Source organism: Odocoileus virginianus, chromosome 19 (genome assembly GCF_023699985.2).
Source record: "Odocoileus virginianus isolate 20LAN1187 ecotype Illinois chromosome 19, Ovbor_1.2, whole genome shotgun sequence".
In the NCBI taxonomy this organism is placed as follows: Eukaryota; Metazoa; Chordata; class Mammalia; order Artiodactyla; family Cervidae; genus Odocoileus; species Odocoileus virginianus.
Window position 1 is genome coordinate 37,019,068 of NC_069692.1, and position 144,179 is coordinate 37,163,246.

Here is a 144,179-nt window from a genome sequence, read left to right on the forward strand (position 1 = left end):
GCATAAAGCAAGGAAGAGATAGAGAAAGAAAGTAAAGTATAAAAAGATAAAATTTTTAAAGTTTGAAAATACATTTAAGCTTATTTCCAAAGTGCTTATTATTTTTTTTTAAAGTGTTAGTGCCACTAATGAATTGTTAGCTCACTTGAAGCTAGTTAGGTAAAATACATTTCTCATATTCAGAGTAGAAAATATTTTATTTCCTAGAGCACTGTAATTATCATTAAGGCATGAGGCTCCTAAATGGTGAATAAAAACACATTTTCTGGAGTTCTTGGAAATCTGTGCACAATAAAGAAGAATTATTTCAGCTTATGAATTCTCAGATTTATGCCTACAAAAGTTAAAAATTCAAGAAGACTGAAGTGTTGCAGGGTATCATTAAAGAAAATCACTATTTTCTCAGCTATTATAATAATATATGATGCCATAATGCTAAGAAACAAAAGAACACTGTCAATTAATGAGAGAGATCTTAATTAGAGAAAAGTTTTGGGAGTTTCATTAATGATAGAGATGACTGAAATCAGTCTACATGGCATTATAATCATGTCTGCAGAAACACAGATATTATTTAAATAAAATGAATATTTTATAAGGGCTATTTAGGGAGAAAAAGTTTAAGAAGCTGTAGCACATAGGGAAAAAAAAAACTATATCAATTGGTATTAGATTTTACTAGATTCTGTGAGCAAATAAATCTGAAGCTCTCTCAAAACTGTCAGCTTTTATAAAACCAAAAGACATCTGCAGAAATACTCACTTTTCTGCATAGAAATTAAAGTTGTTGTAAAACACCCTACTACTAGTCAAACATAAGGCATTTGAAAATATCACACTACTGTGTCTCAGTTTATTTTCTTTTGCTTGACTAAATTGCATTCATGGAGAGAATGCCTGCAATCCAAGCAGCTGTCATGAGCACTATCTGATTCCATGGTTCAGCCACAGTAGGGGAAATCCTTGGTTCTCCTAAGAAACTGTACAAAATTGTATGTTTTGTTGTGCAGATGCTCAGTCATGTCTGACTCTGTGATCCCATAGACTGCAGCACATTAGGCTTGCCTGTCCTTCACCATCTCCCGGAGCATGCTCAAGCTCCTGTCCTTTGAGTCGGTGATGCCATTCAACCATCTCATCTTCTGTCATCCCCTTCTCCTGCCTTCTATAGTTCCCAGTGTCAGGGTCTTTTCCAATGAACTGGCCCTTCACATCAGGTGGCCAAAGAATTGGAGCTTCAGCTTCAGCATCAGTCCTTCCAGTGAATATTCAGGATTGATCTCCTTTAGGATTGACTAGTTTAATCTCCTTGCAGTCCAAGGGACTCTCAAGAGTCTTCTCCAAAACTATAGTTCGAGCATCAGTTCTTTGGTGCTCAGCCTTCTTTATGGTCCAACTTTCATATCCATACATGACTACTGGAAAAACATAGCTTTGACTACAGGGACCTCTGTCAGCAGAGTAATGTCTCTGCTTTTCAATATGCTGTCTAGGTTTGTCATAGCTTTTCTTCCAAGGAGTAAAAGTCTTTTAATTTCATGGCTGCAGTCACCACCCACAGTGATTTTGGAGCTCAAGAAAATAGAGTCTGTCACTGTTTCCATTGTTTCTCCATCTATATGCCATGAAGAGATGGGATGGGATGCCAAGATCTTAATTTTTTGAATGTTGAGTTTTAAGCCAGCTTTTTCACTCTCCTCTTTCACCTTCAAAAAAAGGCTTTTTAGTTCCTCTTTACTTTCTGCCAGAGTGGTGTCATCTGCATATCTGAGGTTATTGTATGTACTCAGCAATAATAGTTCCACTCAGGCATTAGCAGCCCATAGATAGTAGACTTACAGTCTTATAAAACTTTATAGTTATTTTTCTCAAGCCACATTTCTGTTTTGCCCATTGGTCTCTAGTATATTGTTCATCTTAATTAAACCAAAGTTAGATGATTTCAGGCCCCAAATTGTACCCCTTTATAAGGAAACCCGGGCTTCCCAGGAGGTCCTAGTAAAGAACCCGCCTGCCAAGCCAGGAGACATGAGACAGGGATTCAATCTCTGGGTCAGGAAAATCTCCTGGAGAAGGAAATGGAAACCTACTTGTGTTCCTGCCTGGAGAATCTCATGGATGGAGGAGCCTGGCGGGCTACAGTCTCAAGGAGTCAGAAACAACTGAAGGGACTTAGGACACACACATAAGGAAATTCAATCCACAATGAATAAACTGTGTATTAGTTTGAGTTCTCAGAACATATGGCAAAGATTTCAAGACCTATGTATCATTAAACTTGTTTTCCTGGAATGAAAGAAAAAAAAAAAGCATACTGTGGAATTCAGCTGATGTAAACTTGGGCAAGGTATTGCTTTCTACCTCAAAACTGGTGAAAATACTAGAATCTGTTTCATAATGTATGCAATGTACTTAAAATAGTGCTTGGCACATAGTGAGAACTCTGTTTGCCTGTATGTTGGGCCCTGAGACTTTAAAACTTCAGTGACTCCTCTGTGAATGTTTCTGTGACCGTTCAGAAGGGATTGGACTTTCTCTTCCTAATGCCTTCTTCATGCGTACATGTATGCTAAGTCACTTGAGTCCTGTCTGACTCTTTGCTACCCTATGGACTGCGGTCAGTCAGGCTCCTCTGTCCATAGGATTCTCCAGGGAAGAGGATTGAATGGGTTGCCATGTCCGCCTCCAGGGGATCTTCCCAAATCGGGGATCAAACCCGGGCCTCTTAAGTCTCCCACAATGGCAAGTGGGTTCTTTACCACCAGTGCCACCTGGGAAGCCCAAGCCTTCTTCATATCAACCTCTATTTTTGAGACTTATGTGCCTATATGCGGTTATATTAACCAGGACTCTTTCTGTTCCATGAAATAAACCTAACTAAAATTAACTTGATAAAAAAGGTTTACTGGCTAATGGAATGGAGCCAAAAGGCAGGCATGGTTCAGGGTAGAACCTGAGGGTTCAAAACACACTCCCAAGGCTTCATTTCTTTACCTGTTGCTTTTGTTTTCTTCCATGTGTTACCTCTCTGCTCAGACAGAAACTTTCCATGTCAGACAAAATACATCTATGAAATGTTCCCTGCCTGGATTACTAGAGCTCAACTGAGCTTGGTTCACATGCCTAGCCCTGGAGCTATCACTTAGCAAAGGGAGGAGACTCATTTGCCAGTTGATACCATATGTTCAACTCCAAAATAGAGAGATTAATAATCCTATGAGGAACACACAGTGTGGTTCTTCAAATATAAAGGACAGAATTGTTATCAGTGGGGTTAAGGGACACTGGGCAATCAGGAACAACTGATAACTTGTGAAGAAATGATTCTTTCAAGTTTGTGAACTCCTTCAACATGGACATATCACATTAATTTCATTCCTCATCATCTAAAAGTAAGCACGCTCTGTGTATGTTAAATGGAAATGGGGGGGGGCATAATCTAAAGTAAAATAGTCAAAAGAGGCTTCATTTGGAAGATAATATTTGAGCAAAGATGTCAAGAAGGTGAGGAATCACCATGGTATATGTATCAAAGCCAAGAACTAAAGCGGGTTGCTTCTGACTTTATTCAGATTTCAGCAGTTGTTTCCTTAATGTCTTTTACTGTCCAGGATCCATCCTAGATACCATTTTCTTTTTTTTTTTTTCATTTATTTTTATTAGTTGGAGGCTAATTAATTTACAATATTGTAGTGGTTTTTGCCATACATTGACATGAATCAGCCATGGATTTACATGTATTCCCCTTCCCGATCCCCCCTCCCACCTCCCTCTCCACTGGATCCCTCTGGGTCTTCCCAGTGCACCAGGCCCGAGCACTTGTCTCATGCATCCAACCTGGGCTGGTGATCTGTTTCACCCTAGACAATATACATGTTTTGATGCTGTTCTCTTGAAACATCCCACCCTCGCCTTCTCCCACAGAGTCCAAAAGTCTGTTCTGTACATCTGTGTCTCTTTCTCTGTTTTGCATATAGGGTTATTGTTACCATCTTTCTAAATTCCATATATATGCGTTAGTATACTGTATTGGTCTTCAACTTTCTGGCTTACTTCACTCTGTATAATGGGCTCCAGTTTCATCCATCTCATTAGAACTGATTCAAATGAATTCTTTTTAATGGCTGAGTAATATTCCATGGTGTATATGTACCACAGCTTCCTTATCCATTCATCTGCTGATGGGCACTAAATACCATTTTCTTTTCATATCTGTGTTGTCTTAGTCTTCCCTGGTCTATGACAGTTTCTCAGTCTTCCTTTGTTTCATGACCTTGACCGTTTTGTGGAGTTCTGGTTATTTTTCAGAATGCTCCTCAATTAGAGTGAGTGTGTTATGGTTTCTCATGGCTAGACTGGGGTTATATATTTGGAAAGAATAATACAGAGGGAGCATGCTTTTGGAAGTTGGAAGAAAACAGATCCTGTTTGGTGATGGGAATGATTCACTAGGAGAGGGTAGATTTAATGATGTAGAAGTGAAAGGAACCATTGTCAGAGGAATGCCTTTGAGCAAACAAGAGGAAATAGATTTTAGAAGATTACTCATAGTTAAAAGAAGGGTTGACAGAACTTCTGAGCAGATGATACAAGTAAGAGTGTGGTGTTGGAAGATTGGGCTTATTTTCCTTTGATCAGGTATTAATTTTCTATTGCCATGTAACAAATTATCACAAATTTAGCAGTTTAAGACAACATATATTATCTCGGTTTCCATGAGTTAGGATACCTGGCATGGCTTAACCTGCTTCTCTGCTCAGGGTCTCACTTGCTATAATTGAGGTGTCAACTGGTGCTGAAGACTCATAAAGTTCAGAGCCCTCTTCCCAGCTCCTGTGGTCATTGGGGAACTTCATTTCCTTGAGGCTCTAGACTCAGGGTGGTTTGCTTCTTTAGGCCAGCGAGAGAATATCTCTGTCTTCTGTCTTTAACCTCTGGACTTTATTTTAAAGGTCTCAAGTGATTAGGTAGGTCCATCAAGGATTATCTGCTTTTTGATTAAAGTCAACTGATTAGCGATCTCAAATTATCCTCCTCAAAAGCTCTTCACCTTTGCCATTTAATAATCACAGGAATGATAACCCATTAATTTTGCCTTCTTCTTTTAGAGGTAAATTATAGATCTTACCCATATCCAAGGGAAGGTGATTCTATAAGGGCATGGCTCACTGGAATCATCTTCAAAAGCTTCTACTTTCTTAGTTAAGCAAAAAGCAAGATCACACATCATTTGGATGGAAGAGAAAGTAGTGGAAGTTTGAGGAAATGGAAAAAGGATGAAATACATCTAAGAATGTATGTACTCTGACTCTAAACAATCTCTTCAAGATTTGTAGGGCTTCTTCAGCATGCAGTTTTCTAGTGTAACTGCTTATCCAACCCAATCCTCATACTGTAGCCAGCTACTAAATATTCAAAAAGATATTTGTGGGGCTTTGTCATAAATAGTGAGAATTAATTTTACTGTCCCTAAGATTTAGTGATCTAGGAGGGATTATGATTAATGGAGAAATGAGGTTAATAGTCAACTCATGGTCTTCTAAATCTTAATACTGATTGATTTGCATGTCAATATTTACTTTTAAAAAATTTGTGGTACATGCTGTTTTAATAGCTGCGTTAAATTTAGCAAAGTGTTTGGTGGAAGGAGCACAGGGATTATGCAAATAACCCAGAAAGTATGACTCTCAAGCATTATACTGTTAAAGTAAATGACGGATTAAAAGTCTGTTTAACTAGGACACTTCTAGAATCTCTCCCACTAATATGTTAAATCAATACAATAGCCTTACTTTTATGGAAGGAGTGGAGTTTTTGTGTATTGCCTCTGTTTGCTTTATAGAACTTCCCTAAAATTGACTTGTATAAAAAGATCATTAAAAATAATGGCATATGAAATAGAGCTACAGTTTTATTTTTAATATCTTAATGAATAAAATGAAATTACATATGCCAATATTACTTGTCTACAACAATCAAATACGGAATGCATTTACAATCTTCTTACAAGAAGCCCCATAGGAATAGAAAAACATAGGAAATGTTCATCAACACAAACCTTGTATGAATACCATGTTTTGTATATGCAGAGCTTCATATGAATCTATCTTCAGTTCAACAGACATCTAATTCACACCTGCTCTATGTCAAGCCCTGGGACTGTAATGGTGGAAAAGATACTCACTAATTAAGGCCAGTTTTCAAAGCTCCAGGGAATGCTGCATTTCATTAAACTTAGCATTGAATCAGTGACTGTATTTTTTAACTTCTATTTTATTATGTTCTGTTTTCTGCATTATATATTCTTAAAAGAATTGAATCCAAAGATGTTTTCTACCCTCAAGGTGCTTATGGTAAGAGATACACAGGTATGAAACTTCTTTCAAAACACAGTAGCAGAAGGAAACTAGATCTGAAAGAGACACGTGCACCCCAATGTTCATTGCAGCACTGTTTATAATAGCCAGGACATGGAAGCAACCTAGATGCCCATCAGCAGACGAATGGATGAGGAAGCTGTGGTACATATACACCATGGAATATTACTCAGCCATTAAAAAGAATTCATTTGAATCAGTTCTAATGAGATGGATGAAACTGGAGCCCATTATACAGAGTGAAGCAAGCCAGAAAGATAAAGAACATTACAGCATACTAACACATATATATGGAATTTAGAAAGATGGTAATGATAACCCTATATGAAAAACAGAAAAAGAGACACAGATGTACAGAACAGACTTTTGGACTCTGTGGGAGAAGGCAAGGGTGTGATGTTTCGAGAGAACAGCATCGATATATGTATATTATCTATAGTGAAACAGATCACCAGCCCAGGTTGGATGCATGAGACAAGTGCTCGGGGCTGGTGCACTGGGAAGACCCACAGGGATCGGGTAGAGAGAGAGGTGGGAGAGGGAATCGGGATGGGGAATACATGTAAATCTATGGCTGATTCATGTCAATGTATGACAAGACCCACTGCGGTATTGTAAAGTAATTAGCCTCCAACTAATAAAAATAATGAAAAAAAAAAAAACAAAAAAAAAAACACAGTAGCAGAAGTGAGACAAGAAGTGTACTCTGAGTGCGGAGCCTGGTGCACGTAGGGAAAAGGCTGGGTGCAGGGAAATAATGCCACTAAAACTGAATGACAGAGTTTGTTCAACTGTCTCTACTCAACTGTGAGACACCAGCAACTTCGGTACATATATTTTCTTAATTATGAAATAAAAGCCAACTGAGAATGTTGGATGAATTGTTGTTCAGTCACTCAGTCGTGACCGACTCTTTGCAACCCCATGGACGGCAGCGCACAAGGCTTTCCTGTCCTTCACCATCTCCTGGAGTTTCCTCCAACTCATGTCCATTGAGTCAGTGATGCCAACCAACAATCTTGTCCTGTCAGCCCCTTCTCCTCCTGCCTTTAATCTTTCCCAGCAGCAGGGTCTTTTCTAAAGAGTCAGCTCTTCACAGCAGGTGGCCAAAGTATTGGAGCTTCAGCATCGTTCCTTCCAATGAATATTAGGATTGATTTCTTTTAGGATTGACTGGCTTGATCTCCTTGCAGTCCAAGGAACTCTCAAGGGTCTTCTCCAACACCACAATTCGAGAGCATCAATTCTTTGGTGCTCAGACTTCTTTATGGTCGAACTCTCACATCCATAGATGACCAGAGGAAAAACCATAGCTTTACCAAACACACCTTTGTTGGCAAAGTAATCTCTCTGCTTTTTAATATGCTCTCCAAATTTGTCATAGCTTTTCTTCCAAGGAGCAAGCCTCTTTTAATTTCATGGCTGTAGTCACTGTCCAGTGATTTTGGAGCCCAGGAAAATAGAGTCTGTCATTGTTCCCATTTTCCCCCCATCTATCTGCCATGAAGTGATAGGACCGGCTGCCATGATCTTAGTTTTTTAATGTTGTTTTAAGCCAGCTTTTTCATTCTCCTCTTTCACCTTCATCACAAGGCTCTTTAGTTGCTCTTCCCTTTCTGCCATAAGGGTGGTGGTATCTGCATATCTGAGATTATTAATATTTCTCCCAGTAATCTTGCTTCCAGTTTGTGCTTCATTCAGCCTGGAATTTCTCAAGGCGTACTCTGCATATAAGTTAAATAAGGGTGGCAATACACAGCCTTGATGTACTCCTTTCCCAATTTTGAACCAGTCTGTTGATCCATGTCCCTTTCTAATGGCTGCTTTGTGACCTGCATACAGATTTCTCAGGAGGCAGGTCAGATGGTCTGGTATCCCCTTCTCTTGAAGAGTTTTCCACAGTTTGTTCTGATCCACACAGTCAAAGGCTTTAGCACTGTCAATGAAGCGTTTTTTCTGGAATTCTCTTGCTCTTTCAATGATCCAACGGATGTTGGCAATTTGATCTCTGGTTCCTCTGTCTTTTCTAAATCCAGCTTGAATATCTAGAAATTCATGGTTCATTTACTGTTGAAGCCTGACTTGGAGAAATTTGAGTATTACTTTGCTAGCATGTGAAATGAGCACAACTGTGCAGTAGTCTTAACATTCTTTGGCATTGCCCTTCATTTGCAATTGGAATGAAAACTGACCTTTTCCAGTTCTGTAGCTACTGCTGAGTTTTCCAAATTTGTTGGCATACTGAGTGCAGCAGTTTCACAGCATCATCATGTAGCATTTGAAATAGCTCATCTGGAATTCGATCACCTCCACTAGCTTTGTAGTGATGCTTCCAAAGGTCCATTTGACTGCATTGCAGGCTGTCTGGCTCTATCTGAGTGATCACACCATCGTGATTATCTGGGTCGTGAAGATCTTTTTTGTACTCTTGCCACCTTTTCTTAGTATCTTCTGCTTCTGTTAGGTCCATACTCTTTCTGTTCTTTATTGTGCCCATCTTTGCATGCAATGTTCCCTTGGTATCTCTAATTTTCTTGGAGATCTCGTCTTTCCCATTCTATTATTTCCCTCTATTTCTTTGCATTGTTCACTGAGGAAGGCTTTTTTATGTCTCCTTTCTATGCTTTGGAACTCTGCATTCAGATGGGTGTATCTGTCCTTTTCTCCCTTGCCTTTTGCTTCTCTTTTCTTAGCTATTTGTAAGGCCCCCTCAGACAACCATTTCGCCTTTTTGCATTTCTTTATCTTAGGGATGGTTTTGATCACTGCCTCCTGTACAATGTCATGAACCTCTGTCCATAGTTTTCAGGCATTCTATCAGGTCTAACCCCTTGAATCTACTTGTCACTTCTACTGCATAATTGTAAGGGATCTGATTAGGTCATGCCTCAATGTTCTAATGGGGTTTTTTCCTAATTTCTTCAATTTAAGTCTGAATTTGGCAATAAGGAGTTTATGATCTGAGCCACAGTCAGCTCGCAGTCTTGTTTTTGCTGACTGTATAGACCTTCTCCATCTTCAGCTGCAAAGAATATATTCAGTCTGATTTCTGTATTGGCCATCTTGTGATTTCCATGTATAGAGTAGTCTCTTGTGCTGTCAGAGGAGGGTATTTGGTATTACCAAGTTTCTCTTGGCAAAACTATGTTAGCTTTTGTCCTGCCTCATTTTGTACCCTAAGGCCAAACTTGCCTGTTACTCCAGCTATTTCTTGACTTCCCACTTTTGCATTCCAGTCCCCTATAATGAAAAGGACTTCTTTTTTGGGTGTTACTTCTAGAAGGTCTTATAGGTCTTTGCTGAACCCGTCAACTTTAGCTTCTTAAGTGTTAGTGGTTGGGGCATACACTAGGATTACTGTGATACTGAATGGTTTCCCTTGAAAATGAACAGAGATCAGTCTGTCATTTTTGAGACTGCACCCAAGTACTGCATTTTGGACTCCTTTGTTGACTATGAGGGCTACTCCATTTCTTCTAAGGGATTCTTGCCCACAGTAGTAGATATAATGGTCAACTGAATTAAATTCACCCATTCTGGTTCATTTCAGTTCACTGATTCCTAAAATGTCAATCTTGCCATCTCCTTTTTCACCACTTCCAATTTGCCTTGATTCATGGACATAACATTCCAGGTTCCTCTGCAATGTTGTTCTGTACGTCCTCAGAGTTTACTTTCACCACCAGACACATCCACAACAGGGCACTGTTTCCACTTTAAATCAGCCTCTTCATTCCTTCTGGAGTTATTTCTTCATCCTTCTCCAGTAGCATATTGGGCAACCTACCTACCTGGGGAGTTCATCTTGTAGTGTCATATCTTTCAGTGTCGCTGGAATAACATGGGCAGCACTTAACACAGTCATTGATACACATTAGGTATTTGTTAGGAATATTTATTTCCTTTCTTCCTTTGTTTTTCTGTTCCATTCTCATCCTCTTTCCAGGAGAAGTCAAGAGAGTCAATATCTCCATTTGAGAGATACCTGGAGTAACAGGCAAATTTGGCCTTGGAGTACAAAATGAAGTACGGCAAAGGCTAATAGAGTTTTGCCAAGAGAACACACTGATAATAGCAAACACCCTCTTCCAACAAAACAAGAGAAGACAACACATGGGCATCACCAGATGGTCAATACCAAGATCAGATTGATTATAGTCTTTGCAGCCAATGATGGAGAAGCTCTACACAGCAAAAATAAGACCAGGAGCTGACTGTGGCTCAGACCAAGAACTCCTTACCACCAAACTCTGACTTAAATTGAAGGAAGTAGGGAAAACCACTAGACCATTAAGGTACGATGTAAATCAAATCCCTTAGGATTATACAGTGGAAGTGACAAATAGATTCAAGGGATTAGATCCGATAGAGTGCCAGAAGAACTATGGATGGAAGTTTGTGACCTTGTACAGGAGGCAGTGATCAAGATAATCCATAAGAAAAAGAAATGCAAAAAGGCAAAACAGTTGTCTGAGGAGGCCTTACAAATAGCTGAGAAAAGAAGAGAAGCTAAGGCAAAGGAGAAAAGGAAAGATATACCCATTTGAATGCAGAGTTACAAAGAAAAGCAAGGAGAGATAAGAAAGCCTTCCTCAGTGATCAATGCAAAGAAATAGAGGAAAACAATAGAATAAATTGAAAGAATAGAGATCTTTTCATGAAAATTAGAGATACTAAGGGAACACTTCATGCAAAGATGGGCAGAATAAAGGACAGAAATGGTATGGACCTAACAGAAGCAGAAGATATTAAAGAAGAGGTGGCAAGAAGACACAGAACTGTACAAAAAAGTTCTTCATGACTCAGATAACCACGATGGTGTGCTCACTCACCTAGAGCCAGATATTCTGGAATGCCAGGTCAAGTGGGCCTTAGGAAGCATCACTACGAACAAAGCTGGTGGAGGTGATGGAATTCCAGTTGAGCTATTTCAAATCCTGAAAGATGATGCTGTGAAAGTGCTGTGCTCAATATGCCAGCAAATTTGGAAAACTCAGCAGTGGCCACAGGACTGGAAAAGGTCAGTTTTCATTCCAATCCCAAAGAAAGGCAATGCCAAACAATGTTCAATCTACCACACAATTGCACTCATTTCACATGCTAGCAAAGTAATACTCAAAATTCTCCAAGCCAGGCTTCAGCAATATGTGAACCATTAACTTCTAGATATTCAAGCTGAATTTAGAAAAGGCAGAGGAACCAGAGATCAAATTGCCAACATCCATTGGATATTCAAGAAAGCAAGAAAGTTCCAGAAAAACATCTACGTCTGCTTTATTGACTATGCCAAGCCTTTGACTGTGTGGATCAGAACAAACTGTGGAAAATTCTTCAAGAGAAGGGAATACCAGACCACCTGACCTGCCTCCTGAGAAATCTGTATGCAGGTTAGAAGCAAGTTAGAACTGGTCATGGAACAACAGACTGGTTCACAATTGGGGAAAGGAGTATGTCAAGGCTGTTTATTATCACACTGCTCATTTAACTTATATACAGAGTACATCATGCAAAATACCAGGCTGGATGAAGCACAAGCTGGAGTCAAGATTGCCGGGAGAAATATCAATAACCTCTGACATGCAGATGACACCACCCTTATGGCAGAAATAGAAGAATTACTGAAGAGCCTGCTTATGAAAGTGAGAGAGGAGAGTGAAAAATTTGGCTAAAACTCAACATTTAGAAAACTAAGGTCATGGCATCCAGTCCCATCACTTTATGGCAAATAGATGAGGAAACAATGGAAATAGTGACAGACTTTACTATTTTGGGCTCCAAAATCACTGCAGATGGTGACTTCATCAATGAAATTAAGACACTTGCTCCTTGGAAGAAAAGCTATGACCAACCTAGACAACATATTAAAAAGCAGAGACGTTACTTTGCCAACAAAGGTCCGTCTAGTCAAAGCTATGGTTTTTCCAGTGGTCATGTATGGATGTGAGAGTTGGACTGTGAAGAAAGCTGAGCGCCGAAGAATTGATGCTTTTGAACTGTGGTGTTGAGAAGACTCTTGAGAGTCCCTTCTACCACAAGGAAATCCAACCAGTCCATCCTAAAGGAGATCAGTCCTGAATATTCATTGGAAGGACTGATGCTGAAACCGAAACTCCAATACTTTGGCCACCTGGTGCAAAGAACTGACTCCTTGGAAAAGACCCTGAACCTGGGGAAGGTTAAAGGCAGGAGGAGGAGGGGACAACAGAGGATGAGATGGTTGGATGGCATCACTGACTCAATGGATAGGAGTTTCAGCAAGCTCTGGGAGTTGGTGAAGGAAAGGGAAGCCTGGTGTGCTGCAGTCCATGGGGTTGTGAAGAGTCGGACACAACTGAAGGACTGAACTGAGTTGAACTTCCAGTAGGAGTAAACTAAATGAGGAACAATAGGAAAGATATCACTTAAAAAAAAAAAAAAAGCCCCCATTCTTCATGTGGTTATAACATAACAAGTTTTGTTTGGCTATCCCTCTGAAGGATAATATTATTGTAGCAGAAATTCTGAGGGAAAAAAAAGAACCAGAAGATAAAGACTGTTGATATAGGCATGGAACAGTAATGGGACATCTTGTATACCTTGGGAAAAATTTGTGCTTTATTGTGTGGACAGGAAATTGGGAATCACTAAATAATTTGAAGCAAGAGAATGGGCTAGACTCTGACTCTGGAGGTTGATTTAAATTAGGCCATACTGCAGCTTTATACACTAGTTGAGAAGATATAATAGGCCAGGTGAAAAATGATAATGTCCTGGGTATGATAAGAAACAGTACACATGGAGAATAGCATAAATACTTATGAGATATGCACAGAAAAAAAGGAAGTAGTACTTAATGTTTGATGGGACTTAAGGCACAAGACTGACCCCAGGTTTCTGGTGGTGTGGCATTGATGACAGTGTGATAAACCCAGAGAATGAGAAGGTAAGTTGAGAAATTCCACTGCTAGTGGAAGTGGGATTGTTGGTTATATGGTAAAGATGTGATTAACTTAATAAGAAATTGCCAAATGATTTTTAAAGTAGGTGAAATGTTTTATATACTACCAGAAAATTATGAGAACTTTAGCAGTGTCAGTCATTTTAATTTTAGCCATTGTGTCAGTGTGTAGTAATACCACATTTTGGGTTTTTAAAAATTTTAATATATCAGATAGTTTATCTGTTTTTGTGTACATTGGTGGAGATGTATAGCTGTGAATTTTGGCAGATGTACAGACTCAGGTAATCACTGTCCAGTTAGGATACAGAGTAGTTCCCAATCCTAAACCTTGGTGACCACTAATCTAATCTGTTGGTAGATTTGTCTTTTCCAGAATATCATATAAATAGAATAATAAAAATATATAATCCTTGGAGCTGACTTCTTCTACTTAACATAATGCATTTGGGATTCATCCATCTAGTTGTATGTATCAGTGCAGTTATTTATTATTGCCAAGCAGTACTGTAGGAATATACCAGAGTTCACTTTTCCTTTGACCCACTGAAAGACATTTGGGTTGTTCCTATTTTGAGTATAAAAATGACAGTAATGGCCAACATTTGTTGAACATTACCATGTTTCAGGACTGTTTAAGGCAATTTATTTGTATTAACATATTTAATATTCACAATGGTAATTGAAAGAAAAAGAGTAATAAAATATAGGGTGGAAGACAAAAATTAATTTTAAGATTGGTATAATTTTATAGAATTCTTCCCCCCATGTCAGATTTTATTTCTTGATTATAATAGAAATGAAGACTTTTTTTTCTTGATGCTGTTCATAACATTAACATAAGAATAATTTTAGTGATGATTAGCAATCTCAGTCATCATCTAAACCAATCCTTTCATTATAAAGATATGAAAACTGGGCAGATCAGTTTTTAGTAAACATTTTGGTTTATTTTTTGTTAAAGAATGATGAGCCATGGTTAATATACTACTGATTCAGCAGATGGAAATCTTTTTCTATATAAAATTCTGAGCTATAAAATTTCACTTTCCCTTCTGGAACTAATGTATATTTGACTCAGTTCCTCTCATTTTGATTATGAGAAAAGTTCTGTCATAGATATAGCTGATCAGACATAAGGAATCAGAAAATGTAAACTGCATCACTTAAAATATAATGCTTTATAAGTTAAAAACTTATCATGAAAGAAAGCTAGCACCACTATACTCTCTGACAGAAAGTCAAGAAATATTTAATTAATGAATACTCAAAAATAAATTACATGAAGCACTGCTTGAGGCCCATCCACTCCTTGGGATGGATACAGATGGATGGAGACATAACTGCTATCAGTAAATGGTGCATGGCATGATACTGTAATCACATACTATAAAGATATTTGTAAAAGTCTTATGAAACTTGTTCATCATGCATTTTAGGGAAGGTGCTGATAAATACGTCATATAGTAATAGTATCCTCTTTATGAGAATCCTTAGGAGAAATTCCTCTAATAGCAAAGCACCTGTACTTTCCTCTTGAGAAATTAATTTCTGTCTTAAACTATAGACATTGCACAATGTGTAGATGATTACATGTCCTTTTACATACTGGCCACTTGAAAGCTTAAATTTGTGACCACCAGTATAGCAGTGTATTTACATTATTTAGTTTTTATTTAATGCTGGGTTCAATATTTTTATTCTTGCTCTCTTTTTGGGAATATATTGCTACATGTTAAATATTCCAGCAGATCACTAATATCCTTTTGGAAACAAAGCAGATAAGGCAGGCAGATGAGCTGAGACTAAGACAGGAAGGTTGAATGGCAGGTAGGTAGGCAGAGGCAGGCTGCAGCAAAAGGACAGAAAACAGGCTTCACAAGTGGTGGTGGTGTGGCCACTCGGTCGAGTCTGACTCTCTGCAACCTGTGGACTGTGGCCCGCCGGGCTCCTCTGTCCACGGGATCCTCCAGGCAAGAGTACTGGGGTGGGTTGCCATGCCCTCCTCCAGGGGGATCTTCCCGACCCAAGGATCCAACCCATGTCTCCTCCCTTAGCAGGGAGATTCTTTACTGTTGAGTCACCTGAGAAGTGGAGACTAGAATTAAACACAATTACCTATAGTTTTGTTTTTTTTTTTTCCTACCTACTTGCCAGGCATCCACAATGGATCCATATCTAAATAGCAACAGAATAAAAGCCTTCCAAGTCTCTCTCAGTGAATACTAATTCACATCAGCTATTCAGAAGTCAAATTAGGAGGAATAACAGAGATGACTGGCTGAGAGATATGTACCTAACTCACTTTTTGATGCTTTTAACTTTTGATAAGACCTAGGGAAAGCTATCACATAATCAGAGCCACCAGGATTCAGTTTCACTGACTTGTGTTTTGCTGTTATATACTTGGAATCTATTGTGTAATAATCATCACAATAATTAATCTTAAGGAATTCCCTTGAGTGTTACAAAATGTTGAGGAGGTTTTTCATGATACAATTTTACCTTCTTTACATCAGAAGTCACAAATTAGTGACCAATGAAGTGGTCCAACCAGAAAATATTTTAAAAATATCTTGCAATATTTGCCAACAGGTGTAATTAGAAAAATCCCCACATACGCAGACATACATCCTTATTTTAGGGACGCAGAGCTAATTTGTAGCTACAGCTACAAATTAGTGACCAATGAACTGGTCCAACCAGAAAATATTTTTAAAATATTTTGCAATATTTGCCAACAGGTATAATTAGAAAAATCCCCACATACGCAGACATACATTCTCATTTTAGGGACGCAGAGCTACATTTTAGGGGCCAACACAGGCAGGAGCTGTTAGCATCTACTCCGATTAGGTTACAATTGTCCACAGTTGCTAGTACTTACGGGGTATAAATCTCATGCATTTACTTACATTACCTGGTAGTTACCAGTAGGTTTCTGCAGTTTTGGTCCTAGGTATAATGCCTGTTTGAGAAATGTATTTTAAAATGTGTTGACGAGGCAAAGTCTGTCTTCATAGCGGAGGGAGTGCTTCTTTTCTGGCAACAAGAGCCATATAACATCTTGCATTCACTGCTTAGAAGCGCTCTCACTACCAAGTGTGTAACCAACCATATACACTAGTATCATATATCTATTCCTTTTAAAATTTCATCATTGATTGTATATTAATTTTGTAATGATTTCTTAGAAAAAATATGTCAAATCCTTGCTGCAGAGTCAGTGTGTACATATTCTTATAAGAGGAAACATTAAATAAATTTTAGTAGAGGATGACTCAAGTAAAAAAATGAAATGACAAAATACTGTGTTAATGGAATATTTTATTTGCAAATTAAATTAAGCCTTAAGCTACAAACATGTAATACTCATATGAAGAAAAATAAAATTTGACTTCAACTACTGTTCATAGAATGACTGTCACTACATATTGTTCTTACACGATATCTGAAAAACCAAGAACATAATTTTCAAGAATGTACTTTAAATAAATATAACAGCAGCAAATTTTCAAGGAAGAATTCAGCAATCAGATTTGCAGTTGACTTTTTACATGATGTCAGATTAGACTGCTCTATCATAATAGTAATAGGTTAATAGTCTGTCATATGGATAATATGGGTGATTAAAAAACATTATATAGAATGGTGGTCAATAAATATAAATTTAGTGTGCATATACTGAAAAAGTATGGCAGCTACTCTTAGGTGACTCTGTTCAAACATAAATTTCTAAAATGTATTGCATGTATTACAGCTGAATTTCCTTTAAAGTATTTTCTCTTTTGAATTTTGTATTTTTCAAGATCAGGATAAAGGTCACTTTAGATGCTTTAATCAAATTAACATGGTGATATATAGTGTTTTCAAATGGCTGTTGTAAAACTGACTCAAAAATACTTTTATCCTTAATTAACATATTTATTTTAAATGCTGTGAAGTAGCTGAAGACTGCCACTTTGTGTGGTTTATGACTGTTGTTCAGATTTTTAACCTATTCTTTTAAAAAGTCAAAAACACAAAAGCATGATGATACAATCATAAACTATAAATGAACTGTATATAGAATTATTGCTACCATGGTACATCATTCTTTTGTATAGTGAAATAATTATTTCAATGGGATAGACTCTAAAAGGCATTTTAACTTTATGGTTACATTTATGGTTATATAAATTCAGTATATAGGTACCTTAAATGAAGTTTAGAACATACAATATAAAAGGTGCTACAAGTTTTGAGCTTAACAAATTTTAGATATGTGACTACTTGCTTAGTAGGTCTTAAATTATCCTGTCTTTTGATGCATAAATAGTAATTGTAACAACAGCAGAATCTAGTCACATTGAAAACTGTTCTTGCCGTCACTGAGAGTTGGAATATAACAGCACTACGTCTGAGTTCTCTGATTTGACTAAGGATGAATGTGTCTCTGTAAGTAAGCCAAAGTGGTACCTGAATTCTCCAGGACAGTAATCTTATATTAAGCATACAGTAATACTTAGCCTTTATGTGGATATATAACAATCAGTATACAATTTAAAGTACATTTTTTAAAAAAAGAAATAGCTGAGCCAAAAAATTCTTTTTGGTTCAATTTTTCATTTTGAAATTGTAAATATTTGTAAAAATAACTGAAATTTTGCTGGTAGTAAAAAAAAAAAATATTGCTTCTACACTAGGGGACATGAGTGTCCACCCTTAATTCAAAATTTAGGTAGGAACTTTTAAGGACTGCTTCCACATGTAAGCACTGTAGAGTTTATGAGCAGCCATGGTGTTTACATTTCCTAAGTCTGGTCAGTTTCAGTAAAGGTTTGGTTATGGCTCAGTCAGTAAAGAATCCACCTGCAATGCGGGAGGCCTGGGTTGGGAAGTTCCCGTGGAGGAGGGCACGGCAGCCCACTCCAGCGGTCCTGCCTGGAGAATCCCGTGGACAGAGGAGCCTGGTGGGCTGCAGGCCAGAGGGTCGCAGAGTCCAGCGCGACCGAGCGACTCCGCACAGCACAGCGACTGAGGGGGTTCTGCAGTGGTTTGCTACTTTGATGTTTTAAAGTGAAACTGAAAGTGTGAGCCACTTAGGCTCCTCTGTCCCTGCAATTCTCCAGACAAGAATACTGGAATGGGTTGCCGTTTCCTCCTCCAGGGGATCTCCCCAATCCAGGGATGAAACCTGTGTCTCCTGCATTACAGGCAGACTTTTTACCAACTGAGCTGGTTCAGGAAAGATCAGTTTCCTAAAGGATGTCAGGGCAATACGATTATGCCCAGAGAATAAAAAATAGGAAATTTTTAAATTTGGGAAATGGTTTTTTATTTTTCTGTGTATAACACAAATTCACAGATTTTAAAAGTATGTACAGTAAAAAGATGTCTTCTTTTTAAATGTTATATAGAGTGCTGACTGAATACTACTTTTTAACTGTTAATCAGAAATTAAACATTTCATAAATAAATAGTCATATCTTAGATACAATTTATTCTGTGCATGCTCTTATCAGATGAAAGTTAACTATTTTACACAACAAAATACTCATTTTTAAATTGTACTTTTAAAACAAAAAATTAATATAGAACTGAGATCAACATTAATAACAGCAGTTTTTTACAATATCAGTCCTTAAAAAGGGAGCAGTAAAAGAAAGATTTGGTTTTTATACAGTCAAAAAAATTAGCCTGATTAAACCTTAAAATAATAATTCATTTTGATCCAAGCATTATATATATTACACTACTTCTCCCTTTTAACAGTTCCTTTAGTTTACTGAATTAAATAAAAGCAAATAATTTTTGTGATTATACAATCTAAACTTGTTGTGAGTTAAATAGTAATGAATACCTGAGGAAGATTTTGAAAGCATTCTTCCCTAAGGATAACAAAATTATTAGAGATAATTCTTTCAAATAACTTTTTTTCTAAAAGAAAATAAACATATTCAAAGAATTATAAATTAGTAAACTATCTTTAGAGCTGACTCCAAACATTCTTCCCTTGAGAATTAACTTTCTGCAATGAACACAGAATCTATTTTATCTTAATTTTAAATCTGACTGATAGTGGCTGGTTGGGGTAGTGTGCTGGGAACCACAACAAAGCTCAGAGGTGAGTCCGCGATCCTAGATGATCTATATCTATAATGGGAGCAGGAGAAAACGGTGGTGTCTGTGCTGAGGATTTGCTGACTTTGTTTTATATACTTTCTCTTAACCTCAGAACTGTTTCATAAAACTGTCTGTTATTATGGGTTCAAGCATATAACATAAGCAAAGACAAAAATTCCTGTGTGGTAGATATCTAACTAAACTTTAATAAAATATAGTAAGTTATAAAAATTATTAGGTATGACATATTTAGAGTTTATCCCTAAGAAAACATATAGTGGCAAACTGAGTGTAATAAAAACAAAAAAAAAATCCACAGGTTATATCAGCATGAGTGTTCCTATGAAGGCGGTTAGTTATAATATTAGAGTGAGTTATTCTTGCAATTTCCTTTAGAAAGTGAATTTACTAATTACTATTGTACTAATTTCCCATGGTCTGAATATTCTGAGATATGGCAAATTCTCAAGTTATAAATCAGTTTAACATTAATCATGCCTCTTTTCAAAGACATGCTAGTTTGCTTTGAAAGCACTGCTTAAAAATAACTCATTAGACAATGACATTTATGACAAATTCCACTACTTGTTTCTGAATGAATGTCCTTCTTTTCTGATTATGTGTATTCTGTATTGCTAACATTTAATAAATATCTAAAAAATACTCATGAAAGAGCATATATATTAGTTTTTTTTCTATAGTTCGAGTTACAAATATTAACTAAAATCACAGAGTGTCTTTCATTCTCTAGCTTTTAAAGAGATTCATTTTTTTACAGATGGTCAATTTGTCACAATATGACAGCAGACCACAAGTCTTTAACCTATTAGGTAACATAAAAGCATAATGTTTTTAGATGGGGATATTATTATCCCACAATAATTTAAAGTCTTTTAAATAAAATATTTCCATTCTTAAATGTTATATCTAATAAAAAGTCAAACTTAGGAATGAAATTTTATTTCCATATCCTTAAAATCTGAAATGCTAAGTAAATTTTCTCTATTAGCTTTAGTAAATACTAATAAGCTTAAAAACTTAAAAGGTGGCAATTCAATGTTAGTATCAACTTTTCTTAACAATTCATCTCTAATTAACATTAAATTTAAAAACATGAATAATAAGACAACAAGTTAAAGACTGACAAGATATCCTAAAAATAGTATTTTAGGCATTGTATTTCCATAATACTTGTAAATCAGCTATGTTTTTTCAATAACTGAGAAGCAATTCTTAACTTTTATGAAAAGCCTTTATAAGATTTTCCTTCTGAAGTCTGGAATTCATCATTACAAAGTAGAAACATTAGACATGTAAAATACCTAGCAAGGTTTAGGAAACCAGAAATTTGCATATGATGATATATATTGTGTTACAGAAAGCAGGCCTTATCTCAGTAAGGCTTAAGGCATATTTTCTTCTGAAGAATTACTGGAATGTTTTCCAGAGTCTGAATGCTAATAGGACAAAGTTGATTAGATTATTAAAAAATGAACCATGTATATTATCTTTTACATCTTTGTTCTTCAACAGACATATCAAATATATACAAAGTTCTATTTCTTTGGGCACAGAGTACTAGTAAGATTAACTGTGTGCTAACTACTCTTTGAAACACAAGCAATTGCCTATTGTGAAATAAAAACAGCTATAAAAGCAATACTTCAATTCCAGTCACAGATTCAGCAAATTTATGCCATAAGGAGTATTATTTGCACAACTTTTCTCTCAGTGTCACACCGTGAAAGGTGGCAATGATATTACTATCCTTAACAATGTACAAATTATTTTTATTAGAGATAATGGTAACAGTACATATTGATTTTGACAGTTTTCTTCCCATAACTCAAAACAAAAGGAATGTACTGAAATTAGGTAATTTCTATAATTATTAAACTTAAATCAATCCATTAAGAAACAGGTTGTGCGCTAAGTTCCTGGTGATCTAATGCATAAATTGCTCTTTCCTTTCTGTATTTTTCAGACCACTTGCGAGTAAGCTCTAGATAAAGACTTGGTTTATGAGGCCGGTAATCCAGGTACACAATATTACTGGTTCTTTTGGGAACAGCTCTTTCAATCTGAGTTCCTTCATGCCACTCATTAAAAGAGGTGATGGAAATTATACTGGGATGGGCTTGGAGTGCAGCTCTCAGAGCAGTCTCATAATATTTCCCGTTGATTCGGTTACGAGTGTTCTGAGAGTTCCATGGTCGGATGCTGGTATCTATGTATCCTGGGCCCACACTTGGGATGAACATTAAGTTGAACTGATCACAAAAATATTTTATGTTAGCCCAGTTTTCAAAGGATGAGCCATAAGTAAAGCCATTTGTGGCAAAGTATGTGTAAATTCCATCAAAACCACCTCGAAGAATTCCATATCTATGCTTTTTATCTACTAGAAGTGCAATAAACAATGCATCATAAGGAGAGTTGCGAATGCTCTGAGACCCTGAGCTGGTTAACAGATTGGCCCATTTTTGAGATGCTGTGATATAGGAATCATAGATATAAAACATGGGAAGAGTATTGCCGTTCTTAGTCTTGTACCTGTAAAAGGCAGGATGATTTCCATATCTAGAATATAAACACATATGAAAATAAAATGAAAATTCATGACTTACTTACCACAGCCAATTATTTATGTACTGAAAATGAAGGTAATCAGTACAGTTTAAGTGTATTGTTCATCTTCTTTGTGGAATTAGCTATGTAAGTGTAATCATTAAAAATGCATTTTTAATTTTACACATTGGGAAATGAGATACTGGATACATTAAGACATTAACAAACAAGAAAGTAATTACTTATATTGAGGTTTAAAAATGATGACTAACACAATAAAAAATCCATTTTTCTATATGAAAATACTGCTTTTCTGTGTGTGTGTGTTCTCAGTGATACATGTCCCAACTGTTGCTGACATGTTTCTTTATAAGAGTATGGCATCTGTCACAGACTATTATCAGTAAACCCTTAAACAAAATGAAACTGTATTAATAAATTCTTTCCTTGTAAACATACTGAAACATAAATGAAAATAATAGATGTGAATCTACCATATCTAACAGCAATTCACATTTCATATTCTGAACTTTTTTAAAAAAAAGACAACTTTACATTCATAAAATTTACCGAATAATTGTGTAAATTATTTTTACAAATATGTTACTAACAACTTTGTAACAATTTAAAATGTTAGATGACAAACATCATAGTCTAATATACACATAAGAGTAAAAACAGCAACCTGTAATTATTCATAGAGAAACTGAATTATAAGGACATTCAGAAATGTTTCTCAAAATGACTGCAACATTCATTACAAAATTAAACTGATATTAATGTCATACTGTGCCATTCAAATCTCTCAAATATCATTTAAATATAACAATTAGAGGAGAGAAGAAACTCACTTGTCTATAATGTACTTGACATTTTGGTACATGTTTTTATCATCTCGATTCTTATATGGTTCAATATGAAAAGTGACCTAAAACAAAAAATATTGATAGAGAAAAAATTATGATGTAAAAATAAAGATGAAATCATATCCCGCATTTTTAATAAACTGACAACCTTAAGATGAATACCTTATTGAAGCTGACTTAGATAGCTGAGTAACAATGTCTTCATTACTACTGTACAGAAAAGTGACTCAGTTATACATGTATACATTCTTTTTTATGTTCGTATTCTTTTCCATGGTGTATCATGGGACACTGAAAATGGTTATTTGTGCTATACAGTAGGAGCTTGTTGATTATTCATTCTCTATATAAAAACTTACATATACTAACCCCCAACCTCCTACTCCATCCCTCCCCACCCTAAAGGACCCAGCACTCTGTTCTCCATGTCTGTGATTCTGCTTCATAGACAGATTCGTGTCACGTTTTAGATTCCACATACAAGTGACAGCATGTGGTGTTGTCTCTTACTTCATTCTGTATGACAATCTCTGGGTCCATCCATGTGGCTGCAAATGGCATCATTTCATTCCTCATTAATGGCTGAGAATATCCCATTGTGTCTATGTACCATACCTTCTTTATCCATTCACCTATTGATAAGACATTTAGGTTGCTTCTACGTCTTGGCTGTTGGGAACAGTGCTGCTGTTACACAAGGGTGCAAGTATCTTTTTGAATTATAGTTTTGTCTGGATATAAACCCAGGAGTGGAATTGCTAGGTAATATAATTATATTTTCAGTTTCCTGAGGAACCTCCATAGTGTTTTCCACAGTGGTTGCACTAAGTTACATTCCCACCAAGAGTGTAGGAGGGTTCCCTTTTCTCCACTCCTTCTCTAGCATTTGTTATTTGTAGACTTTTTACTGTTGGCCATCCTGACTTGTGTGAGGCGGCATTTCATTATAGTTTTCATTTATATTTCTCTAATAATTAGTAGGTTGAGTTTTCATTCGGCTACTGCCATCTGTATTTCTTCTTTGGAGAAATGTCTAATTTAGGTCTTTTGCCCATTTTTGGATTGGGTTGCTTGTTTTTCTGTTACTGAATTGTAGAGCTGTTTATGTATTTTGGAAATTAGGCCCTTGTTGGTTGCTTCATTTGCAAACACGTTGGTTCTTCCACTCTTTAGGTTTCCTTTGCTATGCAAAAGCTTATAATCTGATTAGGTCCTATTGTTTGTTTTCATTTCTATTGCCTTGAGAGACTGACCCAAGAAAATACTGGTAAAATTTACATCAGAGAATGTTCTGCCTATGTTCTCTTCTAGGAGTTTTATGGCATCATGTCTTAAGTCTTTCAGCCGTTTTGAGTTTGTTTTTGGGTATGGTGTGAGGGTGTATTCTAACGTCATCAATTTACATGCAGCTTTCCAACTTTACCAGCAACACTTGCTGAAGAGATTGTTTTCCCACTGTATATACTTGCCTTCTTTGTCACAGATTGATGGTAGGTATGTGGGTTTATTTCTGGGCTCTACTGTGTTCCATTGATCCATATGTTTATTTTTGTGCCAAAACCATGCTGTCTTGATAACTGTGGCTTTATAGTATTGCCTGAAGGGAGGGTTATGCCTCATGCTTTCTTCTTTTTCTTCAGGATTGCTTTGGCAGTTCTGGGTCTTTTATGGTTCCATATGAATTTTAGGATTATTTGTCCTACTTCTGTGAAAAATGTCATGGATAATTTAATAAGGATCACAATAAATCTGTAGATTGTTTTGGGTAGTATAGCCCTTTTAACAATATTACTTCTTCTAATCCTCGAGTATGGTATATCTTCCCATTTCTTTGAATTATCTTCAGTTTCCTTTATTAATGTTTTACAGTTCTCAGAGTATAAGTCTTTCTTGGCAAGGTAAGATGAATACTTACTGAACACAAAAGTTGCTAGAAAATTCTAACAAATAGTAATAATGTTTACTAAGTGCTTTCTCTTTTAAATAATGCTTTAAATATTTTATACTTTTTAACTTCAGTTAATTCTCACACCTCTATAAGGTAGTTACTAGTAGTATCTCTATATGAAGCAATCAAAGGTAAGGCAGGTTCAATGAGTCATCACCCTGCCAGCTGGAGGCAATATAAGCAACTGAATTCAAAGTTCAAGTGTCTGATCACTGTGCAGTGGTCCCTCCTATATGCATATTCCTGTTAAAGAATAAACAGGAATATATTCTATATTCAGATATATCTTTCTTTAAAAAAAGGAAAAACAAAGTATGATCTAGAAAAACCTATATTCTTTTTTCATGTGTGAACATTAAGTTTACATTTAAATGTAGTCAATAGCAAATGTCTTTAAATGACAGATTCTCCTGTACAATTAAAATAGCATTTTACAAAAGAATCTACATTTAATACGTACTATTCAGATAATTTATAACAAAATTACTTAAAAATCAAAAACATACTATACTGAACAATAATTTTCAGAATACTCATTATTGATGTGGTTTATACATCACTACCATGATAGTAGAAAGCAGAAACCAAAAATACTTTTAAAATACTGTGCACAGAAAGTTCAATTTTTCTAACCAAAAAAGATTATATATAAATCAAGAATAATTGATTTTGGCTACCAAAACCATTCTGTAGGTCATTTATTACTAGTGGAATAGACTGTCATTTAAAGAAAAGATCATGTGTACTATCTACTTAAGTTTGCAAAACAACTATGAGCACTTTCATTTTTATTACTAATTTTACTGACTTACCATTAAAAATCTTTATGGAAATCTAATAAACTTATTGAAAATATTTTAATTTTAGAGTGGTTCCTATGAAACATGTATGGAATTAGAGACTTATGTGCTACTGCAATATAAAATGTCTTTGTTTTCAATTACCTTAATTAAAGTGAAATGTATTTTGCATTAATCAGTGCTACTAGTTTTCATAAAATTGATTTTAAAGTCAGACAACATTCAGTGTAACTCATTTCCCACTTTTAATAAAATTTCAGTAATATTATACAAAGAAAGGTTTTGGTAGTAACAAAATATATTCATTTCTGCAGTATACTCTAAGTACCGGTAGGGCAGACTTTGCAGGAGCTCTAGTATTTGCGTTTTAACTTCAATCAAAAGAAAATTGACAAGGATGTTTGTATTTTCATACTCTTACATAATGTAACCCTGGATAATCTCCCTTTAGATGCAAAATTTTCTAAGTAAGTTTCATTTTATATATAAAGGATACCATATTTAAACAAATATCCTACATTAAAATGAATTTGCTTGTAAAGCTGCAAACTATAAATGGCTTTCTTTCTATAAAATGGAAAACAATACATTTACAGTAATCCAAAAAGCTGTTATTGATATACAACACTTAATATTATCCTTCATATTTCTAACTCATTAATGGTAATGATATTTCTTTGTAGGTTTAATTAATAAAGTGATGTATCACCATTTCACTATTCTGTTTGGAAAAAAACAGAATTATTAAACCAATACTACCACTTTAAAAATGACAGAAAAATCAGATGTTTGCAATGTCTTTAGAAGGGGAAGTAAGAGTCATATAGATGTTTCCTCTATATATAGATATAGAGTATAGTGTATAGATGTTTCCTCATTTCATGCTTCTAATTTTAACCATGCACCCAAAGTGAACCTCTTTAAGTGAAAACCTGATGGTCCTGGAGAGTGGGATTAGAAACATGATGGCATAAAATGTTCCTATTATTTATTCCCTTTTAAATCAACATGAGATTATTCATACATGAGCAAAAGTGCCTCCGTGGTGTTTTAGGACCTAGTGTCTTACGGCAAGGAACCCAGGAGTTGTCTCACCCACCACGAAGATGCTAAGAGACAAACTTCTATTTGAGCTGGGAAACAGAGGAGTCAGCCAAACTGCCTAGACTTTGTTCCTGTCATGCAAAAACCGGGTCAGTGAAGACCCAGCCAGGCACTCACATATGAGACAGAACCTGCTGAAGTCTCATCCTCCCAGAGAGAGACCAGCACATAACTGGAGGCCAAAGGTAAGTAAAGAAGTAAACAGATACATGCTAGCCTGGTGGCAGTGGACAGACTTTCTTAGCATCAAGTGCTGCCCAAGGAAACACCGAGAGGGAAAAGCAAATGGTAAGGAAGTGCCTGGCTAAGCCAGCTGGACTGGAAGTCGCCGGAAAAATCCCTTCTCTCCACCAGTACCGAGAGGACTAAGATATGACATTTATAACTAGGGAAGGGAAGATACTAGGAAAGACGCGAAGAAGCACTTCAGTTGGTGGGAAAGGGATTGTTCTCAGCAGCAGTCCACGTAGGAGCCACCGGATCACCCTACCGGGTCTGCAGGCTCCCCAGTGCGCCCCGTGCTAAACTCACACGTCACTGCCCCTCTACCTGGCTCATGTGTGGGTTCCCAAGTGCCTGCCAAGAGGAAGCTCCGGAAGAGGCAGGGCGTGCTCAGAAACTACAAACCGGAGGTACAGCAACCTTTTAAAAAGCAAAAGAGAGGGCAGAAGAGTTTAAAAAGTCACTCAAAAGAGGAAACAGAGAAGACTAGAGCAGATACAAACTCACAAAGTAAAAACTCTAATATTAACACTGCAGTAACATACCATCTGCTGAAGGCAACAAGAAGAGACTTAAGAAGGTATCTGCTAATTCATATGCAAAAAGAAAAGTGCAAATCTAAAACAAATATGAAAAATCAAGGAAACATGGCATCACAGAAAAACTGTCTATTTCTAGCGGCCAAACTCAGAGGCACAGAATATTACAAACTATCTGATACAGTTGAAAACAGATGTTATGAAAAACTCAACAGGTTACAAGAAAACTCAAGACAATTCAATAAAATCATGAATATGTGAATAAACAATTCTTTATTAAAGAGAATGAAGTTTTCAAAAGAACCAAAAATTCTAGAACTAGATAGCATGCAGTACAGAGAATATTTAGCAGGGCAGAGAACATGAAGACAGAATGACTGACTTGGAGGAGAGAAATTTTGAACTCACACAAAGGAGAAGAGAGAACTGAAAGAGAAAAAAAAGATCAAAGAAAGCCTACATGATCTACAGACATTCATCCATATATCCTGAAAAATATGTCAGGATAAACGGGATACCAGACACAGAAGGCAGGGTCAGGGAGTTAAAGAAATAATAGATGCAAACTTCCAAAATCTGAGGAGAGACTTGGACATAGAAGTCCACTAAAGCTAGTAGATTATCCTATTATCTCAATGCAAAAGGACATTCCCCAAGATATTAAAGGTAATATCAGGGGGAAAAAAAAGAATGAACCCTACAATGGACTGCCATTAGTCTATCAGATTTATCTGTAGAAACTCTAGGCCTCAGGGCAGTGGAATGACATATTTGAAGAACTGAAAGATAAAAATGATCAGCCAAGAATACTTTATTGAGCAAAGTTATCCTTCAGCTAGAAAAGATAAGTAAAGGCCCTTCCAGAATAAACAAAATCTGAGGGAGTTCACCACTATATCTGCCTTGCAAGAAATGCTGAAAGTTCTTCAAGCTGAAATAAAAACATAAAAAATTACACAGTACTCTGGTAAAGATGAGAGATATACAATTGGACTTAAAACACTGTAACTCTGTAGTAGGATGGTGTGTTAACACATTATTGCCTGGAAATGTATTAAAGCCATAGGCGTTAGTTTCTGTAAAAATCCCCCAGTCAGTGATGTGTTAACTGCTTCCCAGGTAGCTCCAGTGTTTAAGAACGGCCTGCCAATGCTGGAGATGCAAGAGATGCAAGTTCAATCCCTGGGAAATCCCATGAACAGAGGAGCCTGGCGGCCTACAGTCCATGAGGCTGCAGACAGTCGGACATGACTGAGCTGCCACACGTACACTCAACTATAGTCTAAAGGTTAAATGAAAGTAGGAAAAATAACTACTATAAGTTGTTAATAAATATACAATAAAAAAGAATAAATTATAACATCAATATACAAAAGGGAGGAGCAAAATAGTGGATAACTTGGTGTTGGAGAAAACGCTTGAGAGTCCCTTGGACTGCAAGGAGATCCAACCAGTTCATCCTAAAGAAGATCAGTCCTGGGTGTTCATTGGAAGGACTGATGCTGAAGCTGAAACTCCAATACTTTGGCCACCTCATGTGAAGAGCTGACTCACTGGAAAAGACCCTGATGCTGGGAGGGACTGAGGGCAGGAGGAGAAGGGGACAACGGAGGATGAGATGGCTGGATGGCATCACCGACTCGATGGGCATGAGTTTGAGTAAACTCTGGGAGTTGGTGATGGACAGGGAGGCCTGGCGTGCTGCGATTCATGGGGTTGCTAAGAGTCGGACACGACTGAGCGACTGAACTGAACTGAACTGAACTACGGGGTTATAGATAAGTTTCTATAAACCTAAAATGGACTGTTATATCTAACAGATGTTTTATATAACCTCCCTTGATAACCACAAAGCAAAAATTTAGAGCAGATCCATAAGAGGGGGGTAGAAGAGCATATCACCATGAAAAATAACCAATTTACAAATGCAGGCAGAAAGAGATAAGAAAAAAAGAAATAATGACAATACAAAACCAGAATGCAATCAATAAGACTACATACAATAATTACTCTGAATGTAAATATATTGAATTCACCAGTCAAAGGCACATAGTGACTGGATGGATAAAGAAATAAGACCAAACTGTGTGGTGTGTTATCAGGAGACCCAGTTAAGCTTTAAGGATGCACAGAGACTCAAAGTGGAGGGATGAAAAAGACAGTACATGCAGGTGGAAACTATGGTGGAACACCAATTTCAGAATGCAGATTTGAACACAGGACTGAAAAGTGACCAAGTAGAAGTTGTTTATGGAAAAGTTTCCATGTGCTGGGACAACTGGGGTGGTGTATTTTAAAATTATTTTTTGTGTTTTTTCTGGTTATTTTCCTTCATGTACTTATGATTACAGTTAACTTTGTTTACAAAACTCAGATAATCTCGGTGATCAACTATTTTTGTTTCTTTGTAGTTTTACTGTATAATTTTATTGAAATAACTATATCTCTGTTCTATTAGGAAAAATAAAATGGTTCTGCTTCAAGAGGGTGACGTAAGACAATTCTGACTTACCTCCCCCTCCACAGGCAAACCAAATCTACAGCTTCTTCCAGAAAGAACCTACTGGAGTGACCTCATCTCATCTGGTATATGAGAGGGAAATCAAACTAAAGCAGGTAGGAAAGGCTGAGACAGAATCTCGTCATAGACCCCATCCCCAGTAGTGACGTACAATCCAGAGAGAACTCAAAACCCAGAGCTTCTCCCTGAGGAATAAATAGTCTGCATGCCACATCTGGCATACCAATTTCTAAGACCAGCACATGAAAGATGAGTCCCCAAGATATCTGGCTTTGAATATCCAAAGAGATGTAGCTCTTCAAGGCTTGCATGGAGACTCACTCAGTCCAGGGACCAGTGCAAAAGCAGCCCTATTGAAAAGTCCCCAGATTTTATGGAAAAGAAACCCACTTGCTAATTTTATAAGCATTGGTCTGAGAGGCAAAGGCCTGCTGGGATATTCTATGGGGAAAGAGGCGGGAGGTCTCTGTTCACGCTCCGCTTACTAAAGCCAGCAGGTGCCGTCCTTGGGCTCCACACCTGCCTCACTCTAGGCAGTGGGCGGCATCACTGGGGTCTCCTCTGCCATGCTCCAGAGCACAGTATTTCCCAGAGAGGAGCGTCTACATGCCCTGTGACCTGTATTTCCCAGAGAGGAGCGTCTACTTGCCCTGTGACCTGGATTTTGCAGGTGCCATGAAGGAACACCTGTTGATCACCTGGATCTGGAGGCCAGGGGAGCTTACACTGTGGTCCTGTAAGAGTGAATATATTCATACTTGTTAAAACCTGCTGCCTGAGGGTCTGACTTTCAATCAGCCACAATCAACACGAGGCTTTCAGGCAGCACCTAAAGGACACTGCTCTTGGCATACCTTCAACTATTAGAAGCTATTAAAAACAAAATAGGCTGCTTAAACAACCACAAAGGTTTGAGACAGTTAGGGAAGCATTAAATGGTAAGATTCATCTTATATACAAGGTCAGTGCTTCAAGACAGAGAAAGGCGAGTGTGTCATTAAATGCACAGAAACTAAGACAGTCAAGCAAAATGAAGACACCTACTGGGAGGAATATGCTCCAAATGAAAGAACGTAAGATAAAAACCTCAGAAAAAAACAAACTTTAAAGGATCAGAGATAAGTAAGTAACCTGATAAGAGCTGAAAGTAGTAGTAATAAAAATGCTAAGCAAAGTCAAGGGGGGAAGAAAGGCTGAATACAGTGAAAATGCAACAAAGAGAAAATATAAAGAGATCACAGAACTGAAGAATGTAATAGCTGTTCTGATAAGTATACTAGAGAGGTTCAACAGCAGACTAGAAGCAGAAAAAGAGGGCAAGAGGCTCCTACCCGATCTGAGCAGCACAAAGCATGACAGACAGTGAAGACAAATGAAGGGACTTTGGGGACACTTACCATGTGACACTATCCTATAAAGAGCGGAAAGAGAGAAAGGGGCAGGAAACTTACTGAGAGGAGTAACTGATAAGTCCCCTAGCCCAAGGGAGAAAATACATCCAGGTCAAAGAAGCCCAAGAATGCCAAATAAAATGAGCCCAAAGAAAACCACACCAGGACATATTACAATTAAAAGGTCAAGAACCCACAAATAAACAGTCATGTAATCTATAACAAAGGAGCCAAAAACATACAATGGGTAAAGGAGTCTTCAGTAAATGGTATTAGAAAACAGTGTTAGAAATACTGTGCTCTGGAGCATGACAGAGGGAGCCCCCAGTGATGCCGCCCACTACCTGGAGTGAGGAGGTGTGGAGCGCAAGGGCACCTGCCCTGCTGGCTTTAGTAAGCGGAGGGTGAAGAGAGACCTCCCGCCTCTTTTCCCACAGAATATCCCAGTAGGCCTTGGCTTCTCAGACCAATGCTTTTAAAATTAGCAAATGGGTTTCTTTTACGTAAAATCTGGGTGCTTTTCAAAGGGCTGGACATAATACACAAGAATGAAACTAGATCACTCAAACACAAGTAAGAAAACAAAAGAGAAGACAAAAAAAATCAGAAATGAAAGAGAAAACATTGTAACTGAGAGTATAGAGATACATGTGATAAGAGACTGCCAGTAATACTTATAAGCCAAAAAAATCAGATAACCTAGAAGTGTACACTTTCCTAGAATCATTCCAAGACTGAACCAGGAAATGACCATAACATTTAAGGAGACTGAGTTCATGAACTGGAAGACTTAATACTGTTAAAATGTCAATAATGCCCAAAGCTAATTACAGATTCAACACAAACTGCATCAGAATACAATGTCATTTTTCACAAAAATAGAAAAAATAATCCTCAGACTTGTATAGAACCACAAAAGACCCTGAATAGCCAAAGTCAATCTTGAGACAAAAGAACAAGGGATTAATCAAAAAGGGATTAATCTCTAAAATACACAAACAGCTCATGCAACTCAATATAAAAAAAAACCACAATTGAAACAATGGGTAGAAGATTTAAACAGATATTTCTCCAAGAAGGCATACAGATGGCCAAAACACACATGAAAAGATGTTCAACACAGCTAACACGTGAGAGAAATGCAAGCCAAAACTACAATGAAGTATCACATCACACTGCTTAGAAAGGCCATCATCAAAAAATGTATACAAAATAAATTCTGGAGAGGGTGTAGGGGAAAAAGAACCCTCCTACACTGTCCAGGGGAAAGTAAATTGGTACGGCCACTACAGACCACAGCATGGAGGTTCCTGAAAAAGTAAAAAACAGAGCTACCATATGACCCAGTAATCCCACTCTTAGACGTACACTGTAGGAAAATCATCATTTGAAAAGATACCTGCACCCCACTGTTCACTGCAGCTCTGCTTACAAAAGTCAGGATATGCAAGCAACCTAAATGTCCATCAACAGAGGCATGGATAAAGATGTGGTGCATATTAATATATACAGTGGTATACTACTCAACCATAAAACAAAACAATGCCATGTGCAGCAACATGGATGGACCAAGAGACTGCCACACTGTTACAAGTCAGACATATTAATAGAAAAACAAATATATGATGTCATTTATATGTGGAATCTAAAAGAAAAAAAGCACAGAACTTACTTACAAAACAGAATCACAGATGTAGAAAGCTAACTTATGGGTACATGGGTTATGAGGGGGAGGGATAAATTGGGAGACTAGGATTGACATAAACTACTATATATAAAACAGAAAGCTAGTAAGAGCCTACTGTTGGGAAAAGGGAACTCTCACTCAATACTCTGGAATAACCTACATGGGGAAAGAACCTAAGAAAAGTGGACATGCGTACACCTGAACCTAACACAGCAGTAATAACTCTACTCCAATGAAAATGTAAAAGCTATCAATGAATAAATGAATGAATAAAACATGTGCACACACACCATGAAAATATACTCAGTCATGACCAAAAAGGAAACGCTGCCATTTGTTTACAACGTAGATGAACATTAATATCATGATGTGAGACAGACCCAACAATGAAAGACAAGTATTTTATGTATCTCTCATAGTGGAATCCAAACGAAAATGAACTTGAAAACACAGAAAGGAATGGTGGTTACCAGAGGCTGGGAGGTGGGGGAATGAAATAGATGGTGTTTAAGAATATATTTGGGCTTCCTTGATAGCTCAGTTGGTAAAGAATTCGCCTGCAATGCAGGGGGCCCTGGTTCAATTCCTGGGTTGGGATGATCCCCTGGAGAAGGGAAAGGCTGCCCACTCCAGTATTCTCGGGCTTCCCTTGTGGCTCAGCTGGTATAAAGGATCTGCCTGCAATACAGGAGGCCTGGGTTCAACCCCTGGGTTGGGAAGATCCCCTGAGGAAGGGAAAGGCTACCCACTCCAGTATTCTGGCCTGGAGAATTCCAGCTGGGAAATTTTTAGTCTCTACAAAACCAGACTACTCAATGACAGTTAAAACTGCTATAGTACTTGTTCTAGTGAATATGCAGACAAGTATATAAAAGAGCCGATATCTAAATCTTTTTGAAAAATCATGATTTACATTTTAGTACTGACAGACTTTCACTTTTACTCACTCTTCCAAAAGTAATTAGTGTACATTTGTAAAATATAATGTAGAATAACATTTTATTATTGTCAAAATTTTTTTTGCTTGCTTATGACTTCAAAGGCACTCACTAAATGACTTTCAGTTGAAGTTAATAATAATAAATAACATTGCAATCACAGTGTATTTAGAGATGAATATTGGTTAAAGCATTATGTAATCAAAACTAATGAGCTATGACAAAAGCTTAACTGTGAGGCTAATTCCTTAAAAACTCTCTATTCCTAAGCAAAGAATGAAAATAAAAACATTTTCATCTCAAAAAATAGAAACAGTAAAACAAACTCAAGCAAAGAATGAGAAGCACATTAATCAAGAATGAAGTAGACATATTATAATCATTAGAATATTTTAAAAGTAAAATCATTGATAAGTTGAAGGGCCATTTTGTGGGGGAAAAGGCAAAGTAAATCTATACTAATCAAATTGGGGGAAAGGGCAGGTTATTTCCTTCAAGATTAGCAGGCAAAACGTGTTAATAATGAACCCATTTATTTTATATTTAAGGTTTCAGGTGTGAACAGTTTTGTGAATTTAGACCCAAGTTTATCAGCACAGAACTCACAATACTATTATTCTTCTATTTGTATCATATTGCCTTAGAAGTTTCAGTTATTCTAGTAAGTTATTATCATTAATTAAACACTAACTTTTCCTCATATTTGGAAGCAAAGTTTTTCACTCTACAAAAACAAAATTTTAATCTAATTATAAAATATTGATGCTGAATGCCAACACAACAGAAATTACACAAAAAATAATAAATAAAACCATCTTATCACTTCATCCTGTCATTCTCGAAATGAAGCAGATAAGTCAAAAAGATGAAGTAAGTAATTGAAGATCCCAGAGTACTCAGCTGGGACAAGAACTCCAGTCTCGTGGTTCCTGGTTTATTTTTTGGCACTGGATCGAGTTCACTACCAGACACAAGACCAAGAAATGTTTCTAAATTTTTTGGAAATTATTACCCTGACTGGTTCCACATTTTTCTGATCATGATATATACAATCTGAAGCACAGAGAGATTAAGTATGCTGGTGACCACACCTCTTGGCCACGTTCTCCTGCACAGAGGCTTTAAATAGAACCTGCCAGCTATCATCATGCATCAGAACATTTCACTTTACCTTTAAGAATGTCCTGAAAGGACTAAAACTGCCAGCTCTCTTGAATTATGGAGGCCTCTTATTTCCCATCTCCCAGGATTATAGTAGAGCCTGGACAAAAAAAAGTGGCCTTTAGATCTGCTTTATGGAAAATAAATCATGTTTGTCCAGAATCAACGGACTTCCCTGTAGCTCAAATGGTAAAGAATCTGCCTGCAATGCAGGAGACCCAGGTTCAGTCCCTGAGTTGGGAAGATCCCCTGGAGAAGGGAATGGCAATCCAGTCCAGTATTCTTGCCTGAAGACTCCCATGGACAGAGGGGCCTGGTGGACTCCAGACCATGGGATTGCAAAGAGTTGGACACGACTGAGCGACCAACACTACAGTACTAACTATGCAGAATCAGAGCTGATGCCAGAACCTATAGGTCTGTCTACTCGCAGATTTCAAGCACCAATAAGGGCTCACCGGAAGAAACTGAGGACGTGGCATGTGACAGCTCTTGCCAGTCAGCTAATTTAAGAGACGCTTCCTTACCTTCAGCATTATAAAGGAGGAGGCTTCCCTGACAGGAGTAAGAAAATTCTTGCCTAGTTAGCTATTTCTCTAGAGTTCCATTGTGTTCCCCAGTAGCTACCGAGTCTTTAAGCTGCAAAAGGAATATTAAGACTAATTTTTCACATTTTTATTTGGACATTAATATTTCAACCGGGATCCATATTCTCTCTTAAAAGAACTTACTCAATTATCTGTATTGGACAAATCAGCCTATGTCCCATTTAGCTCTATAAACTGCAAGAAGTTTTTAAGAGTGAGAGCAACCTCAGGGCACATAGTCTCTAGTTAAAAGATACTCTAATTCATGTCTTCAGTAAGATTTGCAAACATACTGCATTGAAAAAGAAGAAATTTGAAGAAAGAACAATTTGAGAAGCAGAATTATTAGACATGTAAATTAATGCCCAAGCACACAAAAAGAGCAGGATAGATAATTCAAAAAATTAAACCAATATCATAAAGTTAAGATCATTAATAAACATTCCTTTTACACCTCATTCTCAATGATTCTTGAATTACATTAGATTCTCATATAAAATGACTTGTTTCTAGACCCTCTATTATTTTCACTGATCTCTGTGTATATATTGATGCTAATGCTATACTCTTAATTTCTGTCATTTTAAAACACATTTTAGTATCTGGGAAGACAAGTTTTAAATGTTTAATAAACATTTTTAAAAAGTCTAACATTTTCCTAACATTTATAAACTGTGGAATAGCCTGTCAAATTCTTCATTTAAAATCTCACTGAAACTTTTATCTGGGACTGCATTCAATTTATAAATTATATTGAAAATGAAATACAAATGTTAGAATGGTTACTTTTGAAATTTTGAATCTTTCCATAAAATTCATGTTTTCTCATTTATGTAAATCTTTCATTTCCTTCAATAAAATGCCAACAATATCTTTGTACATCTACTGCTAATATTATTCTCAATGTAGTTTTTCTCATATTTTCTCTTGTTATATATGAATCCTATTGACTTGCATATTTCTCTGGTTCTAGTTACCTTACTGGACTCATTATATCTAGTATATTCACAGGTTTTGTAAATATTTTCTATGTACAAAAATGAAAATTTTACTTAGAATACATTTTTATACTTAAGTTAAACCACTTTGTTCAGACTTTCTATTACAGTATTAAGTGACATTGACTATTGAGGGCATTCTTGACTGACTGCGGTTTACTGAGCATTAAACATTAATGTTTATCCATTAAGTATGGTGTTTGATATAGATTACTAAAGAATATCCTTTATCAAGTTAAAGAACTTTGGTTATTAAGAATTCTATCAGTAATGAGTTTTTATTCCCTCAAAAGTTTAATATCAAGATAATCAGGTTTTAGCTCCTTTAAATAATCAGTAAAACTTAATTTACTTAAGATGTGCCAGTAACTAAGTGCTTCACATGTATTACCCTATGTAAGGTATTAATAGATTTTGTTACTTTTTCCATTGAGAAATGAGGAAACTGAGGCACAACTAGTAAATGGTTGAACTAGGATTGAATGTAGGCAATCTGGATTAAGATTTCATACTCCTGAATCCACTCTTAGATTCTTGTTAATAAACACTTCTCAAGTAAGTTTTCTTTGGAAATTTTGCATATATTTTCATTAATGAGGTCACTCTCTAAATTTCTTGTGCTATCCTTATTTTTTGAGTCAACATTGTGTTATCATTATAGAATAAATTTGCAATTTTTCCTTGGTAACCAGTCTCCAACACGGCCACCAATGATCCCCATCTCCTGATATTTCAAAACCTGTGCATTTGCCTTGGACACTGTACAAGGATAGGTTTATCAGCAGAAAAACCAATCAAATAGGGCATACGTGATAATCACTTCCTCAACTAGATCACAAAACACTGCACCTTCTCCACTGAACTCTCTCCAACCATTATTATGGGAGAAGCCAGCAGCCATAAGGAGACATAGGGAGTCTTGTGGAGAGGCTGTCCACAAATTAAGTCTCATATATCTAAAACAACTACAATTTAATTAAAAAAAAAAAAAAGGCACTGAGTCTCATTCCAACAGCTAAAAGAAACTAAGGTATGTCAACTACCACATAAGAAAACTTGGAAGTAGACCCTCTAGCTTCAGGTGCCTATAGTATCAGCCAACAGCTTGATTACAACCTTCTAAGAAATCCTGAACCAGACTGACCAGGCTAAACCACTTCTGGATTTTTGACCTTTAGAAACTGTGCGAGATACAAAGTCTTTGTTATTTTAAACTGCCGAGTTTTAGGGTAATTTGTTATAAAGCAATAGATAATGAGAAAACCTTCCACTGTATTTCACTACCACAAGCATCAACTTGTTCTGAAAGGTTGAATAGAATTGCTAGGTAAGACCTGGTATTTGAGGAAGACGTACATTCAATAAAAATTTTCTAGGATGTAAGTCAATTTAATTTTTAAACTTCTCTCTGCACAAAAATCAACTTTGTGTTTTACAAGAATACTACTCATTTTTTATATGTTTTAAATATGGAAGTGCTAAGTCACTCAGTCGTGTCCAGCTCTTTAAGACCCCAGGGAGTGTAGCCACCAGGCTGCTTTGTCCATGGAATTGTCCAGGCAAGAATACTGGACTGGGTTGCTGTTTCCTTCTCCGGGTAATCTTCCCGACCCAGGGATCGAACCTGGGTCTCCTGCATTTCAGGCAGATTCTTTACCATCTGAGCCACCAGGGGAGCCCATATTTTAAATATGGCAATATACAATCTTAAATGGGCTTCTATCTCTATAGGTCTAGTGTTCCCTTTCAATTTTTGATATTATGCTTTGGCTATTTTTCCTTTATTTTAATCTTGCTAGTGGTTTATTTTATTCTTCCCAAGAGTGGAAAAATAATTTATCAAGGCTATTGATTTTGAAGGTCTTGTATTTATTTAATTAATTGCTTATGTCATCCTTATTAACCCCTCCTTGTAATTTTCATTTATTTCATCATCCATTTCCCACTGGTATTGATAATCTTAGTGCTATTTATTTTTATATCATCTTAAATTTTCACTTTTGATCTTTACTTTAAAAGAAGTGTTATTTTTAGTTATAACATTATAATTAAAATTCCAGACAATTTTATACTAAAAAGTTGAAAAAAAAAAGTTTGAGGGTTTCCCTGGTGGCTCAGACAGTAAAGAATCTCCTGCAATGCAGGAGACCCTAGATCGATCCCTGCATCAGGAAGATCCCCTGGAGAAGGAAATGGCAACCCACTCCAGTATATTCTTCCCTGGGAAATCCCAGACAGAGAAGCCTGGCAGGCTACAGTCCATGGGATCAAAAAGTCTGACACAACGTAGCAACTAAATGATTAATGAAACATCTATTTGGCATTACTTTTAATGTTCGGTTGAACTGAATATGGACAGAGAATGCAGCCTGTATTGTTATGTTCTTTTGTGAATTTATTAAGCTTAATGTTGCCAACTACTACATAACCAATTTTTGAAAAGCATCCTTGGATTTTAAAAATAATTTCTATTCTCTTGCTTGCTATTCATTATAAAAATTTCCTTTGTAGTGCTATTCAAAATCCTTTTAATCATTACTTCTATTTGTTTCCATGATTCATTAATTTCTGAAATAAATGAAATTTCCCCACAGTTGTAACACATCTTACTATATGGGTAGAATATGACTGCCTTCAGTTATATGGGCCTTATAACTGCCTTCAGACTTTCCCCTGCAGTTTTTAGGTACATGAGTGTATGAATGTCTCTGTGTGTGTGTCTGTGTGTGTGTGTGTGTGTGTGCATACATATATGTATGTGCTATACAAGGTTTAAATTAAAATCCAGTTTTGACAGATTTTTAGACAGTAGTTTGTTTTCTAACTATTTTAGAAATATTTGAACTCATATGGTTAACAAAATTTATTTTCAGTAAATCTTTGACATCCAAGATACTTACATATGTAAATCTCACTAATCATTAGCTTTATAAAAGAACACTGCAATTCTCTCTTTTCTGCTATAATGAAAATAGGACATATACACAAAAATATTAATAGAATGGAGTCTTTAGTAAATTATACTCTAGATGAGGCTTGGAACTCAGAAATTTTTCAAGAGAAAATATATTATTATAAAAGATTCTAAGTCATTATTTTCACATCAAGTTTTAATTAAAATGACTGCTCCAAAATTGCAATTACTCTCCTTATATCCCACAGAATAGTCCATGAGTATTTTATTATCAAATTGTCAGTAATTTGATAATAAAATACCTTTAGAGGTTCTAGTTCTTGATGGCAATGTAGGGGGATCCATAACTCACCTCCTACCAGGGACATACCAAATGTACAATTATACAAGGAATAATTTTCTCTGAAAGAAATCCAAAAACTAGCTGAGTACTCCTACAGCTGGTGCAAAAACATAGAAGACTGATATTGAAATGGGGAGGAGAGGCTGAGTCACGATGTAGCCGTAAACTCCGCCCCTGGTACGGAGACCCACAAACAGGAGGAAAACACACAACTCTTGAGCTTCTTTTTGAGGAGCAATTTGAACTCTACATCTGGTACCCCAACTTTTAAGACCTGCACCTAAGCAACAAATACCCAAACATTTAACGGTGAAAGCTAACAGGGCTTGTGTCCATGATACACACAAGGCTATAGTGAACTCAGAAACATTACATAGGAAAGTTCAAGAGGACTCACTACACCAACACCCAGGGCCCAGCAAAAAGATAGTTAAAATTGCCTAGTCTTTCTGTAAAAGAGACTGAGACACTTATCTTAAAGCTTCAGCTTAAGTGGCACGCATGTAATTTAGGGCATACGGAGAAGCTTACTGAACACTCTCCAGACCAAGAAGGCCGGCCAGAGCCACCTTGGTGTCCTCCTCCGTCTCACTCCAGGTCACTGGCATCTCCCAGAAAGAAGCTTGTGCACATGTCTGGTGACCTGGTTTTTGCCACTGAAGCTAAGGGGGTGCGACCTTGATCATCTGGCTCTGGCTGTCACAGTGGTTAGCATTTGTGAGCCCACAGGACTGAAACAAACGGAGAAAGAGAACATAAGCAGCAACAACTCAGTGGACAAAGCGGAGAGGTAACAACAGGCACCAATCTCTCGGTGAAAGAGGACTGTGGTTCTATTTTCATAGATTAGGCCTGAGGGGAAGGCATCAAATCAAACGCAAGTCTAGGGCCAGCTGCAATCGTGGGAACTAACCGGACATCAACTTCAAAAGACCCTCTGCCCAGCCCCAGGTCACTGGTTATCTCTGAGAAAGGAGCTTCTGCCCATCTCTGGTGCACCAACTTCTGCGGCCGCTGTCCAGAAGAAACAACCCTTGATGCCTGGCTCTAGTGGCGAGTGGGTCTTGAGTTCATGGATCTAACTAGATGACACAAAGGAAGAAATGGTCCTTAACTATCAGGCAGGACTCAATACAGAGACAGCAGAGCGAAAGGTCCAGCTCCCAGACGCCCATGGAGAGAGGTATCCATGTACAACCTAAAAGCCGCTGCCCAAAGTCTGGCTTCCAATAAGCCCAAATTTAGGCGCTGACTGAGATCCTCCCTTTCAGGACACAGGCAGGTCTTGCTGGGAGCCTGAGACCCAAGTAGGCGGCTTGGACAATCACAAGGATAGAGAGACAGCCAAGGAACAGGACAGGGTTAAACATTAACGGTTATCTTCTATATGAAGTAACACCTTCACAACTGGGAGGAGAGGTCATCTTATCTAATACAGCAGTCCCCAAGCTTTTTGGCACCAGGTTCTGGTTTTGTGGAAGGCAATCTTTCCATGGCCTGGGGGTTTCAGGATGACTCAGTCACATTACTTTTACTGAGCACTTTATTATTATTATGTAAGCTCCACCTCAGATCATTAGGCATTAGATCCTAGAGACTGGGAACCCCTGATCTAATACACAGAAACCAACAGAGAATGTCAGGGAAACTGAAAAAAAGGACAAGTTCCAAAGAAAAGGACAAGATAAAAACTTCAGGAATATACTTAATGAAAATGAGATTATCATAATGTAAATTATTTACATGGCAAAAAGTTCAAAATAACTAATAAACATGCTCACCAATGTCAGGAGAAAAAACATGAAAAAAGTGAGAATTTCAACAAATAGAAAATATAGCAAAGTACTCTACAGAAATGATGAGGTTAAAGAATACAACTGTACTGACAAACAAGAGGGGTCAAAAGCAGATTAGAAGCAAAAGAAGAGACCAATGAATTAAAAGACAGGGCAGTTGAATTCTTCCGACTGGAGCAGCAAAAAGAAAAAGGAACAAAAAAGGGCAAAGATAGCTTAAGGAATTTATGAGAAAACATCAAGAACACAATTATTTACATGAGTCCCAAAATGAGGAGAGAAAAGGGGAAGAAAATTTGTATGAAGACATAATGACTCAACACTTTCCTCATCTGAAGAAGGAAACAGACAGCCACATCCAGGAAGCCCTGAAAGTTCCAACCAAGATGAAGTTAAGAAAACCCACACCAATATGTAATATAAATAAATTGTCAAAAGTTAGAGGACAGACTCTTTGAAGAAGCAAGAGAAAAACAACCTCTTATCTACAAGGGAACCCCTATAAGACTATTAGCACATTTTCTAGCTGAAAAAATACAGAAGGGTGTGGCATGATACATTTAAAGCTCTGAAAAGAATTAAACGGTCAATCAAGAATACTCAGTATGGCAAAGTTATCACTCAGAATTGAAAGAGATTTAAAGAGTTATCCAGAAAAAATAAAGAGTATTATTGGTCATAAGAGTAATGACCAATAGCCCAGTCCTACAAGAAATGTTAAAGGGACTTTTGAAGATAAAACAAAAGGAAAAAACATAAGCATATAAACCTCACTGGTAAAAATTAACATATAGAAAAATTAGAAAAAGCTAATGTTATAAACAAGATTAATCACTTATATAAAGTGCTAGTATGAAGGTTAAAAGACAAACAGTAAAAATAATTATAAGCACAGTAATTGCTATGAATAAACAAGGTAAGATGATGTAAATGAAGACTTCAAAAATACAAAATAAAAGTAAAAACATAGAGCTTTAAGACTGTTATCAAAGTTCATTTGTTGTCAACTTAAGATAGACTACTCTAAATTGTTTTACATAGGCCTTATGGTAACTATGAAGCAAAACCTAGAGTAGGGACACAAAAGATAAAGAATATAGAACTTAAGAATACCACTACAGAAAATCATCAAATCACAAAGAGTAGCAGGAAAAGTAGAAAGAAAAAAAAAAGAAATTATAAAACAGCTATAAAATAATTAACAAAATGGCAAGAACTCCATACCTATCAATAATTAAGTGAAAATGGACAAAATTCTGGAGGGAGAAAAAAAGCAAAAACCCAGAGAGTGACTAAATGGATTTAAAAAGTCATCTTTATCTTACCCACAAGATTCTCACTTAGATGTACAAACACACACAGACTGAAAGCAAAGGGATGAAAAAATATATCCCACACTCTTGGAAACCAACAGAAAGCTGGGGTGGCAATGCTTATATGAGACAAAGTAGAATATAAAACAAAGACAGTAAGAAGAAAGGAGAAAGAAGTTCATCACACAGTGATAAAGGGATCAGTATAATAAGAGGATAGGACATTTGTAAATATGTTAGCACCTAACATAGGAGCATCTAAATATAAATACTAATATTAACAGACCTAAAGAGTAAAACAGCTATACAATAATAACAGAAGATTTTAACACTCCACAGACACCACAAATAGATATATTTCTAGAAATATACAACCTTCCAAGACTGAATCATTAAGAAAGAAAAATCTGAACAGACTGGTAGGTAACTTGAAAGGAAATAATAAGTAATCAAAAATCTCCAACAAACAAAACCCAGCATCAGAAAGCTTCACTGGTGAATTCTACCAAATAGTCAAAGAAGAATTAATACCAATCCTATCAAATTCTTCCAAAAATTTGAAGAGAAGGGAACACCTCCAAACTCATTATATGGGACAAGCAATATGCTGATACTAAAACCAGTCAGGACACCACAATAAAAGATAATTAAAGGCCAATATCCCTGATGAACAGAGATGCAAAAATTCTCAACAAAAATATTAATAAGCTGAATTGAACATACAAGAAAAGGAGCATACACTGTGATCAAGTGGGATTTATTACAGGGATGCAAGGATGAATTGACACTATCAAATCAATGTGATACACATTCACAAAATTAACCATGTAATTCATATGATCATCTCAAAAAAAGCAGAAAAAAAAAAGCATTCAACAAAACTCAACACCCATTCATGATACAAACTCTCAACAAAGTGAGTATAGAGAAAAAATACTTCAACAAAATAATGGCCACATATCACAATACTGCAGCTAAAATCAGACTCAAGGGAGAAAAGCCGAACGCTTTTTATCCATGATCAACAACAACTCGGGGATACCTACTCTCACCAGTTTTAGTCAATACAGCACTGGAATTCGTAGCCAGAGCAATAATGTAACAATAACAACAACATGGAATGAAAGGCATCACATTCAGAAAGGAAAGAGCAATACAGTCTCTGTTGACAGACGACAATATGTGGCATCCTGAAAACTCTTAAGACTTCATCAAAAAACTTAAAATGAACAAATTCAGTAAACTTACAGGATATAAAAATCAATATACAAAAACCTCTTAAATTTCACTAAGAATGAATGAAGAAAGATAAATTAATGGAACAATTTCATTTATCACTGCATCAGAAAGAATAAGCTACCTAGAAATAAGCTTAACTGAGGAGGTGAATGATCTGTACCCTGAAAACTATACGTTAATGACAGACATTAAAAAAAAAAAGTAGATGTTAAGATATCACACACTCATGGGTTGGAAGATTTAATATTATTAAAATATCCATATTACCAAAAGCAACTTATAGACTCAATGTAATACTAAAGGCATTTTTCACAGAAATAGAACAAACAATTCTAAAATTTGTATGCAACCACAAAAGACCCTAAAGCCAAAGCAATCTTGAGAAAAAGGAACTATGTTGGAGGCACCATACTTCATTTCAAACTATATTACAGAACTATAGTAATCAGAATAGTTTGGTATCATCATAAAAACACATAGATCAGCAGAATAGAATACAGTGCCCAGAAATAAACCCAGGCACCTGTGGTCAATTAATCTGCAACAAAGAAGCTAAGAATATACAATACGGAAAGGACAGTGTCTTCAATAAGTAGCGTTAGAAAAACTGAACAGCCACATGCAAAATAAAGAAACCTAACCACCTTACACTATACACAAAAAAAATATCCAAAAATGGACTAAGTTCTGAGGCATAAGATCTGAAACCATAAAACTCTTAGAAGAAAACAAAAGTGGTAAGCTCCCTGAAACTGGTGTTAGCTGTGATTTCTTTGGATTTGACATCAAACCAAAAACAACAAAACTGGAAATAAACAAGTGGCGCAATATCAAACTACAAAGCTTCCATGCAGCAAAGGAAACCACTAAAAAACGAAAAGGTAACATAATAAACGGGAGACCATGCCTGCAAACCATGTATCTGAAAAAGTGTTAATATCTAAATATACAAACGAGTCCTACTAACACATCAGCAGAAAAACAAACAAAACCACATTGAGATATTGCCTTATAACTGTTTGAATGGCTATTATCAAAAAAAAAAAAGAAATAAGAAACAAGAAATAAGCGACCATGAAAAGAAAAGGGAACACTTGTTCACTTTGGTGGGAATATAAATTGATGCAGCCACTATGAAAATAGTATGGAGCGTCTTGAAATAATTTAAAATAGAAACATATTATCCTGCAATTCTTCTACTGGGTACTTATCCAAAGGAAGCAAAAGCACTAACTTGAAAATATACCTGCATCATTATTTACAATACCCAGGAAATGGAAATATACATGCTGGAAGCATCCATAATGATGAATGAATGAATAACAAAAAATGGTTGGTGTATACACACACACAAATATTATATTATTCAGTCAAAAAAAACAACAACAAACCAGGAAATGTTGCCGCTAGTGACAACATCAATTAACCTTGAGGGTGTTATACTAAGTGAAATAAGCCTGTCAGAGAAAGACAAATACCATATGATCTCACTTATATACGGAATCAAAAACAAAACAGCAATCACACACACACCCACAAAACATAAAACAACCAACTCACAGATCCAGAGAACAGGTTTGTTACTGCTTGAGATGGGGGGCGGGTAAAGTGCGTGAAGATAGCTAAAAGTCATAAACTTCCAGTTATAAAATAAGTAAGCTTCCGGGATGTAAAGTACGGCTTCATAACTATAGTTAATAATACTGCATGGTATATTTAAAACTTGCTAAAAGAATACAACTTAAAAATCCTCATCATAGGGGAAAAAAAAAAGGAACTATGTGTGCTGATAAAAGTTAACTAGACTAATTGTGACAATTATTTCACAATATATACATAAATCAAATCATTATGCTGGGACACCTTAAACTAATCTAATATTATATCTCAATAAAATAAATTAAATACCTTCAGATTATATTTATGAGCTTTATCCAAAATAGTTGGTACCAAGTTATCAGTAGGTTCTCCATTCTCATCATTCAAATCAGGTGGGTACCAAGATAGGGCTAGTACACCTAATAGAAACAACCAAAAAGAAAATAAAAATAAACATAGGAACAGAAAAGACTATAGGTATTGTTAAAAAAAATAATAAGACAGATAAGGACTGTATTAACAATAAAAAGAAACATATTCTCAAATAATGTTATTTTGCTACTTTACTTAGACACCACTTATAGTTATTCGTGGAGAAGGAAATGGCAACCCACTCCAGTGTTCTTGCCTGGAGAATCCCGTGGACAGGGGAGCCTGGTGGGCTGCTGTCCACAGGGTCGCAGAGTCGGACACGACTGAAGCGACTTAGCATAGTTATTCCATTACTTTGTATACTCAATACTTTAACCTTTTTCTCAGGCATTAGCATCTTTTAATTAATAGATTTTAGTTTTAAAAATAAGTTTTAAATTTACTGAAAAACTGTACAGAAAATAAGAGTTTCTGTATTCTCCTCTCCTACTTACCATCCTCCATGCCACAGTTTTTCCATTAATATTAACATCTTACATTAGTGTGGTAAATCTGTTACAACTGTGATGAACCAATATAGATACATCACTATTAACTAAAATCCACAGTTTACATTAGGGTTCCCTCTGTGTATTGCACAGTTCTACGCTTTTGACAAATGTATAGTGTCATGAACCCACTATTTATTACATTATCACACAAGGATAGTTTTACTGTCTTCAAAACCCATTGCACTCCACTTAATAATTCCTCTTTCTTCTTTTCAATCCCCCAGAAAATCACTGATCTTTTTACTGTCTCTATATATTTTTCCTTTTTCAGAATGTTATATAGATAGAATCATAAAGTAACATTTTCAGACGGGCTTCTTATACTGTGAAAGGTGCATTGAAGTTTCATTCATATCTTTTTATGACTTGACAGCTCATTCTTTTTATTGCTAAATAACATTTCACTGTATCAATGTGCCATAGTTTATCCATTTACCTGTTGAAGACATCTATATTTCTTACAATTTTTGGCAATTATAACAATAAAGCAGCTATAAACATATAAGTGCAATTTTTTGTGTGGATCAGTATCACTTAACAGAAGACTCAAGGAATTTTAAAATTACAGTTTATCCCTATACTACCTACTTGCTTTTGAACTATTAAACTACAAAAAAGTTTTAAAAACAATAAGCTTGCAAAGAAATTACTAACTAGGGGAAGAAACCTTTGAAACCAACTAATTCAAACCCTCATTACATACATAAGGCAAGAAGCCACTAAATATGGTGAAAGTGAAAGAAAGTGAAAGGTTAGTAGCTCAGTCATGTCTGACTCTTTGCCACTACATGGAGTGTAGCCCACCAGGCTCCTCTGTCCATGGAATTTTCCAGCAAAAATACTGGAGTGTGTAGCCATCCTTTTTTCCAGGAGATGTTCCTGACCCAGTGATCGACCCAGGTCTCCCATACTGTGGGTAGATTCTTCAGTCTGAGCCACCTCTGAATCATTTAACAGACTCTTTAAGACAAGGGAAAAATACAATGTTATCAAGACAAACATGTGGAAATGAAAATAGCAACAAAAAAGGCAAAGCTAGAAACTGTCAGAGAACTAGATTTAAGGCTTAAATTTTGTGTTACCTACGTCATGTCCCCAGTGGCTCACTGATGAAGAATCTGCCTGCCAACGCAGGAGACGTGGATTCAGTCCCTCGGTCGGGAACCTCCCCTGGAGAAGTAAATGGGAACCCACTCCAGCATTCTCGCCTGGGAAATCCTGTGGACAATGAGCCTGGCAGGCTATAGTTCATGGGGCACAAGAAGAGCTGGATACAACTTAGCTGGATCCAACAAACAAAGCAAATGCAAGAAAACCAGTACAGAGCAGTCTACAGAAACAGAACAGAACTGCGAGGTGAACAGGAAAAAAGCTATCTGTCCCCCACACAACTTTATTCTATGAAAAATATAAAAACAGCAACAGAAACACTGAGGCAGAAAAAAAATTATAATGCATGGGGCTTCAGGGGAGCTTTTAGGTACCCATGAAAGCAGTTGTTAAAAAAAAACACAAAAACCTGATGAGGTAACTCTGGAGACAATTGATCAAACATTTAATCTGCCAGTGTTCCCAGCTTGTAAGAAGCACATCAGTTTTATGTAACGTGACTGTAAACTTCATATAAATTGATTGTAAAGTGTCACCAATGAAAAGTGACATTACAAATTTTCTCAACATGGGACCTACCGAAAAACCCTGCAAAAAAAAAAAAAAAGGAGAAAGAACATGAGAAAATAATATAAAGGAGAAACATACAAAAGAAAGTTTATGCCACAGGGTTCAGGGAATTATGAACATGGCATGTTCCATGAAATTAAAAGCAAAACAAGATTCCTTGTTTCTAACGGTAGATTAGGATACTCAGACCAAAATTCCCAACAAAAACAAATTATTAAATAAAAATGGGAACAAAAACTTCCAAAGGTCAAAGAGCTGAAGAAAGTAAAGAACTAACTACCTGTCTAGAATGAAGTGAAAATGTGAACTCAGAGAGGTAACTGAGCAAGGAAGTCAGTCTGCCCTAAGCATGACCGGCAGAGGTAAGCCCGCCCCCAAAATCAGCAGACGAAACCCCAGGGGGACAGTGCACGGGAGGTCCTCTAACTCCACGGAGAATATGAAGTAGCTAGTATTTCCTACTGTACTGGCAAACACAGATATAGAATACTTTCAATATCATAGAAATTTCTATTGTACAGCATTGCTAATACACTGATTCTCCAAACAACTTACCAACTGCTTCCTGTCCAGTGATTTTTCTTCCTCTTTATCCTTGTTGAAGATAATACTCTAAGGCTCAGGGAAAGTGTTCCTTGTTCTTCCTTATCCTATTATCGTATTTCAGCTGTTTTACTGTATCGATTATCACTTCTACATGAATTATATCCCCACATTGTGCTCCATAATCCAATTTATCTTTGTAAAGTGTATTTTGGGCTGTGTTACTCATGAACTTTGAATAAGTAATGGCCTAGGAACCAAGCCAATGATGGTCCTACTTCTGAGGAGAACTGGTCCATTTAAAATGTTGATGAATCCTTCAGAGTAACCTGAGAGGTTTCTCTAAAACATGTTGACCAAGTATAATTTATACATAAAATCTATTACAGCATATTTCTACCATTCCAACTGCTAAGTGAAAAAGGATACTCTTTAAAGTCCATTCTTGGAACATTAGTATATTAAATGCAGATCACTTCATAATGATAACGTCCTCCCTCCACAGCACTTATCACAAGACCTTCAATATACGTGATACCCAACAATAATATTTTGTTAAGCTAAGTGATTATAAACAGGGGAATACTTAAGAATACAGGTAGGAAACAGACAGACCCAGAAAATCCAGTCCAATTTTGTCATCTGATAGATGTTATCTTTAGGTAAGTTAGCCTACTTAAGTCTTCATGTTTGTAAAATGGGAATAAATTTAGTTCATAACCTAAAAGTCTGTTTTAAAAATCATACATGAGAGAATGCATTATGCAGAGTGGGACTTCTTCCAAAAAGTAATTTAAAAAATTAATAAAAAGAATTATTAAATAAAATATTTAAGACAGTAAAATGGTAAGTAAATTTGCTTTTGTTTACCTGAACAGAGGTCATGATAGTTTCTCTTACATATGGGGAACACACTTAGTGCTTCTTTCAAACATCTCAAACATTCTTTCAAACTGAAGATTTAATAGAAAGAAAGGCAAAATGGAAATGCCATTTCCACACATAAACACTATTGCTACTACACAGGATGACAATTTCAAAAAAAAAAAAAAAGACATTATACAAAGCAAGAAAAATAATGCACAGTCAAAGCATTCAATAGAGAAAGACTGGCTCAGATCTGAAATAGATGCTGACATCATTAAACAAGGAATTTAAAATTATTATTATGATTTAATGTTAAAAGATCTAATAGGAAAGATAGTCAACATGTAAGGTCAGGTGGGAAATACTAGCAGAGAGATGAAAACTAAAAGAATTAAATAGAAATGCTGGAGAAAAAAAAAAAAACAAGCAAAAAAAATCACTAAAGGTAACAATAAAAAATGCCTTCAAAAGCTTCATGAACATCAGAGCTGAGGAAAGGATCATGTAATTAGGCAAGTCACAGGAAATTACCAAAAAAAATGACTGGGGCAAAAAATACAAAACAAATACAAATGCATCCAATACCTCTGGGGTAAATTTCAAAGCTCTAATATACATATTTTTAACCTTACCATCTGAGACTGGAGAAGGGAATGACAGACAAACCACTTCAGTATTCTTGCCTTGAGAATTCCGTGAACAGTGTGAAAAGGCAAAAAGATAAGATAAGATAAGCCCCCCAAGTCCGTAGGTGTCCAATATGCTACTTCAGAAGAGCAGAGAAACAGCTGGGTTGAAGTGGATGAGTCTGGTGGTAAAAGTAGAGTCCGGTGCTCTTAATAACAATATTGCACAGGAACCCAGACTGTTAGGTCCATGAATCAAGGTAAACTGGATGCTGTTGAGCAGGAGATGGGAAGAGTGAACACTGACATCTTAGGAATCAGTGAACTAAATCGGAGGCGAACGGCTGAATTTAACTCAGACGACCATTACATTTACTACTGTGGGCAAGAAACCCTTAGAAGGAATAGAGTAGTCCTCAGAGTCAACAAGAGAGTCCGAAACACAGTGCTTGCGTATAATCTCAAAAACAACAAAAAGATCTCGGCTCATTTCCAACATGACAGTAATCCAAGTCCATGCCACAACCACTGATGCTGAAGAAGCTGAAGTCACATGGTTCTAAGAAGACCTACAAGACCATCTAGAATTAGCACCAAAAAAGATGTCCCTTTCATATTAGGGACTGGAATGCAAAAGTAGGAAATCAAGAGATGCTTGGAATAACAGGTAAGTTGGCTTTGGAGTACAAAATGAAGGAGGGCAAAAGCTAACAAGAGTTTTGCCAAGAGAACACACTGGTCACAGCAAACACTCTCTTCCAACAACAGAATGATTCTACACGTAGACATCACCGGATGGTCAACAATGGAATCAAACTGATTATAATCTTTGCAGCCAAAGACAGAGGAGCTTTATACAGTCAGGAAAAAAAGACCTGGAGCTGACTGTGGCTCAGGTTATGAGCTACAAATTGAAAAATTCAGACCTAAATTGAAGAAAGTACGGAAAACCACTAGGCTATTTGGATATGATCTAAATCAAATCCCTTATGATTATACAGTGTAAGTGACAAACAGATTCAAGGGATTAGATCTAAGAGACAGAGTGCCTGAAGAACTGTGGACAGAGGTTCGTAACATTGTACAGGAGGCGGTGACCAAAACCACCCCCAAGAAAAAGAAAGGCAAAAAGGCAAACTGGTTGTCTGAGGAGGCCTTACAAAGAGCTGAGAAAAGAAGAGAAGCGAAAGGCAAAGAAGAAAGGGACAGATATACACAAATGAACGCAGAGTTCCAGAGAACAGCAAGGAGAGATAAGAAGGCCTTCTTAAGTGAACAATGCAAAGAAAGAGGAAACAGTAGAATGGGAAAGACTAGAGACCTCTTCAAGAAAATCAGAGATACCAAGAGAACATTTCATGCAAACGCAGGACTGATAAACAAGAGAAATGGCAAGGACCTAACAGAAGCAGAGGAGACTAAGAGGAAGTGGCAAGAACACACAGAAGTCTACAAAAAAGCTCTTAATGACCTGGATAACCACGATGGTGTGATCACTCATATAAAGTCAGAGATCCTGGAATATGAATCATCTGGGCCTTAGAATATACTGCTAGGAACATAGCCAGTGGAGGCGACAGAATTAAAGCTCAACTATTTAAAATCCTAAAAAATAATGCTGTTGAAGTGCTTTACTCAATATGCAAGCAAATATGGAAGACTCAGCAGTGGTCACAGGACTGGAAAAGGTGATTTTTCATTCTAATCCCAATTCTAATGCCAAAGAATGTTCAAACTACCAAACGATTGCCCTCATTTCACATGCTAGCAAGGTACTGCTCAAAATCCTTCAAGCGAGGCTTCAACAGTACATGAACCAAGAACTTTCAGATATAAAAGCTGGATTTAGAAAAGGCAGAGGAACCAGAGATCAAATGGGCAACACTTGCTAGATCATAGAAAAAAGCAAGCAATTAAAAAAAAAATCTACTTCAGGTTCATTGACTACATTAAACACTTTAACTGTGTGGATCACAACAAACTGGGAAATTCTTAAAAAAGAGAGAGGAATACCAGAGCATTTTACCAGCCTCCTGAGAAACCTGTATTCAGGACAAGAAGCAACAGTAAGAACTGGACATGGAATAATGGACTGGTTTAAAATTGGGAGAGACACACATCAAGGCTGAATACCGTCACCCTGCTTATTCAACTTGTATCATGTGAAATGCTGGGCTGGATGACTGTAAAGTTGGAATCAAGATTGAGAGGAGAAATACCAATAACCTCAGATATGCAGATGATACCGCTCTAATGGCAGAAAGTGAAGAGGCACTAAAAGCCTCTTGATGAGGGTAAAAAAGAGAGTGAAAAAGCTGGCTTAAAACTCAACATTCGAAACAAAGATCACAGCATCCAATCCCATCACTTCATAGATGGGGAAACAGTAACATTTTATTTTCTTGGGCTGCAAAATCACCGTGGATGGTGACGGCAGCCATGAAATTAAAAGATGCCTCCTCCTTGGAAGAAAACCTATGATATGACAAACCCAGAGAGCATATTAAAAAGCAGAGACATCACTTTGACAACAAAGGTCTGTATGGTCAAAGCTATTTTTCATTCCAGTAGTAATGTACAGATGTGATAGTTGGACCATAAAGAAGGCTGGGCACCGAAGAATTGATGCTTTCAATGTGGTGCTGGAGAAGACTCCTGAGAGCCCTTCAGACACAAGGAAGTCAAAGCAGTCAACCCTAAATGAAATCTACACTGAATATTCATTGGAAGGACTGATGCTGAAGCTCTAATACTTTGGCTACCTGATGCAAAGAACTGTCAAACTGGGAAAGACTCTGATGCTGGGTAAGATTGAGGGTAAGAGGAAAAGGGGGCAACAGAAGATGAAATGCTTAGATGCCATTGTCAACTCAATGGACATGAGTTTGTGCAAGTTCTGGGAGATAGCAAAGGACAGGGAAGATTGGCATGTTCTAGTTCATGTGCTTGCACAGAATCGACATGCCTTAGTGACTGAGTAACAACAACAAAGCAAACAGCAGGCACTAAATGTAACCATAAAAAGTTTAATCCTAAGGAATACAGAATAAGAGAAATAAAGAATGGGAGAAATACCAAGACTGAAAAGACGGCCGATTTCAATCATGTCAAACCACATAAATAAACCATATTATGAGAAAAGAAGAGAAGCGAAAGGCAAAGGAGAAAAGCAAAGATATATCCACCTAAACGCAGAGTTTCAAAGAATTACAAGGAGAGATAAGAAAGCCTTCCTCAGTGGTCAATGCAAAGAAAAACAGGAAAACAACAGAGTGTGAAAGACTAGAGACCTCTTCGAGAAAATGAGAGATACCAAGGGAACATTCATGCACAGAAGGGCAAAATAAAGAATAGAAATGGTATGGACCTAACAGAAGCAGAAGATAGTAAGATGAGGTGGCAAGAATACACAGAAGAACTATACAAAAAAGATCTTTATGACACAGATAACCAGGATGGCGTGATCACTCACCTAGAGCCAGACATCCTGGAATGTGAAGTCAAGTGGGTCTTAGGAAGCATCACTATGAACAAAGCTAGTGGAGGTGATGGGATTACAGCTAAGTTATTTCAAACCACCGCATAATTGCACTCATCTCACAGGCTAGCAAAGCAATGCTCAAAATTCTCCAAGAGAGGCTTCAATAGTATGTGAACAGAGAACTTCTAGATATTCAAGATAGATTTAGAAAAGGCAGAGGAAACAGAATAAATTGCCAACATCCGCTGGATCATAGAAAAAGCAAGAGAATACAGAAACATCCACTTCTGCTTCACTGAATACAATAAAGGCTCTGACTGTATGGATCACAACAAACTGGCAAATTCTTAGAGAGATGGGAATACCAGGCCACCTTCCTTGCTTCCTGAGAAATCTGTATGCAGGTCAAGAAGCAAGAGTGAGAACCAAACAAGAGTGAGAATAACAGACTGGTTCAAAATTGGGAAAGGAGTGTGTCAAGGCTGTATATCGTCACCCTGCTTATTTAACTTATATGCAGAGTGCATCATGAGAAATACCAGGTGGATGAAGTACAAGCTGGAATCATGACTGCCAGGAGAAATAGCAATAACTCAGATATGCAGATGACACCACCCTTATGGAAGAAACCGAAGAACTACTAGACAGCATCGTGATGAAGATGAAAGACGAGAGTAAAAGAGCTGGCTTTAAACTCAACTTTCAGAAAGTGAAGATCATGGCATCCGGTCCCATCACTTCATAGCAAATAAATAGGGAAACAATAACAGACTTTTATTTTCTTGGGCTCCAAAATCACTGCAGATGGTGACTGCAGCCATGAAATTAAAAGACACTTGCTCCTTGGAAGAAAAGCTATTACCAACCTAGAAAGCATATAAAAGGCAGAGTCATTACTTTGCAACAAAAGTTCATATAGTCAAAGCTATGGTTTTCCCAGTACTCATGCATGGATGTGAGAGTTGGACCATAAAGAAGGCTGAATGCCTAAGAATTGATGCTTTTGAATTGTGCTGCTGCAAAGACTCTTGAGGGTCCCTTCTACCACAAGGAAATCCAACCAGTCCATCCTAAAGGAAATCAGTCCTGAATATTCATTGGAAGGACTAATGCTGAAGCTCCAATACTTTGGCCACCTGATATGAAGAGCTGACTCATCAGAATAGACCCTGTTGCAGGAAAAAAACTGAAGGCAGGAGAAGGCGATGACAGAAGTTGAGATGGTTGGATGGCATCACCAGCTCAATGGATATGAGTTTGAGCAGGCTCCAGGAGTTAGTGAGGGACAGGGATGTCTGGCGTGCTGCAGTCCACAGGGCTGCAAAGAATCAGACATGACTGGGTGACTGAACAGAACTGAACCATAGGCTGTGTTCAGGAAAGCCACTTTAAGTATAAAGACAAAGATAAGTTAAAAGCTAAAGAATGATAAAAGATACAGGAGACAGAAGTTAATCAAAGAGAGGAGCAGTTGTTATAACAATGTGAATCAATGCAGACTTCAAAACAAAGAATATTACCAGCATAAAGAGAGATTGTTTTATAATAATATAGGTCTCAATTATCCCCAAAGATATAACAGTCCTAAATGATTATGTACTTAAAAAAGACCTCAAAATATATGAAGCAAAATCTGACAAATATGAAAGGAGGAATAGATGAATCCACAGTTGTTTTCTGGGGACTTGAAAACTGCTTTGTCAGTGACTGATAAAACAAACAGAACATAGGCAAGGCTAAAGAAGATCTCAACACCACCACCAAGAACATGAGCTAACTGGCGTTTATAAGAATCCATTCAACAGCAGCAGAACACACACTCTTTTACCAAGGAATCAATGAAACCAAAAGTTGGCTCACTGACTGAGTCAACAATAACAATCATACTCTATGAACACTGACCAGAAAAGGAGAACAGAAACAGATTCTCAAAAGCAGATGTGTAAGAGGCTTTAAAAGCATTAGAAAGAAATAATACATACAACTCTATGTCCAAGAACTAAATATTCAATGAAATAGTTTAAACAGTTCTTTAAAAGATTAAAGTATCTAAAGTCACTGTAGAATAAATAATGTGAACAGTCCTATGTCTAATGAAATTCATTTTGTAGTTAAAAAAAATAATGAACCTACTAGCCCAAGAGGATTTCACAGGTGAATTCTATCAAGTAAGAAAGAAAAAAAAAAATCAGTTCTATGCAATCTCTTCCAGAATACGAAAGAAGGAAGACTTCCTGACTAATTTCATGAGGTCATAAACTAATCTAATAACAAAAGACAAAACACATCAAAAAAGGAAAATCACAGACCAACATCTCCAATATTTCATATGAAAAAAGATGCAAAATCCTTTAAAAGATGAGCAAATAGGATTTAGCAATATACAAATAGGATAACAAATCATCACCAAATAGGGTTTATTTTAAGAATAAAGGATGAGATTCAACATTTGAAGATTAACCCATATAAGTAACTATGTTAAGAGTAAAGATTAAATTGCCAAAGGATTAAAGAAAAAAAATCATAGGGGAAACCAGAAAATACTTAAGAGATGAACAAAACAAAAATATGATATACCAATACTTATGATATGTGGCCAAAGTGATACTAAAGGGTAAACTAATAGCTGTAAATGCTGACATCTAAAAAACAAGGAAAATCTCAAACAATTTAACTTCACAAATTTAAGGAACTAGAAAAAGAAGAACAAAACAATTCTAAAGCTAGAAGAGGAATAAGATAATAAAGCTTAGGTAAGATATATATGAAACAGAAAATAGAAAAACAATGGAGAAAATCAATGAAACCAAACTTTGGTTTTCAGAAGAGGTCATAAAATTAACAAACCTTAGCTGGATGAACTAAGAGGAAAAGAGAGATGGTGGAAATTACTAAAATCAAAGATGACAGAATGTTACTACTGATCCTACAGGAGCAAAATGATTATTATAAAGTACCAGGAACAATTTTATATGAGCAAATTTGATAGCCTAGATAAAATGGGCAAATTCTTAGAAGCTCAAAACCTATCCAGACTAAATTATGAAGAAATAAACAATCTGCATAGACTACCACTATTCAGATTGGAGAAGGAAATGGCAACCCACTCCAGTGTTCTTGCCTGGAGAATGCCAGGGACTGGGGAGCCTGGTGGGCTGCTGTCTATGGGGTCACACAGAGTCGGACACAACTGAAGCGACTTAGCAGCATCACTATTCAGGAAATTGAATCTATAAACAAACATCTCCTGACAAAGGAAGAAAAAGCCCTAGACAAGATGGCTTCACATGGGTGAATTCTACTAAATATTTAAAGAAGAAATGAAACAATCATTGTCAAACTGTTCAAAAACCAGAGGAGAAAACATTTTCTAACTCATTCTATGACATCTGCATTACCTTAATAGCAAAGCAAGACCAAAACACAAGAAAACTATAAACAACTATCCCTTATGAGCACTGATGCAACTCTTCAACAGAACGTTAGCAAGTTGAATTTAGCAGCACACTAAAAGGATTACACAACATGACTAGGTATGGTTTATCCCTGGAGTGCTAGGATGATGCAACAGATGGAAATTGATCAATGTAATATGCTGCCTTAATAGAATGAAGGGAAAAATAAATGGTCATCTCAAATGATGCAAAAAAAGCAACTGGCAAAACTCAACACTTTTTCATGAAACACTTAAATACTAGGCATAGAAAAAATAAAACAAAACTACCATAACATAACAGAAATTTTATATAAAATAGCCACAACGGCCAGCATACTCAATAGCGAAAGACTAAAAGCTTTTCCTCAAAGATTAAGAACAAGCCAAGGAGGTCTACATTCACTTCAAGTTAACACAATACTAGAAGTTCTAGACAGCAATTAGGAAACAAACAAAAGTAAAAGGAATTCAAATAGGAAAGAAAGCAAAATTATCTCTGTTTGCAGATGATATGATCTTATATGTAGAAAACTTTAAAGATTTCACACACACAAAACAAATATTAGAATAATGGACAGAGGTTTGTGACATTGTACAGGAGGCAGTGATCAAGACCATCCCCAACAAAAAGAAATGTAAAAAGCAAAATGGTTGTGTGAGGAGGCCTTACAAATAGCTACAAAAAGAAAAGAAGCAAAAATCAAAAGAGCAAAGAAAAAAAGACACCCATTTGAATGCAGAGTTTCAAAGAATAGCAAGGAGAGATAAGAAAGCCTTCCTCAGTGATCAGTGCAAAGAAATAGAGAAGAACAATAGACTGGGAAAGACTAGATCACTTCAAGAAAATCAGAGATACCAAGGGAACATTTCACGCAAAGATGGGCTCAACAAAGGACAGAAATGGTAGGGACCTAACAGAAGCAAAAGATATTAAGAAGAGGTGGCAACAATACACAGAAGAACTGTACAAAAAAGATCTTCATGACCCAGATAACCACGATGGTGTGATAACTCACCTAGAGCCAGACATCCTGGAATGTGAAGTCAAGTGGGCCTTAGAAGCATCACTAGGAACAAAGCTAGTGGAGGTGATGAATTCAGTTGAGCTATTTCAAATCCTAAAAGATGATGCTGTGAAAGTGCTGCGCTCAATATGCCAGCAAATGTGGAAAACTCAGCAGTGGCCACAAGACTGGAAAAGGTCAGTTTTCATTCCAATCTCAAAGAAAGGCAATGCCAAACAATGTCCTAACTACCACACAATTGCACTCATCTCACAGGCTAGCAAAGCAATGCTCAAAATTCTCCAAGGAGGCTTCAACAATCCGTGAACCGTGAACTTCCAGATGTTCAAGCTGGATTTAGAAAACAGACAGGAACCAGAGATCAAATTGCCAACATCCACCAGATCATCGAAAAGCAAGAGAGTTCCAGAAAAACATCTACTTCTGCTTTATTGACTACATCAAAGCCTTTGACTGTGTGGGTCACAACAAACTGGAAAATTCTTAAAAGAGACAGGAATACCAGACCACCTAGCCTGTCTCCTGAGCTATCTGTATGCAGGTCATGAAGCAACAATTAGAACTGGACATGGAACAACAGACTGGTTACAAATCTGGAAAGGAGTACATCAAGGCTGTATATTGTCACCCTGCTTATTTAACTTATATGCAGAATACATCATGCAAAATGCCAGGCTGAATGAATGACAACATGGAATCAAGATTGCTGGGAGAATTTAAAAAAAAATAAATAAAAGATTGCTGGGAGAAATATTAGTAACTTCCGATATGGAGATGACACCACCGTTATGGCAGAAAGCAAAGAACTAAAGAGCCTCTTGATGAAAGTGAAAGAGGAGAGTGAAAAAGTTGGCTCAAAACTCAGCATTCAGAAAACGAAGATCTTGGCATCTGGTCCCATCACTTCATGGCAAATAAATGGGGAACAATGGAAACAGTGACAGACTTTATTTTCTTGGGCTCCAAAATCACTACAGATGGTGCCTGCAGCCATGAAATTAAAAGAAGCTTGAAAATCTATGATCAACCAAGACAACATATTAAAAAGCAGAGACATTGCTTTGCAGACAAAGGTCCATATAGTCAAAGCTATGGTTTTCCAGTAGTCATATATGGATGTGAAAGGTGGACTATAGAGAAAGCTGAACATGGAAGAATTGATGCTTTTGAACTGTGGTATTGGAGAAGACTCTTGAGAGTCTCTTGGATTGCAAGGAAATAAAACCAGTCAATCCTAAAGGAAATCAGTCCTCAATATTCATTGGAAGGACTGATGCTGAAGCTGAAACTGCAATACTTTGGCCACCTGATGCGAAGAACCTGACTCATTTGAGAAGACCCTGATGCTGGGAAAGATTGAAGGCAGGAGGAGAAGGGGACGACAGAGGATGAGCTGGTTGGATGGCATCACTGACTCGATGGACATGAGTTTGAGCATGCTGTGGGAACTGATGATGGACAGTGAAGCCAGGCCTGCTGCAGTCCATGGGGTCGCAAAGAGTTGGTTATGACTGTGTGACTGAACTGTCTTACTATAAGTTCTGTTTCTTCTACTTTTATGTACAAATTTTAAAGGCAGGAGTTTCAGAAATACAAACTGTTGCCTTATTAAAACTGCTAATTTTCAGCTTTGTTTCCATCTAGCGCTTTTCAAGTACCAATAAAGAAAACAAACAGAAACCCAGGAGATGTGACTTACTCATCTTGAATTTAGCACAAGGCTGGGACATGGTAGAAACTTAATAAATAAATAGTGCTAACCTGAAGGAAAGGGAAGATAATTTTAAAGATATAGAGTAAATTATGTTTTGCTGAAGTGTATTAGTTTTCTATTACTGCCATAATGAATTAACACAAATTTAATGGCTTAAAACAATGAAAGTTTATAACCTTACAGTTTTATAGGTCAGAATTTGACATGGGTCTACATCAAGAGGGTTCACTGAACTACATCCCTTCCTAGAGGTTTCCAGAAAGAAGCTGTTTCCTTGCTGTTCTTAGCTTACAGAAGACATCGCATTGTTTGGCTCTTGATTTTCAAAGGCAGGCCCCGTAAACTAAGCCCTTTTTATTTTATTTTTTTACTAAGCCCTTTTTAGATGACTTATCTCCAACTTAGATCACTTATCTCTTATTTAGATCACTTATCTCTCTTTTCCCTCTCCTACTTGTAGGGATTCCAGTGATTATATCAGTCCTATTTCAAGGTCAACCAATTAGCAACCCTAATTATACATCTGCAACCTTAATTCCTTTTAACTTGTAAGACAACATACTTAAAGATTCCAGAGATTGGAATGTGTACATCTTGGGGACCATTATTCTGAATATCTGACTATGTTTTTTTGAGCATTTTATAGAAAATTAAAAAATGGGAAGTACTTGTCTATGGTACTTTAAAGACTTGAAAAGGATATATATCTATCAGCGGCTACTTCTATCTGATACATTACTATAATGGTTAGAGTTTAAATACTACATTAATACTTCATTCTAATTTCATCATTCTTTTCTCGAGAAAAAAAAAAGGTTAGACCACTAATATTTAAAACACATAACACTTTAATTGTAGAACAAATAATTAACCAGCTTGCACTGGGTGATACAAAAGTATAATTATTTCACACAGCAATTTCAATAAAAGGAAAAACAAGGCCATTTATATCAAAGGAAAAATATGAATTTTAAACAAGTTAAAGCACATTCATATAGCAATTTAAATAGTTTTCACTATATTCTTCAATTCAAAAGACGCCAGTGTCAGCAGGAAAAGTCCATGGACCAAAATCGTGTTCTGTGCTCACAATTTTTACAGTAAGTCCAGTTATTCTTTGTCTAATAATGATAAGTATAATAGGAAGTGACATCAGCAACATGGTGGCGATGAACTCCTGAACAACCAATGGGTGAAAGAAGAAATCAAAATAGGAACCAAAGATTATCTTAAAATAAAATAAAATCACTTTCTACTAAACCTATCAGTTCAGTTCAGCCACTCAGTTATGTCCGACTCCTTGCGATCCCATGGACTGCAGCACGCCAGGCCTCCCTGTTCATCACCAACACCCGGACCCACCTCAAACTCATGTCCATCATGTTGGCGATGCCATCCAACCATCTTATCCTCTGTCATCCCCTTCTCCTCCTGCCCCCAATCCCTCCCAGCATCAGGGTCTTTTCCAACGAGTCAACTCTTCACACGAGGTGGCCAAAGTACTGGAGTTTCAGCTTCAGCATCAGTCCTTCCAATGAACACCCAGGACTGATCTCCTTCAGGATGGACTGGTTGGATCTCCTCACAGTCCAAGAGTCTTCTCCAACACCACAGTTCAAAAGCATCAATTCTTCAGCGCTCAGCTTTCTTTATGGCCCAACTCTCACACCCATACATGACTACTGGAAAAACCATAGCTTTGACTAGATGGACCTTTGTTGGCAAAATAATATCTCTGCTTTTTAATATGCTGTCTAGGTTGGTCATAACTTTTCCAAGAAGCAAGCGTCTTTTAATTTCATAGCAGCAGTCACCATCAGCAGTGATTTTGGAGCCCCAAAAATAGTCTCTCACTGTTTCCATTGTTTCCCCATCTATTTGCCAAGAAGTGATGGGACCAGATGCCATGATCTTAGTTTTCTGAATGCTGAGTTTTAAGCCAACTTTTCCACTCTCCTCTTTCACTTTCTTACCGGATGCTCCAAAAACCATTCTGAAAGGGATATTTGTAGTCATAAAATGAAGATGTTAAGAAATGGGAAAACTTACAAAGAAACAATCTGGCTTTACACCTCGAGGAGCTAATACATGACAAGAGTACCAAGAACATCCTTTGGTGCTGGGAAAATTAGATAGTCATACACAGCAAAGAAAGTTGGGTCTATCCTATACTACTCACAAAAAGCACCTTGAAAGAGATCAAAGACTTAAAATATAAGACAGACCTGATATAAAACTCCCTAAAGTAAACACAGGAAAGAAGATCTCTGACACTGGTCTTGGCACTGATAAGCATATGACAGAAAAAGCACAAACAACAAAAGAAAAAATCTTAAAGTAGGACTGTGTCAATCTTAAAAGCTTCTGCAGAGCAAAAGCAACAATAATACAATTAAAAGATATATACTGAATAGGAGAAATTATTTTGCATATCATGTAATGAATAAGGGGCTAATATCCATCATTTACAAAAATTCATATAATTCAGCAACAAAAACCAGGCTTTTTTCCAAAGAAGACTTACAAATGGCCAACAGGCACATGAAAAAAATTACTATCACCTGGAAAATATTTACAAGTCAAAACTACAGTGAGATATCCTTTTGTACCTGTATCAATAGCTATCATCAAAAAAACAAGAGATAACAAGTGCTACTGAAGATACAGAGAAAAGAGAATCCTCTTATACTGTATCAATGTAAACTGACACAGTCATTATGAAGAACAGTATGGAGGTTCCTTAAGAAAACAAAAACTAGAAATACTAGATATCTCAGTAATCCAACTCCTGGGCATACACCTGGAAAAAATGATAATTCAAAAAGATACATGCACCCAGTGTTCATTGCAGCACTATTTACAATAGCCAGAACATGGAAGCAACCTAAATTTTCCTTAACAGAGGAATGGACAGAGAAGTGGTACATGAACACAATGGAATATTACTCAGCCATAAAAAGGAACAAAACTGTGCCAATTGTGGAGACAGGGATAGACCTAGAGACTGTTGCAGAGAGCAAAGGAAGTCAGAACAACTAATATCATATATGAATGCATAAATGTGCAATCTAGAAAAATGGTATAGAGAAACTCTTTGCAAAGTAGCAATAGAGACAGACGCAGAGAACAAATGCATGGACACCAAGAGGTGAAGAGGGAGTGGAATGGACTGGGAGTTGGGATCGACATTTACACCCACTGTGTAAAACAGGTAACTGCTGAGACCTACGATGTAGCACAGGGAACTCTATTCAATGCTCTGCGGTGACCACGGGAAGGAAATCCAAAAACGGGGGAATCTATGCGTAGGTGTGGCTGATTCACTTTGCTGTACAACAGAAACACTGAAAAACAACTATACTCCAGTTAAAAAAAACAAGTCATCTTGCACAAAGCTGATTTATAATAGATTCACAGGTCTCTGTAGTATTTTGTTCATGAAAAAATCTTGCATGTCTCTTTACCCAGATCAGCTTAACAGTGAGTTGGCACCTTTTGAAGAGTCAGAAAAATTTAAGAACACTCAATTTCTCCTTTGGCCCTAGTGGTAGAGACATAAAGACGACGGAATCAATCAGGGAGAGTTTTATAAAGGAAGTATTAATGAGTTGAATTTTCATATGCTCAATTACGTATTTTTCTATATTAGTTATCTGTGTGACATGATTCTATGTAAATATATGTAATTGAAGTGCCAGAAATTAGAGGGAAGAAAAAGTTGAAGGGAAGAGGGGAAAACAGTAGGAATACTTTGTGACTTCCCATCAGTTAAAGGTGCATATTGTAAACGTCAGACCAATCATAAAATGAAGGAATATATCTAACAAGTCAGAAAAGAATATAAACTGGACTAAACATTTTCAATACAAGGAGAGGCAGGAAAAATTGGGGAAAAGGACTAGAACAGATGAGATAAATGGAAAACAAATAGCAAAATGAAACATGTAAAATCAACTATATCAATATTAAAACAAATGAAATAAACAGGTGTTAGAAAAGATTGTCAAAGTAGTTTTTTTTTTAAAAAAGGCTAAATTATATGCTACATGCCTAAAATTTGAAACAGCACAAATGTGCACCAAGATGAATGCAGAAACAAATCACTATAATTATACAATGGAATACGACTAAGCAATAATGACTCAATTTCAAAACAGCATGCTGAGTAAAAGACTCCCCTCCCACACATATATACACATGAATATTTAATGATTCTATTTTTATTTAATAGTAAAATATTTACAACAACTACTCTATATGATACATAGTTTCCTTGTATGTAGGGAGAGCTAAATAGCAGACAAAAATTCTGGGGTTATAGAATATTTTACTTCATTATTGGGGCGATATTTAAACAGATGTATAATACGAGAGAATTCATTGTATCTTATGTCAATAACAATTTAATAAAATTCACAGAGTATTAAACTAGAAATCAATAAAAATAATACACCCAGAAATGTTAGCGTTAACATGTTATAACAACAGTTTAATCTAGAGTTTGTAAGTTTAAAATTATAAACTTATAATGTGAGACTAATTAATAATTTCTGACGCCATGGACTGTAGTCCGCCAGGCTCCTCTGTCCATGGGATTTCCCAGGCAAGAATAATGGTGTGGATTGCCATTTCCTTCTCCAGGGGATCTTTCCAACCCAGGGATCGAACCCCTGTCTCCTGCATCGCAGGCGAAACGTGCCACTGAGCCAGCAGTGAAGGTTAATTAGTAACTAATGTTCCACAAAAATTTACTTATACATTCACATACATATCTAAAATACTTACCAATTGAAGCTGAGTACATTTGTTTCATGTGAGTTTCAATGACAGAGGGATCCCGAGAGCTGTAACTTCCCAGCTCAGGATAAAACCTGGAGCCGATGTCATCAGGGGGCTTGTGCTTCCCTTTGGGGTATTTCTTGGTGATCCCAGGGTCCCAGTGTGAGAGAACGGGATGGTCCCAATGTATGTATTTACCATCGAATTGTGGATTTCCATACCAGCTGTAATAAAATACATGTAAATAATAGTTCAGAGGCGGCAGTTCTTCTGGACGAGGTTCAGAGGCTACGGAAGCTTTCACAGTGCTTTCCTCAGTTTTTAAGTTCTTGATGTTGGTTTCACTGTTGATTTTGTCACTCTTTTGGGAATCAAAAACTTTCGTCAAATGAGTTTGTTGCCGAATTTCTGGAAGAAGGTCAAGTCCAAAAGGATCTCCAAAGGCTGCTTGATTTGGTCTCAGCATTTTTAAACCCATCATCAGAGAGAAAAAGAGTAGAATAAAAAGTGACAAAATGAAGCAAGTCTTTCTTCGAAATTTTGCCATGATGTCATCCTTTAAACTCCAAAATGGTAAATGTTTAGCTGTAATGTATTGAAAAACAACAAGTAAGTGGTATTAATAATATTTTCCAATATATTCAAAAGGAAAACTAAAATCCATAAGGTTTGTTAAACTGAAAAATTTTAAAGAGTATTATGTTAATTATATAATCAATTATTAATTGCTATAGAATCTATACATAATTAGACTGATAGCAGTATTTATTTGGAAATATCACAATTACATTTTTGTCAGATGAAGATTTTAAGCATGTTATTTAAGAAAGTGAATATATTCTTCATCCTTTGGACATATTTTCCATAGACTGATATAGAAAAGAAACATTCCATCCAGAGAGACTAAAATTTTCTAAATATAAAATCAAAACTTCAGATTTAAAAAGGAAATACTTACAAATCTATAAAAAGCCTAGTCATTCAACAAACTTATTATGTGACTGCCTCAATTATAATCACCTTTTTCCCCACCCCATTTCACCAACTCAAGTGTTAGACTCAATTTGATCTTGTCTCTCATCTCGCATTATGGAATACATTACGCACATCGGAATTCTATGTCCCATGTGTTCCTTAAACATTTTTAAAATTTTCCTCCTTTTGTCTCTCCATGGTTCAGTCTGAATATTTTCTTCTGAACTATCTTCAATTTCCTGACTCTCTTCAGTGGCAACTAATTTCAGTTATAAATTTAGTCTTAAAATTTTCATTTGACTCTTCTCAAAGATATCAGTTTTCTGTTAAAATTCCCTATTCCTTGAGTTTTGTAATCCCATTTATTTAAAGTCTACCTCTAATAACCTGAATTTGAATCTTAGGATTCTGTTTCTATTTCCTGTTTGGTTTTTTCCTCTTAATATCCAGACAGTAACTATTTTTTTTTAATAGGCTAAATTATTGTTTTTACTAAATGCTATACATAGAATATAAAAAGTTTCAGAGATAATGTGAGGCTCGACATGTCATTTCCTTCAAAGAAAGCTTATTTTTATTTCTTGAAGACTTTTAGGGTAGAGAAAGATTATCTTAGTATAATCACACTGGAAGGGTTGGTGCTGAAGCTGAAGCTCAAATACTCTGGACATGTGATGCAAACAGCTAACTCATTGGAAAAGACTGATGCTGGCAAAGACTGAGGTCAAGAGGAGAAGAAGGCGACAGAGGATGAGATGGTTGAATGGCACCACTGACTCAAATAGACATGAGTCTGAGCAAATTGAAATAGTGGAGAACAGGGAAGACTAGTGAGCTACAATTCACCGGGTTGCAAAAAGTCAGATGCAACTTAGTGACTGAACAGCAACAATCACAGATGGAAATCTTCAAAACTGGCTTTAAGTCCTTGCAAATACATGGTGTATTTCGGATTCATCTTTACTCCTTTATAAGTATAACTTGTAAGTACAAGTTCTGAAATCAAAGTCACAAGTCTTTACCAAGACTCCTCCTCTAGGGTGGGCTTTAGAAGGATCCTGAATTCCAATTTTGGTCCCCAAAAAAGCCATGAAACTACCGAAAGCTCTGTTCATTTTCTCAGCTGCCATTTTTTCCTTATATTCTCAGCTTCTCTGATGCTACTTTTGAAGCAGAGGTTTTAAATAATGCCCCTATTTCCCACCTTAATCTCTCAAAGAATAATGTAAGCGGTAGGGCTTAGAATCATTCAAATATTCATATAATCCCACCTGAAATGGCTTATATCCTTAGTGTAATAAAAGACTTTGTATACATAAGACTCAAAATTCAGATGCAATAAATTAAAAAAAAAAAAGATTAACTACATAGATTTTTAAATATATATATCAAAAAACACTACAAAATAAAGTGAAAGGACAAAATAAAGTGAAAGGACAACTGACAATCTGAATGAAATTATTTGAAAGGATGAAACTGGAGCCCATTATACAGAGCGAAGTAAGCCAGAAAGATAAAGACCATTACAGTATACTAACACATATATATGAAATTTAGAAAGATGGTAATGATAACCCTATATGCAAAACAGAAAAAGAGACTCAGATGTATAGAACAGACTTGTGGACTCTGGGAGAAGGCGAGGGTGGGATGTTTCAAGAGAACAGCATCGAAACATGTATATTGTCTAGGGTGAAACAGATCACCAGCCCAGGTTGGGTGCATGAGACAAGTGCACGGGCCTGGTGCACTGGTAAGACCCGGAGAGATCGGGTGGGGAGGGAGGTGGGAGGGGGGACCGGGATGGGGAATACATGTAAATCCATGGCTAATTCATTTCAATGTATGACAAAAATCACTGCAATGATGTAAAGTAATTAGCCTCCAACTAATAAAAATAAAAGAAAAAAAAAAAGATCTTCTGTATCATTCAATATTAGAAAAATGTAAATTAAAACCACACAAATGTATCATTTCTTATCTATGAGATTGGCAAAAAATAAAAAGCATGAAACTACATCCTACTGGCAAGAACAGTGAGAAAATAAGCACTCTTATACATTGACAGTGAATGAAATCTATACAACCTTTTTGGGAATTGGGCAATATATAACAAAATTACACATCCATATTCCTTTGATTCAAGAATCCTACTTCACAGAATTTACCTTGAAAATACACAACCAATAGTAAGTACATAAGTTAATATGCAACACTGTTTGTAAAATACTGAGTATTCAGAAAAAATGAGGAAGAGCTCTGAGATGAAAGAAAGTGACTCTGTGGATATACTGCTAAGTGAAAAAAGCAAAATGACAATAAGAAAAAAATAGATTTTCCCAAGTGAGCAGAAGAAACAGAAAAATAAGAATCTAATAAGGCTGATTATTTACAGAGGGTAACATTCCTTTGCAGGGAAGGTGGCACTCTTGTGTACATGAATAAAGGGATGATACTACCATTCTGACCCACCTCTACAATTTGTTGTCCTAAAATTTCAAAGTTGACAAGATAAAAACAAATCTTTCCCTTTACTTAAAGAAACGGAGAATTTTTGACAAGTCATTAAGTAGGGGAAAAAACATGGATGTAAAAGGAGCTCAACTATATTAAGGAGACAGAGAGGAAGTGCATGTAAACGTATAATGATTACCTGTGGGTAATCAATTACTTAGTGATATTTTCTTATGCTGTCTTCTAAAATTAGAACATAACATTTCATAAGGAATAAAAATTTATATGCAGTAGGTATTTTATAAGGAAATAATCAATGGTAATGAATATTGACAAATCATAGAGAATAGAAACAATAACTACTCAATTTAGAAATTATAAGATGGATTTTTGAAACACTGATAGCTGAACAGGGCGAAATTCAAAGAAGAGTCAGGATACATAATGGAAAGAATATTGATTTGGGAATTTGAAGATCTACGTTTAAATCACCTATGTTGACCTGCGTGACTCTGAGATTTTTTTTTAAAACTTGTCTACAAAAAAAATTAACTCTACTGTTTTCTGACAAATTTGTTCTGTAAATCATGCAAGATAATATATGCAAAATAAAATGTAAAAAGGTAATGTTTTAATCAAATAATACCAATTAATTTTAAAAAAGAAAAAGTGAAGAAATATATGAAACAGTTCTGAGACCTTTGTATATTTGTTAGACCCACTTCTCAGAGCACTAGATGAACAGAAAACATGAAATATCTATTTATAAAGGCTGCTGCTCCCTCCTTTACTCTATTTCTCTTTTCTTTCATATTATTACTTCCAGTAAGTCTAATCTACCCAAATAAAGACAGGTCTCCTGTGCTTAAAATTTGGACTCTGCAGTCCAAATTCTAGCAGGGCTTTTTTTTAGCCTTTTCACCTATATAAGTGACTTGAAATTTTCCCTGCTTTTCTCATCTCTACAATGAGTTATTACCTCACTCAAAGGATCTTTATGAGGATGAAAGAAGTTAGTATTACAAAACCCCTGGAATCATTTCTGGCTTAGTGTAATACTGAATGAATACAAACAACTATTTATTTTGATGATGACTGTTATTAAAGATAGGTGCCTGGCAAGCAATCAGTTAACACACAGCTTACTCTAAGTACCTATTCTCCATATGGCTAATTTCTCGGCTATTACACTAATCCATCAAGACAAAGCTAAACTGTTGCCTCTTCTTGATACTTCTCCCAATGATTCCAGACTGAAAAATACTCACTTTCCCATATAGTCTATTATGACATTGTTACCTACTTTTTAAATTTGCATTTATCTATTGCACCACGCTATTTAATGTATTATACATCCTACTAGATTGTTCCATAAGATCCAGAAATGGAGTCCTTACCTTTACACTATAGTAGAACCCAATATACCTTATATTTAGTCAATGACTATTAAATGTTAAACTTAAAAAATTTAACTTCTGGCCCTTTTGTTTTTGACATTGGTATCTATTGGGGCAGTATGTGTACAAACAGGTTCTACAGACTATACATATAGTTGACATGCCCAGTCTACACTGAACATATTATATAGGAAGAATCATAGCTAAATAGACAGATCCAATAATTTTTTTTTCCATTTATTTTTATTAGTTGGAGGCTAATTACTTTACAACATTGCAGTGGTTTTTGTCATACATTGAAATGAATTAGCCATGGATTTACATGTATTCCCCATCCCGGTCCCCCCTCCCACCTCCCTCTCCACCCGATCCCTCTGGGTCTTCCCAGTGCACCAGGTCCGAGCACTTGTCTCATGCACCCAACCTCGGCTGGTGATCTGTTTCACCCTAGAAAATATACATGTTTCGATGCTGTTCTCTTGAAACATCCCACCCTCACCTTCTCCCAGAGTCCACAAGTCTGTTCTATACCTCTGAGTCTCTTTTTCTGTTTTGCATATAGGGTTATCGTTACCATCTTTCTAAATTCCATATATATGTGTTAGTATACTGTAATGGTCTTTATCTTTCTGGCTTACTTCGCTCTGTATAATGGGCTCCAGTTTCATCCATCTCATTAGAACTGATTCAAATGAATTCTTTTGAATGGCTGAGTAATATTCCATGGTGTATATGTACCACAGCTTCCTCATCCATTCGTCTGCTGATGGGCATCTGGGTTGCTTCCATGTCCTAGCTATTATAAACAGTGCTGTGATGAACACTGGGGTGCACGTGTCTCTTTCAGATCTGGTTTCCTTGGTGTGTATGCCCAGAAGTGGGATTGCTGGGTCATATGGCAGTTCTATTTCCAGCTTTTTAAGAAATCTCCACACTGTTTTCCATAGTGGCTGTACTAATTTGCATTCCCACCAACAGTGTAAGAGGGTTCCCTTTTCTCCACACCCTCTCCAGCATTTATTGCTTGTAGACTTTCAGATCCAATAATTTTTTAAATCCATTTTAATAAAAATTATTGTGTCCAACTTAGCAAAACAATGAAATTTGAGATGCCTAACAGGTCTAACGATCTTTAGTAGAAAAAGTGTGGCAGAACTACTTAATTGTTTTCAACACAAAAAAGTTCCAGAAGTCACCTCAGAGGAAAAAAGTTCCAAGTTAATTACAGATGTATAGGTTTCCGAAGGAGAAACCTACTCAATACTCAGGGTATCAGATAAAGGAAAATCTAGCATCTTCAAAGGGCACATGATAAAATGACACACAGAAGTAATACATTTGTTCTTTTGAAACTCTACGGCTTCTACTTTTGTTTTTTGTGATTTGCAGGTCTTTCAATCTTTGAAATGACTGACTTTAATGTGTAGGTCTAGCGAGATAAACAAGATCCAGAATCAGTGTTATACTATGATTTCAAAATGGCTTGGCTCCCATCCTGCTATGCAGAAAGACCCCAAAATTTCACTGTTTAATTTTTATTATGTTATACAGATTTCTGATTGCTTTCTTTTTCTAGCTGTTTTCCTAACATTATTTTCTAAGAAACCATTGAAGAGAAATATAACTAATTCTAGCTTTAGACTGTGCTGTTGGAGAAGACTCTTGAGAGTCCCTTAGACTGCAAGGAGATCAAAGCAGTCAATTCTAAAGGAAATCAGTCCTGAATATTAATTGGAAGGACTGATGCTGAAGCTCCAATACTTCGGCCACATGATGCGAAGAACTGACTCACTGGAAAAGACCCTGATGCTGGGACAGATCGAAGGCAGGAGGAGAAGGTGACGACAGAGGATGAAATGGTTGGATGGCAACACTGACTGGATGGACATGAGTTTGAGCAAGCTCGGGGGGATGGTGATGGACAGGGAAGCCTGGCATGCTGCAGTCCATGGGGTCGCAAAGTGTTGGACATAACTGAGCAACTGAACTGAACTGAAAACACATCTGGAACTTTCAAAATCAGCTTCTGTACCTCAAGTTCTTTGCCCAAGTCAGTTTTAATGTAAACACCTGTATCCTTTTGTTAACAGAAATTCAGTAAAGCATAATCTCATCTCCCCATTTTAATGTTCAAAACAACCTATGAAGTAGAACTTCTTTTTACACACGACTGAACTAAATTACCAAAAAAAAAAAGGAACTGCCAAAGAATGCTCAACCTACCACACAATTGCACTCATCTCACATGCTAGCAAAGTAATGCTCAAAATTCTCCAAGCCAGGCTTCAACAGTATGTGAACTGTGAACTTCCAGATATTCAAGCTGGATTTAGAAAAGGCAGAGGAACCAGAGATCAAATTGCCAACATCCGCTGGATCACTGAAAAAGCAAGACAGTTCCAGAAAAATATCTACTTCTGCTTTATTGACTATGCCAAAGCCTTTCACTGTGTGGATAACAACAAACAGTGGAAAACTCTGAAAGAGATGGGAATACCAGACCACCTGACCTGCCTCCTGAGAAATCTGTATACAGTTTCAAGAAGCAAGAGTTAGAACTGGACATGGAATAACAGACTGGTTCCGATCGGGAAAGGAGTACGTCAAGCTATATATTGTCACCCTGCTTATTTAACTTATATGCAGAGTACATGATGAGAAATGCTGGACTGGATGAAGCACAAGCTGGAACCAAGATTGCTGGGAGAAATATCAATAACCTCAGATATGCAGATAACACACCCTTGCGGCAGAAGTGAAGAAGAACTAAAGAGCCTCTTGACGAAAGTGAAAGAGGAGAGTGAAAAAGTTGGCTTAAAACTCAACATTCAGAAAACTTAAGATCATGGTATCTGGGCCCATCATGTCATGGCAAATGGATGAGGAAACAGTGGAAACAGTGAGAGACTCTTTTTTGGTGGGATCCAAAATCACTGCAGATGGTGATTGCAGTCATGAAACTAAAAAACACTTGCTCCTTGGAAGAAACGTTATGACCAACCTAGACAAAGTATTAAAAAGCAGAGATATTACTTTACCAACAAAGGTCCATCTAGTCAAAGCTATGATTTTTCCAGTAGTCATGTATGGATGTGAGCTGGACTATAAAGAAAGCTGAGCACTGAAGAATTGATGCTTTTGAACTGTGATGTTGGAGAAGACTCTTGAGAGTCCCTTGGACTACAAGGAGATCCAACCAGTCCATCCTAAAGGAAATCAGTCCTGACTATTCATCGGAAGGACTGATGCTTAAGCTGAAACTCCAATACTTTGGCCACCTGATGCAAAGAACTGACTCATTTGAAAAGACCGGGATGCTGGGAAAGACTGAAGGCGGGAGGAGAAGGGGACGACAGAGGATGAGATGGTGGGATGGCATCACCAACTCAATGGACATGAGTTTGAGTAGGCTCCGGGAGTTAGTGATGGATAGGAAGGCCTGGCATGCTGCAGTCCATAGGGTCGCAAAGAGTCAGACACGTCTGAGCAACTGAACTGAACTAAATTGGCAACAGAGCAGTTGCCAACTTTTTCCCAATACCTGGGCTAACTAATGGCTGAGTAACCTGAGGTTAAGCAATGCGCAAACAGCAGAGAAATACAGTTCTAGAACTCAAGCTCCTCATGTTTTCACAGCTTCCTACATTTTAGAGAAAGCAAGTTTAGAGAATACACCACCATAAATTTTGTGACAGATGAAAACTGCTGACATGTGATTATGTTTTTGCTTAAAGATGATTATCTGTTATGACTTACTCATAAACTGTAGTCCAAATTTAATCTGAAGAAAGTTTATTTTCTTACATACTCAATACTCATTGTGTGACTGACAGCAACAGCTCTGGTAATGTTATATGCATAGAAAAATCATAAAACTGCAAATCCACAAGATTCCTTTCACAACACTATTTTTTCAAGGTTTACATATAGTTCAATATGAATGGAGTAACATACTGTCATGAAAATTATGTGCAATCGTGTGACTTAATATTACCAATACCTAGATTTTATTTTGTATTTTTCTTTCAACTATTGTCTAAATTCGGTTGTTGTTGTTTAGTTGCTAAAGATGTCTGACTCTTTGCAACTCCATGAACTGTATGTAGCCCACTCCTCTGTCCATGGGATTTCCCAGGCAAGAATCCTGGAGTGAGTTGCCATTTCCTTCTCCAAGGGATCTTCCTGACCCAGGGATCAAACCAGGATCTCTTGCATTGCAGGTGGATTCTTTATCACTGAGACACCCAGGAAGCTCCTGTCTTAATACTTTAACATAACCAACTCATTCCAGTCTTACTTGCCTTTTTCTGAATTCATATAATTAACATTATCTTCCCTTGTTTTATTTTTTTAACGTACTTCCACATTTTTCCTTAACTCATATCTGCAGGGTCTCTAACTGCTGAAACAGAAACCAACAGTCCTAACTGCCTAAATTTTCACTGGTTCCTCTGGAAAATAGGAAAAGATACTATTCCAGCAGAGTTGCGCATCCTTCGATTCAGCAAACGCTAACAGTCTAAAATGATAGAGCCAAACGTGGAACAGGTGAATGAAAACGCATCTCTGCGTCGGCCTCCCCGCCCTCGCTCTCCGCTCCCCACGCCTCGGCGTACGGAGACCGGAGCTCGCCACCTTCCTGCTGCAGCCCAAGCCAGGTAGGCCTCGACCTTCCCACTTGTGCCCGAGGCACAAGGCCGAGTTTGGGGACAAAAGGATTAGGCGCTGAAAGGCTTTTCCATCACTCCTAAAATTCCCAACTTCCTGGGGAGGAAAAGATACCGAGGCGACAAGAGGTTCCGCTGCAAAAAAGTGGCGGAGACGAGGCCGACAGGCTCGGGATAAAGTAGGATAGAAGACAACAAAACTAACCCTAGCAAAATCAGGTATAAGAGAGACGCAGTGGGGTCCCCGCGTTCCCGAGACTCGCAGCGATACGCAGCCCGCCGCGGCCGCCGCAGGGCGTTGGGGCGCAGGGTCAAAGGCCATCTGCAGGCGAGCAGATTGGCTGGCGGGTAAGAGCGCAGGCGCTGAGGGCCCCAGTGCTGGCCACAGCTGAGCCAGCTGGGCCCGGAAATCTCCAGCTACTCACCAGGGCCCGGGAATCCAGACACCAGGAGAGGATCCGCCGGCGGAGACCTACAAGCGGAGAGCGCAGGCAGCCGCCGCTGCCCGGCAGTGAGCCTGAGCAGCCCCGCCTCCCGAAGGGCGCGCGCACCGGGTGCCGGGAGCCCCTGGGGGCGGGGCCAGCGCGGGGTGGGGCTCGCTGAGTGGGCGGGGCTCTGGTTTCCCGGCGCAGGTCCCTGGGGTCGGTAAGGGTTGGAAAGGGGTGTAGGTGGGGGAGAGGTTTTTCTGGGCGTCTCCTACGAAAGGAGCAAAGGGGCAGAGTTGAGTTAAGCTGGACTCCCCCACCCCCTTTCCCCAGCTAGAGAAAACCTATTGCTCTCTTAGAAACTGGTGTTCTAAGGTTCTGCTGGAAAGCTTTGAAAGTGTAAAGTGAAAGTGAAAGTCGCTCAGTGGTGTCCATCTGTTTGTGAATTCTCCTGGCCAGAATACTGGAGTGGGTAGCTTTTCCCTTATCCAGGGGATCTTCCCAACCCAGGGCTTGAACCCAGGGCTCCCACATTGCAGGCGAATTCTTTACCAGCTGGGCCACAAGGGAAGCAGAGGTATCCAAAAGTTCCTTTTAACTGGCTTCCACTGGCAGTTTTCAGACATTGTAAATTAGAGAACATCTTGCCCTCCAAAAAAAAAAAATATATATATATATGAAACTTGGAAGCTAAAAGGCAGAAATGACACTTTTTATTTGCAAACATTATGCAAAATCACATGTTGAAATACTTTTAGAAATAATTGAGAACAATGAGGCAGCTGCGAAGAAAAACAACTTTTGAAATAGGGGTTACAGCTGATCGTTTTCACCTTACATCAGCCTCAGAAGCCAAGAGAATTCTCTCTTTTGTTTGGTTACCTAGTAGCAAGGAAATCCTCACTGACAGTCTAGAAGTTGCTGATAGGAACAATTTTGTAAGAGCTCTTCTTTAAATCTCACTGGATTTTCTAAACAAACGTTAATTGTGAAATATATATATATATATATATATATATATATATGAATGTATCCCATATGTGCACATTTTAAAGGGTAATAATAAAAAAGAATACCCAGGTACTCACTACAGACCTGAAGATCCAGACAAGTGCCAGCATTTTTGAAGCCTTCTAAGAGGCCTCTTTAAAACATTTTTCATTCCAGCCAGAAATAATTATTACTCTAAATTTTATATTATTCATTTGCTTGCTCTTTTTGAAAGTATTTATGTGTGTAATTCCCTAAAAATATAGCTATCCTGGTATTGTATCTTGATCTAATAAATTTACACTACATTTTTTTCCTTTTTTTCACTGCACATTCAGTTTTTGAGGTTCATCTACACATAAATCCATTTCACATGAATTGGACTATCACATCATTATTTGTAACACCCACACTATTGTTGATTACTATTGTAATAAACCCACACTGATTGTTATAATCAGATGGTGGTAGCATCTGATTGATCTTTTAATTTGTATTTTCTGTCTTGCTAATATGGTTGAGCATCTTTATATGTTTAGTGACTATTTGGGTTTCTGTGAAATGCCTGTTCTGATTTTGGTTCATTTTTTGGTTGACTTGATTTTTAAAATTAATTTGCAGATAATCTTTATATATTTTTAAAGTGTAAATACTCCTCTTTTTTCATATATATGTGTTACAAATAGTGTCTCTTAGTTTGCAGAGACTCTCTTGTTGTCTTTTATTTTTTTTTTTTGTCTTTTAATTTTTTATGGTGTCTTTTGATGACTAAATGCTATATATTTTAAGGTACTGCTAGCTGAATTCAACAACCTTTTAGGTTAAATTTGTGCTCTCTACTTTCTTGTTTACAAGAGTCTTAACAATCAGAGACTATAGCTACACTCTTTTATTTTCTTCTAAATTTAAGTTAATTGTGAAATATTTTAGACAGACGCAGAAAAATACAGATAATATAATGAACTCCCATGCACCCTATCCAAACATTTTGCAAGTCCTGCTTCCATATGATTCTTCTCTAAAATTGCCTTGGCTATTCTTGGCTCTTTGCTTTTTCATATAACGATTAAGATGAATCAGCCAAGACCCAAAAATTCTGCTTGAATTTAATTGGAATGGAATTGGCAGAGGCCTGCTGAGGTCTATGTAGATGATGACTGGATTGTGCCACCAAACTCCCAGAGTTCCTAGAGAGACTAGTGAGTATTGGTTCTGCCTGGTGTTTCCCATCCTTGTTCACATTTTGCCAAACAGATAAAAAGAATATTTTCATAAAACTTTGAGGCAAATGGCCTGCTTGCAGGGAACATGATGGATCTGTGGCTCTGAATATCCCAGACTCAGGGTAAATCCTAGAGTTGAGGAGACTGATATTTTGGCACACACACTGATGGCACCCTAGACGAGAAGCTCTTCCATAACTAATTAATTTCACTTCACCAAAAGACACCACTATATAAAGAGTCTCAGGAAACTGGGACTCCAACAGTTATGCTGGCAGAAGAGCACAGTGTATGCCACAGTGGCTTGTGGATGGATTGGGAAACCATCCATCAGTAACATCCGTCTATGAGGGAGGACTAGGTCTGCACAGTCTCCTTACCAGTTGCTATGTCAGTAAACCCCTGTGAGTCTTCCATGCACTAGTGTTATTCCCCAGCTCTGCATCATGTAATTTTGTTTTATAACTTAGTGCATGCCTTTATTTTCTCTTGAAGTAATGGGGGACCTGGAAAGTGGTGAGACATCAGTATCATTTTGGTCATGAGAGATACATTTTGTCTTCTTCCTTTTCTGATTAGCTAGTGAGTTTATACCATTTCAGGCTTTAAACTCCCTATTCTATTCAGTTACAGTTTCAAGAGGACTATTTGAATTGTAGCAATTGAATTTTAATCCAAGCCTGGGTATCTCAGGAACAAGGACTTTCTGAGAGTCCAAGTTGATACGTGCCTAGGGGCAGCTGGGTCAAGTGGTAACTAGCTGGGCAGAGTTGATGGCACCAGCCTTTCTGCTGTCATATGTGGAATCTCACCTCCTTTTTTTCTGTACTGTATTATTTTACATAAACTTTTAAACTTATGATTAACCATAACTAGCAAATAGGTATGTATTCATAAAAGAGAGAATGTAAGTCCCTTAGGAATTTTTTTCTTTTTTTTTTACTTTCATTCTTCTAGTATTATTTGATACAGGAAATATTACTTAATTTCTATTTCTGTCAATTTCTGAAAGTACTAAATGGATGGCAATAATTTGCCTGAGAGAGAGAGTTATCTAAATGGTCAAATTGAAAACTGAAAGGAAGACGTCCCTGGTGGTTCAGTGGTTAAGAGTCTGCCTGCCAATGTAGAGGATGCAGGTTCAATCCCTGGTCTGGGAAGATCCCACATGCTGTGGGGCAACTACTCCCACAGGCCACAGCTACTGAAGCCCATGTGCCCTCCACTCTTGCAGCCCATGCTCTGCAAGAGGAGCCACCGCAGTGAGAAGCCTGCACCTCGAGATTAGTCCCCACTTGCTGCATCCAGAGAAAGACTGCACACAGCAATGAAGACCCAGCACAGCCAAACACAATAATAAATAAAAATTTTTTTAAATGAAAGAAATTTATGCCTTGAAATTCACTACTGCACTGGAAAAAGACTAGTGTCTCCTTGACTACATAGATTTTGCCATTTTATCTTTAAGTGTCCAGAGCCAACAAAATTGTTGCCATATAACAAGAATTCAACAAACAATTTTTGGGAATGATAAAAGAGTGAACAATTAGGAGGTCACTTAGTCATTATTGAGCTCCCCATGTGGAGGTAGTTGTAAATAATCCACCTACCACTCAGGAGACATGGGTTCAAGACATGGGATTGGGAAGATCCCCTGGAGTAGGAAATGGCAACCCACTCCAGTATTCTTGCCTGGGAAATCCCATGGACAGAGGAGCCTGGCGGGCTACAGTCCATAGCCAACAAAGAGACAAGATGAAGTGCGTGTGCAGTGCGTGCACACCTACACACACACACACACACACACACACACACACGCGTCATTATTATTTAACCCTACTTCCTGATATGTACTATTTGCTCTAGTCCCCCCTGTCCTTATTACCTGCCTCCTGAATACATTTTTTGTTGTTCTTCAGTATCTGCACGGGATTGATCAGTTCCAGAATCCCCCCCCCATACCAAAATCTGAGTATGCTCAAGAACCTTATATAAAATGGTGTAGTATTTGCATATAACCCAGGAACATCCTCCCTTATTCTTTAAATCACACCTAGTTTGTTTATAATACCTAATTCAATGTAAATGCTATGTAAATAGTTGTAAATGCAATTTAAATGCTCTGTAAATAGTTGCCAGAGTGTGGCATATTCAAGTTTTGTTTTTTTGAACTGTCAGTAATTTTAATTTTTTTTAAATGTGGAACCTATGGATAGAGAAAACCAGCTATACTTCAAGTCTGTTTTCCCCCTCCAGGCTTGGAAGTTTTATTAGAATCTCCTAGATTAAATCACGCCATTTTTATTGCCATTCACCTGAGATGTCTTTTTGGTTCCTTTTCACATCCTCTCCATTCCTACTGGACTTTCCTGTTGGATCAGTGTTAAAGAATCCTCCAGTCAATGCAGGAGATACAAGAGACCCACGTTCAACCCCTGGGACAGGAAGATCCTCTGCAGTAGGAAATGGCAACCCATTCCAGTATTGTTACCTGGGAAATTCCATGGACAGAGGGGCCTGGTGGTCTACAGTCCATGGGGTTGCAAAGAGTCAGATACAACTGAGCATGCATGCATGCCACTCCCATTAGTCCTAGTTACTTTTTGCAGAGAAGAGAAACTGAATCTGTCAGCTAAAACACAGATAGACTATCTATGAAAAGCTCTATAGTACTGCATGAAGGTAAAGGCTAGTATCAGTGTTTAGGCAATGGCAATAGACAGGAACCTGGAGGGGCTGGGCGTTGGGAGCACAGCCTCATACCACAGTACAGATTAAGGCACTGATAATTTCAGCATGTACTGAACCCTCAAAGTCATTGATACTGCTGTGAATAATTTCTCAATTCTGACTGTATTCTCTCATTTCTTCAAGATTAAATTTTGGACTGGAATAATCTGCTTAGCTAAGCCTAAGTTATATGTGTGTATCTCCTTAGCTTCCCTATGTGATGGTATTAGAAGGTGGGGCCTTTGGAAAGTTATAAGGTCATGAGAGCAGTGCCCTCATGAATGGGATTAGTGCCCTTATAAAAGAGGCTTCAGAGAGATCCCTTGCCCCTTTCCGCCATAGGAGGATAAAATGAGAATTTTACAACCCAGAAGAGAATCATCACCTGACCACACTGGCACCCTAATCTTGGATTTCCAGCTGCCTCCAGAACTATGAGAAATAAATGATATTTATATGCCATCTTGTCTATAGTATTTGGTTATAGCATCCCTGAACAAATTAAGACACTAACTAAACAGGTTAAATCCCTTGACGAAAGCATTTTTCATTCTCTGATTCAAGCACTTTCCTGGGTCCTGGTAGTCCTGACTGATAGAGATGGGAGAGAGTTCCAGTGTTGTAACTTCCCATATAGAGGTGGCAGTTGTTCACCTTGGCTATCTGGTGATGCTAGATGTGAGTGCACCAATGCCTGGGTATGGACCAGCTCTCCTGAGAGAGACCCTGTTCCTTTTACAGAAATGGTGGCAGTTGAGATGGATACATGCCTTTAGGTGAAAGTTGGGCCAGCCTGGAGATGCAGCACTTCCTGAATGAAAATACTCTATAGGTTGATCCAGAACCTTTTGGTGTTTTGAGGGGAGGAAGTTTCACGTATTGTGATAGTATATTAGCTTCATATCCTAATCAGTCAAACTCCCAATGTTACACCACTGAAATCTAGATTTTACAGTCATTTCCTAAGGCATTAGTGTTTGGGTTTCTTCCTTTTTAGGATGCCTAGGTTCCTTAACCAAATTGACCCAACTTGTCTTCTTCCATAACACTACCCTCTCCTGACATAAAGCAGGAGCGGTTTATAAAGTCACTGAAAGGGGCAGGGTTGGGGGGAAGGCTTGCCATTTCCTAAGACAGATGAGCCCACTCATTCTCTATTTATACATGAGAGTCTGCAAGTAATTCTTCTCAATAGTATCTGCTGCAAGGTGATTTTTCTGTGCCTGTTTATTCTAAGAAGTACCTGGCAATTTCTCTTGTTAAAAGAGAAAAAGAAACAACTTGCATTTACTCGCTGATAAAACATTTTTCTGTTAGAGAGCTCAATTAGAAAGCAGGTCTGTGCCTTGTATAATACATCTTGTCTACCTCCCACTGTAGCAAGCTCCATCTCTGCAGGTGCAGAGATGTCTGACTCACAGCAGAGACTCCTACATCCAACATATAGTAAGTGCTTTTTGGAAGATGAATTGATGGTTGGTTGGTTGGTTAGTCGCTCAGTTGTCTCCAGCTCTGCAACCCATGGACTATAGCCTGCCAGATTCCTCTGTCCATGCGATTATCCCAAGAGGGATACTGGAATGGGTTGCCATTTTCTTGTCCAGCGGGGATCTTCCCAACCCAGGAATCCAATCCACATTTCCTGCAAGTCTCTTGCATTGTAGGCAGATTCTTTACTATTGAGCCACCAGGGTAGCTCAAGAAAATCTACTACATCAAGTGTGTTCTCACAAAATCATAGGTGGCCCTCTAATGTGTCACATTAGAATACATGGGAGAATCAAGGAATGCATCAGTTCAGTTAGGTTCAGTCGCTCAGTTGTGTCCGACTCTTTGACCCCATGAACAGCACGCCAGGCCTCCCTGTCTATCAGCAACTCCAGGAGTCCACCTAAATCCATGTCCATTGAGTCAGTGATGCCATCCAACCATCTCATCCTCTGTCGTCCCCTTCTCCTCCTGCCCTCAATCTTTCCCAGCATCAGGGTCTTTTCAAATGAGTCAGCTCTCCACATCAGGTGGCCAAAGTATTGGAACTTCAGCTAGAACATCAGTCCTTCCAATGAACACCCAGGACTGATCTCCTTTAGCATAGACTGGTTGGATCTCCTTGCACTTCAAGGCACTCTCAAGAGTCTTTTCCAACACCACGGTTCAAAAGCATCAATTCTTCAGCACTCAGCTTTCTTTATACGCCAACTCACATCCATACATGATCACTGGAAAAACCATAGCCTTGACTAGACGGACCTTTGTTGGCAAAGTAATGCCTCTGCCTTTTAATATACTATCTAGGTTGGTCATAACTTTCCTTCCAAGGAGTAAGCATCTTTTAATTTCATGGCTGCAATCACCATCTGCAGTGATTTTGGAGCCAAGAAAAATAAAGTCTGACATTGTTTCCACTGTTTCCCCATCTATTTCCCATAAAGTGATGGGACCAGATGCCATGATCTTAGTTTTCTGAATGTTGAGCTTTAAGCCAACTTTTTCACTCTTCTCTTTCACTTTCATCAAGAGGCTCTTTAGTTCTTCTTCACTTTCTGCCATAAGGGTGGTGCCATCTGCATATCTGAGGTTATTAATATTTCTCCCAGCAATCTTGATTCCAGCTTGTGCTTCCTCCAGCCCACTCAATTGTCATAAAATCAACTTTGATTCTGGGAAAATGTTAAAAGTCATGGCATTAAAAGAACTAATAATGTCCCTTTGGGCTGAGATGTGGAATATAGACATTCTATCATCGGTGGAAATATTAGTTAAAAGACTCTTTTTGAAGGGCAGATGGGCTGCCTCTGATATAGTGTTATAGCTATTCTTTGTATGAGCTATTCTATTGTTAGCAATTTCTTCTCCACAGTTATACCCATAATGTGCAAAACTGTGCGCATAAGCCCACTGCTGACCAGTGCCTCCACAGGAGACGCTCACACACAGTCTGCCTTAGTCTCTGTGGGGTCTCTGGGTCCTGGTGTGCACAAGGTTTGTTTAAGCCCTCTGAGTGTTTCCAGCAGGTATGGGGTATGATTCTAAACACGACTCGCCCATCCTACCGCCTTGCTGGGGCTTCTTATTTTTCCTTAGACGTGGGGTCAGCAGTGGATTGAGACGGGGCAGGGGCTCTGGGTGCAGCAGACCTGGGTATGGCATAAGCCCTCTTGGACGGGGTAGCAACTAACCTCACTATAGAGCCACCAAAACTTACACAGGACTGGGAAACAAACTCTTGGCGGGCACACCAGGACCCAGGCGAAAGGAGCAGTGATCCCCACAAGAGACTGACCCAGACTTGCCCGTGAGTGTCCAAAGGTCTCCGGTGGAGGCGTAGGTAGGCAGTGGCCTGCTGCAGGGCTGGGGGCACTGAGTGTAGCATTGCATGCACGGGACCTTTTGAAGGAGGTCTCCATTGTCTTCATCACCTCCACCACAGTTTGGCCCCAGGTTAAAAACTGGGAAGGAACACAGCCCCTCCCATCAACAGAAAATTGGATTAAAGATTTACTGAACATGGCCCCACCCATTAGAACAAGAACAATTAGAACAATTTCCCCTCAGTCTCTCCCATCAGAAGCTTCCATAAGCCTCTTATCCTTCTCCATCAGAGGGCAGACAGACTGAAAACCACAGTCACAGGAAACTAACCTGTCTGATCGTATGGACCACAGCCTTGTCTAACTCAATAAAACTATGAGCCATGCTGTGTAGGGCCACTCAAGAAGGACATGTCATGGTGGAGAGTTCTGACAAAACGTGGCCCACTGGAGAAGGGATTGGCAAACCGCTGCAGTATTCTTGCCGTGAGAACCCCATGAACAGTGTGAAAAGGCAAAAACATAGGACGCTTAAAGATGAACTCCCCAGGCTGGTACGTGCCCAATATGCGACTGGAGATCACTGGAGAAATAACCCCAGAAAGAATGAAGAGATGGAGCCAAAGCAAAAACAACACCCAGTCGTGAATGTTACTGGTGATGGAATTAAGGTCCGATGCTGTAAAGAGCAATTATGCATAGGAACCTGGAATGTTAGGTCCATGAATCAAGGCAAATTGGAAATGGTCAAACAGGAGATGGCAAGAGTGAAGGTCAACATTTTAGGAATCAGTGAACTGAAATGGACTGGAATGGGTGGATTTAATTCAGATGACCATTATATCTCCTACTGTGGGCAAGAGTCCCTTAGAAGAAATGGAGTAGCCATCAGAGTCAACAAAAGAGTCCAAAATGTAGTACTTGGATGCAATCTCAAAAACTACAGATTGATCTCTGTTCGTTTCCAAGGCAAACCACTCAATTGCACAGTAATCCAAGTCTATGCCCCAACCAGTAATGCTGAGGAAGCTGAAATTGAACGGTTTCATGAAGATCTACAAGGCCTTCTAGAACTAACACCCAAAAAAGATATCCTTTTCATTATAGGGAACTGTAATGCAAAAGTAGCGAGTTAAGAAATACCTGGAGTAACAGGCAAATTTCGCCTTGGAGTACAGAATGAAGCAGGACAAAAGTTAACAGAGTTTTGCCAAGAGTACACACTGGTCATAGCAAACACACAATTTCAACAACACAGGAGAAGACTTTACACATGGACATCACCAGATGGTCAATAAAAAAAATCAGATTGATTATATTCTTTACAGCCAATGATGGAGAAGCTCTGTACAATCAGCGAAAACAAGACCGGAGGCTGACTGTGGTTCAGATCATGAACTCCTTATTGCCAAATTCAGACTTATATTGAATAAAGTAGGGAAAACCACTAGACCTTTCAGATATGACCTAAATCAAATCCCTTAGTATTATACAGTGGAAGTGACAAATATTTTCAAGGGATTAGATCTGATAGAAAGAGTGCCTGATGAACTATGGATGGAGTTCATGACATTGTACAGGAGACAGGGATCAAGACCATCCCCAAGAAAAAGAAATACAAAAAGGCAAAATGGTTGTCTGAGGAGGCCTTACAAATAGCTGAGAAAAAAAGAGATACAAAAGGCAAGGAAGAAAATGAAAGATGTGAATGCCCAAGTGAATGTAGAATTTCAAAGAAAATCAAGGAGAGAGAAGAAAGTCTTCCTCAGTGATCAATGCAGAGAAATAGAGGAAAACAATAGAATAGGGAAGTCTAGAGACCTCCTTTAGAAAATTAGAGATACCAAGGGAACATTTCATGCAAATATGGGCAAAATAAAGGACAGAAATGGTATGGACCTAACAGAAGCAGAAGATATTAAGAGGTGGCAAGAATACACAGAAGAACTATACAAAAAAGATCTTCATGACCCAGATAATCATGATGGTGTGATCACCAACCTAGAGCCAGACATCCTGGAATGCAAAGTCAAGTGGGCCTTAGGAAGCATCACTACGAACAAAGCTAGTGTAGGTGATGGAATTCGAGTTGAGCTATTTCAAATCCTAAAAGATGATGCTGTGAAAGTGCTGCACTCAATATGCTAGCAAATATGGAAAACTGAGCAGTGGCCACAGGACTGGAAAAGGTTAGTTTTCATTCCAATCCCAAAGAAAGTCTATGCCACAGAATGCTCAAACTACAGCACAATTGCACTCATCAACATGCTAGCAAAGTAATACTCAAAATTCTCCAAGCCAGGCTTCAATAGTATGTGAACTGTGAGCTCCCAGATGTTCAAGCTGGATTTAGAAAAGGCAGAGGAACCAGAGATCAAACTGCCAACATCTGCTGTATCATTAATAAAGCAATAGAGTTCCAGAGAAACATCTACTTCTGCTTTATTGACTATGCCAAACCCTTTGACTGTGTAGACCACAACAAACTCTGGAAAATTCTGAAAGAGATGGTAATACCAGACCACCTGACCTGCCTCTTGAGAACTCTGTATGCAGGTCAGGAAGAAACAATTAGAACTGGACATGGAGCAACAGACTGGTTCCAAATAGGAAAAGGAGTACGTCAAGGCTGTATATTGTCACTCTGCTGATTGACCTTATATGCAGAGTACATCATGAGAAATACTAGGCTGGATGAAGCACAAGCTGGAATTAATATTGCTGAGAGAAATATCAATAACCTCAGATATGGAGATTACACCACCCTTATGGCAGAAAGTGAAGAAGAACTAAAGAGCCTTTTGATGAAAGTGAAAGAGGACAGTGAAAAAGTTGTCTAAATCTCAACATTCAGTAAACAAAGATCATGGCATCTGGTCCCATCACTTAATTGCAAATAGATGGTGGGAAAATGGAAAAAGTGAGAGACTTTATTTTTTGGGGCTCCAACATCACTGCAGATGGTGACTGCAGCCATGAAATGAAAAGACTCTTGCTCCTTGGAAGAAAAGTTATGACCAACCTAGGCAGCATATTAAAAAGCAGAGACATTACTTTGCCAACAAATGTCCATCTAGTCAAGGATATGGTTTTTCCAGTGGTCATGTATGGGTGTGCGAGTTGGACCACAAAGAAAGCTGAGCATTGAAAAATTGATGCTTTTGAGCTGTGGTGTTGGAGAAGCCTCTTGTGAATCCTTTGGACTGCAAGGAGATCCAACCAGTCAATCCTAAAGGAAATCAGTCCTGAATATTCATTGGAAGGACTGATGTTGAAGTTGAAACTCCAATACATTGGCCTCTTGATTCAAAGAACCAACTCATCTGAAGAGACCTTGATGTTGGGAAAGAGTGAAGGCGGACAGAGAAGGGGATGACAGAGGATGAGATGGTTGGATGGCATCACCAACTCAATGGACATGAGTTTGAGTAAACTCGGGAGTTGCTGATGGACAGGGAGGCCTGGCGTGCTGCAGTCCATGGGGTCAAAAAGAGTCGGACACCTTTGAGCAACTGAATTGAACTGTGCGCATAAGCGTGTCCTCTTCATAAATGACATGAAAAGGTATCCATGTATATTTTCTTAGGAAAAATTAAGTTGCAAAAGTGTGTAGATGGTTATAGAGATACATTGATATCTGTGTCTTCTCTCACTTTCCTATCAAATTATCATGAATTTAGAGCTACACAAATCTATTATCTGACAGATCAATAGAGGTCATACTTAAGCCTTCTTAGTCTAGCATCAGAGTATCAGTATGGTTGCCTGTCTCACTGGAGGCTCACTAGTCAGTCCTAAAGGTAATCAACCCTGAATAGTCATTGGAAGGACTGATGCAGAAGCTGAAACTCCAATAGGTTGGCTATCTAATGAGAAGAGCCAATTCATTGGAAAAGACCTTGATGCTGGGTAAGATTGAAGACAAAAGGAGCATGGGGCAGCAGGGGCTGAGATTGTTAGAGAGCATTACCAATGCAATGGACGTGACTTTGAGCAAACTCTGGGAATTGGTCAACAGGAGCCTGGCAGGCTCCGTGGGGTCACAAAAAGTTGGACATGACTTAGTGGGCAGTACAACAACAACTAGGGAAGATTTCCTTTTCTGATTCTTCAATTTGTTGGCAGAATTCAGTGCCTCACAGTTGCATGACCAAGATCTGTATTCTCCTGATAGTTATAAACTGAGGGCAGTTTCCAGTTTCCAGAAGTCAAGGCATTATTTGGTTTGTGACCCCATTCCTCTGTTGTTGAAACTAGCAATGGCAGGTCAAGTCCCTCTCATGTCACATTCATCTAACTCACTAAAAAAAAAATTTAGTATATTTATAATGCTGTGTTAATTTTAGATACTGTGTTAATTTCAGATGTACAGCAAAATGACTCAGTTTTCTATAATATATACATATATATATATATATATATATATTCCATATTCTCTTCCATTATAGGTTATTACAGCATATCAAATATAGTTCCATCGATATACACTTATAATTTATCCCTCCTTCCTTTCTCCTTTGATAACCATAAGTTTGTTTTCCATAAGTCTTTTTCTGTTCTGTAAATAAAATAATTTGCATAATTTTTTAGGTTCCACATAACCCACTCTTCTGCTTTCCTCTTTGACTTTTAAAGACTCATGAGATTGCACTGGGCTCAATAAATAGTTCAGGATAATCTCTACATCTCAAGATCTTTAAACTTAATTTCATGTGCAAAGTCCCTTTTGTCATATAAGGTAACATAGTCACAGGTTCTGATAAATAGAGTGTGGACATCATTGGGGGCCCTTTACTAGTTCAGTTCAGTTGTGTTCAGTTGTTCAGTCATGTCTGACTCTTTGTGACCCCATGGACTGCAGCACGCCAGGCCTCCCTGTCCATCACCAACTCCCGGAGTTTACACAAACTCATGTCCATTGAGTCGGTGATGCCATCCAGCCATCTCATCCTCTTTAATCCCCTTCTCCTCCCACCTTCACTCTTTCCCAGCATCAGGGTCTTTTCCAATGAGTCAGTTCTTTGCATGAGGTAGCCAAAGTATTGGAGTTTCAGCTTCAGCATCAGTCCTTCCAATGAACACCCAGGACTGATCCTTTAGGATGAACTGGTTGGATCTCCTTGCAGTCCAAGGGACTCTCAAGAGTCTTCTCCAACCACAATATCTATATTACACTTAATATACATGTGTGTGTGTGTGTGTGTGTGTGTGTGTGTGTGTGTGTGTGTAGCTCAGTTGGTAAAGAATCTGCCTGCGGTGCAGGAGACCTGGGTTCAATCCCTGGGTCAGGAAGATCCCCTGGAGAAGGAAATCACAAACTCCAGTATCCTTGCCTGGAAAACCCCACGGACAGAGGAAGCTAGCAGGCTGTAGTCCATGACGTGGCAAAGAATCGGGCATGACTGAGTGACTAACACATACATATATATGTATACATATACATACCTTTGTGTGTATGTACATTTTTGTTGTTTAGTCACTAAGTCATGTCACACACACACACACACACACACACACACACACACACACATATATATATATATACACACACAACCACAGGGGTGAGGAAAGAGAAAAATAGAGAACAATATTGATAACAATAAAAAATAAATATGTGTGCATATAGAACAATTTCCTGGAAATACACATACCAAGCACTTTTTAACAGTAATTATTTCTGGGAATTGGAGTTTTAGTTTTTATGTCTACTCTTAAGAATGGTTTGCATTTTTACAATAAGCACACATTAATTTTGCACTTAAAAAGTAAAAGAATAGCAAAGTGATGAATGAGGCTCAAGACACTTAATCAAAATCACCAGAGTTATCTCCTAATGTAAACATCCAGGGAAAGAAATGGTCTCTGAATAAAATGTATGTTTCTTGAATTATTCATGAAAATCAATTGGCAGATACTTTACCACAGGTGTTATATGCTATGAATTGAAGAAATTAACCTTTAAACTACTAATTGGCTGGATTGCTGCATAACTAAATAGCCATTTTTAGCATAGAACAATCACATTCGTATCACTATAATAATAATTCTAATAACCCTATTACACCACAGTGATAGTAACAGTGTAAATAATAAACTGTTTATACCTTAATGGTTATATGCTACCATTTTTAAAGCATTTTATAAAATGTTCATTTTTTAAAATTCTCATGACCATTCTAAAATGTTAATAGCAGAGCAGATAGTATTATCATCCCTTTTTGGAAGAAATAATATTCAGAAGACTTAGGAGTTGCCCAAGGTCCAAAAGCCCAAAATTATACAGAAACAAAATAAGTACTTAAATGTTCTGTTTAAGGAACTATGTATAAAAATAAGTATGACTTCTGCTCTAATCAAAGTTAGTTAACACATAGAAACGGAGAGAAGACATGTATGTGGGTGGTCATACTCAAGGTGAAAGCTATGAAAATCACAAAAAGGGTACCTATGAAGCCTTATAAGAGTTTAGAGAAAAATAGATTGCTTGAGTATGAAATTATTGGTCAGATAAGCAGCATTTGAACTAGGCTTTAAATAATAACTATGGCATGATTTTACCTAAACAGGAGCTGAATTTGAGGTGTGGGAGTATGAGACCAGGATTGAACAACAGTGGCCCTCTCAGCATCAAAGACAAGGAGAAGCCTGAGAGAAGCAACAGTCATGTGCAATTAGAATTAACATCAGAAAACAAATGAAAGAAATAGATCAAAATGAAGACAAGTTTTCAATTCTGGATACGTAGAATAGTGGGCTTCCCTGGTGGCTCAGAGGGTAAAGTGTCTGCCTGCAATGTGGGAGATCTGGGTTTGATCCCTGAGTTGGGAAGATCCCCTGGAGAAGGAAATAGCAACCCACTCCAGTACTCTTGCCTGGAAAATCCCATGGATGGAGAAGCCTGATAGGCTACAGTCCATGGGGTCACAAAGAGTCAGACACGACTAAGTGACTTCACTTTCACTTTCCACTTTTAGAGGTAGTCATGAGAAAAGACCTTGATGCTGGGAAAGATTGAAGGCAGGAGGAGAAGGGGACAACAGAGGATGAGATGGTCGGATGGCATCACTGACTAGATGGACATGAGTTTCAGCAAGCTCCGGGAGTTGGTGATGGACAGGGAAGCCTGGCGTGCTGCAGTTCATGGGGTTGCAAAGAGTTGGACACAACTGAGCGACTGAACTGAGCTGAACTAGCAGTAGTCATAAGAAACATTTCCTTGCCCTTCATTACTTCCTCGACCTAATGTCGGATGGTTATTGCTTCTAATACATTTCAGAAATTGCTTTTCTCAAGTTTTCCAGATGCTTCCTTGCACTAAATACAATAAACACATATCAGTCTCTACCATAATTAATGTCTTGGTTGTATTCAGCTCTATAGCTGGTTTCGTCTATATTGAACAATTTCTTCCTTTGACTTCCTTGACGCTACACTCTGTGGTTTTACATAAACCAATCCATGCAAAGTGCTTATTTTGCACTCTATGCTCAGTGAACATACACAATCAAAATATATTAGCTTAGTCCTGATTCTTCCTGTTATTTTTTGATGACTCACTTCCCCATCTTCTTTGCAGGCTTGATTCTTTGCAGGTTTCTTGGTTGAGCCCTTGAAGAATCTGGAGCCTCTCTCTTTTCGTGTGGTTTAGTCACTGTTGGCAATCTTCATTAAGTTTCACACTTTTAATAACCATTCATGCCCTAAGTCTCACTAAGGCAAAGTTTCCAGTTTAAATTTTTCTCTTAAGCTCCAGAATCATTCACTTTCTACTGATTATTTATGCTTATACTTAAGGAAACTCAAGTGCAACATGTTTAAAATTGAACTCAAATTTTTCCTTTCTAAACCTGCTGCTCTTCTGTTCCACTTCTCAGAAGAAGGCTGTAGTGTAACAAAAATAAGTATTTGGTCTTTGTTCCCCATTCCTGACACCCAGCTCCTAAAATCCTTGAAATGTCCTGACTGATAAGGGTTATGGAAGCATCTTTTATTCTAATGAGGTAACTCTGATGAAACCTCCATAAAACCCCCTCAACAGCAGAGCTCAGAGAGTTACTGGGCTGGTGAACATGCCAAGGTGTTAAGAGGCTGGTGCACCTGGAGGGGGCACAGAAGCTATGTGTCCCTTCCCATACACCTTGCCTTATGCATTTCTTTCATTGGCTAATCCTGAGTTTTATCCTTTGTGATAAAGCAGTAGTAGTGGGTACAGTGTGTTCCTGATCCTCATGAGTTATTCCAGGAAATTATTGAGACTAGAAAATGGTGGATATGTATACCGTGGAAACCCTGACTCTCTAGATTAGTGAGACAGAAGGGCAGATAACATGGTAACTCAACACTTGCAACTGGCATCTGCAGTGAGGGCAAACTTGAGGGCTGAGCCTGTAGGTCTGTGGAGTCTGCTGCCACCTCCAGGGTAGTTAGTATCAGAATTTAATTGAATTGTAGGACACCCAGTTGGTCAGAAGAAAACACACACACACACACACAGATATCTTTATACATCCCATTACTCAAGATAGAAATCATTGTTTTCTCGCTTTAAAGCCCCAATTAATGAAATCACCATGACCTTCAAAATGTATTTTAATATCCTTAGTGTTTCTCCATTTCTAATGTCACTGCTTCAATCAAAGATTTCATCATCTCTCATTTCATTCTAATTGTTCTTTTCTCTGTCTTTGGCCTTTCACTGTGAATGTAACCTTCACAGTGCAGTCAAAATGATATGTGTAACTTCAAATTTGATCAAATTATCCTTCCTTTTAATCCTCCAATGTTTCCTCTGTCCTTTTAAATAAAGTACAAATTCTTTAACATGAATTAAAGAGCCCTTATGGATTTAGCTCCTGATTCCTTTTCTGGTGTGAAAACTCACTATTTCATACCCCCTAAGAAACATCCAGATATAATGAAGATCCCCTGGAGAAGGAAATGGCAATCCACTCCAGTACTCTTGCCTGGAAAATTCCATGGACGGAGGAGCCTGGCAGGCTACAGTCCATGGGGTCGCAAAGAGTCAGACACGACTGAGTGAGTTCACTTTCTTTCTATTTCTAGGCTTGCTTGTGTGCCATGATCTTTTTCTTTTTCTTTTTTAACTTTTATACTCACTGTCTTCCTTACCTTTTCTCTCTTTTACATGGATAAAATATCACTCGAGCTTTAGCACTTAACTTAGTTGCTACTTCCTTTAAGAAGCTTTTCCTGACACCCAAGTCAGAATTGGGTGCTCCCTTTCCTCTTTAATTCTATCCCAATATCATCATGACTTGGCACTTCTCATGCCATCCCATACTGCTAACTTGTAGGCTGCATGCTTGTCTCCTGATTCTCTGAAAATCTCCTCAGAGGACTGAACTTCTCAGCTATTTTCACTAATATACATGCAGCAACAAGACTTGATACAAAGGAAGTATTCAATAAATACAACAATGAATAAAGGTATAAATGAACAGATGAGTGAGCATACAGGGAGACAGACATGGAAAGGCAACGGACATGGAAAGATATGGAAAGAGTTTTGAACATGTTGCTTCGACGTAAAAGCATCATCATAATACCCAAAGCAGGAGTAGACACTTGTCTGAATGGTGGAACCATAGTCTACTGGAAAAGCGCAAGTAGGCAGTGAGATCCGGGTGTATGTGGGTGGATGGGTGGGCGCGTGTGTACACGCATGTGTGCACGTGTGCTCGGTCATGTTGGGTTCTTTGTGACCCCATGGACTGTAGCTCACCAGGCTCCTCTGTCCATGTGATTTCCCAAGCAAGAATGCTGGAATGGGTTGCCATTTCCTACTCCAGAGGATCTTCCCAACACAGGAATTGAACTGGAGTCTCTTGAATCTCCTTCATTGGCAGGCAGAGTCTTTACCACTGAGCTACCTGGGAAGCCAAGATCTGGGATTTATCCATAAAGTAGAGATGGGAAACTGGATGAAATTATATACAGGAATATAGAGAAAAAGATGAGAGCTAAAAGTAAAACAGAACCCACTAGTACATTAAAAAAAATAACACACCACAACACATTTAGATTCATCTTCACAGTGGAATAATAGTTTGACATTAGGGAATTAATTAAAATAGTATGCCCTATTAATTAGTCAAATGAGATAAATATAAAAGTGTCTGTCTTACACTGTCAAAAATTTAGATGTCAAAAAAAAAGTAAGACAAAATGATAATCAAAATACTAATTTCAAATCCTATAAAAGTCTCTGTACTCTAGGTTTCAAGGATTTTGGCTGAAGATGTGTGCTGTAATTGATGGCTTACTCCCTACCACAGGTCAATAACCAGAGACTACTGACTCAACACAGTTAAGAGGAGACAGGAAAGTACCCTAAGGGACACTGTCATACTCCTCTAATCTGGCATTGACTGATAGCAAGGCTATCAAGTTTCAATAGAAAAGGGATGAGTAAAGTCCGAATACAAAGGTACATCCAAATTGCTTAGACCAGAGTCCATAAATGAAGGCCTACAGATAAAAAGGTTCAAGTGCAGGTAGAATATACATGCATGCAACAAAGAGAAAGCCAGTAAGGAGGTTTTTGTTTGTTTCTTTCTTTTCAATCTCTTTAAAATTTTCACCAATGTGGCAAGTTCAGGACAAAATGAAAGAGTAATCTATATTAAACCCTTTTGTAATAGGTAGTTGATAACTGTACTGGATGAAGTAATTTAAAAAATAAAATTCCCTAGACTTTGGTGGTCTGCGAGTATAGTTCTCGATTCTCTCTCTTTAGGCAGCTAAACAAATGAGTAGGTGAATAGGTAATAAGATCTTACACCCCGCCAATCTGTTAAACTGCAGTTCTAAGTGACTGATCAAATGGGGCCCGCTGAATAGAAAACTTGAGAATTCAACCAAATTATTCTAGCAGAGAAGTCACTCATCTGCAAATTGTAAATGACATTCTGACAAAGTACTTGAAGCTATCCTTTTCTTATGAATTCAACTGGCAGCCAAAATACAAGAACCTGATACAGTCCATGGTGGACTTTCCCATTGAAACAGCATGCAAAAAGGTGAAAAACAGACCTCTAGAAGAAAGGACATGATGACCACTAACACGATTAACATGCAAAACAGCCTGCATGGGTTTTTTTTTCCTTCAAAAAGATCAAATCTAAAAGAATAGACTTAAAAATATGTGGGACCCATCATAAAAAATATATGTTAATGAAATACACATATACACATGTGTTAATGAATAAACACTAATATGGAGGTTTACATCTTGTTTTCCTGTGTGCAACATTACTGTTTGAAGACACTGATGTGTAAAGAAGACAGCTAGTGGAAGCACAGGGAGATCAGCTCAGCGCTCCATGATGACCTAAGGTTGGGATGCAGGGTGGGAGGGAGGTTCATGAGGCAGGGAATACATGTACACATATAGCTGATTCACAATGCTCTACGGAAGAAAGTAATACAACACTGTAAAGTAATTATACTCCAATTAAAAATAAACAATAAAAAAGCATGGATTTATGCAGTTGGATCAACATATTCACTGCTTTTGCAATCAAAATCTGAAGGGTTCCATTACCAACTTGATGAAACAAAAAATACAGGTTAGAAAATTAATGAGAAAATAAATGAAAATTATTGAAAGTAGATGAATAAAAGGAATCATAGAGCTACAGTAATTAAAATAGCATGGTTTGGGGGAAAAGCAAGTTAGATCAATGGAACTGAATAGAAAATCTAGAAATTTGTTCCTATATTTTTATTGGCATATGAAAAAATGTAGCATGTCTAATCATTGGGGAAATATAGATTACAAGATAAATGATATCAGGTCTACTGAATAATTAGTTCGGCAAAAAGAAAATAGAGCTAAATTCTGACCTGAAGTAAAAAAAAAAAAAGTATAACAAGATTACATATTTACATGCAATTTAAGTATAAAGAAAAAATCATATAAGAAAAATTAGATAATGCTTTCATAATTTAGGCATGAGACTAAATTTTTTACAAATCACTGAAAAGATACACTGGTCATAGCAAGCACCCTCTTCCAACAACACAAGAGAAGACTCTACACATGGATATCACCAGATGGTCAACACCAAAATTAGGTTGAATATATTCTTTGCAGCCAACTATGGAGAAGCTCTATATAGTCAGCAAGAACATACCAGGAGCTGACTGTGGCTCAGATAATGAACTTCTTACTGCCAAATTCAAACTTAAATTAAAGAAAGAAGGGAAAACCACTCGACCATTCAGGTATGACCTAAATCAAATCCCTTAGGATTATACAGTGGAAGTGACAAATAGATTCAAGGGATAAGATCTGATAGACAGAGTACCTGAAGAACTATGGGCAGAGGGTCGTGACATTGTCCAGGAGGCAGTGATCAAGACCATCCCCAAGAAAAAGAAATACAAAAGGCAAAATAGTTGTCTGAGGAGGCCTTGCAAACAGTTGAGAAAAGAAGAGAAGCAAAAGGTAAAGGAGAAAAGGAAAGATATACCCAAGTGAATGCAGAGTTCCAAAGCATATCAAGGAGAAATAAGAAAGCCTTCCTCAGTGATCAATACAAAGAAATAGAGGAAAACAATAGAATGGGAAAGATTACAGACCTCTTAAGAAAATTAGAGATACCAAGGGAACATTTCATGCAAAGATGAGCACAATAAATGACAGAAATGGTATGGACCTAACAGAAGCAGAAGATATCAAGAAGAGGTAGCAAGAATACACAGAAGAACTATACAAAAAAGATCTTCATGACCCAGATAACCACGATGGTGTGATCACTCCCCTAGAGTCAGACATCCTGGAATGTGAACTCAAGTGGGCCTTAGGAAGCATCACTACGAAGAAAGCTAGAGGAGGTGATGGAATTCCAGTTGAGCTATTTCAAATCCTAAAAGATGATGCTGTGAAAGTGCTGCACTCTGTATGCCAGCAAATTTGGAAAACTCAGCAGTGGCCACAGGACTGGAAAAGGTCAGTTTTCATTCCAATCCCAAAGAAAGGCAATGCCAAGCAATGTTCAAACTACTGCACAATTGCACTACTCTCACATGCTAGCAAAGTAATGCTCAAAATTCTCCAAGCCAGGCTTCAACAGTACCTGAACCATGAACTTCCAGATGTTCAAGCTGGATTTAGAAAAGGCAGAGGAACCAGAGATCAAATTGCTAACATCCTTTGGATCATCGAAAAAGCAAGACAGTCCCAGAGAAACATCTACATCTGCTTTATTGACTACGTCAAAACCTTCGACTGTGCGGATCACAACAAACAATGGAAAATTCTTCAAGACATGGGAACACAAGACCACCTTATCTGCCTCCTGAGAAATCTGTATGCAAGTCAAGAAACAATAGTTAAAAGCAGACATGGAATAACAGCCTGGTTCCAAATTGGTAATAGAATTCAACAAGGCTGTATGTTGTCACCCTGCTTATTTAACTTATATGCAGAGTACATCCTGTGAAATGACGGGCTGGATGAAGCACAAGCTGGAATCAAGATTGCCAGGACATATATCAATAACCTCAGATATGCAGATGACACCACCCTTATGGCAGAAAGTGAAGAACTGAAGAGCCTCTTGATGAAAGTGAAATAGGAGAGTGAAAAAGTTGGCTTAAAACTGAACATTCAAAAAAACTAAGATCATAGCATCTGGTCCCATCACTTCATGGCAAATAGGTGGGGGAAAAATGGAAACAGTGACAGACTTTATCTTTTTGGGCTCCAAAATCACTGCAGATAGTGACTGCAGCCATGAAATTAAAAGACCCTTGCTCCTCAAAGAAAATCTATGACCAACATTGGAAGCATATTAAAAAGCAGAGACATTACTTTGCCAACAAAGGCCCGTCTAGTCAAAGCTATGGTTTTTCCAGGAGTCATGTATAGATGTGAGAGTTGGACCATAAAGAAAGCTGAGCGCTGAAGAATTGATGCTTTTGAGCTATGGTGTTGGAGAAGACTCTTGAGAGTCCCTTGGACTGCAAGGAGATCAAACTAGTCATTCCTAAAGAAAGTATGTCCTGAACATAGGAAGGACTGATGCTGAAACTCTAACACTTTGGCCACCTGATGCGAAGAACTGACTTGTTGGAACATACCCTGATTTGGGCAGCAATTGAAAGCAGGAGGAGAAGGGGACAACAGAGGATGAAGTGGTTGGATGGCATCACCAACTCCATGGACATGAGTTTCAGCCAGCTCCAGGAGTTGGTGATGGACAGGGAAGCCTGGCATGCTGCAGTCCATGGGGTTGCAAAGAGTTGGACACCACTGAGTGACTGAACTGAACTGAAAAGATACACTAGAAGTTTAAAAACTTGGTAAAAACCATTGTCAAATAGCAGTCAGAAACAGAAATCTAATTAAAAGGGCTAACATGCAATAAAAAGCCCAGGCTTGAACCAGATTCCTGAGTCTGAAACTTTCAGAGTCTCAGTGAGTCCAAGCTTATAAAGGCCTCATGCTTGATGTAATATTTTCCTGTCACAGGCTTGAAATTCTTAACATTTTTTTCAACAAAGTCCTTGCACTTTCATTTCGCATCAGGTTCTGCACATTATGTACCCAGTTTCAATTATATGTTGACATATAGTCAACAAAATACAATTCAAACGCCAGAGTTCAAAAATTGTTTTCAGATTGAAAAAGAGAAAATAACTTTATAATATCTATAGTATAGATAAAGCAGCACTCTCCTACATTTTTTTCATACATTTGTGAACATTCTAAAGTATGTGCCACAACTTAAAATACTACCCTGGTCCAATTTTTCCTCCAGAATTAGATCCATAGAAGTTAACTGGACCAATATGTAAAAATAAGGATAGTTATCACAGTACTGTTTATAATAGCGAAAACCATCAGTACATCTTAATGTCCATAAAACTATTGATTATATATAGAAAGATATATTTACATAATTGTATGTTATATTTTAGTTGAAGTATTAGATATACTGTGTATACATATAAACACATCCATATCATATATAAAGATACAAAATGATATGGAAAAATAACCGTGAGTCTTTGCTAAGTGAAAAACAGGCTATGCAATAACAGAATGAAATGCTATGAGTACTTACAGAATATTTTTTACATGTATGTTATAAAGTCATAAAAGAAAACCAAAAAGGTATTTTTCTCTGGATTACAGAAATTTTTAATTTTGTTGCTATATCTTTTATTTTTTTAACAATGAGCTCATCACGCAGTCACTCAGTTGCGTCTGACTCCTTGCGACCCCGTGGACAGTAGCGTACCACGTCTCCTCCGTCCATGGGATTTTCCAGGCAAGAGTGCTGGAGTGGGTTGCCATTTCCTTCTCCAGAGAATCTTCCCAATTCAGGGATTGAAACCGGGTCTCCCGCATTGCAGGCAGAAGCTTTACAGTCTGAGCCACCAGGGACGTTAATGAGCTCATAGTTCTATTAAAATCAAGAAAAAACATTTTATTTTAAATTAATATGATTTAGCTCAATTAATTGTGCCTGGCATCAATAAACATTTAAATATATAATTGCAAAAATAATTTTAATTTGGTATAAAACAAGGAAAATGACATAGAACATTTTAAAAGAAAAAATAGGCAAAATTAAAAATTATAGTTAGTTTTAAACATTACAGTAAGTTGTTTCAATCATGTAGATTATATAATTAAAAATTAGAAGGGTAAGCCCAACGCATACTGATTTCCTCATTTTGAAATAAATAAATACACACTGCCTTAGTTTTGACATAGATAATTAAAGAAATATAGATTAAATTTTGTTTTTGCAAGTCATAAAGGTAGAATTTATAAGGATTTTTAGAAGTATGAAAAATTGTACTGATATCATGTACTGACATGATTTTGAGATGGAATATAAGGTTATATGTCTTGACCTGGAGTAAAGAATAGTATTTAATGTGAAAAATAATAATCAACTTAGATTCAAATTTAACTTAAAAGAGAAGAAATTATATCATACTTAATGAACTGCAGGAAAATTAGGTATTTCATCTAGAAAGAAAACATAGAGTGTAACTGAATCCAGATGATGTATTACAGTCATTGAATTAATTCTCTATGTTGATTAAAGTAAAGACATAATCTCCAACAAATTGCTTCCTGATAGTCTTTTAAGTTGTTTTGCTTGAAAGAAGTTTAAAATGGAGAAAAATAGAGACATCTAAAGTAAATTATGGACCACCTGCAGTTTGACTCTTAGAAGTCTGATGAGTAAAGATATTTTAGTCAAGTGTTTGACATCAAGTCATATTTCTATCACCATTTTTGATTGGAAAGGGGATTCTTGCAGGTTATCCAGCACATGTCCGTGAAACTGTAGCATAATGCCACTTTTATCTATATAAAACTGTATATTTGTTTTGAGCTATTAAAACAATGTTAAAGAAAATTAATGGACATTTACTTTTCTTTGCCAAATTCATTTACAGTTTATTAAATCATGCTTTCATTCTTTGAAAATATTTGAACCTGTACTGTCAAAATGGTAGAATAAAAAATTTATATACAAATTGAAAAATTGAATCCATAGTGTCTATATTCATTAAGTTGATAGTTGAATAAAAGAATTTAAGCTTTTTAAAAAGTTAATTTAAAAATTCATACATTATGAGTTCTCAAAAGTAATACTAATTTAATGAATGCTAATTTGTAGAAACCAGTATTTCTTTTAATAAGGCTGACCCTGGACAGCAGCCACTAGCTTCAGTGACAAAATTTGGTGACCTGAAGCCAAAGAATGCTTGTGCCAGCTTCAGATAATAGACGATCAGATGAAAAACCACAGAAGTAGCTGATGATGATTTTTTAGTCAGCATGGACCATCTGCATAAGGAGGACCAGCTGTGACCTTTTAGTGAAAGTAGACGTGTTCACTCAGATATTTAGGCCCTGGTTCAGGATGACCGAATTCAAATTTCTGAGGTAAAACCCAGGAATCTGCGTCTTTGCCAAAACCTTTCCAACACCTTCAAGAATTCTCAAAACCAGTACTTAAAGGATGAGAGACAAGAATCTATAGTAGGGGAAGGGAAAAACGGAGGGAGCTAAACACGGGTCACTAGCTGCTTCTCTGAGAGCAGCTGACATCACACGTCTCATACCTGTGATGCATGACTCCGCAGATTCTTTGGAAATGGCATTAGAAAGACAGATATCAGGAGAGTTATTCAGACTTATTTAGATGTCTCAGAATAAGTTAAGAGAGGAAGGTGAAGGAACCTGCTTTATCAGCAGTTTTGCAGACAATATTTAGGAATGAAAATTAAATGTACTCATCTTCTTACTTGCTATATGAATTTTGGTAAGATATGTTTTTATATATATTTCAATATCATGCATAAAGAATAAAAATGTTTACACTCTTCCAACTACAGAGAAAAATTTTTATGAAAATTAAGTATTTTAAGAAGCTTTGGTTATGTTTACAGAGCTGACTTAACTAGGCCCACTACTTATTAAATCAACTGTTCCCTTTAACTAAACTATATCCCACCCCCAATACTAGCCCCCCTTTCTCTTTTTTTTTCCCCCTATATACAAAGAAAATACTGATAGATTTCCTTGTGGACTAACATTTTAACACAATACCTAGCATTCTGCTTAGTCATTCAGTCCTGTCTGACTCTTTCCGACTCCATGGACTGTAGCCTGCCAGGCTCCTCTTGAGATTCTCCAGGCAAGAATACCGGAGGGGGTTGCCACTCCCTTCTTGAGGGGGTCTTCCCGACTCAGGGATCAAATGCAGGTCTCCTGCATTACAGATAGGTTCTTCACCATCTGAGTCACCAGGGAAGCCCCGTCACTAAGTATATAATTTTTTAATAAGAGATAGTTAATGTTATTGGTAAATTGCTAACATTTCATTTACATTTCACATTCATTAACCAAATATTTTGAGTCTCTACTCATACAAGATACTGCTAGGGCTAGTCTGGAACTGATGAACCAAATAACATCATGAAGTTTACAGGATAATGGCAGAACCAAATATCAGACAAGTGTTGAAACTAAGAACTTTTCTAAAAGCTAGAAATGCTACTAACAAGAAGTACAGGGTGTTCTCAGAGAATATAACAGTAATCCAACAGAAAGTTCAGTCCTATACGAAGAGATACTGGTGCCTAAAGGATAAATTTACTACGATTTGTCCACAAAAGTGAAGATGAAAGGGTTCCAAACACACAGAGGTGTAAATCACACTTTCACAATCCAGAAAGCTGTCCAGTATGGCTGGGACTTAATGAATGAGAAAGAAAGAGTAACTGGAAAAGAAGTTGAAGCTGAAGGTGTGAGTCAAAGAAAAGGCTCAGAAGGCCTAACTGAAAACAGTGGGGAAGACCCTGAAACCTTTGAAACAGGGGGTGATTGTATCCTCTTTGCTCTCCATGCAGAAGAGATGGGAGAAGAGATAATAGTGAACTCGGGGAGCACCTTAGAGGCTATTTTATTCTAGGTAAAAGATAATGGTGACTTCATCCTGGGTCTTCTAATGGAATTGGAAATATATTTCAGGATGGACTAGCTATGGATTTGGCTGAAAGGAGAGGGAAGGAAACATCAAGCATATCCCAGAGATAAGAATATATTGTTTATGTGGCACATTCTCATTTTTTAATATGACCAAGTATGGCCCAGGAAATAGAGTTTGGATAATCCTAGAGAAATCCTGACCTTGACTCAGGTATAATGATAATTTTGAAACAGAGTTTGTTTCCAGGAAGAGTGCATTTTGGGAAGTAGATTATAATGTTAAAAAGAAATCATAATAGATGACAACTTTAGAGGCTGTGGTGTCAGAGGAAGCCTACTGAGAGGACCAGATTTAGAAATTCCAGCCAGAAGGCAGAGAGGCAGACAGGCAGCAGCTGAATGCCCTCAGACCAGGCAGCAGACCTTGAACAGGGCAAGATTACAGCCCCTCCCATAGTTTCAGGAGATGAGTAAACCCAGAGGGTTTAAAATGCTGGGTAAGTAACCAAGAGAGGGATTTGAAACCTCGGGGGAAAGCACAGTGCCCAGTTGTTGTAACTCATATGTGAGAATGAAACAAAGCAAATTTTTCAAAACTACAGCATGACAAGTGGCACAGGTGACAAAGGTTACTGTCAGAAGCTTGGGCTAGAAGTCATTAGAATAGGCTTGTTCTGGAAACCGCAGTGTGTGGGTGGAGGTTAGGAGACACCAGTTGTAGGAAAATGGGAAATAAGCTGATAGGGACCTACAGGTAAAAAAAAAGTTCCGTTTTAAATCACTGGGTGATGATACTGTCATGCAAATTATTGGAGTAAATGCTACAGAAACCTAAATGTTGTAAGGATTTGTGCTGTGCATCTAAAGTAATGAGCATAAGCCTCAGAATCAATTCTGTTAGCAATGCTTGATGAAGTCTTCCCAAATTCCAAGTATGATATCCATAAAAAATTAATATATTCATAACCCCCAAATCAAGACAACCAGTATTATCTTTACAAATTGCAATTTTTTTTGAAGTTAAAAAGGAAGCATAAGTAATGAGTGATACTTTGCATTTGGAAGGAAGTAGTCTCCAGAGAAACAGAACCAGTAGCTTAGATAGACACAGATACATAGACTGATTGTAGGGAAATGTCTCATGAGATTATAAAGGTTGAGAAAACTCATAATCAGCCATCTTACAAGGCAGAGATCCAGAAAAATAAGTGGTGTAATTCAGTCTAAATGTGAAGACCTGAGACTCAAGGGAAGTTGGCAATTTAAGTCCCACTCCAAGAGTAAGATGAAATGAGATGTCCCAGCTCAAGCACTGAGGTAGAAAAGAAAGGGCAAAGTCCTCACCAGGACACTCTTATGTCCTATTCGGGTCTTCTGTGTATCGGATGATGCCAACTATGGGGGAGTTTATCTACTCTACTGAGTTCACAGATTCAGATGCTAATCACAGCTGGAAGCAACCTCCCAAACACACCCAGAAATAAATCTGCATCTCCTGATCCAGGCAGGTTGACACATATAATCAACCATCACAACAGATAAACTAATGTGTAAGACTAAATGTCATTAGCCTTAGCTGCTAGGTCTCAATGCCCAATGTCTGCACCAGCCACAACACTAAACTACTTTTCCTGTAACATGAAGGAAAGAGCTGCTTTCTAGAACATACAAAACCACTCAATCCTCCAATTTTTCCCACTTTTCTTCCTCTGTGTCCATTCTGGAAATAACGTTATCATTATTCTCTGTCAGTGGCAGACCTGGAAGGCGCTGGTGGCGTTCAGGGGTGCCGAAGGACCAGTGGGGGGATCGCGATCAGAGGCTGTGGAGCGTTTTCCACTATGTGCCGTTGCTGCTGCTTGCACTGTATCTGGCAAGGCAACATTGAAGGAACATTTTCAATTATCAACACACAAATGATCCTTTTTGAAAAACAACCAGATAGCCACGAAAGTGAAATGTCTTTTGGATGCAGAAATTTTCATAGAGGCTCTGCACATCCATAAATCTTTTGGCTCAAATCCACCTGAGGGGAGAATGCAATAGAATCAAATGGTTCACAATGTTTACGGACGCATACCATGTTTGGATGCATGCACTCTCAGTTGCTCAGTTGTGTCCGACACTTTGCGACCCCATTGACTACAGCCTGCCAGACTCCTCTGTCCATGGAATTATCCAGGCAAGAATATTAGAGTGGGCTGCCACTTCCTATTTCAGGGGATCTTCCTGATCCAAGGATTGAACCCGTGTCTCTTGCATCTCCTGCAATAGCCGGCAGATTCTTTACCATTGTGCCCCCTGGGAAGCCCAACCATGTTTGGATTCATTTTTCTTATCAGGATAAGAAGATATAAAAGATATGTAGATATTGTGATAAGTGTTTTTAAAAAAAACAGTATTTAAGGTGCAAAGACATGTTTTTGGAAAAATTTATTGTCAGAAACTTAAAGCACTTTTTTTTTTTTAAAGCATACACTTGGCATCCTTAGTACAATTTAAGAAAATATTGAATCTGGTGCAAAAAAAGTGAGGTGAAAATTCAACAGATTGAATTTTCTATTGGGAAAAGAGAGGAAGGTAGAAATTAAATTTTAAAACTGCAGTAACAAAAACTCTCCACAAAAAAAAAAATTACTCAAAGATATGCATGAATCCATCTAAGAGATGAATTCAAATAAAAGACTAAAGATACTGGGTCAGTCAGTTCAGTCGCTCAGTCGTGTCTGACTCTTGGAGACCCCATGAATCACTGCACGCCAGGCTTCCCTGTCCATCAACAACCCCTGGAGTCTACTCAAACTCATGTCCATCCAGTCGGTGATGCCATCCAACCATCTCATCCTCTGTCATCCCCTTCTCCTTCTGCCCCCAAACCCTCCCAGCATCAGGGTCTTTTCGAATGAGTCAACTCTTCGCATGAGGTGGCCAAAGTATTGGAGTTTAAGCTTCAGCATCAGTCCTTCCAATGAACACCCAGGACTGATCTCCTTTAGGATGGACTGCTTATATCTCCTTGCAGTCCAAGGCACTCTCAAGAGTCTTCTCCAACACCACAGTTCAAAAGCATCAAGTCTTCTGCACTCAGCTTTCTTCACAGTCCAACTCTCACATCCATACATGACCACTGGAAAAACCATAGCCTTGACTAGACGGACCTTTGTGGACAAAGTAATGACTCTGCTTTTTTTTTTTTTTTTATTTTTTATTTTTATTAGTTGGAGGCTAATTACTTTACATCATTACAGTAGTTTTTGTTATACATTGAAATGAATTAGCCATGGATTTACATGACTCTGCTTTTTAATATGCTGTCTACGTTGGTCATAACTTTCCTTCCAAGGAGTAAGCGTCTTTTAATTTCATGGATGCAATCACCATTGGCAGTGATTTTGGAGCTCCCCAAAATAAAGTCTGACACTGTTTCCCCATCTATTTGCCGTGAAGTGATGGGATCAGATTCCATGATCTTAGTTTTCTGAATGTTGAGCTTTAAGCCAACATCCACTCTCCTCTTTCACTTTCATTAAGAGGCTTTTTAGTTCCTCTTCACTTTCTGCCATAAGGGTGGTGTCATCTGCATATCTGAGGTTATTGATATTTCTCCCAGCAATCTTGATTCCAACTTGTGCATTATCCAGCCCAGCATTTCTCATGATATACTCTGCATATAAGTTAAATAAGCAGGGTGACAATATACAGCCTTGATGTACTCCTTTTCCTATTTGGAACCAGTCTCTTGTTCCATGTCCAGTTCTAACTGTTGCTTCCTGACCTGCATACAGATTTCTCAGAAGGCTGGGCAGTCGGTCAGGTAATCCCATCTCTTTCAGAATTTTCCACAGTTTATTGTGATCCACACAGTCAAAGGCTTTGGCATAGTCAATAAAGCAGAAATAGATGTTTTTCTGGAACTCTTTTGCTTTTCTGATGATGCAGCGGATGTTGCCAATTTGATCTCTGGTTCCTCTGCCTTTTCTAAAACCAGCTTGAACATCTGGAAGTTCACAGTTCACGTATTGTTGAAGCCCGGCTTGGAGAGGAATTTTGGCATTACTTTATTAGCATGTGAGATGAGTGCAATTGTGCAGTAGTTTGAACATTCTTGGGCATTGCCCTTCCTTGGGATTGGAATTAAAATGGGCATTTTCCAGTCCTGTGGCCACTGCTGAGTTTTCCACATTTGCTGGCATATTGAGTGCCACACTTTCACAGCATCATCTTTTAGGACTTTAAATAGCTCAACTGGAATTCCATCACCTCCTCTAGCTTTGTTTGTAGTGATGCTTCCTAAGGCCCACTTGACTTTACATTCCAGGATGTCTGGCTCTAGGTGAGTGATCACACCATCGTGGTTATCTGGGTCATGAAGAACTTTTTTGTACAGTTCTTCTGTGTATTCTTGCCAGTTTTTCTTAATATCTTCTGCTTCTGTTAGGTCCATATCATTTCTGTCCTTTATTGAGCCCATCTTTGCATGAAATGTTCCCTTGGTATCACTAATTTTCTGGAAGAGATCTCTAGTCTTTCCTATTCTATTGTTTTCCTCTATTTGTTTGCACAGATCTCTGAGGAAGGCTTTCTTATCTCACCTTGCTATTCTTTGGAACTCTGCATTCTAATGGGTATATCTTTCCTTTTCTCCTTTGCTTTTATCTTCTCTTTTCACAAGTAGTTGTAACGCATTGACAGACAGCCATTTTGCTTTTTTGAATTTCTTTTTCTTGGGGATGGCCTTGCTCCCTGTCTCCTCTACAATGTCACGAGCCTCTGTCCATAGTTCATCAGGCACTCTGTCCTAGTCCCTTAAATGTACTTCTCACTTCCACTGTATAATTGTTAGGGATTTGATTTAGGTCATACTTGAATGGTCTAGTGGTTTTCCCTAGTTTCTTCAATTTAAATCTGAATTTGGCAATGAGGAGTTTGCATTCCAGTCCCCTATAATGAAAAGGACATCTTTTTTGGGTGTTAGTTCTAGAAGGTCTTGTAGGTTTTCATAGAACCATTCAACTTCATCTTCTTCAGCATTACTGGTCAGGGCATAGACTCGGATTACCATGATGTTGAATGGTTTGCCTTGGAAATGAACAGAGATCATTCTCTCATTTTTGAGATTTCATCCAATACTGCATTTTGGACTCTTTTTTTGACTATAATGGCTACTCCATTTCTTCTAAGGGATTTCTGCCCACAGTAGTAGATATAATGGTCATCTGAATTAAATCCACCCATTCCAGTCAATTTTAGTTCGCTGATTCCTGGAATGTTGACGTTCACTCTTGCCATCTCCTGTTTGACCACTTCCAATTTGACTTGATTCATGGACCTAACATTCCAGGTTCATATGTAATATTGTTTTTTACAGCATTGGACCTTGTTTCCATCACCAGTCACATTCACAACTGGGTGTTGTTTTTGCTTTGTCTCTGTCTCTTCATTCTTTCTGGAGTTATTTCTCCACTGATCTCCAGTGGCATACTGGGCACCTACCTACCTGGGGAGTTCATCTTTCAGTGTCCTATCTTTTTGCCTTTTCATACTGTTAATGGGGTTCTCAAGGCAAGAATATTGAAGTAGTTTGCCATTCCCTTCTCCAGTGGTCCACATTTTGTCAGAAGTCTCCACCAAGACCCATCCAAATAATAATAAAAAGATAAGGGAAAAACCTGCCAAATATATATTGTATAAAGGCAAACAAAAGAAAGTGGATAATATTAAAATCAGCTATACTAGAATTTGAGGCAAATAAATCATCACAGAATAGAAGAAATTGAGTGTCATTTTATATTGGAAAATGATGCATTCACCATGAAGATATTAGAAGCATAAACCTTTATATCAAAAATATAAAATATTTGAAGTAAAAACTGTGCAATAAAACTTTACAAGGAAAAATTGGAAAATAATAATGCAGCTTTGGAGATACATCTTCCAGGTTTTAAAGAACCATGTAGCAAACATGGTAAAAATATAAAGGCTACATAATACTTTCATTTATAATTTATTTAAATGACAGACCAAGTATGTTCTAAATAGGTGGTATGTATATTGTCTTTCAAAAGCTAATGAATCAGAGAAGTTACAACTGACACCACAGAAATAGGAAGGATGATAAGAGGCTACTACAAACAATTATATGCCAATAAAAATGGACAACACAGAAGAAAAGGATAAATTCTTAGAAAGGTTCAACCTTCTAAGACTGAACTAAGAAGTCATAGAAAATATGAACAGACCAATCACAGATACTGAAACTGCAACTCTGATTAAAAACATCCAACAAATAAAAGATAATGGCTCATTTACTGGGCAAATAACAGGCCACAAAACAGTTAAATTCCAGAAAAGCTGAAATTGTGCATGTTATGATATTAGATCATAATACAAGAATAGTCATTAATACCAAATGCTGAAAATTAATTATTTGGAAATAAACAATGCACGGCTCATTTACATGGATCAAGGGGGATTATTGATTGTTTACAAGGCAATATCAATGAGAATATGTTACTAAATATTTGATGGAAGCTCTATGTCCATGTGAAGTTGCTCAGTCACGTCCGACTCTTTGTGACCCCATGGACTGTAGCCTACCAGGCTCCTCCGACCATGGGATTCTCAAGGCAAGAATACTGGAGTGGGTTGCCATTTCCTTCTCCAGGGGATCTTCCCAACCCAGGGATTGATCCCAGGTATCCTGCATTGGAGGCAGACCCTTTAACCTCTGAGACACCAGGGAAGCCCTATGTCCATAAACTCTTTGGCTCAAAATCATAAGATGGTATGTACTAATAACTATGTAAACAGTCAATAACTCCAGAGCAACTCACTTACAATATTTATGGCCAAATACCAGGTGTGAATATACTTTTATCATGAAGAATAAACAGATTTTAAAAGAGAAAAATATGCATGGGTATAGTAGAAAATTAATACTCAGTTACAACTCCCTGGAAACTCAGACAGTAAAGAATCTGTTTGTAATGCAAGAGATTCAGGTTCAATCCCTGGGTCAGGAAGATTCCCTGGAGAAGAGAATGGCCACTCACTCCAGTATTCTTGCCTGAAGAATCCCTGTGGATAGAGGAGCCTGGCCTGCTACAGTCTTTGGGGTCACAATACTTTCACTTCATAGTAGAAAAAATTAATACTCATTTTGCAGCCAAACTGTTATTTTTTAAATGCTTTAAATACAAAAAAATAAGAAAAGGAAGAAAATAAGCCAAAAAACTGAATAAAAATATATCAATCATTCCTAATATATTTTAATTATTTAATATATTATTTAATCATTTAATATATTAAACAAGTCACCTACTTGTTTCAAAATGTAGCTTTCATTATTTAGTTATGGTTAGGCAAAAAGAAAAGGAGATGATTACTATGAAAAAGCTAGCTTATTACTCTCAGTTCCCAAGAGGAGCCACAGCATGCTACACAGGGCCATGTCAGGAAGCACAGGGTTGGTCTGAAAGCAGAGGTTTCAGGAAAGAAACCTGGACAAGAGCCTTTATTTCCATGTCAGTGTGGAGGGACAGGCATGGCAGAGTAAGCAGGTTTAGGATTGGCTGGTTTGAATAATGTCAGAGGCTTTGGGGCTCTCTCAAACTGTCTCTAGCTCTGGGGTGATTAGGGAAAGGAGGCAGTATCTCAATCTGGGACGATTAGGGAAGGGAGGTAATGGCCCTGAGAGAGAGAGAGGAGGGGGTGAAGTGTGAGAGCTCCGAGACTGGTTGGTTTGCATACAAAAGTGTGCTTCTGAGCTAATCACTTACCATCCCTAAGAACTGGCTTGCACATGCAAAGAGCAATGTCTCCAGAGTCAGCGAGACTTCAAGACATCAAAACAATGGAACTCACAGAAAATAAAGAGACATGATCACTATACTGCTGATCCCAACAGGTGGTCAAAAGCAGGCTTCCACAGCCATGGCAGATGCCGTGATACACTACTGCATTCCTACTCAGAGACAAATGACACCCAGCTGCTGGAAATGCTGCCAGCAGACATCTTGCAGCTGAAGAGTGTCCTCACCTGCATCCCTCTTTCTCGAGGCTGACCTACATCTAATGACTGGTCTGTGCTCTAGCACAGGGTTTTTAACCTTGGGTTTCCCCGGTGGCTCAGATGGTAAGGAATCCACCTGCAACGTAGGAGACCTGGGTTTGATCCCTAGATTGGGAAGAGCCTCTCGAGAGGGAAATGGCTACCCACTTCAGTACTCTTGCCTGGAGAATTCCATGGGCAGTGGAGCCTGGTGGGCTTATAGTCCATGGGGTCGCAAAGAGTGGGACATGACTGAGCAACTAATCCATGTGTATTATTGACATTTTGGAAGGACAATTCTTTATTGTGGAGTTCTGTCCTATGCATTGCAGGCTGCTTAGCAGCATACCTGTTCTTTACCCACTAGTCACCAGGCGCACTCTTCTTCAGTCACCGTGATCAAAAAATGTCCAGACACTGCTCAGTGTCCAGAGGTGGCAGGCCAGGAGAGGATGAATTTTTTTTTTCCTGGCTAAGAACGACTGCCCTAAGACTATAAAGGCTCACCCACTCATCCCGATGTCTCTAACATGAGTTTCATAGAAAGCCCATAACTCTGGTCAAGGTACTCACTCCTCAGGGGTTAATTCATACATTTCCAAGCATTTGTGGGCATGTATATACAGCTTTCAGATTCATGTTTCTAGCCCAGATTTCTTGCCTAAACGGCTTTGTATATACATAGAGAGAGCGCTGTTGTGAATAAAGGGTTACTATCAGTTCTGAATATCAGGCCTCTTTCAGAAAAATCTTCATTCTCATAGTACTGTTTCCTTGGAAACAGTGGAGCTGAGATAAATGAGGAATATTTTGTCTGCCTCATTTATTGTCTGGGTTATACACATCTGCTTTGGGTTGCGGGGGGCGGGGTGTGGAGAGCTGTGAGTTAACAAAAAGCCTATGTGATAACTGTGATCTAAAACTTGGTGGGAATAGAGGCTGAGAAACCTCTATGTATCAAGGATGTAGCCTGTACACCCTCCACATGTACCTTGGCTCTCATCTGCGGCAGCCATCCTGTCCATGTGGCTAAGGCTGCGAATGAAACCTCTTCTTTTTATACCTGAGCAGCTGCTTAAATGAGATGACAATGAGATAGAGATGCTGAACTTACTGCATGTTCTGCATTATGCCTATGTATAATGCCAAGTGAAGAAAGTAGGGAAAACCACTAGACTATTCATGTATGACCTAAGTCAAATCCCTTATGACTATACAGTGGAAGTGAGAAATAGATTTAAGGGACTAGACCTGATAGACAGAGTACCTGATGAACTATGGATGGAGGTTCGTGACATTGTACAGGAGACAGGTATCAAGACCATCCCCAAGAAAAAGAAATGCAAAAAAGCAAAATGGCTGTCTGAGGAGGCCTTACAAATAGCTGTGAAAAGAAGAGAAGCGAAAAGCAAAGGAGAAAAGGAAAGATATAATACCCATTCAAATGCAGAGTTCCAAAGAATAGCCAGGGGAGATAAGAAAGCCTTCATCAGTGCTCAGTGCAAAGAAATAGATGAAAACAACAGAATGGGAAAGACTAGAGATCTCTTCATGAAAATTAGAGATACCAAGGGAATATTTCATGCAAATATGGGCAAAATAAAGGACAGAAATGGTATGGACCTAACAGAAGCAGAAGATATTAAGAAAAACTGGCAAGAATACACAGAAGAACTGTACAAAAAAGATCATCATGACCCAGATAATCACAATGGTGTGATCACTCACCTAGAGCCAGACATCCTGGAATGTAAAGTCAAGTGGGCCTTAGGAAGCATCACTACAAACAAAGCTAGTGGAGGTGATGGAATTCCAGTTGAGCTATTTCAAATACTGAAAGATGATGCTGTGAAAGTGTGGCACTCAATATGCCAGCAAATGTGGAAAACTCAGCAGTGGCCACAGGACTGGAAAATGTCCATTTTAATTCCAATCCCAAGGAAGGGCAATGCCCAAGAATGTTCAAACTACTGCACAATTGCACTCATCTCACATGCTAGTAAAGTAATGCTCAAAATTCTCCAAGCCAGGCTTCAGCAACACGTGAACCAAGAAGTTCCAGATGTTCAAGCTGGTTTTAGAAAAGGCAGAGGAACCAGAGATCAAATTGCCAACATCCACTGGATCATCGAAAAAGCAGAGAGTTCCAGAAAAACATCTATTTCTGCTTTATTGACTATGCCAAAACCTTCGACTGTGTGGATCACAATAAACTATGGAAAATTCTGAAAGAGATGGGAATACCAGACCACCTGACCTGTCTCTTGAGGAAACTATATGCAGGTCAGGAAGCAACAGTTAGAATTGGACGTGGAACAACAGACTGGTTCCAAATAGGAAAAGGAGTACATCAAAGCTGTATGTTGCCACCCTGCTTATTTAACTTATACGCAAAGTGCATCCTGAGTAATGCTGGGCTGGAAGAAGCACAAGCTGGAATCAAGATTGCTGGGAGAAATATCAATAACCTCAGATATGCAGATGACACCAGCCTTATGGCAGAAGGTAAAGAGGAACTAAAAAGCCTCTTGATGAAAATGAAAGAAGAGAGTGAAAAAGTTGGCTTAAAGCTCAACATTCAGAAAACTAAGATCATGGCATCTGATCCCATCACTTCATGGCAAATAGATGGGGAAATAGTGGAAACAGTGTCAGACTTCTTTGGGGGGGCTCCAAAATCACTGCAGATGGTGATTGCAACCATGGAATTAAAAGACGCTTACTCCTTGGAAGGAAAGTTATGACCAAACTAGACAACATATTAAAAAGCACGGACATTACTTTGCCAGCAAAGTTCCCTCTAGTCAAGACTATGGTTTTTCCAGTAGTCATGTATGGATGTGTGAGTTGGACTGTGAAGAAAGCTGAGTGCTGAAGAATTGATGCTTTTGAACTGTGGTGTTGGAGAAGACTCTTGAGAGTCCCTTGTACTACAAGGAGATCCACTCAGTCCATCCTAAAGATCAGTCCTGGGTGTTCATTGGAAGTACTGATGCTGAAGCTGAAACTCCAACACTTTGGCCTTATGTGAAGACCAAACTCCAACACTTTCACTTATGTGAAGAGTTGACTCACTGGAAAAGACCCTGATGCTTGGAGGGACTGGGGGCAGGAGGAGAAGGGGATGACAGAGGATGAGATGGTTGGATTGCATCACTGACTCGATGGACATGAGTTTGAGTAAACTCTGGGAGTTGGTGATGGACAGGGAGGCCTGGCGTGCTGGATTCATGGGGTCTCAAAGAGTCGGACACAACTGAGCGACTGACTGAACTGAACTGAAGCATACAGTACTATGTTAAATCCTCTCTGTGCCTCTTAAGTCTGCTTAGCAACTCATATCCACAACTGCAACGGTGGTACTAGAGAATGGTGTTAGCAATAGGTTTGGCTTTCAGATCCTTGAGTCAAAGTATAGTGATGCAAGAAAGAGAAGGGATTCTGCTGAGAATTTGATGCCAGAATAGCTGCCTTGCATAGATTTCTCTCTTGGATTACTGATAAACAAAAGTCAAAGAGAGGCAAAGTGGGACAGGTTGGGAGAGAGGCAGTCAAAGAATTAAGGAAAGGTTAAATTAGATACACTTATTATTAGGTGGCTTCACTTTTCACTTTCATGCATTGGAGAAGGAAATGGCAACCCACTCCAGTGTTCTTGCCTGGAGAATCCCAGGGACAGGGGAGCCTGGTGGGTTGCCATCTATGGGGTCACACAGAGTTGGACACGACTGAAGTGACTTAGGAGCATTATTAGGTGGCAGTTAGGACAGGGGATAAAAAAAGAAGAAATTTAAGGTATTCTTTGAAAAGATTTACTAGCTCACTAACAATAGTTAGAAAGAGGAAAATTTGCTCCATATCTGGGCAGCTGTTTTCCTTAGTAAATCCCATGAGATATGCTCCCTTTAACCCATCCTGGATGAATTTATATCCAGTGATGCTGTTAGGGAACAATAACAAAAGTTTTTGACTCAGGCTGCTAAATGTACCCTGTGACTAAGGCAGTAGAAATCATAGAGGATTAACATGAAGGCTAGGACATTTTGCCCTACCCCAGTGGAAATTCCAAGGCTATGTGCTTTGGTTAAAGCAGAATATCCTAGAGTCGGTAAAAACATTTTGAGATAAGTGGGCAGTGGTACGTAATGTACTATACATCTCCCGGGAGCAAGAGGACAATACTAAGAAGTCAAAAAAGGAAGCTAAGGAGAGGTGGAGATGTGATAGGAGGCGCCATGGTCCAAGTAAGACTCCCGACAGAAGTATGATAAAGGAAGAGCCGCCAGTAATGCCAGTCCCTTGGCTTGAATCTCTGAATGGAAAGGATGTGATACAGGAATAAAGGTCTTGCCTTTACTGGTCTGTAGCTGAATGTTGGGGACACCTGCCCATTGTCAGGTTTGGATCAGCTTAATGGCAGTCCTTATAATTCCCCTAAACACTTTTTATAGCAAAGACTAAACTGTACCACATTCTAGGAAGGCAAGAGGAAGTCTTGGTCCTGATTAAAGAAGTCTTGGGATCTAGTGTGCTTACTGAACACTAGTTCTTGCCATCTTAGTCCTGTCTGGCCTGTGAGAAAACCCAGAAATAAAACAACTCTGCCTAAAGTTTCTACTGTGCCAGAGAGGGTAAAAATTATCAGGAAGTTAAGCAGGCCAGTGTTGATGGCATTTGGTCATAGGTGCAGAATCTCCCCAGTATATGAACTACTGTGTGTATCCACACCACAGAGATTTTATGTTACATATACTTTACCATCTTCCATTAAGGTAACTCACATTCTGCAGGATTCAGTTACTGCCCTATCTATTGATTCATGAAGCTGATAATATACTTTCCTTCTCAGAAAGGAAGTTGAGACAGGAGGTGGGGTAATTTAAAAACTATAATTGAGATGAGACTGGCTAAGGATCTCTGAATAATCTGGCTAAGACTCAGGGCCCAGCCCGGTCAGTCCTTTTTTCAGAAGTGATCTGGACTAGGACTACCAGAGACATTTCACAAACTGTGAAGAGCAAATTGCTATCCTTTCTGGGTCTTTATTAGTAAGAGACAGACACAAAGCCTCAAAGGGCTGTTTGAATTCTGGAGGACACATATGCCATATTTGGGAATCTTGTTGGCCCTGATCTACAAAGAGACTAGTGAAAGAAATGGGCTTGAATGTGGTCCAGAGCAGAGGGTAGCCCAAGTTGCCCATCTGGGATTTATAATCTTGACATAACAGCTAGGAATTTTAGATAAGGCCACTACTAAAACACACATGGACGTGAGTCCCTGGCAAAAACCTTAGAATGCTATTTGAAGGTGATTGCTAGATTTCCAGACCAATACACTCCCTGATATTGTGTCTGAAAAGAGCTCATGTGAGAGTCAGGTATTAATACACCATTTGCTCTAGTAAAAACAGTCCTCATACCCCAGCAGCATCAGATTTTACTGAGGTTTGAGTTACCTCTATAGTCATGGATTGTATTAGAAAGAGACCCCAATAGGAAGGAGCTGCACAAGTTTCCTGATAAAATACAAATAGTGCATTTATGAACATGTTAGAGAGATCGGCTCTGAGGGAGTGCATAATATCTAAGAGTAGGTAGCATCTCTGCCTCTACAGTGGAGCTCCTGAAGATTTTACCCACTCTTAGTGTCATAGGGTCTGAAACCTACTGAGGCCTAACACCTGCTGAATTCATTGGTGGGAATTCTAGTGAATGGTGAAACTTGGTACAGAAGGCCACTGCTGCCTGATAGTCATTTGTTAAAGCCCTAGATACAGGGTAAGTATACACAGCGGGCTGAATTGAGAGTAGCTTATGTGACAGATCAGGAAAACCTGGGTTCTTGGCCTCAGGGAAATGTTTGACTATAGAGACGCATATAGAGCCCAGGGCTGTTGCATAAATGTGCAGGCGAATGGTTGCTTGATGAACACATACAAAAGAGAAGCTTGGTGTGAAAGGGTGTCTTTGTGGATAACCCCATAGAAACACCTAGGGAGAACTGCATTTTGGATGTGCACCAAGAGAAGCTGTTTGTGGCACTGGAAAGCCAAGGCAGGTCCCCTGGTCTGCCCCTGGGGAAAAATGTTTGGGTATATGAGATGAGCTGGCACAGTGGTGCTCAAGCAATGCCATGGTGGATGAAACAATGGCATATACTAATGTCATTCACTAGTATGTTGACAGACTCTCCTAAATGCTATCAAGAGAAAAAATGTCCAAAAATGGCACTGGGAGAATTCCACAGGATCATGGGCATCAGTGACCAATTACATAGAACACTGCTCATGGCTCTTGGGGTATTTCATTGGGTCTTTTCTGGAATAGATAGTTGTTTGGGGTCCTATGTTCATATTTCATAGGGAATACATTTCACCATAGCCTGTTTATCAAAACAGGACAAAAATCACAAAATATAATGGGCACGGATTCCTATCAGTTACACAGGAGTGGCTTAATTGAAAATTCAATTGGCAATTAAAACATTCAGATTTGAATGACAGTGTGTGCAAATGTTTAGAAGGATAAGAAAGTCTGTCTCAGTGAATATGTGCGTCACTGGAATACAAAAACCCTTTAGGGAAGGTTTCTGTGTGATAGGAGTAAATGGCTGAGAAATGAAGCTGTGGCACTAATCTTTGTCTTTCACACCTCACAAAACTTTCCATTCTTTTGAGTTGTCTGATCTAGTGGTTTGGGCTTCCCAGATGGTGTTAGTGGTAAAGAACCTGCCTGCTAATGTAGGAGATGTAAGAGACACAGGCTCTATGCCTGGGTCAGGAAGATCCCCTGGAGGAGGGCATGGCAACCCACTCCAGTATTCTTGCCTGGAGAATCCCATGGACAGAGGAGCCTGGCGGGCTACAGTCCATAGGGTTGCACAGAGTTGGACATAGCCACGATCTAGTGGTTTAGACCAGGATTGCATTTACTCTTCTTCCAGCTGAATGGAGCATTACTCCTTAAGATACTGCATTCCTTTCAATTTAATTATATTTATTCCTAAGGCAATCCTAGATTAGATGGTCACTTTGCCTAATGTGAACAAGCTAAGACTCACCTTAAATGTAGCTTTATTGCCCAGTGGCAGAGACTGACCTGTTATCTTTTATTTCTGTGGACCTACCATCTCCTTCCAGGAATGCTGAGAAAGACCTTGGTGAGGCTCTGCTATTACCTGGAGGGAAGAAAATGCCACTTGGGACATTCTGCCCAGCAACAACTCTGGGAAGGGGCTATATTTTCACCCAGAAGGGCTCTCTACTGTGCTTGATGGCTATTGTGTTTAAAGAGCAATGCTGGGGTGTTTTAGAGCCCACACCAGCTATTGAAATGCTAAGGGCCACCTAAATTATAGTAGGGTACTGCTGGAATACACACTCTTTATCATCCCCTTATTGCATGTGGGCCATGAATTTGAAAGGAGGAAACATTTCATGCTGTACAGTTAGTGGATATGGAGAACAACACCATGTTCTCTCTACAGGGTAAATGAGTTGTACTCTACATTAATATGTGGGAACCGTTGTCAAGAAAAACCTGTTCCTTCACAGATGCGTATGATTAGGCCTCCAGGCCAGAAGGAATCCTGAATTTATTGAGTGCTCTAGTGACCATCCCTGTCACTGAAAATATATAGTCTATGGGCAAGAGATGATTCTGCTGGGAAGGACTGGGAAATTACACTGCAATACAAACAAATGTTTGGTGTGCTAACTATTATTGTACTTTCTTATTGACTGCTATTTGGTGTAATATTAACAAGTGGTTTGTGTGCTAAGCATTGCTTTAGTGTCTCATCTACTGCTATATGGCATAATAAAGTATTTTACGGGCTTACATATGGAAATTAAAGAAAATGAAATGGATCCTAATGATGACCCCCAGGATGAAAAGATATTTTGGGAAACCAATTTAAAACCCCCAATTGACATTACCCCCTAGGAAACTGTCCTGACAAAATGGTAAATTTGGCTTTAGAGAAATAAAACACACGTATAAATGTCTCTAATAATTTTTGAAAGATACCAGTACTAGTGAATGAGAGGGCAACATGCAATTGATTAAAAAGTATCTAAAGATTTAGGAAGCACATTGCTCAAATTAACATATTTTAGGGAAATGTTACCTGCACTTTATTGGATAGCACAAATCTTGATGGTTACAGCTGTGCTAGCTTGCTTTTTCCTGCGTATTAAACATTAGATATGTCAGTCAGAAAAAATATCACAGAACACTTAAGAAATATGTTTTGTGAAAATATTGATTTGAGGTCATGGGGGTGAAGCTGAGAGAAAGAATTTAATGTCAGCTGATCTGAGGCAGCCTCTCAGAGAACAAACTCAGTTTTCCACAGCACTCTTTCCTTAGAAGGAGTGGAGCTGAGAAAAATGAGAAATGGTATTTCTGTTCATTTTGTGAAGTCAGCCCTGGGGTGGGAGAACTACATGTTGATAAGCAGGTTTGGGATTGAAGGATGAAATGGTCTAAAGAATTGATGGAAGATACAGCTTGTAGCTTCTATGTGACAAGGTGACCCCTATATACGTTGGTTCTCATTAGTGGGACCCAAACATCCTTGTGGTGAGATAAACAAAAATACCTATGCACACGTCATTGCTGAGAGAGAAGAAGATAAGCTGAAGACTTTACAGCCCTGTGTTTTCCTGGCCTGTATCCTGTCATGAAGCTAAAGAAACATGAAACCTATTGATGCTTTCAGGAAAACATCCAGACTCTTTAGTGAGAGGTCCACTCATTATATAATCCTGCTTCATCCGTTCTTATCATTCTCGTTCCTAATCTCTGTATACTTACTAACCATAGACAGATATTTCAAAATACTTGTACTTTTGAGAAATAATTTTCTCTTATCCCTGAATATTTGCCACATTTTTCCCTTTGCAGTTACCCACTTGCTCTGTGAACCTCACCCCACCCCTGCTCATCTCAGTCTTGAAGGACATCTTTGTTATAAGACAGTGACAAATATTCAGGCCATCTGCTGTGCTATGCTTAGTCACTGAGTCATGCCTGACTCTTTGAGACCCCATGGACTGCAGCCCACCAGGCTCCTCTGGCCATGGGGATTCTCCAGGCAAGACTGGAGTGGGTTGCCATGCCCTCCTCCAGGGGATCTTCCCAACCCAGGGATTGAACCCAGGTCTCTCACGTTGCAGGCAGATTCTTTACCATGTGAGCCACCAGGAAGCCCAAGAAGACTGGAGTAGGTAGCCTATCCCTTCCCCCACGGATTTCCTGCCCCAGGAATCTAACCAGGGTCTCCTGCATTGCAGGTGAATTCTTTACCAACTGAGCTAGGTGGTAAACCCTATTCAGGCCATATCATGACATGAGTGAATTACATCCCAAGACACTCTTTTTCTCTCTAATCTAATTATATGGTCATCATGTAATCTAATTTTTTTTTTATTTTTCAAATCTTTGTTTTGAGCACCCTGATGTGATAAAGAAAGAACCCAGGTTCAGTTCAGTTCAGTCGCTCAGTCGTGTCCAACTCTGTGACCTCATGGACTGTAGCATGCCAGGCCTCCCTGTCCATTGCCAACTCCTAGAGTTTACTCAAACTCATGTCCATTGAGTCGGTGATGCCATCCAGACATCTTTAGAATTCTGGTGATATAGGCTAATATATCTGTGTCTGTGTATTAATAGTAATATTCCAAGTTAATATAAATGTTTCAGGCTGCTGCTGCTGCTAAGTTGCTTCAGTCGTGTCCGACTCTGTGTGACCCCATAGACGGCAGCCCACCAGGCTCCCCTGTCCCTGGGATTCTCCAGGCAAGAACACTGGAGTGGGTTGCCATTTCCTTCTCCAATGTGTGAAAGTGAAAAGCAAAAGTGAAGTCGCTCAGTTGTGTCCGACTCTGCGTTACCCCATGGACTACCAGCCTACCAGGCTCCTCCATCCATGAGATTCTCCAGGCAAAAGTGCTTCAGTAATATTCCAAAACCAGAGGATCTTATAAATATGAAAGAACTGAGATATTCAAGTTTTTTAAATCCATTAACCTAAGGATTAGGCAAGTGACTCCAAAGCATTACAACAATGAGGCCACCTTTCTAAGGTTATCTCCCTCTAACTGCACTTGTCCAGCTTGTTTTTATTAATGTATCTGTCCACAGTCACAATAATATTTTCTCTAAAAACAAGATCAACAATATTTTATCCAATTAACCTAGGTCAAAGAGCTTTATAAATTGGTATATATAACTTGATGTTAAAATATATAATTGCTCAAGGGAATGAGAAAGATAAGTCACCAGATGAGGAGAAAACATATGCCGCAGACATCCGATAGAGGACTGTCATCCAAAATATACAATGATCTCTAAAACTCAGGAATAAGAAAACTAATGGCAATGTTTTTAAAATGGGCTCAGAGAGCAGGGTTACTTGAGATACTATCTCCTGGGCTTGAAGTTCTAAAAAATCCCACCATATAAAATATAACTCTCAACAACAACAACAACAAAAAAACAAAAGGCCCAAAGACCTTAACAGACACCTCATCAAAGAAGATATACAGATGGCAAATAAGCATATAGAAAGATGATCCAGCTCATATCATCAGAGAAATATAAATTAAAATAACAATGAGATACCACTACACATCCATTAGAATGGTGGTCAAAGTCCAGAACACTGATGACACTACATTTTGCCGAGGACATAGAACAACAAGAATTCACACATTGTTGGTGGGATTTCAAAGTGGTACAGTTGATTGGAAAGATAGTTTGGCTTTTTTTAAATGAAACTGAACATATTCAAACCATACAACCCATCAATCCTGCTCCTCGGTATTTACCCAAAGGGGTTGAAAATGTATGACTACAAAAATAAGGAAGGATTTTTTAGCCACTTTATTAGTAATTGCCAAAATTTGGAAGCAACCAAGATGTCCTTCAATGTGAAAGTGAAAGTGTTAGTCGCTCAGTGGTGTCTGGCTTTTTGTGATCACGTGGACTGTAACCCACCAGGCTCCTCTGTGCAGGGGTTCTCAGGCAAGAATACTGGAGTGAGTTGCCATTTCCTTCTCCAGGGTATCTTCCCAACCCAGGGATCAAACCCTGGTCTCCTGCATTGCAGGCAGATTCTTTACTGATTTGAGCCACCAGGGAAGCCCTATTCAATAGGTGAATGAATAAATAAATCATGGTATACCCAGACAATAAAGCATCATTCAGAACTCAAAAAAACTGTGCTATCAGTCAAGAAAAGATATGGGAAAACCTTAAACATATATCATTAAGTGAAAAAAGCCCATTTGAGAAAGCTACATACTATATGAATCCAGCTATATGACATTCTGGAAAAGGCAAAATCATGGAAGCAACAAAAAGGTCACTGTTTGCCAGGGCCTTGGGGGGAGGGAAGGATGAAGAAGAGGATGACAGAAAATTTTCAGAGTTGTGAAAATATGCATGATACTAATGGTGAATACACATCATGTTTGTCCAAACTTAAAGAATGTTCAACACCAAGAGCAAGCTCTCAGGTAAACTATGAACTTTGGATAATTAGAACAGGTCAATGGGGGGGGTCATCAATTATAACAAATGTATCACTTTTGTGGGGAATGTTGATAATGAAGGAATATATGCATAGGTGAGGGCAGGGGTATGTGGTAAAATTGAACCTTCCCCTCAATTATCTTGTGAGCCTACAACTAAATATTCTTTAAAAATAATCAAACACAAACTTTAATTACTGTTCTCACATGAAAGATTTATATAGTGTAGTTGTTAAATCTACAGACCGTGGAGTCACAGAGCCTAAGTGGGTATCTTAGATCCACCTTCATGATGTGTCTCAGCTTCCTCATGTGTAAATGGGGATGAGAATGAGGCACCTTCATCACCGAATCAGTGTAGGAATTAAGTAAAATGATGCACATTAAATGTTAAAAATGTGCCGGAATCATGGAAAGCACCCAATACATAGTAGCCGTAACATATTTTGAACTCTCTCTTAATATAGGCCTCAGGTTACTAAGGGCATAAAATGATCTTACAAAACAATGTTTTCATCGGAAGTGAAGATTCAGTGCATGGGCAACTAGGAATTGTGCTTAGAAATGAAAACATTTTATGAATCATATGTACTAAGGAAATACTTCTGGTACTGACTTCCATTAGGCTGATCAGTCAATGTCACTGGTTCTTAGTTAGTAGAATATTAGCTTTCCTTGCAAAGTAAGTTAATGTGTAGTATGCTGTCAACCGAGCATTTTAAATATATCGTATTTACTGGGTCGTGCAAACAAGAATGTTGCTCTGTCAGACCACTGCTTTGTCTAAGACTGTAAATGACTTTATTCAAATATCTATAAGACAATGAAGTACAAATTTAAAAAGAAACATAAAAAGGAAATGCTACTAAAAGAACAGCTAAGCAATAGTTAATGTAATAATTACAAGAACGTTGCTGGACTTCCCTTGTGGAGCATTGGGTAGGAATCTGCCTGCCAACGCAGGGGACAGAGGTTTCATCCTTGGTTCAGGAAGATTCCACATGTGGAGCAGCTAAGCCCATGTGCCACAACTACTGAAGTCTGTGTGCCTAGAGCCTGTGCTCCGCAACAAGAGAAGCCACAAAAACCATCACCAGAGAGGCTCCTGCAACTCAATGAAGAATAGCCTCTGCTCGCTGCAACTAGAGAGAGCCCATGCACAAAGCAATGAAGACCCAGTGCAGCCAAAAAGAAAAAAAAGAAAAAGTGCTGCCAAAGCTTCTAGCATTTCAAAGGGACAGGGAAGCTAAGAGTCACTTGCCTAAGTAATAGTAGTTACTTCTTTATTGATCTTCATTCACTAGACATCTCACTGTCTCTTTCTCGTCTACTTAGAATAATATCAAAATTGTCTCTACATCTCCAAAGTGGCAACCCTCTAATGCTTGCTTGCCAGTGTTATCAGAACAATGTTCCCAAAGCCCAAGTTTGTCCATTTGGTTCCCCTTCTTCAAACTCTTCTGACTTTCTTTGTTTCTTATCAAATAAAATGAAAAGTCATTCTGGCTAGTGCCTAAACTTTCTTGGCTCTTGTAACCTATCACATTATAGTTATTTTCTTCATAGCACCCTTCAGGTGAAATAAATACGCAACAGTATAATTTATTAAATAGTTAATTCTGACAAATTAATAGTGGTAATCGGTATGGTATGACACAGATATTTCAGTGTTTCCTCCTGAAATTTAAAGTGTCCCATGGCACTCCTAGGAATTTTCTGTGCTATGCTGGGGTGCCCTGGTGTACAGTTTGGGTACTGTGACACAGTGGCATATTTTTTTTCCCTCATCATTTATTCTATTTACTTAACTTAAAAACTGTCTCCCCTCCTTCTGAGTCTCCATCCCACTCATGGAATCTATTCTTCCACATTCATTTCTCAGGTATGTTGGAGAATTTAATACGTATGCAGTTTTTCTCATTCTGATTCCCTTATACACATTACTTTTCCTGTCACTGTCTACATGAAGAATATCTACTTCATCATCAAAGTTCATCTCTAACACTACCTCTTTTATTAATATTCATTGCCCAAGTAGAGTTGACTTCTATTGACTTTGCAATTCACATTGTACAGACTTTCATCATAGGAGGTATAATAATTTAACTCTTTCTTTACCACTTTTACTTTCATTTAGACTATAGGCCCTGTGATCAAGAAGTAAAACCACATCTAAAAGCTCAAGGCTACATCCCCATGATGACCTTAATCTTTCTTACAGTGCCTGCCTGAGACAAGTCAAGGCCATCCATCAACATAATTTAACTGTTTCAGCCAACATCTGAAGATATGGCCGCTATGTCCCAATTTCTGTGGAAAGTTAGGAGCTTTCAGTTCAGTTTAGTTCAGTTCAGTCGCTCAGTCATGTCCGACTCTTTGCTACCCCACGAACCGCAGTACGCCAAGCCTCCCTGTCCATCACCAACTCCCGGAGTTTACTCAAACTCATGTCTGTCGAGTCAGTGATGCCATCCAGGCATCTCATCCTCTGTCGTTCCCTTCTCCTCCTGCCCCCAATCCTTCCTAGCATTAGGGTCTTTTCCAATGAGTCAACTCTTCGTATGAGGTGGCCAAAGTACTGGAGTTTCAGCTTTAGCATCAGTCCTTCCAATGAACACCCAGGACTGATCGCCTTTAGGATGGACTGGTTGGATCACCTTGAAGTCCAAGGCACTCTCAAGAGTCTTCTCCAACACCATAGTTCAAAAGCATTAATTTTTCGGCAGTCAGTTTTCTTCACAGTCCAACTCTCACATCCATCCATGACCACTGGAAAAACCATAGCCTTGACCAGATGGACCTTTGTTGGCAAAGTAATGTCTCTGCTTTTTAATATGCTATCTAGGTTGGTTATAACTTTCCTTCCAAGGAGTAAGTGTCTTTTAATTTCATGGCTGCAATCACCATCTGCAGTGATTTTGGAGCCCCAAAAAATAAAGTCTGACACTGTTTCCACTGTCTCCCCATCTATTTCCCATGAGTTGATGGGACCAGATACCATGGTCTTAGTTTCCTGAATGTTGAGCTTTAAGCCAACTTTTTACTCTCCTTTTTCACTTTCATCAAGAGGCTTTTTAGTTCCTCTTCACTCTCTGCCATAAGGGTGGTGTCATCTGCATATCTGAGGTTACTGATATTTCTCCCAGCAATCTTGATTCCAGCTTGTGCTTCTTCCAGCCCAGCATTTCTCATGATGTACTCTGCATATAAGTTAAATAAGCAGGGTGACAAAATACAGCCTTGACATACTCCTTTCCCAAGTTGGAACCAGTCTGTTGTTCCATGTCCAGTTCTAACTGTTGCTTCCTGACCTGCATACAGGTTTCTCAAGAGGCAGATCAGGTGGTCTGGTATTCCCCTCTCTTTCAGAATTTTCCACAGTTTATTATGATCTGCACAGTTGAAGGCTTTATCATCAGTTAGCAAACCCAGGTGGTTTCACATGGGCTGATCTCTTCCTAATTTTTCAGTTACGTAGCTCAACTGAGTTTGTGTTCAACCTCTTCAGTATTTCTCCATTCTTACTGTAGATACTCAGTTATTTCCACACAAATAGAAGCTGAGTTCAGTTCTTTTTGTACTCTTTTCTCTATCTAAATAGTTATTACTCATTAAGTTTTGTCATTACTTTTAAGTGAAAGTATCTAGCTTTTTAAAACTTATGACACCATGAAGAATTTTTAAGAATCATTTATAATTAATGCATTTGTATTTCAAATATAACCTGCTAGAAAGATGATAAACTTAATTCTCTTTTCAGTAAGTACTGATCTTATTTAAAACATAAATTTTCATAACAAAACTTGTGTATCCTAGACAAAAAGTTCATCTCTTCTCAAGCTGAAATTTTATAGCTTACCAAGCAAATCTTGTAAATTGGGAGAGGTTTTGTTCAATATTCAGTTGACTTCTTGTATACTTTAAAACATTTATAGGTTGCATAAGTTATCAATGTATTAAATACACATGCCACAAATTAGTAAGTATTAGTTTCTTAATGTGGTTAAAGAACCCTACTTTCCAAATACAAAATTAGATGCTTTTTAAGATATACACTTTGACAGTGTACTGCACAAAAAGGGAAATATTTTGGCCATGTCCCTGTGTAGTGCTTGCGTCATATAGATATGGTCAAGAAATGAGACTAAATTTCCTTCCAGTGTTATATGTATTCTACTAAGGTATAATATAATTTGGGCTTCCCAGGTGGCTTAGTTGTAAAGAATTTGCCTACAGTGTAGGAGAATCAGATTCAATCCCTGGGTCAGGAAGATGCCTTGGAGAAGGAAATGGCAACCCACTCCAGTCTTCTTGCCTGGGAAAGCTTATGGACAGAGGAGCCTGGTGGACTACAGTTCATGGGGTTCCTAAGAGTGGGACATGAGTTAGCAACTGACGAACAACATCAACAAGGTATAATAGCTCCTTTTTTCTCCATAGGAATACTGAGTTTTCTCAATGATCTGTTTTTTTTTCCCCACAATTTTACAAGTAATTCAGCTGTTGTTAAACAGTTTTTTTTTTTTTTTTTTTGGCTAAGATTCTCAAGAGAGTCTTTGCTTCCTAAAGCTATAGACTTTTATAACCAACAACGAATGATAAACAATTCATCACCTATTTAATAACAATAGAGTACTTTCATTTTGCATGCTTTGAAAAGATTTTTTTTTCAGTAATGCTAAAAGCACCCTTGTGAAGGAGAGATGTTTTCCAATATTATGTCTAATTGACAAATGGAGAAACTTTGGCCTAGAGGTTCAATTAAAGTCACAAAAGTCACTGTGGAATTCCCAAACTGATGACCTCAGGCCTTTGCTCTAAACATCCAGTTGTACAGGATATAATTACATGTGTTTGGACGGAAAAAGAGATAGAGGACAATACAGGTCTTTTACCCTTGTGAAAAATTGCTATATTTTCTATTCTGGTCTCTCTTTACAGCAGTTCCGTAGATACTAAGCGGAGGCGCTTGGATTTGGTGGCAGTCTCCTGCGTGCTGCTCAGCCACGTGTTTTCCAGTAGTAGCTTGCCAGATCTAGTTAAAGGCTATGGAAGATGGCTATTTTTACCTCCATTTTACAAGAAAGAACTAAGTCATTCACAGAAGGTCACACAGCTCTTAAATGTCAGATTTGGGTCACAAGTAGCCTGACCTTCAAAGTCATGAATCTCTTACCTGAAGACCCTTTTGTGGAAATACTCCCTTCTAAATATAAGAACTGAGGAGTGTAAAGAGTTTTCTGACATACCCAATTTTGAGAAAAATTGCATATCATAACCTAAAATTACACAGCTATAGAGTATTAAATATAGAAATATTTTTAAATAACACATTTAATTAGAGCACTTAATCTAGCCACATTATAGTTGACCAAGACAGCTGCAATGTTCCCCTGAGTTTCATTTAGATTTATATAGGTTTCTAACTGACTACATGTCCTTTACTTACTTTCCCTTAGAGTAGTGACTTTAGAAAACTTGCAGTTGTAAACTTTCTCCCCTTTTAGAAATGTATATTAAATCTTCTCCCAGACTCTTGCTAGTTTTATAACACAGAGGCTTCTTTCTCAAGGACCTAGGAACCATTCCTTTGAAATGCAATTATCAAGGAAGACAGAACCCCTATCTCCCAGTCTCTATGAGAAAGGAGGAGCCTAACATCCATGAACACCAATTAGCAAGCACGAATGGCCTAATCAGCCCCCAACCACCAAATATTTGGAAGCTTAACAATAACTCATAGAGCTAATTGATGAATATAGTGAAATTGCAGGATATAAAATTAATACAGACATCCCTTGCATTCCTATATAATAATGAAAAATCAGAAAGAGAAATTAAAGAAACAATTCCATTCACCATTGCAACAAAAAGAACAAAATACCTAGGAATTAACCTACCTAAAGAGACAAAAGACATGTATGCAGAAAACTATAAGACACTGATGAAAGAAATCAAAGATGACACAAACAGATAGAGACATATACCATATGTTTGGATTGGAAGAATGAGCATTGTGAAAATGACTATAATACCAAAAGCAATCTACAGATTCAGTGGAATCCCTATCAACAATGATATTTTTCACAGAACTAGAACAAAAAATTTTCCCATACAAATTTCACAATCTGTATGGAAACACAAAAGATCCTGGATAGCCAAAGAAATCTTAAGACAGAAAAATGGAGCTGAAGGAATCAACCTTCCTGACTTCAGACCATGCTACAAAGCTACAGTTGCCAAGACAATATGGTACTGGAACATAAACAGAAATACAGACCAATGGGACAAGATAGAAAGGCACACCCGTGTACCTATGAGTGCCTTATTTTGACAAAAGAAGCAAGAATACACAGTGGAGAAAAAAGTGTCTTTTAAAAGATGCTACATGGACAGCTACATGTAAAAGAATGAAATTAGAACATTTCCAAACACTATACACAAAAATGAACTCAAAACTGATTAAAGACTTAAATGTAAGGCCAGAAACTATAAAGCTCTTAAACTAAAACATAGCTAATAAATTCTTTGACATAAATCACAGCAAGATCCACTCTGACTCACCTCCTAGAGTAATGGAAATAAAAATGAAAATAAACAAGTGGGACCTAATTAACAACACCTTTAGCACAGCAGAAGAAACTATAAGATTAAAAGACAACCTTCAGAATGGGAGAAAGTAATTGTGGACAGAAACAACTGAAAAAGGATTAGTCTCCAAAAATATAAAAGCAGCTCATATAGCTCAATTCAGAAAAACAAACAGCCCAATTAAAAAATGGGCAGAATTTCTCTGATAATGAGTGATGTTGAGCATCTTTTCATGTGTTTGTTAGCCATCTGTATGTCTTCTTTGGAGAAATGTCTGTTTAGATCTTTGGCCCATTTTTCGATTGGGTCATTTATTTTTCTGGAATTGAGCTGCAGGAGTTGCTTGTATATTTTTGAGATTAATCCTTTGTCTGTTTCTTCATTTGCTATTATTTTCTCCCATTCTGAAGGCTGTCTTTTCATGTTGCTTATAGTTTCCTTTGTTGTGCAAAAGCTTTTAAGTTTAATTAGGTCCCATTTGTTTATTTTTGCTTTATTTCCGATGTTCTGGGAGGTGGGTCATAGAGGATCTTGCTGTGATTTATGTCGGAGAGTGTTTTGCCTATGTGCTCCTCTAGGAGTTTAATAGTTTCTGGTCTTACATTTAGATCTTTAATCTTACACTGTTGGTGGGAATGCAAACTAGTACAGCCACTATGGAGAACAGGAGATTCCTTAAAAAACTGGAAATAGAACTGCCATATGACCCAGCAATCCCACTCCTGGGCATACACACTGAGGAAACCAGATCTGAAAGAGACCCGTGTACCCCAGTGTTCATCACAGCACTGTTTATAATAGCCAGGACATGGATGCAACCTAGATGCCCATCAGCAGATGAATGGATAAGGAAGCTGTGGTACATATACACCATGGAATATTACTCAGCCATTAAAAAGAATTCATTTGAATCAGTTCTAATGAGATGGATGAAACTGGAGCCCATTATACAGAGTGAAGTAAGCCAGAAAGATAAAGACCAATACAGTATACTAAGGCATATAAATGGAATTTTAAAAGATGGCAATGATAACCCTATATGCAAAACAGAAAAAGAGACACAGATGTACAGAATAGACTTTTAGACTCTGTGGGAGGAGGCGAGGGTGGGATGTTCCAAGAGAATAGCATTGAAACAAGTATACTATCAAGGGTGAAACAGATCACCAGCCCAGGTTGGATGCATGAGACAAGAGCTCAGGGCTGGTGCACTGGGAAGACCCAGAGGGATGGGATGGGGAGGGAGTGGGGTGGGGGGATCGGGATGGGGAACACATGTAAATCCATGGCTGATTCATGTCAATGTATGGCAAAAACCACTACAATATTGTAAAGTAATTAATAAATTAGTAAAGTAATAAATGGAAAAAAACATTATCAATTATAAATAAATTTACAATGCCAATAAAAAAATAAAAATAAAAAATATAAAATGGGCAGAAGACTCAAACAGACATTTCTCTAAAGAAGACATACAGATGTACCAAAAAACATGAAAAGATGCTCACCATCACTAATTATTAGAGAAATATAAATAAAAAAACAATGAAGTATCACCTCACATCAGTCAGAATGACCATCATAAAAAAATCTCCAAGCAATAAATGCTGGAGAGGATGTGGAGCAAAGGGAACCTACCTATACTGTTGGTGGGACTGTAAACTGATACAGCCATTAACAGTATGGAGATTTCTTTAAAAAAAATGAAATCTATCATATAATACAGCAATCCCACTACTGGGTATAATACTCTGAGGAAAAAATTCTAAATATACAATTCTAAAAGACACATAAGTCCAATGTTCATTGCATCACTATATCCTGTTCATTAACTCCCATCTAACAACCTCTGTTCTCCAATACTTCTACTAGCCCACCCCATAACTCAAAAACTCTCCAAGTCCTTTGTTTCAAGGCAAAACTGGCTCTCCAAACTTGTTCTGTGTTTTCTCTCCTATTGCTGTCAATGTATCAGAATAAAATCAATTTCTGTTTTAATTTCTTGTTTGGTGTCATTTTATTTTCTTTAACTGAATACTTCCAATTCTATGCAATTTTGAGAAATCTGTGTGTTAGTGAAAGCTCATATTAAGTAACATAAAATCATAATTTGTTCTATGCCTATTAATCATTTGTAAACAATCTATTTCCATGAAAATGGCATTCAAAATGTTTGAATAAAATATCGCTTCTCGGCCTTTTGGCTAAGATCAAGTGTAAAATATTCCTTAAGAAAGATTGTTCATATTTCTCTAGTGTTAATTTCAAACCCTGAGTAGAAGATGATTTCCCAGTTTAGGGTCATTTAAAATTAAACTGAAATGTCTTAAATATATACTTACAAAATATATATTAAAGAAAAGATCTTAAGGCCTTTACCTATATATACCTTTTTCTTTATCTTCTTTCTATACCTTCCTTCCCCTGCTTCTCTTTCTTCCTTTCTTCTGTCATTTCTCCTTTCCTTAATTCCTTGTTTTCCTCCTTTTAAATAACTTTACCTTCTCTAGACTCTACTGCCAACAACAATTACATTTTGTGGTACTAGGGGTTAGGACTTCAACATATGGATTTTAGAGAGTTTGATTCCCTAAACTCTCTCTGCCTAGCTGACTATCCTCTGCCTGGGTTGCAGTTCTTGTTCTTGAAAAATGCTACCTCAGGGCTTTTGATGTTTCTCCTCTTGTTTGGAATGCTATTCTCCCAAAGTCAGCTAACTTAACACTTTTATTTCATTCAGAAATGTCTTCCTTGACATCTGAGGTAAAGCAACCTTCCTTATCTAAACACAAACTGTTTCATTACACCTAATTTCAAGTTTTCTTCACACAGCACTTATACTACCTGACACCCTGTTGTATATTTGTTAGGTCACTTATTTATCTACCTTGCTTCACTTCATCACCTTAGAATGTAAGATTCATGATGCTCCATTGGTCATGTTTATTGCTAGCATGCCTTGTATTTATTAGGTGCTATACTAATCAAAGTTCTCCAGAGAAACAGAATCAATGGGAGAGATAGAGTTAGAGCATATGTAGATTTATTATGAGGGATTGGCTTACAGAGTTATGGAAGACTTAGATTACATGGGCTGAATAAACCCATAATCTACCACCTGCAAGCTGGAGGCCCAGGAAAATTGGAGGTGTATCCCAGTCCAACTCTGAAAGTCTAAGAATCAAGAAGCTAACAGTATAAGTCTCAATCTAAGTCTGAAAGCACAGGGACAATGAATATTGACATCTGAGGGCATGAGAAAACGGTTGTCTCAATTCAAGCAAAGACAAAAAAATTCACCCATCCTCCTTTTATTTTACAGAGGCTCTCAACAAATTGGGCAATGCCAAATCTCATTGGTGACATTGAACTTTATTTCTTAGTCTACTTATTCAAATACTGATCTCTTCCAGAAATATATTTACAGAAATACCCAGATATAACATTTTACCAGCTGTCTGGGCATCACTTAACTCAATTGACACATAAAATTAACTATCACACGTAGTTGTATATTTTGCTGAAAGAATGGATTTCTTCTGAGTGTGCATGAAATTTTGAGTAGGGCTGAAGACTACCTAAATGTAGACACAGAAAGAAAGGGTGAGTCCTGGATAGAGTGGATCTGGAGTGCTCATGTTAATAAGCTGAATTTTTCATAATTTGAAGATCCATGAAATGACTGATCATGACTCCTTAAGATTCATGAGGCCCAAAGTTTTCTTAATGATTTTGAACTGTGGTATTGGAGAAGACTCTTGAGAGTCCCTTGGTTTGAGGGTGTCTCAAGAGTCTTCTCCAACACCGCAGTTCAAAAGCATCAATTTTTTGGTGCCCAGCTTTCTTTATAGTCCAACTCTCACATCCATACATGACTATTGGAGATCCTAAAGGAAATCAGTCCTGAATATTCATTGGAAGGACTGATGCTAAAGCTGAAGCTCCAATACTTTGGCCACCTCATGCTAAGAGTTGACTCGTTGGAAAAGACCCTGATGCTGGGAAAGATTGAAGGCAGGAGAAGAAGGGGATGACAGAGGATGAGATGGTTGGGTGGCATCACTGACTCATTGGACATGAGTCTGAGTAAGCTCCGGGAGTTGGTGATGGACGGGGTGGCCTGGAGTGCTGCCATCCATGGGGTCACAAAGATTCAGACACGGCCGAGCAACTGGAATGAACCGAACTGAAAGTTTTCTTTGGTGAGAACTCTCATTATCAAGACAGCTAGCTGTACATTCTCCTGACACTAAAGTCATTTTACTACCAGCAAAGCACTCATCTCTGTTAATTTTAAAACTCTAGGTCAGATCATAAATAATTATATATATTTTAGCAAAGATTCAGAATATGTCTAAGAAAAGAGAGTTACATCATAAAATCTTTGGAAAATATACATTCGTATATTAGTTTTGTCCCATGATTGATTTGATCTTGAAAGTTGTAAAGTGCAGCTAAGTTTGGGAGCCAAGTTATTAATAAAGACTGATTTAGTTTTGACAAAGAGTTGATTGATAGATTTAATTACTAAGAAATACAGAATTTTATGTAGTAATTTCATAAAATTTAGGATATGGAGTGACAGCTTTAGAGAAGTCAAATTGTCCCTTAAGCAAAATTCTTACCTTAGTTCAGCATATTTTCTGCCTACTCTGTCTATTAAGTGGATTTGAACACTCAGAGTCTCAAAAAACTATAGACTATGATGCACATTTTTAAGTCATGAAATAAACTTTATTTATTCTAAAATATATTTCATGATTTAATAATATGAATCATAGTCTATTTGAGCTGTGGTGTTGGAGAAGACTCTTGAGCATTCCTTGGACTGCAAGGAGATCAAACCAATCAATCCTAAAGAAAATCAACCCTGAATATTTATTGGAAAGATTGATGCTGAAGATGAAGCTCCCGTACCTTGGCCATTTGATGTGAAGTGCCAACTCAGTTGAAAAGACCTTGATGCTGGGAAAGATTGAAGGCAGGAGAAGGGGCAACAGAGGATGAGATGGTTGGATGGCATCACTGACTCAATGGACATGAGTTTGAGAAAGCTCCAGGAGATGATGAAGGACTGGAAAGAAGCCAGGCAGGCTGCAGTCCATGAAGTCTTAAAAAGTTGGACACGACTGACCAGCTGAACAACAAACAACAGGTAAGTTGCATTTCTCTCAGTAAAAGTACATAATTGTTACTTGATAAGATTATTAATACACAGGTTACAAGATAGGATAAACTCAATATAACAGATGAAGGATAACAACATAATGACTTCTTTGTTATGGCAGCTCTTTCTAAGTATGCTGAGGATGGAATGGACATGTTATACAGGAAATGAGATAACTGAGAGTATGAGATTTTTTTGAAGCATTTTAGATATATGATATCAGAGAAAATTTATCTAAGAAGTATGATGCTACAGGTTGATTATAAATTTTAAAAGATCCTCATTAAAATCCATTTAAAAATATCTCATGTTTTAGTTATAATAAAGTTACTTTAGTATGATCAGAAGACAAAGTTTTAAAAAATTGCCTATATATACCCAAAAGAAATGCTTTTTGGTTTCAAATGAAAGACCAACAAAGTTGGACAAAAGTGTTTACGATCAGTCAGAGCAGATGCCTCACTGGTGGGTAATTTTAGAGTTAGCTTCTCAGTAAACAAGTTAGTGAGTAAAATTAGTAGTTGTAATGCTGTTGTGTCTTTGTTATTTTTCTGTTTACACAACTTCAGGAATGAGTCTCAAGATTCAGTGTTCTCATCATGTTTTCTTTTTAAAGAACTTTTTTCAGATAAAATTTAAAGATGGTATAATCTACCCATTTACAGTGTACACTTAAATGGATTTTAGTATATTCACAGATCCTTGCAACCATAACCACAGTCAATTTTAGAACAGTTTCATCATCTTAAAAAGAAAATTGGACAGATTTTAATGTGCTTCAATGATTTTAATTTGTCTTAATTAAAGATTATTAATAACTTATAGCTCAACATTCGGAAAACTAAGATCATGGCATCTGGTCCCATCACTTCATGGCAAATAGATGGGGAAACAGTGGAAACAGTGGCTGACTATTTTTTTGGGCTCCAAAATCACTGCAGATGGTGACTGCAGTCATGAAATTAAAAGACACTTATTCTTTGGAAGGAAAGTTATGACCAACCTAGACAGCATATTAAAAAGCAGACATTACTTTCCCAACAAAGGTCCGTTTAGTCAAGGCTATGGTTTTTCCAGTAGTCATGTATGGATGTGAGAGTTGGACTGTAAAGAAAGCTGAGCACAGAAGAATTGATGCTTTTGAACTGTGGTGTTGGAGAAGACTTGAGAGTCCCTTGGACTGCAAGGAGATCCAACCAGTCCATCCTAAAGGAGGTCAGTCCTGGGTGTTCATTGGAAGGACTGATGTTGAAGCTGAAACTCCAATATGTTCGCCACCTGATGCGAAGAGCTGACTCATTTGAAAAGACCCTGATGTTGGGAAAGATTGAGGGCAGGAGGCGAAGGGGACGACAGAGGATGAGATGGTTAGATGGCATCACCGACTCAATGAACATGAGTTTGGGTGGACTCCAGGAATTGGTAATGGACAGGGAGACCTGGCGTGCTCTGATTCATGGGGTTGCAAAGAGTCTGACACGACTGAGCAGTTGAACTTAATAACTTATTTAGTAATTCACTAATATAATGATTAATTTAATAATTTTAATGTATAGAAAGGATATATCAGCCTTTCTCCTGTAACTGTTCTTAAAGATGGATGAAGGAGGAATATTTGTGGTTTGACACATCCCGTATTCCAGTGACTTACTTCCTCCTCAGTCTGAGACAAAGTGGACTTATAATTGGGGAAAAAAAGGAAAAGACATAGCTAGCTTTAGGTCATCAGTACAAGATGAAAGTGTGATTGCAAATTAATGAGTCTGAATTCATGAGCAATTTGAGAATCAGTCTTTTCACATTCACTCCAGAACACATTGTTCTTTGCATCTATTTAAATATGGAATGGCTTAAATCTTCTTTCCTGGAGGGGACTAAATTGTGGTGAATATCATATATCATATCTTGATGCAAAAAAATATTGTTATTTTCATTATAGAACACTGACATCTTTCGTGAAATTCAAATATTTTCTATCTCAATAAATTATCAAAATTGTTGATATGTCAGGATCAGGAAAACATATGTATTCCTTTATATATCTGATATACAGATATGAATATATTTTACCTTTTCTTTCACAACTACATGAACACACACACACAAGGTATATATAAACAAAATACACACAAATATATATACAGAAATTAGTGCAAGTTAACATTTCACCTGGAATATTTCTTCAGCTCTTTTCACAATCAGGATTATATTGAGGAATTACTTAAAGTAATTATTTTATGTGTATTAAAGTTAGTAATAAAAGCTTAAATTTTTTATTGCTTTCTTCAGATAGTTTCATAAACACAACACAGAAAGTTCCCAAAACAGAAAAATATTATTTTGTCATCAAAATAACATTCCTGTTCTACCTGTTACTTCTTTCTCTTCCAACTACTTATCATCTCTTTTCCAATAGAAAATTAATTATCTCTGGTGGCTCATATAGTAAAAAGGGTGTGCCTGCAATGCAGGAGACCTGGGTTGGATCCATGGGTTAGGAAGATCCCCTGGAAAAGGGAATGGCTACTCACTCCATTATTTTTGCCTGGAGAATTTCATGGATAGATGATGACCCTGGAAGCCTACAGAGTCAGACATAACTGAGTGACTAACACACAGTCCGTGGACTTAGTTACTCTTCATATATATCATCTTTTAATGCCCTAATGACAAGGTTTTTGAGGAAATGTCTCCCTTGGGACCTTATAGTGTATATTAACATTTAATGTTTGAGAAGGTTTAGGGTAAAGATTTTAGTTTAAAAGAATCTGTTAAATATTCTTGGCCGTAGAATCCTTTGTTCAAATAACATTAATTAACATACTATAGAATACATTTCGGGAAGAGATTAGTTGATTGTTTTCTTATTGATGACTTCTGTATTGTTTGGGGAATGAATAGACTTGGGAATGCAACTTTTTTCATACTTTGAGTTATATTTTTAAGCTAGATTTCTTAAAATTGAAATGATGCATAGAAATAAATTATAGGCATTTTAAAAGAATCTGTTTAGAAGTTGTTCAATTACTTCCAAAAGTGTTCTAGTGGTTATGCCATACTTGAGTATGTTTCTTTCCTTGAACATTTGTATGGAGTTATATTTTACATTTGCTAATATAATAAGAATAAAGGGCATTTTACTTGATTTTCCTTTATTCTATGAAACATTTAAGTTTAGATATCTGTCTGAGATGTTTGAAATAACCATATGTTCATATCATCTATTAATCCTAACATTTATATTTTCACATATTTTCATTCAATTGGAAAACAATTGTAATATCTGTTTAAGTTTTAGTTAATTTGGCCTAACAAATGTTTACACAATCATCCTTTGAAATCTGTGTAATACAGATTGCAGGGCTCCTGAGGATACCAAAATCCAAGGATGCTCAATTCCCTTATACAAAATGGCATAGTATTTGCATATAACTTACACATATCCTCCCTTATACTTTAAATTATCTCTAGGTTACTTATAATATCTAATACATTACAAATGCTATTAAATATTTGCTGGCAGGAGGCAAATTCAACTTTTCCTTTTGAAAATTTCTGGATTTTTTCCCAAATATTTTTGATCTGTGGTTGGTTGAATTTTGAAGATGCCAGACCCATGGATATGGAGGCCCAATTGTACTTAGTTGTGCAACATTAAAGACATTAAATTATGCTACTCCTTTTTTTTTTATTTCTAGTAAATTTTAAGGTCATTGTCAAGGTGAATGATTTAGCTAATAATTCTATTGATGTTAGCAGTCTTTCTTTGGTTTCAAGGAGCAAAAATCAATCTGAGCTATTTAAAGAAAAAACAGAAATTTCATAGGAAAATAAAGATACGTTTTTTAGTGGTTCAGTAGAGTATCTCTCAGAATTCATAGTTTTGGACAATCAAAACACAGGAAAGCTGTTGATAGTAAATCTCAAGATATTCACACTTGCCACTCTGAAAGTAAGTCAAAGCTTTAATGAGATTTTGCTTCAACCACTCTGTGACTTGTAACTGATTCCAAATTTGAGATTCCTGGAAGAGATACTCTGATCAGCCCAGCTCTAGAACAATGTAGCTGATACTAATATTGCAGATATAATATGAGTAACACGTATTTGACCATAACTTGTTGGGATCCCCGTGAAGACTCCTGGTCCTAGACGAGTTAAAGGATAAGGTCTCAGGTCATCAGAAAAAGTTGAAAGAAGAGATGTGCCAACTATAGCAGGACCACCTTGTGGCTGGAGTCTCATCCTCATTGTTTCATTTCCAATCCCTGCACACTCTGAACTTAAGATCAGAAGTTGCCCCTGCTCCATAGATCAGATCTCCATTCCCCTCAAGGGAGGATATCCATATATATATATGTATATATATATATATATGGATATATGTGTGTGTGTGTATATAACTGCAAGATGGTTATATCAAAGTTAGGAGCTGATTTTGAACTAGTTTAACTAGTTTTGTCTGAGATCTGATAATATTAGGGAGTCAATTTTTGCAAATGTGTATTGAATATATTAAAAAAAGTTTCTATAGAGAAAATACTCCATATACTCAGTATATGACAATTTGATTCTTTATGGCCTCAGTATTATCTCAGTGTTTAATCTTTCATAGACAATCAGTGGTATGTTAAACCTTTTACTACAATTCTGTTTCTAAAAAGAATACACTCCACCCAAAACCCATCTGCAGATGTATTTTGTTAGGTACACCTAACTTTTATTGTGACAAAATACCACACAACAACTACATTTCACCACTTAAATGATTTTAAATTGTACCATTCACTGGTATTAAGATATATTCACATTGTTGAGCAACCATCATCACTACCATCTCTATTTTTTTCTTTTTTCATTATCCCACATGGAAAGTCTAACCCATTAAGCAATAATTCCTGATTATCCCCATCACAGCCCCTGAAGACCACCATTTACTTTGCTGTCTGTATGAATTTAACTACTCTAGATGCCTCATGTAAGCAGAATCACTCCTTTTAAGACTGAGTGATGTTCCGCTATAAGAGTGTGTTTGTGTGTTTGTGTGTGCGTGTGTGCTCAGTTGCAGTTGTGTGCAATTTTTTGCAACTCCATGGACTGTGGCCCACACCAAGCTCTGTGTCCATGGGATTTCCCAGGTAAGAGTACTGGAGCTGGTTGCCATTTCCTACTGCAGGGGATCTTTGCAGTTCAGGGATTAAACCCACGTCACTTCCACTGGCAGGCAGGTTCTTTAGCACTGCGCCACCTGGGAAGCCATTGTATAATATATATATATAAAACATTTGTTATTGTCTATATTTTTTCATAAGAGCTGTCTGAATGAATCTGAAGTTGTATTTAATTGTGACTTTGATATACATTCTCACATAATGTTCTCAAACATTTAAAAAAGTAGCCAATATTGAAGTCTAAAGATTTCACATACAAACCTACAATTTTAGCTTTTTTTGAAAAACTATAGAGTGTGATAATAAACAGTTCAATCTAGCATCTATGAGCCAGAGCTGAGACATGGCAGCTACCCACCTTTAGATAGGGTATGTACTTTCCTATACCAAATAGATCATTTTCCCTGAGGCCACCCTCCATGATCAATTCACATTTTCATAGCTCCAATAAATAGTAAGTTCAGCTTCCCTGTCATCAGATCATTCTAGACAACATACATTTTTATCTGGACTTAGTCCATAAATATTCTGATGTTCAACTGCCATGGGGTTGAGAGGACGATAGTTGATTGTGGGCATAAAGATAGCGTTAGTAGCTTGAGTGAAATTACTCTATTTCAGTTGTTATAACCATATTAGGTCTATAAACATGGAGTTTGTGGCCAGCTTTTAATTCAGAATGTGTCCTAAACTGAAATTATCTCTACAAGTGTTGCTGCTTTGAGTGTTTTAGAAATCTAATTAAATTCAAGACAGATTTGGAAATTGCCTTAAGGTACTTATGCAAGCAGTATTTGTAAAAACAAGAAAAAGCAAATTGCTATTTTAATGGGAAAAACATTCAGCCATGAAGACTATTTTTCTAATTTTTGACTGTAACAGGGCTTCTTTGACTGGGGTCTACTCACAGCTACTACAACCTATAGCCCGCATCAGCACCCATACTCTTCTTGTGGTATCTGCTTGAATCCATTGCAACATTTCCTTTGTAATAAGGAAAGAAATAAGATCATGATTGCAGTAATATGATACATTCCATTTCCCTACATGGCCAGGTTTTGAGCCCGAATTGAGGGAGAAGTTCATGGGGTTCTCAAGGCAAGAATACTGAAGTGGTTTGCCATTCCCTTCTCCAAACTCTGAAACAAACTCTGGAAAATTCTTAAAGTGATGAGAATACCAGACCACCTGACCTGCCTCTTGAGAAATCTGTATGCAGGTCAGGAAACAACAGTTAGAACCAGACATGGAACAACAGACTGGTTCCAAATAGGGAAAGGAGTACGTCAAGGCTGTATATCGTCACCCTGCTTATTTGTCTTTTACGCAGAGTACATCATGAGAAATGCTGGGCTGGATGAAGCACAAGCTGGAATCAAGTTTGCCAGGAGAAATATCAATAACCTTAGATATGCAGATGACACCACCCTTATGGCAGAAAGCGAAGAAGAACTAAAGAGCATCTTAGTGAAACTGAAAGAGGAGAGTGAAAAAGCTGGCTTAAAACTCAATGTTCAGAAAACTAAGATCATGGCATCTGGTCCCATCACTTCATGGAAAATAGATGGGGAAACAATGGAAACAGTGACAAACTTTATTTTTCTGGGCTCCAAAATCACTGCAGATGGTGACTGCAGTCATGAAATTAAAACACACTTGCTCTTTGGAAGAAAAGTCATGACCAAACTAGACAGTCTATTAAAAAGCAGAGATATTACTTTGCCAACAAAGGTCTGTCTAGTCAAAGCTATGGTTTTTCCAATAGTCATGTATGGATGTGAGAGTTGGACTGTAGAGAAAGCTGAGAGCCAAAAAATTGATGCTTTTAAACTGTGGTGTTGGAGAAGACTCTTGAGAGTCCCCTGGACTGCAAGGAGATCCAACCAGTCCATCCTAAAGGAGATCAGTCCTGGGTGTTCATTGGAAGGATTGATGCTGAAGCTGAAACTCCAGTACTTCGGCCACATGATGTGAAGAGCTGACTCATTGAAAAAGACCCTGATGTTGGGAAAGATTGAGGGCAGGAGGAGAAGGGGATGACAGAGGATGCGATGTTTGGATGGCATCATCGACCCAATGGAGATGAGTTTGGGTAAACTCCAGGAGTTGGTGATGGACAGGGAGACCCGGCGTACTGCAGTCCATGGGGTCGCAAAGAGTTGGACACAAACTGAGCGACTGAACTGAACTGAGGGAGAAGTTAAAGGAAGAAACATGTAGAACAATTTTAGGCAAATTCAGAATGGCATGGGAACAGGGAAATCAAGTATGGTTTAGAATTGAGAAGGAGACTGATTTTTTTGCTTCTCTGCACAGAATGTAGCATGCAGCTGGAGGATTGAAAACGTTGGCAACATTCAGTGATAGCAAGCTTTGCATAAAAACTGTTGATTTCCAGATGGCACCAGCAATATGGATGCTTCTCTGTGCAGGTTAACAGGAAAAGGAATTGGACCAGCAGAAGGCGGAGCAGAGGAATGATTCCTAAGCAAAGGCTGTGCCCTGAATGTAACTGAAAGCCTGATGTAGTAACACATTGTGTGAGAAAGCTACCTGGGAAGGGCCAGAAAAAAATCAGGACACTTTGAGGGGTTTTAGTTTTCAAAATTTAGATTCCTGGGGATTCTTATTGTTATGATTCAGATAAGAATAGAAACCCTGCAAATTTACCATGTAGATTTGAATTATTGGCTTATTCACTTGTATCAATTAAAATGCCCTCTACTGCTTGTAACAGGCAAAACCACTTTAAAAAATGGCTTGAAGAGTGAGAAGGATAGTCTTCTGTGTAGTGGCTAAAATGGTAAAGAATTCGCCTGCAGTGAGGGAGACCTGGGTTTGATCCCTGGATTGGCAAGATCCCCTGGAGGAGGGCATGGCGATCCACTCCAGTATTCTTGCCTGGAGAATCCCATGGACAGAGGAGCCTGGCAGGGTACAGTTCAAGAGGGTCCCAAAGAGTCGGACACAACTGAAAGACTAAACACAGCACAGCACAATCTAGAGGAATGGTATTCAGATGTGGTGGTTTACATTTCTGCAGTCTTCTTGGCTCTGCCCTTCAGCAAAGGGTGCCTATTCTCAGGCTATATTAGGGACTTTTCAGCCATTATAGGTGCCATATTCATATATCAGTCCAGAGAGAAAAATAAAGGGAACTATCCCCAGAATTTCTCATAGACTTTGCTTGCAGGTCATTGGCCAGAATTTGGTAAAAATGTCCAATTGTAAGAATATAGTGGTTAAGAAAATGAGATATCAATGATTAACTTTGATTTATGAGAAAAATCTCCCGAGGTTAGGAATGGAGATCACTTTCTCCTTTGTGACAGGAGGGTAGAGATTGAGTTTAAACAGAAAAGAGAATTCAAAGGTGGGAGAGGAAAGATTAAATAGATTATGAGGACAATCAAGAGCATCTATCTTTGAGTCTATCTTTGAAACATTCAAGTTGACAGCTGAGGCAGTGAAGACTCTGGTGTCCCTAGCAGATCTGTATTTGATCTCAAGGCAACTTAGTCTAGTTTTCTGAACTATGAGCCACACCCAAAGGAAAGATGAAACCATAGGGACAATCTTTAATTTCCTGAATGAACAAGTATACAGAGTTAGCTTCCACAAGAAAACTTACATAAACAATCTCATCTCCAGACCGGGGAGGAGCGATGCAAGAAGCACTAGCAAGAATGGAAGGAGAAGAAAGCAAAAGCTTTTCAAAGCTCAAAGGAGGCTCATTAAAGCTGAAGATTAATTTAAAAAAAAATGTCTTCTATGATTCAATTTTATGTTTTTCTTACACCTTTCCCATTCCATCTCTCCCATTCCTTCTGTATATTGTCATTTTGGGGGATACATTTGTTTTTATAAGCTCTATTTCACTTACTCAGTCATGACTTTTTGTGACCCCATTTACTATAGTTTTTCAGGCCCCTCTGTTCATACAGAATACTGGAGTGGGTTGCCATTCCCTGTTAAAAAAATATGCTGATGATATGTATGCTGAAGTACAGAAAAGGGAAAATGTATGAATGGGAGGAGAGTTGGTGAGGAAAAAATAATTGTATGACTTTGCTGGAACGGATTAGCAATTTATACATTTATACAATTTATACTACTCTAAATATTGGATTGGGTCAAGTGGAGAATCAAATAACTGTCACTACCTTCATCCTTTATTTTTTCACCTTAGGTGAAAAATGCACTGCTGACCAACCAGGGCATTCATATATATATGAATCTAATATATAATAATCTATTTAAAATTAATAATAATTAGTACTAATACTCTATTAAAACATATTATATATCAACTAGCTTTTCTTTGTATGATATCCAGCATGTCAAATTCAATATAGATGCATAATTAATGATTTTCAATGTCATTTAGAGGGAACATCACTTCTATAAAATTTGCCTTAAACATATATGTACATGTGTTATATATTTATGCTGATTTTTATGTGTTCAGTTATTTAGAGAGTAAGTCTATATTCATTAATAAGATAACTAAAGAAGAGTAAGAGTATCTGTATTCTAATCTGACATAGTGTGTTTGCATATATGCAAATATCAATAGAACTGAGAACGTATAAGATGACATTTTTAAAACTATCTTTTCCAATTTGTTTCAACAAATATTTGGAGTAATCAGTTTAAATAGTAAATGCTTTCAGAGGAAATAGATTTTGAGACCAGTATTGAAAGAACATGTCAGGTCAAGACTTAGGGTAAAAGAGTTGTAAAAAGAAGGCCTCCAAAGGTAGAAAATGCCCTGCAATTATATGAAGGCAAAGAAGCAAGTGATGTTCACTGTCAGGAGTACTGCTAGAGTATGCGTTTGCTGCATCATAGAAATTGTGGCTCTTGAGATGATGAGAAAGGGTACATCAGAGAAACATTGTATTGAATGCCCCAAAATCCTAGGGACCAAAGTGGCCACTTACCTCATTTGCTTGACAATAACAGTTGTTTGGGGGAATGCATAACACAATTTTAAATTAGTTCTCCAACCAGTCAGCCCTAAAGGAAATCAGTCCCGAATATTCATTGGAAGGACTGATGCTGAAGCTGAAACTCCAATACTTTGGCCACATGATGGGAATAACTGACCCATTGGAAAATATCCTGATGCTGGGAAAGAGTGAAGGCAGGAGGAGAAGGGGACGACAGAGGATGAGGTGGTTGGATGGCATCACTGACTCGATGGACATGAGTTTGAGATGGCTCCGGGAGTTGGTGATGGACAGGGAAGCCTGGTATGCTGCAGTCCCTGGGGTCACAAGGAATCAGACACAACTGAGAGACTGAAGTGAACTGATAGAGAATCTGAAAAAGTAATAAGTATCTGTGCTAACTGATAATGCTTGGATAAGAGCACAGAACATGAATTTTACAGTTAAGATATTGTGAATAATGCCTTAATTCTGAGGAGGCTTGATTGCACTCTGTTGGAGTTCTTGAAAAAAGTTTTCTGCAAATTATTCAAATTATATAACTTAGAAATTTCAATTTACTAGATTTTATTGATTTCTCAGCTTCTTTATATCAGTGGCACATATTTTTATAACTTTATATTGATCATATTTCTCATTAATTATAGACCCATGTTATTTCTTGCTAACATGTAAACTGATTTAAAATCTTGAAGGTACATTCAACTAAATCTTCATTATGACTGACAAGCTGCAATTTCATCTGACAATGATATTTTAAAAGTTACCATAAAATAAACTAATTACTTTTTCCTCAAAAAGATTTAAATGATCATTAGTTTATACACTTGATTTTTTTTCTCATCATCCATAATTATTCTGTCAAGTTGGTAAACACACACCTACAATTCTTTCTGTGTATAATGAGTCACTAAATTTGCAATAGTTGAATTTGTAATTTGAATTCCAAATGACAAAACTCCTATTAGAAATATTTGCAGAACTTGCATGTCATGTAAAAGTTCTTTAAGTTTAAAATGTGCT

General features: G+C 37.8%; 1 protein-coding gene and 1 long non-coding RNA gene across 3 annotated transcripts; one reads left to right on the forward strand and one right to left on the reverse strand.

Annotated features, from left to right (window-relative positions):
• Positions 1-16,624: 16,624 nt before the first annotated feature.
• On the reverse strand, positions 16,625-75,029 carry MANEA (mannosidase endo-alpha). 2 transcript variants are annotated; one of them, XM_070450103.1, is made up of 5 exons: positions 74,946-75,029; positions 65,034-65,612; positions 46,263-46,372; positions 22,839-22,915; positions 16,625-21,999 (listed from the first exon to the last, which is right to left on the reverse strand). In XM_070450103.1, exons 2-5 carry the CDS (start codon positions 65,572-65,574, stop codon positions 21,330-21,332), a joined length of 1,398 nt encoding a protein of 465 aa, XP_070306204.1. In that variant the 5' UTR covers positions 65,575-65,612; positions 74,946-75,029; the 3' UTR covers positions 16,625-21,329. The 2 variants fall into 2 exon arrangements, with proteins under 2 accessions (XP_070306204.1, XP_070306205.1); XM_070450104.1 differs by lacking the exon at positions 74,946-75,029 and adding an exon at positions 74,726-74,812.
• LOC139029705 (uncharacterized) lies at positions 74,942-78,544 on the forward strand. Its single transcript, XR_011481919.1, has 2 exons — positions 74,942-75,031; positions 78,393-78,544. It is a non-coding gene; the product is annotated as an uncharacterized lncRNA (long non-coding RNA).
• Positions 78,545-144,179: the final 65,635 nt, after the last annotated feature.

Coding starts and splice junctions, on each gene's coding strand:
- MANEA (XM_070450103.1), bottom strand. CDS start 65,574: ATGGCAAAATTTCGAAGAAAGACTTGCTTCATTTTGTCACTTTTTATT. Junction 46,373..65,033: donor AATGTACTCAGCTTCAATTG/GTAAGTATTTTA, acceptor TGTTTCTATTAG/GTGTACTAGCCCTATCTTGG. Junction 22,000..22,838: donor GTCAAGTACATTATAGACAA/GTGAGTTTCTTC, acceptor TTTATATTCTAG/ATATGGAAATCATCCTGCCT.